The sequence below is a fragment of the Capsicum annuum genome, chromosome 9 (assembly GCF_002878395.1).
Source record: "Capsicum annuum cultivar UCD-10X-F1 chromosome 9, UCD10Xv1.1, whole genome shotgun sequence".
Lineage (NCBI taxonomy): Eukaryota > Viridiplantae > Streptophyta > Magnoliopsida > Solanales > Solanaceae > Capsicum > Capsicum annuum.
Genome location: NC_061119.1, coordinates 5,480,300 through 5,624,478, shown reverse-complemented (window position 1 = coordinate 5,624,478; position 144,179 = coordinate 5,480,300). Strand labels below are relative to the sequence as shown.

Sequence of the window (144,179 nt, the reverse complement as noted above, 5' to 3'; positions counted from 1 at the left end):
TTGTTGAGTTTAGACAATAAAGTTCACCTTTCTGAAATCTCTGTTATTGAAATATACATTCAATAGATGCATAGGTCTTCTATATATACTACAAGGAATTAAACTATGACCAATTAAAAAACATCCTATACGAGGACATGTCCTGATGTTGAGCATTGCAAGTCATCGGAAGGTGTCTCCTTTTGTTGATCGTCTATAAGAAAAGAAGGAATTCAAAAAATGTACAACCTCAAAGGTTCAAACTAAAGAATTCATGGTATTGAAAGCAAATTCTGTGAAGGTCACAAACAAGCAAAAGGTGAAGGCAGATGAAACCCTGAGGCAATATCAAAGGGAGGAAAACATCATCCAACCTTCAAAAAGTTAGAAGCAACGGTTTACACATTTTTAGATTCTGACATACCTATGATATTTGATGAATTTCTAGCCAAGAGAGTCGTTGATATTGATGAATCATAGAAGTTAGAGGAAATCAATAAGGTCAACAATCCCAAATATGATAATTTTTATCGAGTCATTGGCCATCCAACTGGAAAGTGCTTAATCTTAAAGTAGAGAATCATGATGTTAGTGAGTGAAGGAAAAATTATCATCGACATGGATGAAATAGTAGAAGCAAACTATGTCAATGTTTGTAATGCCCCGTAGCATTCTTGACTTAGTACCACCCTTATTATCATGCATAGAGGACCTATAACCTAAACTTTTTCTAAGTGTTAGAAAGGACTTAGTCATATTCTAAGCTCCTAGACTTCAACAAGTTTTAAATAAATCTTCCTGACCCCGAGATGTAGATTTTTGAGTTGATTCATACTGAGGGGTGTAAAGGGGGTGACTCGGGGAAGTTTTAAATTTTTTTTTATGACATTTGAGATATTTTTTGATGATTACAACAGTGGAACAATATTATATCGATGCGTCACACCAGGAATCACATCGGTAGGGACCAATGTAGTGCGTTGCTTAAAGCATCGGGTGCCCAGTTCATTTAATGACTTTTTTTGGGTCCAGGAGGGTATTTTAATCCTCTTTCCTCATTCTATCTAAGCCATAACATGAATTCAAGCCATGATTAGGGCATAGTATGTGAAATTTGTAACCATTTCCTTCAAAGCAAAACCCTAACTTCTCTCTGAAAGATTAAGAATCAACCTTTAAGTATAAGATTTATAAGAAACAAGTCCAGATTTCGATTCCATTCTTCGAACTAGGTAATCTAAGGTATGTGGGGTTTTACTAAACTACATGGGCATGATGAAATTGTTTTAGTAAGGTTTTGAATGTTTAGAAATCATATTTTTATGAAGTGTTTCGAATTAATCTAAGAAGTACGCATTACGACTGTTTTGGTCTTGAGGCCTTCCCTTAGGCTTTAATTTTTACTCACGTATACGTATATTTTTGTTTTCATTTTTAAAATATGAATTGAGAGCATGAATAATGTATTTCTCTCCCTCATTGTGTTATTTCTTGATTTACAAGTTATGGGTTACTCAATTGCATATCTTAAAGCATGAACCAAGGGTTTTACTATCATTTATGAACTTTATGTTGGTTGTGAATTGAAAAAAGGGATATTTCTTATTTGTAAATGTTAAAGATGATTATTGAAAGAATTGTATGTTTTGCTACGAAGTAAATGACCACCATATGTTTAAGAATTGAAAGAGTGAGTCATGGTTTCAATGAAATGTTTCAATGTATTTTAAGTATTCCCATATGTTTTCATATATCATATGTAAAATTATTTATGAATTGCTCTCACTTATCTTGTATAAAAGTACATTATTTTTTATTGCTCTGCGTACCAGTGTATTTGTATTAACCCCCTATATTTCAGGATCTGAGGCACAGTCTCGGGGTCCCACTAAGCATTAGATTGTTTGTTCAAAGTTTGGAGTTGATGAGCCTCACTCATTTTGAAAGGCCTTGGTTGTTTGACAATTTCTATTTTTTTTTCATGGTCCAACTAGGGTCCTTGTCCCAATATTTAGATAGATGCTGGTTTTCGTATTGCTAGAAATTTTATAGAGTAGTTTTCATGTGGTTTTTGAATGTTTACGAATTAAATTCCGTATTGTTCAGTTGAACTTAGAAAATGACCATGATTCCACTTGTTTATTTTTCTGCATTTATTTATAGTATATGAATGGTGTGCATGATTGCCATATAGAAAAGGGTGCTTAGGGGAGATGCTCGTCACGACCATGGCCTAAGTTCGAGTCATTATAAATTTGGTATTAGAGCACGGTTAATGGTCCTAGGGTGTTTGTCAAATTGCATCAGGTAAAGTCTTTTTTATAGGTGTGTAGTGCACTATAATTATAAAGAGAAAGATACAAGGCATTTAGGAATGTCTCTCTTTCTTTCATGATTTAGTTCATGCTATAGAGTTTGAATGTCCTCTAATCTATGATTTCCTATATTCTAGAAATTGATCATTCCTCCTCATAAAACCAACGAAAAAAACACCCAAGCTGAGGATGTCCGTCCTACTCATGGGATACAGACCCATAATAGAGATCGTACCCCCGAGTTTGTTGCTACTCTAAGAGTTCCTATAGTTCTGACTAGTCCACTTTGGGCTCCACAAACTGGTGTTAATCAACCCCAGCCATCTCAAAGAAAGTTTCTAATGTGGAGTACGGACAGTTCATCCATATAATTGCTCAGCTCGTGGTCTCTCAGACACATCGATCTGAAGATATGGGTTCTGTGTCTTCTTCATTTGAGATTACATGGGTTGGTCAATTCATGAGACTAAACTAACATCTGTTCACTGGAACAACAATTAAGGAGTAGCCCTAAGGGTTCATTGATGAACTACAGATGATTTTTAGGGTTATGCATGCGAATGAGGTTGAAGGGGTTAAGTTAGCGGCCTATCAATTGAAGGATGTAGCCAATTAGTAGTAGCTTTCCTGGATCATTTCTTTCCCCAGGAATTAAGATAGTCAAAAGCTAAAGAATTTATGAGTTTGAAACAAGGAAAAATGAGTGTTAAAGAGTGTACATTGAAATTCACCCAGCTGTCAAGGTGTGCTCCACAATTGGCGGTAATATGAGAGCTCACATGAGGAAGTTTGCATCCAGTCTCTCTAATAATCTGGTGTTGGAATGCAAGAGGCAATGATGAATAGAATTATGGTGTTCTCCAGGTTGTTTGTTCATATACAGCAGGTTGAAGAACAGAAGAAAAGGCTAGCTGAGATAATAGACAAAGAGAGGCAAACTAAGAGAGCTAGGTCCACCGATTAGAATAACAGTCTGCACCAAGGTAAAAACTGGGTAATAAGTTGTCAAAGAATAAGTTTTGGAGTAATGCTCAATCTTCATCTAGCTCCCGAGCACCTAAAACTCTAGTTTATCAGCAGTTCCAGTACTTTTTGCCCAATAACAGATCAGGAGTTAGGGTACCCAGTCCCAAGTCAGTGTGACTCAGCCACATCGCTCTTTTCCACAATGTGGGACTTGCGGTAAACATCACCCAGGAAGGTTTCAGTTGGGAAGGTTGGTGCATTATACTTGTAGTTAGCTAGGCTATTATTAGAGAAACTATCCTACTACAAGAGGGAATTTTGGTAGTGCTAAGTCTCAAATGAATTCCACAGCACCTCCACCACCCAAGGGTGTTACATCAGCTACTGGAGATGGTTACAAAAGTTTGTATGCCTTACCTAATCACCAGAATGTAGAGGTTTCACAAGATGTGGTCACGGGAACGTTGTAAATATTCTCCCGTGATGTGTACGTTATACTTAATCCTGAGTCTAATATGTATTATCATTAAGTGGCCATTCATTTTAGGTTCAAACCTAAAAATATTTTTGAATATTTCTCTGTCTCCACTCCTGTTAGTGATTCTATTATCACTAGAAGGGTGTATAGAAATTGTGTTGTGTCTATCTATAATCATGATACTATGGAAGATCTTGTCGAACTTGATATGGTGGACTTTGATGCTATCTTAGGAATGGATTAGCTATATTCGTGTTATGCCATGTTGGACTGTAGAACTCAAAAAGCTACTTTTTCCTTTCCAAATAAGCCAATTAATGAATGAGAGGGTATTCTTAGCAAATAGGGGGAAGTTCAAATCTTATCTTAGAGCCCAAAAGATTATATAAAAGGGTTGCCTGTATCATCTCATTCAGGTCAAAGATTCTAATACAGAATGTCCTTTCCTCCAATCTTTTCCCATAGTTAATGAATTCCCAAAATTCTTTCCTGATGATCTTCCAGGGATACCACTTGATAGGGAGATAGATTTTGGCATTGACCTATTATTGGATGCTAATCCTATTTCTATTCTGCCATACGGAATGGCTCCTACAAAATTAAAAGAGTTGAAAGAACAATTGGAAGACCTTCTTGATAAAGGCTTTATCTGTTTATGTGTATCTCCCTGGGGTGCTTCAGTGCTCTTTGTGCGTAAGAACGATGGTTCACTGTATATATGTATAGATTATTGTTAGGTGAATAAGGTCACTATTTAAAATAAATACCCTCTCCCTAGAATAGATGATCTTTTTAACCAACTCCAAGGTGACAAATGATTCTCAAAGATAGATCTTTGTTCAGTGTATCGTCATTTGAAGGTTAGGGAGGCTGACATTCCCAAAATAGCTTTTCGAGCTTGATTTGACCATTATGGTTTCTTAGTTATGTCCTTCGGACTGACTAATGCCCCTGCAACTTTTATGAAACTAATAAATAGGTCATTTTTTCAGTTTCTATATCTGTTTGTCATAGTCTTTATAGATAATATCCTGGTTTACTCTAAGAGTGAGGAGAAGCATGCCAATCACCTCCGAATCATCCTTTAGACCCACAAAGATCATGAATTATATGCAAAGTTTTCCAAATGTAAATTTATTCTTAGTGCTATTGCTTTCCCAGGGCAAACTATTTCTAGTGAGGGGATCAACGTTCATCCCCAAAAGGTTGAGGCAATGATTAAATGGCCCAGGCCCACGACTCCAACTAATATCTAGAGCTTCTTTGGTTTGGCAGGGTATTATTGAAGGTTTGTAGAGAATTTTTTGTAACACCCGTATTTTTGAGCTAGAAATCGAACCATCATTCCTATGTGTGTAAGCACTAATTTCATGGTTTTTATTTAAATTCATGTGTCCTATCTTTCTCCCAGTATATGAAGTGATTATTAGGTGAAAAATGTTCATATAAATGGATTAAAGCAAAGTTGAGCTAAGAACCCTTCATTCATCAAAATCTAGATATTCGATTCTACAAGGGTCATCTTTGAATGAGTATAACTTTTTCTATATATATAATTTGGCATATTAAGACCCATCAAATTTTAGATAATTGAATTGTATTCCCAGTGGTACCAATTTGCCTAAATCCGCTAACCGAATAAAAATTTATGCCACTTTTCATGTGAGGCTGTAAGAAGTCGCGATAGCCCAGTGAAGCGAGGGCTACTTGACCCAACTAGGGGTCGCGATGCAGGGGCTATTCCCGCACAATTTCATCTTCAAAAGGGTCATGGGGCACTTTGGTCCTTTCCCCTAAACCCCCAAACGTCCAAAGGACGATTTATATCACCCAAAATCCACCCATAACCCTTAAAATTCATTCCCCAAAGGCATGATATGCCTCATTACCCAATTCCTCTCTAAAATCCAACCCTAATCCTTTCCCCAAAGATAAAGAACTAATCCTTAAGATTATTAATTCCAAGAAAAAATACAGCTTCGTGTTCCATCTATCAAGATCCTGGTTCAATCTTTCAAATTTTATGGTCTAAGGTAGGTAGGGCTTTCCTTAAAACTTAATGGGCATAAATTATGGTTTTGTCAATCTTTGAAAGCATGTTATGATGTTTGGAACAAGGGTTTGAACAATTGTTTTGAATAGCCCAATAATGGAAATCTTTTTATTGATATATACATGTTGTTCTGGCCTTTAGGCCTCCGCTTGAAATTATTTTTGCGCATATATACATAAGTATTCATTCCAGTTCATAAGGATTAAATTGAGAGCATGAACAATTAAACCCCTCTTATATTGCCTTATTTCTTGACTTCTCATGTTATGGTTTGTGACATTTCACGATTGAAAGCATGAGATATGTGTTGTACATGTTGTTATGAAATTGATCTAGTCTATGATTTGAAGAGAGGGTGATTTTGTTTTTTATAAGCATGTTATGGTTTGTAAATTCTAAAGGAGATTAATGAAAGAATTTAATGGTTTATTACATGAGAAGTGACCACTACGTGTTTGTGAATTGAAATTGAGGATCTTTGCCTATATTTTCATGAATTTCACTATATGCATCCTCATATATTTTTGAATAGTTTGGTCATCTAAAAATAATGTTCTGAAAAAGAAGGCTATAATATGATATTAAATGGCCCAAACATAACTTGCAATTCTTGGTGTGACGACACCAAATTAGATAATGCAATAACAGACTCAGAATAAAATAGAAATCAGATTTCACTCAGATTTATAAATTTAAATTTAGAAAGGTGTATGTTTAGAAAAGGTTAAAAATGGGCATAAAAAAACATTAGGGGGTTACCTGAAGAAGGAACATGTTCAGAAAAGTCATTGCCCAAAATCATGTTTTGCCGATACGGGTTATTATGTCCCCTATAGGGATTATATGCTGGCCTATTGCCCTATGGCATATCAGAGATAGAGACACCAACCCTCATGACAAACTCGGTTTAGGGGCTTGGATGTTGAGTTAAGGGCAGATTTTATATAGCTCGTGGAATTTCAGACTTGTAGGGTATACCACCTAACTTAGAAGTAATACAAAGACTAGAACCACATTGATAAAAATGTTTTATGATTTTCAAAGAATTGCCCAAGTGTTTTTACCTATTTCATGCATGATGTTTCGTGACTTGCTCTCACCTATTTTATATATATATATAAATACATTATTTTCGATTGCTCTACGTACCAGTACATCTATATTGACCCCCTATATTTCTAAAATTCTAAGACACAGTCTTAGGGTCCCGTTAAGCCTTGAATTGACTTGTCAGAAGTTTGCAGCAGGTGAGCCTCCCTTACTTCGGAAGGCCTATATTAGAACTTTTTATTGTTATTTAAATTTTATTCATGGTCCGACTGGGGGCCTCATCCCAGTTTTAGACAAGTTGTTAATTTCGGATGTATTAGAGATTTTGCAGGTTGAAGTAGATATTGTCTAGATATTGATGGATTTCATTCAGTATTGTTCAATTAAATTCATACAAGACCATGATTTCATATGTTTACTTTTCATATTTCTTATTATTGTATGTGAATGGTGTTCCTGATTTCCAAATAGAAAGGGGTACCCGAGACTTCATGGTTTGAGATACTCATCATGGCCAGGGCCCCGGCTAGGGTCGTGTCAAACTTGGTATCAGAGCATGGTTAATGGTCCCAGGGTGTCTGTGATATCACGTTGAGTGGAGTCCTGTTCATAGGTATGTAGCGCGCCACACTTAAAAGTAGGAGGCTACAAGGCATTTAGGAATGTTTCTCTTTCTTTATGTTCTAGTTCATACTACTAAGTCAGAATGTTCCTTTTTCATACTCTATTTTGTGCTATGGTCTCGTCCATACGAAAGTAAAGTTATCCCAATTCTTTCCTTACTTTGATGTTCTAAGATATCTCTCATTGTTGAGGTGATTCAAGTATAGAAGATTAGAAACCAAATGATGTGGTCCTTTTTTGATTGAGTCATAAAAGATTATAAAATTATGCAAGGACTTGAGAAGAATTTGTTAGTTCTTCAAAGTTTATTGAATCTAGTGCAAACACTGATTCTAATGAAATCATGCCTTTTATCTTGAGGTATTGAGTGTATTCATTCCTTTTTAAAATTTATGTCATGCATAAGGGGATGGATATGTAGCAGAATATTGGAACTGTATTTCTACCTGAGTAGTAGTATAAGTTAAGTAGTATAAATTCAAATGTTTAAGAATTAAATTCTGTATTGTTCAGTTGAACTCAGAAAATAACCATGATTCCGCTTGTTTATTGTTTTGCATTTATTTAAAGTATATGAATGGTGTGCATGATTGCCAGGTAGCAAAAGGTGCTTGCTCCTTCACGTTTCGAGATGCTCGTTGCGATCAGGGCCTCAGTTTGTGTTGTGACAATGTTGTACCCGAGAAAAAAAAGTGTTCAATGTCGTGGACTATACCAAGCTCTATCTTCTTGAAATTTGGAAGTTTTGAGTCGGTTGAAGTGGATTTTCCAAGAAAAAATCTTGAAGTTTCACTATAGACAAATGACAACTCTAAAGATAATGATAGTTCAGCTCAACCTTTGTTTCTCAAAAGAAAAGGAGATATCAAGCGGTTTTGAGGATACAAATTCCTAAGCCAAGAGAAATGAGGAGTAACGTGGAGCATCTACGACCATTACAAAATTTTAAGTTTGGTACTAGAAAGAAGAATGATGATTCATTGCCTTAGAACGTTCTAGGCATATTACATTGCATGAGTTCTTTCGATGAAAAATTCCTTAAAAATAGTCAAATTAGTGACACGGATGTAATTTTCGTCATAGGGAAAATAACGAAAAGCAAAGTAAGTGTTGTCCAATAACAACACTAGAATATCATGCTAATAGATAAGTCCCATTACGTTTTTCTACAACTTCCCCCACAGATAATGATTGTTTTAGGGTCTAAACCTCATAAACAACCTTTTTTCGTATGAGTTATTTGATAATAACATTTCAATCTCATATTGATTGATGATGGTTCGATAGTCAATATCATGCTGAAGATGGTACTCAGAAGGCTTGGAATCTCCATTGATAAAGCATCAAAGTGCAACATAACGATCTAATTCTTCAATGAAGGAGGACAATGGGCCCTGGGGAAGATTTTTCTCAGATTGACCACTGGCAACATGAAGTCAAACATTTTGATTCATGTTATAGATGCCAAGACATCATTCAACTTACTTCTTGGACTCCCCCAAATTCATGAAAATAGGGTGATGTCATCTACTTTACATTAATGTATAAATTATATGAAGTATAGTGAAGTTGTTAAAATTAAATATAGTGAAGTTGTTAAAATTAATGTGGATATCAATCCTTTCTTTGAGACAAAGTAGTACTTTGTAGACACAAATTTCTACTTGGATTCTTGTGAATTAGATATAGAGAAACTGTAGCACCTACATATTCAGAGAAGAATTCAAAGAGTCATCCCTACGTGTATAGACCTGAACCCAATAATTCTATGTCAATATAAGTGCGACGATCAATTCACTGGTGTGAGAATATCTTTGGTGATGAATTGAGATCATAAAAATCTCCTAACTCAAACATGAGTTGAGAACTTCTCTACCGATTGAGTTTAAGTGAACTCTCCTACTTGGGGAAACTTAAAATGATTAATCCTATAATATATAGATTTAGGTGGCCTACTATATACCAAATGAATGATCTTCAAATATTCATTCCATTGCATGTTATTTTACATTAATCTGATATCATTGTAGAAAGTTATGCTCATTTTACTTGGGAGTGTATGCCTACCAGAAGGTGACGGCTAAGTTGGCAAGCTGTCAACTCAATCCGTCAACCTTAACCAATAAATAGCCAAATCCAGATGGAGATTGATGACTAGGGAGATCAGTTGTCTCTATACTGACAGGACAATAACTTAGTTGTAAACTGAGAAATTCCTGCAATCTTTTTTGAATTTTTAGGGGTATTTTCTCCTTTTCCTCACCTCAAACCCTACCATCCTGACATAAATCACTCGTTAAATTCTATTTACTCATTAGATATCAGTTTCTCATCGCTCTTTCCCCTCTCCACTCCCAAGAGAAACAAATCTAGGGTTTCTTCACAAGGTTCAATTTAAAAGGCTTCAAACTCAAGTTCTTCTCAAATTGCTTCCATAAAAAAAGGCAGGTTGTACACTTCCTATTGTATTTATTACACTGTTGTTTAAATTTCCATAATTTATTACACATTCTTGAATGTTGACTCAAACTAGGGTTGAGGATTTTTGGTTGTTGTACACTTAAATTGTTTTTCCTTATTTTTAATGAATCATTCATGGTTTAAATGTTGGATTGTGAACTGCATTTGGGTCTCATAGTAATGGGGAAATTGACAAATTATTTTTTCACAATGATTATGAAACTTGTATGAAGTTAATTACATAAACCTCAACCCATACGATTAATTTGATTATAAACAAGGATTCTAGATAACTTAACTTATCTTTGGAACATGAAAAGTTATGAATGATTGAAATCATGAATTTTAAGCCCTTTGAAAAGGCTTTTCATGAAGATGATTAACAAAGATGATACCCCATCTCTTTTGAAATATTTAAATCATTAAATTTTATGACTGCTTTGAGATTTTATGCAATCTAATGATGACGATGAGCATGATTTTGAGTGATGAAGTTAAGGAGTCCTTAATGTTTTATAATAATGTTTATCCTAATATGAATGACTTTCAAGTCTTAGTATGACGAGAGCAATGTGAATATTCCTAATGAACAACTCCATGATTAATGTTATGTGCAAACTGTTTTAATTGGGCTCTAAAGGGAATTATATAGCTCACTGTGAAGGTATAGTCATTGTGACCAATGCCCAAAACCTATATTTCTCGGCATAGGAATGTCATACCTTAATTGGATGGCCAAATTTTATCCTTACCGTGAGTATAATATGTATGATGACTTTAGTATTTTTGTGACTCTGGCCTAACCTCTGTTAAAGCAACCAACACTCACTAGGGCCCTTCCGGTAGGGGAAGTGGGACCCATATAGCCCGTGGGTGACTAGATGACTTATACTACCTATGGGTCATTCGATGATGGTGAAAGTTATATAGTTCAGGCTTAAATTTTTAAATTCTCAAATAACTTGTCCCTTACCCCTACACGACATCGTATTATATATACATATATATATATATGTATATATATATATACACATATATATATGTATATATATATATACACATATATACACCTAATATGTATGTGTTTTATCACTAGTTTTGGTGAATGCATACATGTTTAATCCTTTCTTTTGGGTTGTATGCTAGTACTCTTCATACTGACCATCCTTGGACAGTACATTATTTCACGATGTATGTCCCAAGGGATTTTCTTGTTCCTCGGTGTAACCTAAGGAAAGAATTTACCAAAATTAAGTCATAAATCATATGAGCAACAAATATAGATGTAATAGGATGCTGGGGCATGAGACATGACAATTTAAAAATTTAATCCTAAACTATTTAGCTCATAATGACCTTCAGGCACCCACAGATTTTATGGGTCCAGCACCCCCTTGCCAGAAGGGCCCCGATCCATGTTAGCCGCGTAGACCGGAGAAATGAAGCTAACATCATCCATAGTCAATAGCCATCCAAAACTATACTTCGTAAAGAAGACATAGTGGTCATAGATCCCCAACGTCGGGAAATGTGGTTTTTAGTGTTGGTTTCCCCTAGACTACACCTTCTCAGTGAAGCTACACAATTTTCTTTATGCCTAACTAAAATATTTTACGCATACCACTAACCATAGAGTTTTTTATTACGACATTTTTAAATTGGTATTGTCATACCAATGGAATTGAAAGCTATTCCCATTATGCCATACCATAACCATATAACCATTTGATTCCGAATTCCATTTTAAAATCCAACACTATATCCCCAAAGGGTGTTTTAAAACCTCTTTATATTTTTACCATTTAATACAATGCAATATTTCAAAAGACGAGTTAAACTCTGTAGGATCCTTGTTCAAAGACAAATTACGATGTGGGTTGAGGTTCATGTTATTATCATGCCAAAATCCATAAAGATTATGAAAATCACATTGCCAATTTCCACCATTACCATGGGACTAAAATTCATTTTGCAAATCACCATTCAAACCATGAATAAACCATTTAAATCAAGGAAAATACAGTGGTAGTTTTAATCAACTCAAAAATCCTCAATCCTAGATTAATCAATCATTCAAAAGCACGTAAGAAATCATGTAAATTGATGCAATATAACAAAAATTAAAATAAAGAGTGTCCAATGTGACTTTTGACGGATACAATTTGAGAAGAGCTTGAATTTGGATCCTTGGAAGCTTGAATGTTGGAGAAGAGAAATAGTGTATTTGGGTTACAGGATAAGGGAAAATGCATTAGTATTAGTTGTAGTATGATTTTGGACGTAAATAACTAGTTTGTCATCGAAAAATGAAAGAGAAACGTGAGTTTTAGAGTCTCTGGGAATATGAGTGTGCCACGCCCTTAACACGGAGCATACAGAGCGTGCCACTCTCTTATCATGGAAAACACAGGGTGTGCCACACCCTAATCATGAACACTCACGGGTTTGCTAGTGAAAATGCTCAAAACTTTTTGCTTGAGTATTGGATTAAGGCGGAATCGGTGGCATTGGAAAGATGACTCAATTATCATTCATTTAGTGGGTCATGAGCTCCGAAATTCCATATATTTTAGAAGTTACGGACTTTCAAAGTTTATCCTTGTAGGATCGAATACCAAAATTCAGTCGATAACAAAAGTTCTTAACTCAACTTTGCTCTAACTGTTTCCAATGAACATTCATCACCACGAAAGCATATTAAACACTAGGTAAATTATCATTACATTTATATTTACTTAAAAAATATGGGGATCAGGTTTACACACGAAGGAATGATGGTTAGAATTTTAGCCCGAAAATGTGGGGTGTTATAATTACTTGTAATGTTCAACAAATGTTATATATTTTCAACTAATATTATATCTTTTCATACCTTGACAAGATACCTTAAATAATTTTTACTGAACTCTAATTTAGAAAATCTTAAATAGTCCTCTCTCGTAAATGAGGTAATCAGTAGGTAGATATAAGAAAATATGGAGCAGAATCTAGGAAGCATCAGTTGGAGATACTTAAGTCAATCATGTTCATGTTTCCTAATCATCCTAAACAAATGTTCTTAAGATGGAAAAGAGCAGATAAGCTGCATCTGATGGTCTATGGAAATTCATGGTGATATATTATAGTGTATGTTATTTGTGGATGACATAGTTTTCATTGATAAGATTTGTGGATGACAGACCTTGGAGTGTTAAGGATTCAAGTTGAGCAGAATCAAGAAAAGATACTTGGAATACAAGTTAAGTAATGTGCACATGCGGCTATTGTGCAAGTAAGACTTCATACACAGAGAGTCCCAAAGAAAGTTTCATGTAACTTGGATCTTTTTACAAGGAGATGGGAGACTGCATGAGGAGTCTTGTGTGATAAGAAGGTTTCACCAAAAGTTAAAGGAATGTGCTATGGAAAACTCCTCTAGTAGAAAATGAAAAAAAATCTTCTCCTGACGGTTAGAAAATGAAAAAAAAAACTTCTCATGACACCATTTATGACACTGAGAACCAAACCTTTGAGATAGATCTCCGAATAAGATCTCTATCCATTTTTCTTCAAACCCAAACCTTCTCATAGCAGCAATTAACAGAAATTCAGAAATTCCAGTTGCATGTTGTAAGTTTTTGCCATGTCAAGTTTAATGTCCAATCGACCCTACCATAAAATAACGTTTTTGATGTTGAAGTGTGTTAGGATAGGGAATCCCGTATAGTGTAGAATTAAACAAAGTAATCAATTAAAGACAATAGCAAAGACAATAATAACTATAAGTTGAGGAAACAAAGGAGGCACAAATTTAACGTAGTTCGGTCAACTTGACCTACATCCACTACCAAAAGGAGGAGCAATTTTACTAAATATAATGGAATAAGAAAGAGTACAAGGGAATAAAAGAGAATACAAAATTAGAATAATTAAATAATCTCATATCTCAAATATCCCAATGGAATAGCATCACGAGATCACTCTTAAAAAGGGTTCACCAAAGTTTTTTCCAACACAACTTTCTCTTAAATACTCTCTAAAAAAAAGCAACAACTAAGATTCTATAAAATTGGTGTGTCTATGGTGAAAGAAACACTTCTATTTATAGCAGAAAAGTTCTTGTTGTCCAAGTATTTGATGTCATGGATGATGTCAATCAAACTTTGGCCCCAAATAAAATCTCTTGGTAAAGATTTCCAACAAAATATCATGAGATTTTTATAAAAAATATGAAGAAATTTTTCAATAATATATTGTCCAAGATATGGCAACATTACAAAGTGAAATGAAATATGATTATTGATGCAGTAGTATAACATCGTATTTTGCCTGATGTTGTGAGTAGCTGTATTCTAATTCTCTCCTTGGTCATATCAGTATCGCAAGCTTGAAGACCTGGGGTGAAGTAACATTATTTGAAGATACGGGTTCAACAAAATTCAGTAGCTTAAGCTTAAAGCTTGTTATATTAAGAAATTTTGTTAACATATATAATTAATGTATCTCAAATCCACTAAGCAAAAAAGGCTTGCCATTTAGTATTCATCATGAATCACCCAATTATTGGATAAGCATTCTCTTTGATCCTCAATCGTATCTCTTCTATCAAACCGTGAGTTTTGGGTAATACTTTACTGAAAAATGATGTGTTTGATATTTAAGCAAATAGACAGAACGATTGTTGATGCAGTAGCACAACTGCATTTGGTCTTATTTCTATAAGATTGAGAGAAGTATAAACATCTATTTGGAGAATGCAAGTGAAAACAGATGGTTTCTTCAATTTTACCGTTACATGCGAGTTGAAGAAGAAAAGTAATTTATTTGTCTTGATACTTATGTTCTTGGAAAAGAAATATTCTTCTTAAACTTACATAAGGAAAAATTATCACTTCTTTTGATACTTGACTTTTATTAAAGGGAAAATATTTACAAACAACACATGAACTATAACACATGAATAATAAACGAGAAGTTGATCAAATACTAGAACACATAAGAAAGATAACATGATAACATAAATAATGCATCAGCCACAACATATTACTCATGCACTTATCGCTCCCACAAGGAGCTATATATATGAACCTAGATCCGGAAAAAACAGGGAAACCAAGTAGTTTATGTGGCGTTTCACATGGGACTCCTCCCCACCCCCCATAACCCCCACACTCCACCCCATAGAATTTGCCTACATTATGTATAAATGTTTATGAGATAATATATTTTGCTAATTAAGAAACATTAAAAATTCAGTTGAAAAAGTAACAAACTCTTGTTCAAATTAACCATTTAAGTTTGAGTAAAGAACAAAACATATTTTCATCTGTGAAGGATGTCTTGACAACTTCACATTCCCAAGGGAATTATCTTTTGTTTACAGTCTGCCCAACTAGCCTCTGCTCGAGTAGTTAGAGAGTCAACCATGTATTAGAGATTCAGCTCCTACTTCTTCCAATGCAGCTTCCAAGGGGGATATCTCATTTTTCAAATTGATTTCTTGTTCCTCAATTGCTCTCTTATTCATCTCTTCTTTTTCGAGGTTCGCCTTCAACTTTGAAATAGAAGCATCAATTTCAGTGCGATGGTTCTTCAGATCATTGTAACGCTCCTGGCTTTTAGTAAGCTTATCGATCAGGTTTACCTTCGCAATCTTACTAAAATAGTCATCCTCCTGCCTCTTTGCATGATTAAAATTTGTGCACAGAGATGGAAGATATTTCTCTAGTTCCTCCAAAGCATGTTCTTTATCAACCGAGAGATTAGATGATCCAACATGTATAGGAAGGGAAGTCACTAAGACTGAATAGTTTTTAGGGAGAAGCACTTCGTTCAAAGGCATCATTAGTAACTTCTGAACTTTATCTTTAGTTTTGTCAAGTACATGACATCAGATGAAAAAGGTGCAACATCCTAGCAAAAGATTTTAAAGATAAGGTCATCTTACTCGAAGCAATCTACGAATAACTGAGGTTAATAATCAACTGAAATATTTATAATTGAACATAATCATAGGAGAATTACAAGTTATCCTCATTAGAAAAGATGTAAGTACAAAATAAGGGAGATACATAAGAACTAAAAATATCATGACTTCTTAACCTTCCACCTCATCAAGGTCTTGCTTAAAAAAATTGTGAGATCTAAGTAGACAACACCAAAGAAATTTATGATACAATTGTCGCAAACTGCGTCAACTATTTCTTACACTGGAAAATATAAAGGACCAAGGGTGGAAAGAAAGAAATAGAGATAATTTGCTATTGTTAATTGAACTGCTAGCATGATAACATGAAGGTTTGATCAACTTACCTTCCTCCAAAATGATGAAGTTTTGAAGTCAATCACCTACGTAAACGCAAATCAACCAGCGTTACTTGTTATATTACGAGGATTCCAAGTGTTCTTGTCAATTTCCTATTTCTCTAAGCCTTCATCAATAGTGAGGAGACCTTGGTATTTTACCTATTTCTCTAAATTTAATTTCCTAACTTATCTTGAGTACTGTACCTTAAATGCATCTTCAAGTTTTCATTTCAGGCGTTTTCAGCCACAATAGTTACTTTCCCATGGCGTATCCATGACTTTAATAGGTGAATTAAACCTGAAAGGGTTGTTAGGTTAGGAAAGAGTTATACCAGGATAATTAACCCCGGAATCAGCTATTCAGTGATTAGTTGTCCCACCATATGTATGGAATAACTTATCCCATCACTATGGTATAAATGGTGGGATAAATAATCCCAGGACTAACTAATGCCTCCAACCAAATATGGGATAAAATAATCCTTCATTTTATTCCGGGACAATTTATCCCTTATACCTCACATCAAACGACCCTAAGGTTGTTAATATAGAACACATTATAGGGAGATTGGTGCACTAAAGCTCCTACTATGCACGAGTCTAGGAAAAGGACTAACCAAAAGGGTCTATTGTAAGCAGCCTTACCTGGCATTTTTGCAAGAGGTTGTTTCCACGCTTGAACCCATGACATTTCTACAAGAGCATAATGAACACATTGTACTTCTCAATTTATATGTTAAATTCCATTTTATCAACAAGTTGAATACTAGAGGACTACTTCCAATTTTGAGATATCTCAAAATATTCTATAAACAAAAATCACTATGAAATTCACAAGTTTAAGAAATTTAATATAACAAGCAGGCAAATCATTGTGAATTCTCTTGGGTTAACTTATAGTGATCACAACATTTGACTGGCATTTTTGATACTGTATTCAAGTTAAATTCAATCATATCCTCAATAATCCTCATAATTCTATCATTCACCTTTTTTCATGGACATGAATACATATCAATACATATACAGGCATGAGGCGTTGAGATAACCAGGAGAAGGTTTGGTGCTGTTAGTAGCACATTTTGGCATGTTATTTGGAATGACATCCGTGAAGCGCTGAACAAGAAAGAGAGAAGAGATGTCAAACTACAAAAGTTGAATTAAACCAACAACATGGGTTTAAGGATTTAACTCACAGCCCTCTTTCCCTTTAATGACGGCCTATCACCATTTTCTTGCCCTTCAAGATTCAGTTGCTCTGAAATTGAGTCTTCAACAAAGAGAAAAAAATGTATAGAAAATTAAAGAAAGGTCAACAAGTTTCTAAAGTTGTCAAATTAAAGAATGTCCATGTTGAAGTATGTTGAATGATGAGTAAACATTCATGTCACGTTGGTACTTTTCTATAACAACATTCTACTTATAATAGATCTGAAATTCATTAGCAATACACTTTCTGTAAAATTACCCCTTTATCATCTTTATAGTCAAATATTGTATAAAAATAACGTATTAACCTAATTATGATAATTATCATTAATGTAATTTAATATTTCGTCCACTATAACAATTTGACTATATTATAAAGCCAAAAGTTTCATAAAATACCTTCATTCCTCCTTTTCTTTGTTGCTTCTCCATCCTCACGAAAAGGAAAATCACTATCCCACTCTGTAATGACCGTTTAAGTCATTTTTTGTATTTCCACTTATTTTCACCATTAGATCATTTTCAAAGCTGCTCCAAGTCCTTTATGACTTGCTGAAATTGATAGTTTGGTTACCGGACAATTCGTTTGATCTTTATAGCTAATTTCTCGTTTATAAGTCTTCGCCAATTCCAAATGATCGCCGAATGAAAACTTCAGTAAAACAATTTTGGATGAAAAAATTTTGACTGCGCTAGTAGATCCGTAATATTGATTTTAGGCTAGGTAGACCCTTGGTTAGGGTTTCACTGTACTTGATCTCATTTTGACCAATTGGTCAAAAAGTCGAAAATGGGAAGATATGGATGTGTGACCACAAGTGCCCTAAATGACCTCATATGGAAAATGCAACTTTACTAACATGTCTGAAACATTGAAATTAGTGGGGTTACATAGTTTGTTTGTGAAAAAATGGAGTCCGGATGAGTCAAGAAGGTCAAAAACAAGTTTTAATCTTGCGGACCACATTTAAGCTCGTATAAAAAGGCCCTTTGGTTGAAATTTGGGCATTTTCACTTCTTTTTGAACCCTAGCAGCCCTAGAAAGACGTAGTAGCTTGAAATTGATTCTTGGTATGAGTTAGAAGCTTGTTTAACGTGTATATTTTTGATTAACATCAGATTTGATGTAAGAATAATCCTTCCATTTCATACTCTAATTTCTTGAATTTTTTATCAAAACCCTAATTAACTTGAGGGCACAATTTTAGTCCAAACAAGCTTGGTTTTCATTTCATTCTTGAGGATTATGATTCCCTAGTAGTGTATAAATGATGGGTTGATCTTGGAAACATGTTTTCCATACATAGGACCTATTTGGGGATTTTGGTGTTGTTTTTTGGACCCAAAGCACAATGGTGCCATATGGGCATTAAAATTATCGTAATGATGTGTAGAATTTTTATTTGATAGCTTGGCACCTTGAATGAGTTTCTTAGAAAGAAAAACCAAAGGTTTAGCGGTTTGTAGGCTATCTTCGGGTTTGAGGTAGGTTAGCCTTACTTCTTGAGGTATGTTATAGTATAATTATGATATTTTATTAAGTGGGGAGGGGATCTAGGTGTTGGATCGATTTAATGGTAAAACTTGAGATTAGTTAAATTATTTAGATCATTTGAACTCATATTTTGGAATACTTGACTTATAGGCTCAGTTGATTTCCCCTTTTGGATTAATGTGTAATCCTGACCTCTTTTGAGAATTTGATGTGTAAATATCGACCTGTTTTCAACAACATTTAGCACTTGTATTGTATCTCTTTCACCATAGTAGTCGTTTTATTCAAAAATTTTACAGAATTTGTCTTTACTTACTTAGTAGATTAAATGACCATTAGATGGGTTAGTTAGTTACTGTATCGTATAGATATTAGTTGATATTGTTCTTTTTATAATACATGTTTACATGTTAGATTACTAATGTTTATTTTAGGTATTGAGTCATCTTGACTTCCTTTAGCACTAGAGTTTGTGATGCAGCTTATCCTTGGACAAATTGGTATTGTCCCTTGTTGTTTGGTGTGAACCTTTATGGATTTTCTTGAGCAATAATTACAAATTACTTAGCTAATGTTCCTAAATGTTATTTCATTAGTAGGTACGTACCATGTTGAGCCACTACAACTGAATTTAACCGTGTATCTCTTTTTTATGTACTAGCTTCTAGAGTTCTTTTTCCTTTACATCGTAATGTAGCTTAAAAACATTTTTGTAACAATCATTCACTCTTGTTCGTGAAATGGAAGTTACATTAGTCAAAGTTGAAATAAGAGCTACACATTTTTGCCAATCCAACTAGGGAACACATATTACTTGTAACTATTCTATTCTTACGGCAGAGCACAACTTTACCAAAATCAAAGTTGTTTATTTGGTTCACTAATTCCAAATAGAGAACTAATGGTGTGAAGTTGAAATATTAATGTTATAACTCTATGTTATATACCTGATGCAGTGAGTATTTATGGATTTCTTGTGGTATTCTGCTAATAAGTGTTAAAGTTATAGTTCATGTCATCATTCACATATGTTTTCAGTAAAGTATGTTGTGTAACATGAAAAGTTATTAGTACTATGAAGGGACAAAATGCATTCATTTGCAGTTAAAGACGATCTCTTAAGAAATGCGTATTAGGTTGGTAAATTGACATTATATGGATAGTGAAATATGCAATAATGGGGCTTGCATGTACTTTAGCCCTTGTGGGGCTTTTTCATTATTATGGATATTTACATTGATGTAACAATGATGCACGGCAAGTTCGGAGGATATGTCGATGATATTGATAATCAGTTCGAGTCTGGAGAATATGTTTGTGATATGGATACCTGGTTCAATTTCGGAGGATATGTTAATGATATTGATACCCGGTTAAAGTTGGAAGGATATGTTGGTGATATTGCTACCCGGTTCGAGTCCGGAGGATATGCTGGTTATATTGATACTCGATTCGAGTATGAAAGATATGTTGATGATATTGATACACGATTCGAGTCTGGAGGATATTTTCATGATACTGATGGTAATATACATGTGTGTGTGTATGCTTTTTATATTTACATCCACTTGTGAAATGAGAGTAGGAGGTTGCCCCATCAGTTATAGATTTCTAGTGCTAATCACTTATAAAGAAAAGTAATTCATGTTTATTGAAAATTAGACCATGGAAATAGGTATTGCCTAATAATGAATCGAGACTCGTTGGCTAGTGAGATTTATTATAAGCTAAGGATTCTCCTAGTGAATAATGTTAGTACTAAACAAGGGATTAATTAAGAAAGTTTGGCTAATGGAATAAGCTATGAGGTGACTAGTTTTCTATTAAATGACTATATTACTTGATGGTTAGAAATCTAGTGTACTAGTTACTGAACCTTGTTTAGTTAAAATATGGTAGATAGAGAATATAGTTGATGCATGGCTATTAATGATCATAATATGGAATAGGGGCATTTTTATCGATGTTTGTTTCTAATGAGAATTTTGAAAAAAGATTCGATTTATGATAAATGTGGGATACAGTTGAATAATGTTGAGATTTGGATAAGTTGATGGTTATACATTGTTATTATTTCCTTGGGTTTACTCTCTGGTGGTATAGGACGTCGTACGAGTTCCTTTACTTTATGCACTAGTTGATGTATCGGCGTCAACTTTGTACTTAAGTGGTTCGTGACTGTACTAGTATTGTTTTAGTACTCCAAATTATTTATTTTTTAAGCACGATGGCATTGGCAAGTGTTGATGCATTATGGTATATTATTGTTCCGGTTTTCCTACTTATTATATTTTGTGATGATGGATACGATTCAAGTTTTTTTCTGTACTTTGACTTAGATATGTTGATATTGCATTATATCATCTCTATACCATTACTTAGCTTAGTAGACTGATGATGCCTACTGAGTACCCATTATTTTGGTACTCATGCTACACTTTTGTTTCTTTTGGTGCTAAATCGAGTACTAGCTGCTGCTGTTGAGTTGAGTTTGTGCAATGTTGACATTCTGGAGATAGGATGAGCTCTTGGAGTTTTAAGTCATCAGTTTTCTATCACTGATTCGGTCTCTTATATTCAAGGCAGATGTACTAACTATTTAAGATTCTTGGGTTGTACTTGTTTTACTATTGTATTTAGGTGCTCTTTTACAAATGTTACCAGGTCGTCGGATTGGTATCCATAGTTGATTTTCTTTTTTATAATAGAACACTATTTATGTATATCTTGTATTCTTTGCTTGTTGCCTAGTTGGGAAATTCTTACCTAATTAACTTAGTATGTTAGCTCCAGGTTATGGTATTGGCTTACCTACTAGCGAGAATTTGTAGGTACCATGATGACCTATAAATTAGGTCATGAAAAATTGGTATCAGAGCCTAGGTTTCACCAGTATTGTTTGTACAAGAGCAAGTGTCTAATAGTGTCCTGCGGATCAAAATATTACCGTTCGTTTCCTATCTTTGGGAGGCTATGTGACATTCTTAGGAGTTCTTCACTTTTTTTCATTCATATCACGATAATAGTCTGAGTTTGTTTGTAGAATATTTTCTTCACTGTACTCTTTCGTAGATTCTGAGTAGACGTGCTACCTCTATGCTAGATGAGGGTGCCAAGATTGGGCCCAGGGATCCTGCTCCTATTTGTAGATAATCTAGAGGTTGAGGAAAACCTGGTGATATGTACCCAGATAGGTGCCAGTATAGGCCACCTTTCCCAGACCCTATCCCTACACCAAAGCTAGAGTTTTCTTTGCCACAGCCAGCAGTGGGCTAGGGACTTGCCCAGACTTGACTATGTTTTATTCCTTCTTCATTAGTCATAGATTCCTTGATTCAGATGCTGAGTATGGTTGGTGGTGTATAGTTGATGGTGCATAAAATACTGGGTCAAGGGCGTAACCTGTAGCTGCAGCTCCTAAAGTTGAGATTCCTCCTGTGCCAGTAGTTGTTTAGCCGGTAGTCATGCCACTAATTATGACCCAGGTTGCTATGTCTGCTGAAGAGCAGAAGATGTTGGGTAGATTTTAGAGATTGGCTCCATCTAGGATTTTTGGTAATCCTAAAGAGGATGTATTTGAGTTTCTTACTGCTTGTGAGGATAGACTTCATGGCTTAGGAATTGTTGAGACTCGTGGAGTGTATTATACCACATTTCAATTGGATTTGTCTGCTTATCACTAGTGGAGAGGTTTCACGAATTCTAGACTAGTTGCATCTTCTCACTTGTCAGTCGCCAAGTATGAGGACCATTTTCATGAGTTGTCTAGGAACGTGACTTCTATTTTAGACACTAAGTATGAGAGAGGTCGCTATTTTGTTAGAGGGTTGAGACTCACTATTCCTATGGCTACTCAGAGTTTAGTCATTATGGATAAGTCTTTTATTGAGGTTGCAAATCATGCTAGGGAGATGGAGAAGATGCATAGGGAGAGCTGTGAGGGACATGATAAAAGTCCTACGATCCAGGTCAGATTTGATTGGAGCCATGGTGGTTCCCCATTCACAGGTGGTAGTTCTCATGCTGGATATCCTCCTCATCCATCTTATCAGCCTCAGAGTAAGGCTAGCTGGACAGTTCAAGAAACTCTTCAGACTACTAGCGAAGGTCACTTTGGCGCTAGTGGTTGTCCTAGTAAGGGTGATGATCAGTCCTAAAGGGGTTTATTTTTTAGTCTTACTAGACGTGGTGGTTATTCTAGATCAGCCGGATCTGTTCGTTCTGATTTTTCTTATGATTCCTATTATACTTATGGACTTCTTGGTCACTATTTGAAAAAAGTTCACTAGTCATGGGGTGATGGTTACTTCATCCCAGCGTGGTTCCCCTATTAGAGCAAGTCATCCCTCAGGTAGAAGTAGTTCTTATGGTCACAGGGGTGGTTATCATGGTGCTCGAGGTTGTAGTCAGAAATTTAAGACAAAAGGTTAGTCAGGTGCCAAGCCAGGTGGTGGGCGTGGTAATTTATATGTGGTACCTTCTAGGACCGAGGATAAGAATTTGAAAGTTGTGGTTACAGGTATAATTTTTATGTGCTACTAGTTGGCTCTTTTTTTATTTGATCCCAGATCACTTATTCTTATATATCGTCCTATTATGTACCACAGTTGGAGTTAACTAGTGATTTATTTTATGCGATTGCATGTATCAACTCTCATAGCTGATTTCTTTGTAGTGGATCTAGTATTCAGATCATGTGTCATGATAGTTAGTGATGCATATACTTATGCTGGCCTTATTATCTTGGATATGCTGGATTTTGCTGTTATTCTAGGCATGAACTGGCTATCCCACTATGATGTGGTCATGGATTATTTTTCCAAGACCGTTACCTTAGCCATGCCCGATGTACCCTTCGTAGTTTGGCAGAGAGCAATTAGCTGCGAATCGACGGGAATTATTTTTTATGTCTATGATAGGATACTTATCTCCTGGGGCTATAAGTCTTATCTAGCTTATATTTGTGATCCTTGTGTGGAAAGTCTGCCGCTTTACTCTAACCTTGTCATTTGTGAGTTTCCTTATGTGTTCCCTACCAACCTACTTGGTATTCCCCCTGTCTGTGAGATTGAGTTTTCTATTGGGCTCGAGCCTAGAACCTAATCTATTTCTTTGGAACCTTATTATATGGATCCTGCCGAGCTTAAGGAGTTGAACTCTCAGCTTCAGGATCATCTTGGCAAGGGCTTCATTAGACCAAGTGTGTCCCTGTAGAGAACTCTTGTATTGTTTCTGAAGAAGAAAGATGGCTCAATTTGTATGTGTATCGCTTATAGGCAGCTGATTAAGGTGATGGTGAAGAACCATTATCCGATGCCTCACATTGATAATTTGCTTGACAACTTTAGGGTGCGATAGTTTTTTATAAGATTGACTTGAGATCTGGTTATATTCCATTGAGGTTTCGAGTTGAAGATATCCCAAAAACAGCTTTTACGACCCTTTATGGTCATTATGAGTTCTTAGTTATGTCTTTTGGGTTGACCAATGCCCTTGCCGCGTTCATGGATTTGATGAACTATGTGTTCAGGCCATATCTATACTATTTTGTTATTGTGTTCATTGATGACATTTTTGTTTATTCGAGGAGTAGTGTGGAGCATGCACAACATTTGAGAGTTGTGCTCCAGACTTTGAGAGATCATATGCTTTTTTCAAAGTTCTCTAAGTGTGAGTTTTGTCTTGAATTAGTGACATTACTTAGGCATGTGGTGTCTAAGGTTGGTATTATGGTAGACTCATCTATGATTAAGGTGATTCCTGATTCGGCTAAACCAACGTCTCTAATAGAGGTCCTCAATATGTATGTATGTGTGTGTATATATATATTTGTTTGGTCGGTTATTACAGATGCTTTGTTGGGCGCTTTGCGACTATTTCACCCCTATGTCGAGATTGACTCAGAAGGAAGTTCTTTTCCAATGGTTAGAGGAGTGTGAGTCGAGCTTTGGGAAGCTTAGGATTTCCCCACTTCAGCTCCGTTGTTAGCTCTTTATATTGAGGGTGAGGGATTCACCATGTTTTACGACACTTCTAGTATTTGTCTTGGTTGTATTTTGATGCAACGGAGTCATGTCATTGCCTATACTTCTAGATATCTTAAGGTATAGGAGCATAAATATCCCACTCCTCATTTGGAGTTGGTGGCAGTAGTTTTCGTGCTTAAGATTTGGAGGCACAACTTGTATAGTGTGCATTGTGAGATTTTTACTGATCATTGCAGCCTTTAGCATCTTATGACCCAGCATGAGCTTAATGTTAGACACCGCAAATGGATGGAGTTGTGCAAGGACTATGATATTTCCATCTTGTATCATCCGGCTAAGCCAAATATGGTAGCTGATGCCTTAATTCGTAAGGCAGTGAGTATGGTAAGCTTGGCTTGCATATCAGTTTGTCAGAGGCCTACGACATGGGACATTCCTTCCTTTGTCAATTTGATGCTTCATGTTTTTCTTTCAGATCCTACAAAGATTTTAGCTTGTGTGGAAGTGAGGTCCTCCATATTTGAGTAGGTTCATGATCGTTAGTATGAGGACAGAAAGCTTTGCCTACTTCATGATCAGGTGATGAGTGGTGCGTCCAAGAGGCATAACATTAAGTCTGATGGTATTTTACAATTTTAGGGCCATATTTGTGTTCTTTAGGTTGGCAATGTGATTAAGTGGATTTTACATGAGGTTCATATCTCTAGATATTCCATTTATCCTGGCATAACAAAGATGTATAGAGATTTGAGATAACATTATTAGTGGGAAGGTATGAAAGGAGATATGGCAGACTTTGTAGCTTATCTCCTATGTTGTCAGCAGGTTAAGGGCAAGCATCAGCATCCTAGTAGAGTGATTCAGAGGTTTCCCATTACCAAGTGGCAATGGGAACGAATTACTATGGACTTCATTAGTGGTTTGCCTCATACTTCCTGTAGTTTTGATGCTATTTGGGTTATTGTGGATCATTTGACCAAGTCATCACATTTCATTCCTATTCAGATAGCCTTCGGTCTGAGAGATTAGCCCATTTCTCTATTTGGGAGATAGTTTGTATGCATAGGGTGCCTATTTCTATCATTTCAGACCGTGGTTTTGTGTTTACTTCATGGTTTTTGAAAGCATTCCAGTAGGAGTTGGGTACTCAAGTGGATTTAATAGTTAGTCCGAAAGGATTATTTAGGTGCTCGAGGATATGCTCCAAGCTTGTGTCATGAAATTTGAAGGACACTGGGATCAACATTAGCATTGGCAGAGTTTGCATATACCAACAACTATCATTCAAGTATTGAGATGGCGCCTTATGAGAGTTTGTATGGTAGGAAATGTCGCTCTCCGGTCAGTTGTTTTGAGAGTTCTAAGGTTAGGCCTAGTGGTAAGGATTTGGTTCACGACTTTTTGGATAGAGTCAGGGTGATTAAGGAGAGGTTGAGAGTATCTTTGATTAGGCAGAAGGCCTATGCAGATCGTCGGCTTAGTTCCTTAAGATTTGGAGTTGGTAATAGTGTATTCCTCCGTGTTTTGCTCATAAAGGGTATAATGACGTTCGGAAGGAAGGGTAAGCTGAGTCCTTAATATGTTGTTCCCTTTGAGATTCCCGCACAATTGGTGAGATGGAGTATGATTTAGCTTTAGCACCGCCCAAGACTTGCAAGTCATTCATTTCATGCCAAGAAAGAGTTGCAAGTCATTCATTTCATGCCAAAAAAACATTATCATAAAACATTATCGACTCTTTAACCCAATAATTCAAAAAGATAAACATATTCATCATTAGGTTTGCATAAATATATCAAAATAAGCAAAGTACAACACTTTCGATGATTCAAACAGATAGGGTGTCATCTGTATTCATCATTTTAACTCAAAGCCTCTTCAAAGCACTTGAAAGTAGTAGTTACAAACATCATAATATTCAACATTTCAAAATTTATATAATGAAACGCATCCTTCCAATCATTTTTTTAAAATCACAATGCCCTTTACGAGTGGTTAGAAATAATTTCTAAGGAGGAGGTAAAATAAATGTTTAATGTTTGTAATGAAAATTCTGAATGTCAACTTTAAAACATCAATAAAATATGCATAACCACAGTAAAATTCACACTTTAGGATAGTAGTTAATGTAGAGAATGTTCAACATGCCTTTTGATGGGAATCTTTAAAGAAGATAAGAAGATTTGAACCCTAAGCTTTGAAACCCTTGCCTTTTCCTTCTAGTTTCTTTTTAGAGGAGAAGAGAAGAACCAACTCTCTTGAATGATTTTCTCTTGATGGCTTATCAACGTATTAACTGAAATTAGGATGGTTTATTAGGTGTGAAAGGACCCAAATAACCCCGAATAGCCTTTAAAATAATGACCGACGGGGGATGGGGTCGCGGCACGGGGCCCATCTCGGGGCAGCCCCCTGGTGGCAAGAGCGCACCGTGCGGGCCAGACAGTAGCCCCTTGCGGTATCCCTTGCAGCGTGGGGCCATCGCGCGATGGTCCCCTCGAGATGCTCGACCACTTTTCATTGCCTAAAATTTCCTCAATGGATTCGGAAGCATTCTAAGGCATTCTACGTTCAATCTAGGGGTCATGTGGGTTTGTTTTTAACCTCATTTAGCCAACTAAATACCTAGGGGCGTTACGTGACTAAACGTTTGTTAATTGCCTATATGGACAGATTTTTAAGATTAACTAGTTTGAAAGTGTGTTTTTGTAAAAAAAAAAAATAATAATTTAACTCTTTATTAAGACTTCTAGGATTACCTTAATAGTAAGATGAGGTGACGTTTTCTTTGTTTTTTTTTTTTATATTTGTTGTATGTTTATGAATTAAGTATACTTTAATTTTTTTATTTTCATTTTTCAATCCATTTTTTTTAGAAAACGCGAGTTTAGCTTGGCAAACATATATTGAACTACTTTTCTAACTGTCTAACAGTAACTTGTAGCTAACTAAGTACCGTGCTTCACTAAATTTTGGACATCTGTATTTTCTGCATAATTGGTGTCACATCCAGAGCGGACGCCCTAGCCGTAATAGGTATCCCGAACCATGAAGACCGAGAGACCCCTTAGTACTTAATCATAAGAATAATTCATAAATAAATCAAAGTGCAGAAGATATAACAATATTAAATGGAGATTCATCATAATCCAAGTTGTGTCAAGAAAATTATGACAATACAAACAATACTCAACTCTCGTCTATTAAACCTCTAATGAAAACTAACTATCTATACCTGGACAAAGCCCCCGATTGGACCATATATTGAAAGACTCAACATATAAGTAAACGCCTCTTGAAAGGTGGATAGGTCACCCATTTCTTACATATCCCAAGTATAATACTGATGTGATGGACCATTGGACTATATCGCATAACCTAAAATATAGGGGGTCAATAACCAGAGGTAGGATAACATATCATAATTCCCGCATCGGTAAAACACGGTTTTTGGCAATAACCCCTTTCACTCAAATACCTTCTTCGGGTAATCATCTAACTCTCTTTAAGCCCAATTTTAGTCTTTTAAAAATCAAGCTTGATGCTCGAAAACATTTAGTCCTTATATTGTTAAGAGAATCTCATCACAGGGCATCATCATACCCATACTTGTAAGTCATTCATATCATACCCATCATACCCATACTTGTAAGTCATTCATATCATACCATATCTTATCTGCCATTCTTATTAGAAAACAAGCATATGACCACCCAAAAGATTTTATCAAATCACACAAGAGTTTTTATTTTCTAAGGCATATGTTAACTCATGCAACATACTCTCTTTGCAAATCTTTAATACATGGTGGCCAATTCATTTATTCGACGCATGCATTTCTTTTAATTAAGACAAAAAAGTCTTTAGCATAAGACATACCCCTTTTAAAAGCGTACAAACAACAATGCATAGTGGTTAAAGAGACATTTAAACTCGAGTTGTCATCATTCATAAAACAGCCACAACATTGGTTATACATAAATGTCATGATCAAAAAGGGGATTTTAATTCATGCTCTCAAAACAATTCAAAATTTATGACAAGCAAGGACCATAAATTTCATCATGCAGAAAGGAATTTCGTAAGTCAAATTCACAAATCATTTTTCAAACTCAAATCACATATGCACGATGTTATAATCAAGATTATGGCAAACCCCCATGTCAAATACATATTTTCATCGAATTGGTTCCATTATGCATGCTCTTAAAACAATTTCCCAAAACTCATTACACGTACATACATATGTCAATATAACACTTGTAAAAATCGTAAAACCTATGCCCATGAGATTTAGGATGGCCCCATGTACCTTAAGCTTCTTGATTTGTGAAGAAAACTTGAATCTTTGTATCCTTGGGAAAAAGTATTTAGGATTTTATTTCTTGGGAAGGGTTTGCTTGGGAGCAATTTGAGTAAAAGAGGAAAATAATACCCCTTGGGAAGCCTCAATTTGTGTTATGGATGAAATAGGATGAGCTGAAATGACCCAAAATCCCATTGGGCATTTCAAATCAAAAATGTCAAAAGAAGGCACCAGGGGATGCGGGCTCTAGACCAACAAAGTAAGACTTGATCAACGAGCTCCTGTCTGATGGACCAGTTGGGTCATCGTGGGCTCTATCCCAGTGGACTAAACCGGGCACCGTGGGCCTATCCCAGTGGTGCTATTATTTTTGTCTTCCAAACTTGCCCCTATGTTTGTTCGAAAGTTCAAAAACTCACCCGACATGTAATTTTGACCTCCCTAATCATGAATTGGCACAGAGATGATGGATTTTGACATCATTTGGATCCATTGATACTATGCTTCAGTTAATTGTAGAAACAAAGTTGTCCATTTCCAGTTCTCAAATAAACCAGTCTACGAGTGGAGGGGTAGTATTAAGTGCTTAAGGGTCAGGTTGTTTCATAGCTTACAGTGAGAAAAATGATATCCAAAGCTGTGCCTATCATCTGATGTGAGTCAAATACTCTAGTTCTGAGATTGCTAACCTTGAGTTAGTTCTAGTTGCAAATGAATTTCAAGATGTGTTTCCCGAAGATCTTCTTGGAGTTCCTCCTGAAAGGGAAATTGACTTTGAAATAGACCTCCAGACACTCAACCCATTTCAAGTCCGCCATACAGAATTACTCCAACTAAACTAAAAGAGTTGAAGGAAAAATTGAAGGATCTCCTAGATAAGGGATTCATTAGGCCCAGCATCACCCCATAGGGCACACCAGTTCTATTCATGCGTAATAAAGATGGTTCTCTTAGAATGTGTATTGACTACCATTAGTTGAACAAAGTCACTGTAAAGAACAAGTATCCACATCCTAGAATCGATGAATTTTTTGACCAACTTTAGGGTGCCACTTACTTTGCTAAGATAGACCTCAAATCAGTCTATCATCAGCTCAGAGTCAGAGAATGTGACATTCTGAAAACAACTTTCAGAACTTGGTATGGTCACTTCGAATTCCTAGTCATGTCATTTTGTCTTACCAATGCCCTAGTATCTTTCATAGACTTTATGAACCATATGTTCAAGAAGTACTTGGACATGTTCATCATAGTCTTTATAGATGACATCCTTTTCTACTCCTGCAGTAAACATGATCACATAGACCATCTTCGAATTGTATTATAGACTCTCCGAGCCTATCGGTTATTTGCCAAATTCAATAAATGCAAATTTTGTATAAGGTTAGTAGCTTTCCGTGGTCATATAGTTTCTGGTGATGGAATTAAAGTTGATCCTCAAAAGATTGAAGCTGTGAGAAATTGGCTTATACTCATCTCTCAATTAGATATCAGAAGTTTCTTGGGTTTGGCTAGCTATCAACGATGGTTTGTTAACAGATTTTCGTCTATTTCATCCCTCATGTCTTAATTGACTTAGAAGAAAGTGAAATTCTAGTGGTCAGATTCTTGTGAGAAAATTTTTCAGAAGTTGAAGACAACTCACTACAACCCCAGTTTTAGCTTTAATCGATGTTTCAAATAGGTTTGTTCTGTATTGTGATGCTTCCATAGTTGGTTTGGGGTGTGTTTCGATGTAGAAGGGTAAGGTTTTGGCCTATGCCTCTAGATAGATTAAGACCCATGAAAAAAATTATCCCACCCATGATCCAGAGTTAGCAGCTGTTGTGTTTCCCTTAACGATTTGGAGGCACTATTTTTATATAGTGCATGTGGATGTGTTCATAGACCACAAAAGCTTGCAGTATATACTTTCCCAGAAAGACTTGAACTTGCATCGGAGAAGGTAGTTAGAGTTGTTGAAACATTATGACATGAGTGTTCTGTATCACCCATGCAAGGCAAATGTAGTGGATAACGCTCTCAGTATATTGTGTATGGGTAGTGTTGCTCACATTGAGTATGGTAATAAGAAGTTAGTGCAGGAAGTTCATCAGCTTGCCTGACTAGGTGTCCGTTTGGTTGACTCGGCTGAGGTTAGTGTTTGGGTGCAGAATAGTTCGAAATCATCTTTGTTTTCTGAAGCAAAATAAAAGAAGGGCAGGGACCCCAATTTAATTAAGCTGAAAGAGTCAATCAGAGAACAGAAGGTATAGGTTTTCTCCCAAGGGGGAGATGGTGTGTTGCGTTGTCATGGTAGATTATGTGTTCTATATGTTGATGGCGTGGGACAGAAGATTCCTCCAAAAGCGCATGGTGTGCACTACTCTATTCATCTAGGGGCCACTAAGATGTACCATGACTTGCAGGAAGTCTATTAGTGGAGTGGGATGAAGAAAGATATTACAGAGTTTGTAGCTAAGTGCTCCATGTGTCAACAAGTTAATATTGAACATCAGAAGCCTAGTAGGTCTATACAGGAGTTCAGTATTCCCACTTAGAAGTGGGAGGAAATGAACATTGATTTCATGACGGGTTTACCTAGTAATCATCAGTAGCACGATTTGATTTGGGTCATTGTAGATAGGATGACCAAATTAACCCATTTCTTGATAGTTCGTACCTTTTATCCTTCGTACCTCTTATCCAATCAACGACTATGTTAGACTCTATATTAAAGAGGTGGTTAGGTTGTATGGTGTCCCATTGTCCATCATTTTAGATAGAGATACGTATTTCACATATTATTTTTGTAAAGATTTTCAGAAGGGTCTTGGTACCCGAGTTCTTCTCAGTACAACCTTTCATCCTCAAACAGTTGGTATAGCAGAAATGACCGTTCGAACACTTGAGGATCTATTAAGAGCATATGTAGTCAACTATAAGGAGGAGATATAGATCTACTATGGTTGGCTTAGAATAACAACTATCATTCCAATATTCAGATGGCTCCATTTGAGGATCTTTATAGGAGGAGATATAGATCTCCCATGGTTGGTTTACAGTAGGTAAGGCCACGGTAGTGGGGCCTAACTTGGTGTTTTATGATTTAGAGAAAGTATAGTTGATCAGAGAGCAGCTTAAGATAGCCTAGAGCCAACATAAATCTTATGCATATGTGAGAAGGAAAGATTTTGAATTTGGGATTAGTGATTATGTGCATTTATAAATCTCTCCCATGATGGGGTGAAGAGGTTTTGTAAGAAGGGGAAGCTTAGTCCCCGATATGTTGGTTCTTATAGGATTCTCAGTCATTTTGGTTAGGTGACTTATGAGCTTGAGTTACCTGTAGGCTTAGCATCAGTGCACCCAGTGTTTCACGTCTCCTTGCTAAAGAAGTGCATTAGTGACCCAGCAGTTGTAGTACCTGTAGACAGTGTAGATATTAAGAATAGTCTTTCTTATGAGAATGGCACAGTCAAAATCCTTGATCGTAAGATTCACACACTAAGGAAAAAAGAAGTTTCTTTGGTCAAAGTTCTTTGGCGAAATCAGTACGTTGAGATAGCTACTTAGGAAACTAAAGAAGACATCCGAAACACATATCCTCACCTCTTCTCAGCAAACACAAACTCAAACTAAGTTAATAGACTTTTTTAGATTTACTCTATTCCATGCTCTGTTACAGCTACATAACATTCATGCATTCATGAAACTGTTCAGTCATGAGTCACGTCTTCGAAATTTAGTCATGCTTCAGTTATGAATATCAGTGTAAGTATAGTTCATCAGTTCCTCTCAGTTCAGTCATTCTTATTTGAGGACGAATGTTCCAAAGGGGAGATACTATAAGTCCCCACAAAATCCTAGTCATTTAAGTCCTATATAGCATGTCAAAAGAGGCCCTGACTTAGAAAAATTCAGCTAAGTGTTGACACTTAGTCTCATTTTTTGGCCTTGATATTTCAATGGCATCATTTCCTTTCTTTCCGAACTTAGAATGTCAATTTTTTAAAAATTAATTCATGATCGGGGATATCAATAGGTCATATTGGGTGAGTTTTGGAATTTTTGGACTTTCTTTGAGTCGTGTTTGGATGGCCAAAAAAGCAACCTAATGCGATATTGACGCATCGCGTTGGCTATCTAATTGCACCCATCAACACGATGCGTCGGTGATAGATGTTTTTCCCCTCACCCAATTCAGTTTGGTCACTTAATTATTGGTTTGTGAGGGTATTTAGGTCCTTTTCCCGTCACCCAATTCAGCTAAAACACGAAATTAAGGATCCAAAGGGGCAAAATACATTTTATAATAACAAAATCCTCTCAATAACAAGCCATAGTTTCATCAAGCTCAAGATCAAGTTCAAAGAATTCACCATAATTCCCATGAAATCAATAATCGAGGTATGTTTGGTATTCATTCTTGGGTTTTCTTCCACCCTTGGAGTTCAAGAAACCTTTGAAAAAGTTGAATTATGATTTCCATGTTATGAATTTAATTATGCTTATGTTTGAGTTGTTGTATGGACTTCAAATTGAGATCTTTTATGTGTTCCATAAAATTATGTTAGCATGTGTGTTTAATTATGAATCTTTCATGTCAAAACCCTTGAATTTACAAGTTTAAGTTGTAGTCATGATGCTTATGTGTTGTTCATTATCATGTGCATTAATTATGTTCCCCAAGCGTTTGATAGAATGTCCATGTGAATAGAATAGTGAAATCATGAAATGTTACCATGTGTTCTCAATCATGTACAAGTCCATGACCTCCAAGTGTTTGACAAAATGACTCAATGAATGATTTGTGAGAAATTGACTATTGCTATGCTTTCAAGATTTGGTATGTTTTTATCCATTATGCTATCGAGTCCTGGGGGTATTTATTACCCGAAATATAGCTTTTTACTTAGTTTCACTAGTTATAGAATCGTTCTAGTAATGGTCAAGAACATTAGTACTCAGTCTGTTAGCAGAACTCAGTCCATTTTAGTCAGTCAACATGTTTAGTGTCAGTTCAGTCAAGCCTAGTACAATCTAGTGACTAGTTCAGTGTCGATTCAGTTGGGAGTAGGATTCAACACCGAGAGAACCCAGGGATGAGGGAAGTCTTTTCAGCAGAGTGTTTGACCCTTCGTAGCAGTCCCTGCATTACATAACTACCTACTCAGCGTAGGGTAATTCGTCCTCTGCCAGACTAGGGTTGACGCAATCTCATATATATTTCATGAGTGGTTAGGGTTGACCCAACATTGTTAGTATCTCATGGAAATGTGATAACAACCTTCCAAATAGGGTCACACGTTGGACCCTAAATCAGTTTATAATCGGGGTATGTCGGTTAAATGAACACTCCTACAGTTATAGTTTCATTATTAGTATTTTGTAAAGAACTTAAACAATTCTACAAAACCATAACTATCAGCTATCATTTACACAACCATCAGAATTCAGCACTTCAGTATCAGTCTAAACTTTAAGTTACTAGTATTCAGTTACCAGAACTCAGTACTTTAGTTTAAGTCTAATTCAGACAGATGTTATATGCGCAGTATTGCATATTCAACATGTTTAGCAGTTACAGTTTTGCATATACTGTCATCCAGTTACTTCATGATATTCATTTAGTCGGTTATCATCTCATGCATCTGAACCCATGTATATCATCCTACCTCACTTAGCATACCAGTACATTCAAAGTACTGATGTATACTGTTTCTCTTTCTCGACGATGTCTCATATCATAGGTTCGGATTGTTAGGGTCTTGACCATACTTAGCAACTCAGGATATCAGCAACAGATTAAGTAGCGAGTCCTCATATTTCAGGGACAAAGTTTATCTATTTCAGCATTTCAGTTAGCTTAGAAATTTATTTCAGTTGGAGTTAGTTGGGGGTTTATCCCATCAACTCCATATTCAGACAGTTATAGGCTTTTAGACTAGCACAGTCACATATTCAATTTTTCAGATGTTATTATCAGTTACACTCAGTTATTATTTTTGTTTTTTGAGAACCTTATGGCATTTTCAGTTATACTTCTACATATATTTTTAGTATTATTATTCAGTGCTCACAACACGTACCAGTCATGGGTTAGCTTGTGATTCTCTGGGGTCTTAAGCACCGTGTGATGTCTAGGGTGTAGACTCGGGGCGTTACAATTAAACCCCAGAACCTAAAATATATGGGGTCAATACACAATTTACTGGTACATAGAACAATCCAAAAACAAAATGTATTCTTATACAACATAGGTGAGAGCATTTCATAAAACATATCAGCATAAAATAGTAGAAAATACATGGGCACAATCAGTAGGCTTCAAAAGATATCTGTAAATCTCTACTCAACTCTTTGTCTTACTTTTGAGCTAGGTGGTACAACCTATAATTCTACAATCCCTTGGGCTATATGGACTCCACCTTTGACTCGGCGGCCAAGCCTCCAACCCAAGCTTTCCACAAGGGTTGGAGTTTCTGATTCTGATACGACAAAGGGTACAAGCCAATGTATAATCCCTATCATGGAATATAATAAACCCATATCTGCAACTCTTGCCTTTTCGGGTAACCACCTAACTCTCTTTGATCCCGGTTTTAACCTTTTCTAACATGCATCTTTTTGTACTCAAAATCTTAAAATCTAAATAAAATTTATACTCTGATCTCTTTTGAATCTGTCATGGCATTAGTCTATTTTATGTCATCAAACCAAAACTCGCAAGTCATATATATATATATATATAAGCTATATCATGTTATGCTTTAGTTCTTTAAATCCCATCAAATCATTTGACCACCATAACATTTAAACATCATAGGAGGGAGTCCTTGATTTGAAATAATTTGGCAAAGTGTGGTTATCTTCTTTCATCGAAGACATCCAAGTTCTTTAACAGGGAGTAAGTGTATTTATAAAAAAATGAAAAAACCTCTATCAATTGTTAAAATGAAAAAACCTCTATCAATTGTTTCATAAGACAATATCAATCCTTCAACGTTGAAGAAAACACTTCATTCAACTTTCAATCATACAAGTAAACAATCATAACATTCATAAGAAATAGGTTTCACAACAAGAGAGGTAATTTACATAAATCTTGCTCACATGTAGCTTTCAAGTCAATAACACGTATATATACGAGAATATAATCAGATTGTTGGGGAAAACAACAGAACAGTTTATACAAGGTTCCATCATAAAATGAATTTACAATACATGTTCTTCAACCATTTCAAAATTTCAACTAATGTAGGAAACTATATACATAAAAAAATCATTTGGAAAATATATTTTTAGCCCATGAAATTTAGGATAGCCCCACGTACCTTAACTTTCTTCAATTGGGGATGAAATCCTAATGTTGATGCTTTCTTGAAGGATTTTGATCTTGCAAAGCTTGAATTCTACATTACATGGGGATAATGGAATTAAAATTGTGTTCTTGTGAAAGGGAATGGTTTTCCTGGGAGGATAATTGGAGAAGAAGGGCAAATAATGCTCTAATTGATGCCCCAAGTCATGTTATGAACTATTGGGTTGAAGAGAAAAAGACTGAATTGCCTTTTTGACATTTTAAAACCCTTAATTGTGTTTTGCATGCCCACCACGAAGTGGTCTTATCGCTGTGGCTTACTGGTTTAGACAAAAATGGTCATAACTTTTTTCTCGAATATTGGATTAAGGCAATATTGATATCGTAGTAACGCTGTCTCAATTATCTACAATTTTCTAGGTCTTTGGCTGAAAATTCCACATATAGATAAAGTTTTACACGTTCAAAGTTGACCCTCATAGAATCGAATACCAAACTTTTGATGAATAAAAGGCTCTTAGCTCAACTTTGCTCTAAGTGATTCTATGAACATTTTTCACCAAATAAGCACTTCACACACTAGGATAACGATCATGACACGTGCATTCGAATTATAAATCATGAACTGGATGAAAACACCTTCACCGCGATGCGATGTACGTGTCAAAGGGAACGTCACCGCAATTCGACCATATCGCGATGACTTGTTGGATTCGTGATCTAAACGTGACCCAAACCATGTCCAAAAAATTTGAAACTTCTTTGAGACATTGTTCTCACATCCCTGAACATGAATTAATCAAAAAAATGTCTTGGTGTCGGAAAGACCCAAATGAAAATCCTCAAAGTTTAGGAGTCTTGAAGATGACTAAGTTTCCAATACTTAGTGAAAATTTCAAGCCTTAAGTCCCTTAAACATGTAACTAAAAGCTGAATTATGGTAAGAATAGTATGAGGTTTTACATTCCGGGTCCACAAATATAGGAAAGTCGGTTTAACTTTAGCTAAAAGTATGGGGTGTTATATGTAACAACTTTTGTCATTTCAAAGAGATGCCTATGCTTTCTCTAAGTTACCCCATTTTGTTGAGGTGTGTAAGAGCAAGAAGTTTGATGAATTATATCAAAGTAATCTAATAGTTCAACACACATGATGTTCACAAATTAAATGTCATTATCAGTTCTTAGGATTTTAATGCATGTATTGAACAAATTTTTAACATAAGGTAAAAAATGCTTGAGAACAATAAATACATCAGACTTTATTTTAATAAGATATATCCATGCAATTCTTGTGTAACCATCAACAGTAATAAGGAACCACTTATAACCATCACAGGTGGCTAAGAACCCTAGAGATCCATATGAACCAAGTCAAAAGCATTTTTACTACATGTCATACTAACGGGAAAGGGCAACCTAGTTTTTCTAGTAAAAGACTAATATTACATGTAGACAATTTATTATCTAAAGGATCCTTTAATACAGAAAACAATCTACAAAGAACTTTGAAGGGAACGTGGCCAAAAATTTTCTGCCATAGTTCCATATTAGATTTATTTTTATGTGTCATATAGAAGCAACTTGTTCTTATATGTCCTGGTAGATTTTTGTTTGATAAGAAATATAGACCATCTCTTTCTCTACAAATCTCCTTCACCTTCCCATTTTAGAGATCCTAAAATATGCAAATGTTAGGATAAATGTAACTGAATATTGTCACTATCTAGTAGACTTGTACATGGACAAAAGATTATACTCGAATTATGGTAAATGAAATACATTTGAGAGGGTGTTGCTATTATATATGTTATAGTGTGTGTTACTTTTGACACATCACCATTTTGTAATATAACTTTCAAAGGACACACAAACTCAGATATTGATCCTTTATTCAGAAGTTCAATATCTAAAGCCATATGGTTTGTATCTCTTGTGTAAATAATCCACTCAGGTGTATTATATGTGACTGTAACATTTTTAGACTTACGTCTACTGCTAGGTGTAAACCTTGGTGGAATAGATACCAATCCTGCGCCTTGTGCATGTTGAGATAGTTGACTTAACTCTAGTCCATGTGGAGTCTTAGAATTGATAAAAGAAGCTTGAGGACCATCTTGATGTTGCACTTGTTGATGCTAAGACTACCAATCTGTAATTATAGCATTGTGTGTACTCGGACCTACTTTTCTTTGCGTGGAACTATGGTCACAATTTTGCCTATAGCCAACATTATCCCTAGTATCAGTATTTCCTTTGTGATCTCCATGATTAGGATGCCCTAATGGATAGCCAACAGTTTAAAGCAATAAACCTTGTAATGTCCTTTCAATTTTCAATGATCACAAATGGTAGTAGGATTGTAATTTGACTCATAACCCCTTTTTCCTTTCTTATAGGACCCTCCAGGGTAAGAAGACTTAGAATACATAGCTAAAGCATCAACTGCATTAAGAGCAGCGTCTAGAAGCCCTATGACATTGATAATTGAGCCATAGATTTTTGACTTTCATCACTCATTATCATAGAGTAGGCAATACTAATAGTTGGTAATGGTGACACTAACAAAATATCTTTCTTCTTACTTGAGAATGGGTGTCATTCAAACAAAACAAAAATTCGGTATATCTTTTGTCTTTACATGTAGATCACAAACTATCTTGATCTTTCACAGTTACAAAAAAGGGATGGAACCATAGATACAAATTCATCCCACAAACCTTTCAGTTTAGTAAAATAGATAGAAATAGACTAAACTCCTTGTGATATCATAGTAATTTCCTGATGTAGATTATAAGTTCTAGACCCATCAACCTAATCAAGCCTCTCTTTCTAATCTTGCCAGACAGCCTGGGCACTAAATGCATGTACTACCCCGCTAAGAAGATCAGTAGAAACTAAGTTCATCAGCCATGGCAAAACCATAGGTTTGACCCTTTCCCATCGATTTAGTAGAAAACCTAGTTTGACCCTTTCCCATCGATTTAGTAGAAAACCTATCTTTTGAATGTGAACTGTAACGCCCCAAAATCTGATTTCGGGATGCCACACAATGCTTCAAACTACAAGTACTCTAGAGATAACCATGGCTAGTATCTACTAAATATGAATCTTAAAATTAGGGAAAATGGACATGAAAATGAGGAAATCTTATCTAAAGCATACTAATCTCATGAATCTTCATAAAACAATACTGAAAAATCTGGATATAGAATCAAAAGTCTAAAATTGTATCTAATAGTTTGACAAGCCTCTACTGACTAAATCTAGAGAGTCACTGGGACAGGCCCCAGCTAACTCAAACTGTCTGAAATGAATAATGGAACATTTATTAAGAAACTAGAATTCAAAATAAATAAGTCCCAAAACTATGAGGACTCACCAACTACAGCGATGTAGATGAGATGCTCGAAAGTGATTCACGCTACTGATACTGAGCACCTGAACCCACATTATAAGACAATATAGTACATAGATGTATATGCAGATCAGTACTTTGATAATGTACTGCATTTATGGGAGTGAAAGCAATAAGTAAACAATATCATCACAATTTATAAAATCATGCATGCTAAATGTAAATGACTCACATAGGCTTGAGTAATCTGAAATTTGAAGATCATAAATCATGAACAAAAAAGCATATAATATGAATCTTGTGAGCTATTACATTCAGTTCTAAAATCTGTTCTTTTCTGAAAACTACAACATTATCTTGTCAACTGTAAGGGAAATACTTTATCTCAAGACTTTAAGAGATGTTAAAATCCATAGCTTTCAAAACATATACTTTTATCTCAAGGCTTTTAACCAATTGACTATTTTAAGAGTAGGGGACTTCTTTTGGGAGGTTCTTCAAACAGACATATACCATATAATCATTCTTCATGGAGTCCAATGTCTTACCCACATCGAGGAGAACTGTTCTACCCTTGCCATCGAAATAAAACTTATTATCTTAAGTGATCACAATCTTAGTCATCCACGTAGAAGTGGGAATAATCTTAATCCTACGATGGCACGTAGTTCTGGGGCATGAAACCTTGGTAGCATATCCATCTCAGTTCTAAATACTACTCCCGTTCTTATGCTCAGGATCTTAAGAAATTCACCTAAAAAATATAGCACAAGGGTTTACAAGAAAATCAATTATTCTTTTCTTTTCTTTAAATTTAAAGTCATACAAACAAAGTGGATTCTTTATCTTAGCTTAGGACCAAAAGGACAAATATTTATCAAAAATCTGAGAATAATCTTATCATAGGGTGCCCATGGTAAAAATAATCTTGAAATATCAATCTCTAATTAGAGATTAATGACCCATGCATCAAATTAATGTAGAATCACAGCAAAATATCATGCTCAATATGCTTCTTGAAAATAATTCAACAATATCAAAATAATACAATCAAGAATCTCAATATCATACTTAAACTCAATTGGGGAAAAATCTGGAAAATTGTGTTACACACATAATTATATGAAAATAGTCATCCAATTGAACATTCAATCACTAGAAATATCATTAGCTTGTAAATATCAATAATATGTATAAACCCTAACTTGAATTTCATAGAACATCAAATAAAAATTCTGTAAAATTGGAAATAAAATAAGTTTTTGCCACTAGGATGAAAGGATTATCCTTCTTTAAAACCCCCACATACCTTGGATAAAGAATTAAATGAAGAAGCTTGGTTTTGAAGTTCCTGTTCGCGTTCTTGAAGGAGGATTCTTGAGTATCTTTACTTGGGAGTGCTTAATCTAAATCTTTCTTGAAGTAATAATGGAAGATCTAGACTTCTTGGAGGAGGAGATTAGGCTTAAATCTTGTGTTTGGACGGATTAGGGTGGGGAAAATGACTCATTTACCCTTAAAAATGCGGAATTAAACTACAGAAATTACCTGGACTGAACTACCTAGGGCGCCATGGGCTCTGGAGCACCGCTCTGGTCGAGCCACCGCGGTCTCCATCGCGGGATCCACCCAAAACCAAACTAGGAAGGGCGCCGCGGGCTAATAGCATGGAGCTGCTATTTTGGAGTTCCAAACACACCCTTACGCTTGTTCGAAAATACCAAAACTTACCTAAGATGTACTATTGACTTCCCCAATCATGAATAAACCAAAAAATTAACTTTTGGAGGTTGGGAAGGTCATAAATAAATTCCTCGAAGTTGAGGGCTTTGGAAAAGACTAAGTCCTAACACTTAGCAGAAAATTTTCTAAGTCTAAGAACTCTTTTGGCATGCTTTAAAGGACTTAGATGACGAGGATTTTTGCGGGGTCTTATAATATCTCCCCCTTGGGAATATTCATCCTCGAATGAGTTTGGTGGAATTGAGATACTGACAACTAAAACTATAACTGGCATGCATAACTGAAAGCATGACTAAACATATTACAAATGCAAGTATTATCAAATGAATGGCTATGCAAAGCTGAAACTTTGAATGAAAAGAGATGATCTAAGAAAAATTGTTACCTTTAACTGAATCTGAATCTGCACCAAAAAGATGAGGGTACTTGCTTTGCATATCCGCTTCTACTTCGGAATTGGCTCCCTCAATTGATTGATTTTGTCAAAGGACTTTGACCAAGGCAACTTCTTTGTTCCTTAGTCTACGAATGTGATGGTCAAGGATCTCAACTAGAATATCTTCATAAGAGAGGCTATCATGAATCTCTGAGCTTTCAAAGGGTACCATAACCGATGAATCACTAATAAACTTCTTTAATAAAGACACATGGAATACAAGATGTATGAACGATAAATCTGTAGGCAACTCAAGCTCATATTCCACTTTCCCAATACGGCTTAAAATTTGGAAGGGACCTACATAACGGGGACTAAGTTTCCCTTTCTTTCCAAATCTCTTTACCCCCTTCATGGGTGAAACTTTCAGATAGACTAAATTACCAACTTCAAACTCAAGATCTCTTCTCCTTACATCTGCATATGATTTCTGATGACTCTGAGCTATTTCAATCTTTCTTGAATCAACTATACTTTCTTCATAGATTCTAACACCATATCTGGCTTAATCAAAACGGCTTCACCCACTGCAAACCAATGAGCTAGCGATCTATATCTTCCCCCATACAGAGCCTTAAATAGAGCCATCTTAATACTAGTATAGTAACTATTGTTGTAGGAAAACTCAATCAATGGTATATGCTCATCCCAACTACCTTTTAAATCGACCACACAATCCCTTAACATATCCTCCAATGGCAGACCATATTTCTATGGATGAAAAGCGGAACTAAGATGGGCTTGGGTACCAAGACCCTTCTGAAAAGCTCTCTAAAATCGTGCGGTAAACTGAGTACCTCTCTCCAACATGATGGACAAAAGAACTCCATGAAATCTGACTAACTCGCAAATATACATCTTAGCATAGTTTTCAGTTGAATAGGATGTATGAATTGGTAGAAAATGGGCTTAGTCAATTTGTTTACTATGACCTAAATCGAATCATGTTGACATCATGAACGAGGTAACCCTATTATAAAATCCATGTTCACCTCTTCCCATTTTAATGTAGGAATACTGAACTCTTACAAAAATCCAATAGGCCTTTGGTGCTCTACTTTAACCTATTTACAAGTTGCAAATTTAGCTACGAACTCTGCTACATATCTTTTCATACCACTCCACCAATAGATTTCTCGCAAGTCGTGGTACATCTTAGTAGCACCAGGGTGAATGGAGTAACGCACACCATGCTCTTCAGCCATAATCCTCTGCCTCAAATCATCTACATATGGTACACATAGTCTACTTTGGTATCTCAGCACACCATCTCCCCCTTAGGAGAAAACCTTCACTTTCTGATCTTCCTTTAACTTAACTAAGATGGGATCCTGATCTTGTTTCTCTTTCACCTCAGAAACTAAGGAAGATTCTGCACTACTCTACCCCCAAATATTCCCCTCAGCTGAATCAACCAATCTAATGCCTAATCTAGCCAAGCGATGCACTTCCCGAACTAGCTCTTTCTTATTATTCTCCATATGGGCAACAATGCCCATAGACAATCTATTAAGGGTGTCTACCACTATATTGGCCTTGCCTGGATGATACAACACACTCATATCATTATCTACAATTCTAACCACCTTCTCTGACGGAGATTCAACCCTCTCTAGGTAAACACATACTGCAAACTTTTGTAGTCCGAGAACATATAAACATGCACACCATACAAATAATGTCTCCAAATTTTAAAAGAAAACACTACGACAGCTAATTAAAGATCATGGGTTGGATATTTCTTCTTATGAGGCTTAATTTTTCTAGAGGAATAGGCTATGACCTTATCTCTCTGCATCAACACAGAACCTAATCCAACTCTAGAGGCATCACAATAAATAATGAAACCATCCATACCATCTGGTAATGCTAACATTTGGCTGAAGTGAGTCAAGTCTTCAACTTGTAAAAACTCTTCTCATAGGAATCTGACCTTGGATTAACTTTATTTTGGGTCAATCAATACATAGGAGACTCTATGGACATAAAACCCTTAGTAAAACATCTGTAATAACCAGCTAGACCCAATAAACTCCTAATGTCTAATGGTGAGATAGGTCTAGGCCAATTTTTTATGGCTTCTATCTTTTGGGGATCACCTCTGATGCCATCAGCGAAAATAACATGACCGAGAAAGGCTACTGATCTTAGCCAAAATTCACACTTGCTGAATTTAGCGAATAATTTATGATCTCTAAGAGTTTGCAAGACAATTCTACGATGATATACATGGTTATCCTCACTATAGGAGTACACAAAGATATCATCCATGAATACTATAACAAATATGTCCAGCTACTATTTGAATATACGATTCATGAGGTCCATGAAAGCTACTAGAGCATTTGTTAGCCCGAAGGACATGACTAGGAACTCAAAATGACTATAACGGGTTCTAAAAGTTGTCTTTGGAATATCACATTCCCTTACTTTAAGCTAGTGATAGCCGGATCTAAGGTCTATCTTTGAGAACTAACTTGCACCTTGGAGTTGATCAAATAAGCCATCAATTTTAGGAAGAGTATATTTGTTCTTGATTATGACCTTATTTAGCTGACGGTAGTCAATACACATATGCAAGGAACCATCTTTATTTCGTATGAATAGGATGGGAGTGCCCCATGGAGAAATACTAGGTCTTATGAATCCTTTATCTAAAAGATCTTTAAGTTTCTCTTTCAACTTCTTAAGCTCTGCGAGAGACATATGATATGAAGGGATAGAAATAGGCTGAGTATCGGAAAAAAGGTCAATCTCAAATTCTATCTCTCTATTAGGAAGTACCCTTGGGAGATCTTCTAGAAAAATTCTCTATCAGGAGGTACCCTTGGGAGATCTTCTACAAAAACTTCAGGAAACTTATTGACCACTCGGACGGACTGAATTGTTAGAGTCACAGACTTAGTGTCCTCGACTCAAACTAGATGATAAATGCAATCTTTGGAAATCAACTTTCTAGCTTTAAGATAAGATATAAAATGAATCTTGGGAGACATTGAATTTCCTGACCACTCAAAGACTAGCTCATCTGTGAACTGAAACTTCATCACTTGGGTACCATAATCTATGGATGTATAATAGGAATGGAACCAATCCATACCAAGAATAAGAACAAAATCAACTATATCTAACTCAATCAAGTCTGTCAACATGATTTTATGAAGGACGATGATCGGACACCTTTTATAAATCTTTTTAGCAATATCTGACTCACCTACTAGAGAACAAACTAAGAAAGGCTTAGGGATCTTTCCAAAATTTATCTCAAAATTTACTGCAACTAATGTGGTCACATAAGAGAAATTCGACCCAAGGTCTAACAATACATAAACATCAAGATGAAAGACAAAAAGCATACCAGTAACAATGTCTAGTGAATTTTCCTGCTCCTGCAGGGATGGTAAAGCATAAATCTAATTCTAGCGATGATCACCACCAGTTTTCGATAATATGCCCTGAGAAGGGGCTGGGTAACCTAGAGGACCTGGTGAACTATTAGCCTGAGTCTAGGGTCAAACATCCCTATTTCCCTGTCTAGCATGCGGGCATGCTTTGATCCCGTGACCCGACTGCCCACCACCATAACAACCTTTTTGACCCCATAAATATTCAACCAGATGGGCCTTACTACACTTAGCATATGGTGGATAACTAGGCTTACCACTCACATTATTCTAAGATATAGACATAGAAGACTTACACCACAATTCCTGCCTATTTCTAGGTGCAGGAGAACTAGCTGAAGAAGGTGCAGGCATATATAAATGATTCTGAAACAACGAACAATTTTTTCCTCTAGACCTATTCTGACACTAGTCAAACTGCTTTGTTCTATCCTTCTTATTTACTCTCTCTATTTTCTTTAATTTCACTACCTCTATCAATTGAGCATGCATCATTAATCTATCAAGATCCATATGTCCAATAAGCATGGCATTTTTACATTCCTTAATTACTAGCCCAGACACACCGATCACAAAATTACTTAGGATTGACCTAGGACCAACTATCTGATTAGGGGCATACATAGAAAACTGGTGAAACTTGAGGTAATACTTCTTCACTATCATAGAGACCAACCTCATGTTTATGAACTCTTCTACCGTAGCTTCCCTCATCTCACGTGGGAAGAACTTGTCTAAAAATGTATCCTGAAATATCTGCCAAGTCACAAGAGCTCCATTCTTCCTCTTCTTTTCTTCCATATCACCTCCCAATCATATGCAACATCCTTCAGCCTATAGGATGCCAATTCTACACTCTCCGCTTCAGAAACATGTATAATTCAGGTGATCTTCTTCACCTTATCAAGCTAAAATGGTGGGTCCTCACCTACCTTCGACCCAAATAATTTTGATGGGTTTATTCTCATAAAATCTCGAATTATGGCTATAGTTAAGTCCCTATCTTGCTGAGGTGGGACTGCAGCCTGGCGGTTACCCTGAACATTAGCTGTCACATCTTGGGCTAGCGCCTAAAAGGCAGCTCGAAACTCTGCATGGAGATATTCTAATTCAAGGGTCTACGGGTTGAGGTGGCTGGTTATCGTTTCTACGTGCTTGATGAGGAGGAATTTTCTATAACGTGATAGCATGAGTTAGAAGAAGATAGGTACACTAAATGTACGATAGATATAATACCTTGAGAATACACCCGGGATGCTACATGGTGCTTATTACCCCAAAGGAACACAAGCTAATCCATGACCGGTATCTGTTGTGAGCACTGAATAAAAATATTTTAATAATGCATAAAATGGACTAAAATTCCGTAAGGTTCAAAATACAATAATCAAAATTGAATAAAATACTGAAATACTGATCAACTGTCTGAAATACTCTAGTCTGAAAAGCCCTAACTATTTGAATATGGAGTTGATGGGATAAGTCCTCAACTAACTTCAACTACTGAAATAATGAACTACTTGATGTACTAAAGTAATCTAACATTCTTAAAGTATGAGGACTCACTTCTATAACTGCTGCTGATAACTGGAACTGGCTATGTGTAGTCAGGAACCTGAGCATTAGAACCTATGATATGAGACATTATACCATAACAAACAAGTATATGATCAGTATATGGGAATGTACTGGTATGCTACATGAGGTAAGGATGAATGCAAGGGTTTATATGCATGAACAATAACTAACTGAGTGATATTCACTATATGGATTAGCATACATGGAGGATCTATTGCTACTGACCATACTGTGCATACTATAACTAAGTATATAAAAACTGAATATGATAACTAATAACTGAATATACTGATGATCTAAGATTTCTGATAATCTGAATTACTGATGACCAAGTGACTGCATTTGACAGTCTTAATTCTATAGAACTAAAGTGAGTTCTATTCTGAAGTTTGAGATTGAAATTAAAACTGTAGGATTTCTCACTTAATCGACATGCCCCTGTATAAACTGAGTGGGGTCCAACCTGTAACCCCAGTTAGAAGGGTGTCAGTACCGTGCCATGGGTAAAGACACTGTTGTGGTCAAGCCTATAGATGGGTGACCCTGAACAGAAAGTCAAGCCTAATCTGACGGGTGACCGCTGGGAGGTAGCCAAGCCTTAATCACGTCAGGTGGCTGACGACATTCCTGATAAGTCGCCAGCCCTGTGACAAGTTATCAGAAATCACATCAGGTATTGCAGTGTTGAAGGATTAAAGTGAAACTCTGATGAAATTTCTAACATGTCATCACAACTGTGATAAGGTGTCAGAGTTGTCGTCAAGTGTAGGCAGAGAATTAAATTTTGAATGAAGAAGTCACTACATTTCTGATATGTTGTCACGTATCTGATAAGTCATCCAGATTTCTCGTTAGTTAAAGCAGAAGATGCCAAGAATACTGGAGGGCCTGACGACATTCTTGATAATTCGTCAGGACCCTAACACGCCATCATAAATGGCGTCACCTATTTCAATGGATTTTCTGTACAATGCGATTTTATTTTCTTTTTGTCTCTCGAGTTTCATGGCTTGAAAAAGTAAATATTTTGAAGAGATTATTATTATTATTATTTTTGGATTTCCATTGTGATTTAATCTGAGAATCTCTAGCTTCTATTCATCTTGTGGTAAGTTTATCTTTTAAATCTTGAATTCAACTAGTTGCTTCGATTATTACATCATGAGCGGCTAAATTCCTTTAACCTGAATTATGGGATCTACGGTTAGGTCTTGATGAGGTGCTAAGTATTCAAGATTCAATAGGTGGTAGGATTTCTAGATAATTCTAAAGTTGTAATTAACGTCTGTTGGTTGCAAATTGTAGACACACCTGCTTTGATTTGCGTGAGAAAGAAATCCAATATAGTATGAAGTGAATTATCAATAGGGACTCGAAAATACTTCATTTAATAATCAGCACTGTAACAAGGTTGGTTAACCTGAGGTAAAATCTGGGTAGTAAATAGAAATTTCCTAAGTCCGAGAGGATTAGGGAATTAAACGCTTAAGTAAGTCGAGAGACATTTAAGCATAAAATTGATAAAGATAGCTTGTTATCCTACCAACCTGAGAATCTTGAACCACTTTTAGCATCTATCATATACCGGAATACCTAGTGAACATAATTCTAGTTAATTCATAAATTCTTGATTTACAAACACTGAAACTGGAGTGACCAAGAATTATTTGCTAAACCTTAAAAAAACCCCACTTTATCTTTTCGCATCATTCGTTCGAATTCAACTTGTAGCTACAGTTTCAAATTGATTTAATCGCCACTCATATTGTTCCCTATGGATTCGACCTCGACTCTAAAGTTGGGTAAATATATTGACGACGACTGCCTTGCACTACATTGAGGTGTAAGTTGAGCGTTATCACTATCATGGTATAACGACACTATTTTATTCACTTAGGCATTTAGAAAAACTGTTGGGGAGCATTCTTAGTTCACATTATAGTAAACGCACATGGTGATCATGGCTACATCAATCAACTTGTACATCGTAGGGTTTTATCTGGAAGATCATGAAATTCAACACATATAACGATTAATTACATGAAAACTTGTAATTAAATCACAGACAAAAACCCAACAATAACATGAAACATGAATTCAATTCAATTCAAACATAGAAAGCATGAAATCCAAAGTCTTATATTTTAAAAAAGGGATTCTTGGGCTCTATGGAAGCTAAGGATCCATGAATGAATATCTAACATACCTGAAAATCTTAATTCTTGAAGTTCTTGAAAACTTTCGGAGGGATTTTTGAGATTTCTCTTGAAACTTGGACGCTAGGGTATTCTATATTTGAGAGGGAATGTCGTAAATTGGGGAAAAGTTATTTAATAATGACCAAAATATGTTTTTAGAGATTAAATCCCACATCTGGGTGGATTAAATACATAGAAAAAGACTAATTTAACCTTGGACAAATCTTTATTTTTTTGTCAAAATTTTTTATTTAGGGCCTGGCGCGACGCGGCACTATCGTGGTATGTCACTGGAAATTGACAGGTGGAAACAAGGCTGATGGCGTGATACGGCATAAATGCAAACCCTTAGTGGATTTGGACAACTGGGAATTGGAGGCTCACCGCGATGCGTTGAGATCACAGAGTTATACTGGAAGTTAGAAATTATCATTTGGACCTATGGCGCGACGTGCTACTGACTGAAATGATGGTGTTTAATGACTAAAACTTCAAATAGCCATAACTTCTTTTCATCTATCGAATTTAGGAAAATTTTATATCATTGGAAAGCTAACTGAATTTCCTACAAGATGGTGTGTCTAAATTTTGGAAATTCCGCCAAGAACAAAAATTCTACTTAGGGATTCTTGTTTACTGAAGACTACACTGAGCTAGAAAATTGTAGTGTATTACAATAGATTGTAAAGAAGAGATGATTTCCTAAAATGCTCCATTGCCTCCTGCTCATAGATGTGGCGCGCTTTACACTGATGATCAAGACTCTACGTAATGCGACTTGTCTGACTCCCTAAGACTCTATATACATTAGGCTCTGACACCAAGTTTGAAACTCCCTCTACTGACTTAATCTAGAGAGTCACTGGGACATGCCCTAGCTAACTCAAACTGTCTAAAATAAATTCTGGAACATTTCTTAAGAAACTAGAAATCTAAATAACTAAGTCCCCAAACTATGAGGACTCACCAACTGTAGGGATGTAGATGAGATGCCCGAAAGTCACTCACACTGCTAAGACTGAGCACCTGAACCTACATTATGAGACATTGTAGCACATAGACATATATGTGGATTAGTACTTTGATGATGTACAAAGTATAATGGGTGAATGTAATAAGTACACAATATCATCATAATTTATAAAATCATGCATATTAAATGTAAATGACTCACATAGGATTGATTAATCTAAAATCTAAAGATCATAAATCATGAACAATAAAGCATATGATATAAATTTTATGATCCATTAAATTCAATTCTAAATCCTGTTCTTTTCTAAAAACTACCACATTATCTTGTCAACTGTAAGGGAAATACTCTATCTCAAGACTTTAAGAGATCTTAAAATCCATAACTTTCAAAATATATACTTTTATCTTAAGACTTTATACCAATAGACTATTGTAAGATTAAGGGACTTCTTTTGGGAGGTTCGTCTAACCAACATAAAGCACGTGGGCATTCTTAATGGAGTCCAACGTCTTACTTCTTATCTTAAGTGATCACAATCTTAGTCATCCACGTAGAAGTGGGAATAATATTAATCCTATGGTGGTAATATACCCATCTCGATGCTAAATACTACTCCCATTCTTATGCTCAAGATCTTAAGAAATACACTTCAAAAATATAGCACAAGGATTTACAAGAAAACCAATTATGCTTTTGTAACACCCCAATTTTCTGAACCATAATGCTACACGGTACTCATGAATCCAAAGGACCACAAGTTAACCCATGACTGATATTTGTACCTGTATACTACATAATATATCATAAACTGCAGAAACATAAACATGAAAGACCATAAGGTTCAAACTGAATAAACGTCTGATAACAAAATTTTTGAAAAAAAAGTATAATAGTACCAAAAAAGTCATAAATATTGAAAATAATGAGATCTGAATATCTAATCTGACATATAGTCTGAAAACCTCTAACTAAAATAAATAAGGAGTTGAAGGAACTTGTCTCCATTAAACTCCATCTACCAACTGAATAGTAAATGTAGCAATAATCATATCGTCCTCGAAAGAGAAGAACTCACTACAAACTCTGAATACTTGAATGCTACTGCTGATCTGGAGCTCGTGCCTCTGAACCTATGGTGTAACATAAGGGAAAGCACCATAGCGCAAATGTGTCAGTACGTCTTAATGTACTGAGTATACAAGTGAGATAGGCTAAATGCAAAGGGTTATATGCATGAACAATGCTAACTAATATGAATGCGGGAATACATACATGCATAACAACTATAATTGAACTCGTAAAGATGCCGACTACTGAGTCTGAATACTAACGACATGAATTTACTGTTACTGAGGTACTGAATAGATTATTGACTATTTTTGATAGTTTAAATTATGAAGAACTAGTTCGAATAACTATGTCTAATAGTCCTGAAACTGAAAACTGGTATTATTAGCTATGACAACTGACATAGTTGATATAAATGTAATGATCGGACAAATCGATATAACCAATACTGAGCGACTGTACCTGGCAGTCTAAGTTCTGATGGAAATATCTGAGTTCCGTTCTACTTAGAGTAACTAAATCCGAGATCAGTCCTATCTAGCGGGTGGTCATGAGTATGCTGATAATAAGGATGTATTGACTCAGTATGAGATCAGTCCTATCTAACTGGTGATCTTTAAATCTAATGATTTTAATACTAATTAGTCTTAGTTGATATCAATCCTACCTAATGGGTGATCTTGAAGTCTATTTACAATGATAAGCATTGACTGTATTTAACAGTACTAAATCTGTTTACTAAGCTGAGTTGACTGTGTCTGAAAGCCCTGATTCTATAACTAAAACTGTAGGATATGTTCATCTAACCGACATGCCCCAAGCAAAGTTGACAGGGGTCCAATCTTTACTCTGATTGGAATGGTATCAGTACCACACCACCAGTAAAGACATCTACTGTGGAGTCAGTCCTAATCTAGCGGATGATTCCTGGGATCAGTTCTATACATATAAATGTGCTAACGGGTGACCCATAAGTATGTCAGTCCTATCTAACGGGTTACATCTCGTACCTATGATTGAAACGTACTTCTGGAACTTAGGGATTGCTTCCATGGATCTCAGTCCTATTCTAGTAGGTGATTCCCCATCCCTAGGCTCACTTGATGCTGAATCCAACTCCCATTTGAAATACACTAAACTGAATAAAAGAGATGAACTGAATAACTGGACTGAACTGATTAGCTGAACAGATACTAGTGGTATTATTTAGCAGAGCTAAACTGAGTTTACTGAATTCCAATGACTAACAAAATGTACTGAGTTCTTAGGACTGATTGAGAGTACTGAAGTTACTGAGATTGACTATGAATGCTAAAGTTACAAACTGAGTACTGAGACCACTGAGATTACTGAACTACTAAGACTATAGAGATTTCTGAGTTTTCCTGAGTCACATGACTGACTGAATTCTATAGACCATGTTTTAACTAAGAGAATCATGATAACATAACATGGCTCTAGGCACACAGCTATATTTTTCGGGTATGAATACCCCCAGGACTCGATGGACGAAAACTGACACATATAACTGACTTGATCATAAGAGTAGAGTCGATAATCCACAATATCATAAATAAGGGATTTCATAGTAAGCATGGTTCTCAACAGTCTATTTCATGGAAGGGAATTTCATACAACATGTATATACTTTCATAGCTTTTAATATCATGCTCATTACATAGTACAACCACAATCCATCACATCATAACTTGGGGAATTTCATGTAGTACATGGGTATTCTACATCTTATACATGAGTGGGTTTTGCAAGTAAGCATAGAATAATTACATAAGACTAGTTCATGAGTAATCCAACAGTCTTCACAAGACACATTATCAACATGGATGACATTGAATCGCAGAGGCCTATCATGAATCCTCCCCTTAGTCACAATTTAGCTATAATGCATGATTTCTAGTCTCTTAGGTATTTTATCAGACACCTTACATGCAAAACTTAGGCATAGGTGTAAATCATAAAATTACTCATCATAAATTATCAAACTTACATGTTTTTAACTTATATGATGTCATAGATTTATAATAACACATAAAGATTTTATCTAGGGATCATTCAACACATAAACATGATCAAAAATCCATTCATAACACGGAAACCATAATATATAGTTTTAGAAAAGGGTTCTTGAATTTCATGGATGAAAGGAGTCCATGAATGAACACACGCATACCTTAGAAAGGAAACCTTGATGATTTGCTGGAGAGTTCTTGGATGGGAAACTTAATTCTTCATTATCTTGAAAAAAGGCTTGAATCTTGCTTTTGAGTGATGAGTTTGATGGAAACCCTAATCTTGTGGTTGAGAGTGTAAGAAAGGGTTTTTAAAATAATTTCCCAGTTGCTAAAAAATCATAGCTGACGACCTTCATGATAGGGCATCAAAAATGTGATAAGATATCATGAATGTCATCACTTAGGGGATGGTTTCTACCTAAGGCTGATGGCCTTCATGATAGGGCATCACAAATGTGATAAGCTATCACGAATGTCATCATATAAGGGCTGGTTTCTGCCCAAGGCTGACGACCTTCATGATAGGGCATCAGAAATATGATAATCTATCTTGAATGTCATCACTTAGGGTTTGGTTTCTGTCTAAGGCTAATGAACTTTGTGATTGGGCATCACAAATGTGATAAGCTATCACGAATGTTGTCACACTATTTCCAGCCAGACATGCTGGAGTAAAATAGGCATAACTCTTTGCTCTGATATAGGATTTAGGCAAAATTGGTATCATTTGAAAGATAATTCAATTATCTATCTGTTGATATGTCATGACATCAAAAATTCCATGTATAATGAGAGATATGCTTGTTTGCAGTTAACTATACCAATATCCTTCCCAAGAATTCAATCGGTAAGGAATGTTTTGATTTTTCTGATAGCTAGGAGTTATTTGAAGCCTTAATATACATCTAAATTACTCATAAAAATATAAAATAACCATTATGTACTATGCATGATCTTGGTACATGTCTCTAATATTGGTTAGGATTTTTTTAGGTATTACAATATCTCCCCTCTGGAAACATTCGTCCTCGAATGATAACTGCTTGAGAAGGGAGAAAAGATAAAATGATCCATACATAGCATGAATGAATGATCATGATTTCATGGCTTACATGACTGAAAACTGAGCATACAATACTGTACATGCATATCTGATGCATGGGTAGCTGATTTATCAATGTAGGACTGAGTGTTCCGATAAATTGAGTTTCTCAAACTAAGAATACCTATATGATGCTTAACTGATAAGTCGAATCCATTCATATCTGATGCATGATTATATGATTGACATGATACGTGAATGCATGACTGAAAGTACTGATAAGCTGACCACGCATATCTAATGCGTGAATACATGACTGAACTAACTCACGAACATGCGACTGAACATGCAATGGTAAAGGCACTAAGATTGAACTGAAACATGAGAACATGACTAATTCTGCTACGTGAAATGTGGACTGAGCATCATGAACTGAACTGAACCTCTGAATACTTGACTTACAGCTGAGGTCTAATTTGAAGGTCAACTTATGAGTACCCCCTATTCTATACTGAATTATTTTTGCAAGGAGAAATTGAAGGATCTAAGACATGAGAGCATTAAGAGAAGGTGGGGTATCTCCCCCTTGGGAAGCTATGTCCTTCTAAGAACGCTTACCTTATGGAGATACTAGGTGATACACAAGGCATCTATGAGCTAGATTATAACCAAACTTCGAGGGTCTAAAACTAATGCATGCGATGGACTAAACTTGCAACTACTAGGAGGTTCTGCCTTGAAATAGTTACATTATCTGAGATTTTGGATAGCATGAATAGATCCAAGGATGAGAAGACAAGATATACAGGTCATAAATATTGAAAATAATGAGATCTAAATATCTAATATAACATCTAGTCTGAAAGCCTCTACTTGAACTGAATAAGGAGTTTAAGGAACATGTCTCCAACTAAATCCATCTAACAACTAAATAGTAAATGTAGCAATAATCATATTGTCCTCAAATGAAAAGGACTCACTGTAAAATTTGAACACTGGAATGCTACTGCTAATCTAGAGCTCGTGCCTCTGAACCTATGGTGTAATATAAGAGAAAGCACCATAATGGAAATGTGTCAGTACATCTGAATATACTTAGTATAAGAGTGAGGTAGGTGAAAATCAATGGGTTATATGCATGAACAAAGCTAACTAATATGAACGTGACAATGCATACAAGAATAACAACTATTACTGAACTCATGATGATGCTGACTACTAAGTCTGAATAATGACGACATGACTTTACTATTACTGAGGTACTGAATAGATTATTGACTATTTTTGATAGTTCAAATTATGAAGAACTGGTTTGAATGATTGTGTCTAACATTTCTAAAACTGAATACTGGTAATGTTATCTATGACAACTGATATAGCTAATATAAATGTAATGATCGTACTAATCGATATAACCGATACTAAGCGACTGTATCTGACAGTCTAAGTTCTGATGGGACTATCTGAGTTTCATTCTGCTTGGAGTAATTAAATCTGATATCAGTCCTATCTAGAGGATGATCATAAGTATACTGATATTAAGGATTATTTGACTTAGTCTGAGATCAGTCCTATCTAGCGGGGGATCTTTAAATATAATGATTATGATACTGATTAATCATAGTTGAGATCAATCCTAGCTAATCGGTGATCTTGAAGTCTATTTACAATGATAAGAGTTGACTGTATCTAACTATACTGAATCTGTCTACTAAGCTGAGTTAACTGTATCTGAAAGCCCTGATTCTATAACTGAAACTGTGGGATGTGTTCATCTAACCGACATGACCCATGCTAAGCTAACTGGTGTCCAATCTCTGCCCTGACTTGAAAGGTGTCAGTACCGTACCACCAGTAAAGACATCTACTGTGGAGTCAGTACTAATCTAGCGAGTGACTCTTGGGATCAGTCCTATATATGTAAATGTGCTAATGGGTGATCCCTGTGTATGTCAGTCCTATCTAATTGGTGACATCTTGTACCTATGCTGGCAATGTTATTCTAGAACTTAGGAGTTACTTTTAGGGATCTCAGTCCTATTCTATTGGGTGAGTCCCCTTCCCTAGGATCACTCGATGCAGAATACTACTCCCATCTGAAATACGCTAAACTAAATATTAGAGATGAACTGAATAACTGAACTGAACTGATTAGCTGAATTGATACTAGTGGTATTTTTTAGTGGAGCTAAATTGAGTTTACTGAATTCCGATGACTAATTGAGAGTACTGAAGTTACTGAGATTGACTGTGAATACTGAAGTTACAGACTGAGTACTGAGATTATCAAGAATACTGAAGTACTAAGACTACTGAGATTTCTGAGTTTTCCTAAGTCACATGACTAACCGAATTCTATAGATCATGGCCTAATTGAGAGTATCGTGATAACATGACATGGCTCTAGACATACAACTATATTTTTCGGGTACGAATACCCCCAGGACTCGATTGAAGGATACTAACACACATGACTGACTAAATCATAAGAGTAGAGTCCATAATCCGCAGTATCATAAATAAAGAATTTCATACTATGAATGCTTCTCAACAATCTATTTCATGGAAAGGAATTTCATACAACATGTATATACTTGCATAGCTTTTAATATCATGCTCATTACATATTACAACCACAATCCATAATATCATAACTTGAGGAATTTCATGAAGTACATGGACATTCTACATCTTGTTCATGAGTGGGTTTTGCAAGTAAGCATAGCATACTTCCATAAGACTAGTTCATGAGTAATCCAACAGTGTTCACAAGACACATTATCAACATGGATGACACTGAATCATAGAGGCCTATCATGAATCCTTCCCTTAGTCACAATTTAGCTATAATTTATGATTTCTAGTCTCATAGGTATTTTATCAAACACCTTACATGGACAACTTAGGCATAGGTTTAAATCATACAATTACTCATCATAAAGAATCAAACTTACATGTTTTCAACTCATACGATGTCATAGATTCATAATAACACATAAAGATTCTATCTTGGCATTATTCAACACATAAACATGATCAACAATCCATTTATAACATGAAAACCATAATATATAGTTTTAGAAAATTTTTCTTGAACATCATGGCCGAAATGAGTCCATGAATGAACACACGCTTACCTTAGAACGGAAAGCTTAATGATTTGCTGGAGAGTTTTTGTATGGGAAACTTAATTCTTGATTATCTTGGAAAAATTCTTACTCCTAACGTATCTACTATTTTTGCTTCTTCCCAACTTTTTATTATTTTTGAACTAAATGGCTCGGGTAATTTATTAAAATATAATTTTCTTATTTCTTTACTTTCTTCTATACTATATGCTCCTTTGTAATAATATTCTTTAAATGCACAAGTATATTCATCTATATAACACATATTACATATTGCTAATTTTAACATTAAATTTCTATTTGTATCTTTTTCTTCATTTTGTTCTTCTTCGATTGTTGTCGTACTACCAAATTCATCTTTTATAGCTGTTTCATATTTTTTTAATAATTCTATAGTTGTTAGTTTAGTTGTTGTCGATGATGTTCCTTCTATAGGTTTATTAGTTCTTAATACCTTTTTATTATTTTCGGTTAGATTTGCAAACCATAGTTTTACTGATCCTATTAGTGTTTTTTCTATATATTTCGGTGCATCTGTTATATTTATATTATTATCTAATAATTGTTTTGTCATATATCCTATCCATAATTGTATTATTTTTTCTGTATCTATTACACAGTCTAGATCTAAAAAGTTATAATTTTTATTCACTATTTGTTTTGGTATCCATTTATCATATTCATTATATTTTTTAAACTTATTCTTATAATATATAGGTTTTCTTATTTCTATTGTTTTAGGGATTATATTTTCATTTTCTTTTTTATCAAGAGTATTTATTTCTGTTTGGGTATTTTCTAAGTTTTCCTCATTAATTTTTTGTTCTTCATTGATTTCTAAATTTTTTGTATTTGTTAATATTTCTGTGTATGTTTCACTATCTTCGGACTCATAATTATCTGTCTCTTCAATATCTCACAATGGATAATGACGCTACTTAACCCAGAAAAACAATCTACCGCAAGAGCGATAAAAAAAGGATTTATTTCAGACGGACTGTTAACAAGATACTGTAAAATAATTGGACATAAATATCTAGACCACCAATGTTCGAGGTGCAATGGAGAAGATAATATTATTTCAGAGGTACATCTAGAATAAAGAAGACAAAATGCCAGCTGGAAAGATAAGATAAAGAGCAATAATGGAGCAGATAAAGAGCAATAATGGAGCAGATACGACAACGGAAGATATTTTGACTTATTTTCTTACGATGCAATAATGTAAATCAATAATTGCTTACTTTTCTTACTTTTCATTTATAACTTTAGAATAGGGTAGGCCACCATTTTTGACTTTTTTGGTTTTAGTTTCAGAAAGTAAGAAACATGTGTAAATTAAACTTTTTTCGTTCTATATAACAAAGGCAGAAGGCATTGCAAAAGGCAAGCCTTCATGCGTTGAAGCACCTTTGCTCTCTCCAATCCACAAAAAATATTTTACTCAGCTAATTAGATAAACATATTTCAATGGAAAAAGCTATGGAACAACAAAACTCAGAAATAACAAAGCTACCCGAACAGGTATATCTATTTATGATTATGAATAACTAATTTCATAATTCCCAACAATCATGATATGATAAAATAAATTCATATTAGTTACTTTATAGTAGAATTATTCGAAGAATAATATGTTATGAAGTTTATTAACAAAGAGGAAACGGAGAAATATCCCTAAGGACTATGCCATCCTAAAGGTGAAACCTATGAGGCAAGAAGCCGTGGCGGGGAGTAACCAGAGTAGAGGCGCTGTTTAAGGGAAAAAGTATCCGGATTACCATGTTAATAGTGACGGAAGAACATATTATTTAAGAATAATCTAGTATATAGTAAGCTAAGATGACTATATTTTATGTACATGGTTGAAGGGAATATTTTGAAAAAAGCAATTTTATGAAAATGAATGATAATATATCTGATGTGATGGTAGATAAATTCAAAATACTTATTTTGTATGCACTTAGAAATATAAAAGTAGCAGATATAAGAAAAATCATATTAGAAAAAGCTTTTGGTAAATATTACATGACTAGAATAAATTATATACCACAACTACCTAACTACTCTTATAAATACTTACGATGATAAGTTACATAAAATTTTTAGAAAAAGATATAAAAAAATGCAGTTACTAGAAAAACAGATAAAAATAAATATAGATAAATACATGGAAAATAAAGATATAAAATTTCTTAATAAAAATATGCAAAAACTACTAAGGCTAAAACAAACAACTACAAAACACTATAATAAAACCAATTTTAAAAATAGATCATTTAGATTATCTTAAAGTTTTAATATTATATATACTTAAAAACATAGAAATTATAGATATTAAGAAAATAATATTAGAAAAAGTAATAGACTACGAAATTGAAACTATAAATTGTCTGGAACAGTTATACGAAGAAATCTACCCAGAAGGATATTATTCAGATTAAAAAATGTTAGAGTATATTAGACAAACTAGAGAAAATCAAGAAAATCTAAATAATGAAATTAATTACAGAAACCGAATTAGGAAAATAATGGAAGACCTAAAAGAAAAATTAATATGGATAGAAAAAACTTTAGAAAATTTAGATAAAAGTACATGTGATAGTTTACATAATTTAAAAAATTCACTACGAGAAGAACAACACAAGATAATAAATGACATTGAAAATCTAGAATTAGATATACATTATAGTATAGATAGGATAAATTATTATACAAGAATTTGTAACTCTGCAATTACTACAGGATAAAATAATTAATGAATATATCTTACAAAAAAAGTAACACTACAATTGAAAAAGAATGGACCTTAATTATTGTAAGATTTTGACAACTTCATACTTAAAACTCGTGAATTATCTAAATGGATCGCATGACTCATGAAAACAGTTTAAGGTAAACAACTAATCACAATATTATAGCTCCCGTTTGATCATAGATTTTGACGTTGAAACTTATAACTCGAAAATTTGAATTTTTCAAGTAGTTATTTTTGAAAGGCATAATACATAAATATGACCCTAAATATGACACCAAATACTAACATTGACCTTAAACTTTGAAAATGCACAAGTAGGCTTTTAACTATACAAAACCAGAAAAAATAAACACTCTAATCCTAGGTGGCAAAATGTGTGTATACACTCAAAACCACGCACGTTGGAGTTAGAATTGAAGGATTTTTTTTGTTCAGCTTCTGTATAGTTAAAAGGCTTACTTGTCCACTGGAAAACTTAAAGGTAATAGTTGTAATGTATCTTTTTTATTGGGTGACAACATCTGAGTGGATGACTAATCCACGTAAGCGCATGTGAGGTACACGCGTGTAAGTTGCAAAATCGGAGTGCTTATTTATTCAGGTTTTATATAGTTAAAGGGCTTACATGTGCACTATCAAAGTTTAAGATCAATGTTATAATTTAGTGTCAAATTTAGGGTCATATTTATGCATTATGCCTTTTTAAAATTTTGAAATTGTACTTGATAATGCATTTCACTTGAAATAGAATTGAACTTTTGTGCTTCCTTCATTTCAAAATATTTGTCGCAATTCCATTTTGAGAGTCAAATAATAAGAACTTTGACCAATATTTTAAGATGTATTTTTTTATATAATTTTTGAATATCAAAATTTAAATTTTTAAATATTGAATCAATCTAATCAATATATCTTTAAAAATTATTTAAATCGACTCTCAAGAAGTGAATCATGATAACTATTTTAAAACGAATGGAGGGAATAAGTAGATGTCTCAAAAACTCAAAAATTGATCCGGGCCATTTTTTGAAATTTGAAAATATTTTAAAATAAGATTTTTAAAATCTAATCAAATTTCATGGTCAAACAAATATTCAAAAATAAATCTTCAAAATCTATGTTCAAACACCAACTAAAGAGCATGGCCAAAAAAAAAAAACAAAAGATTCTTAAAAACAATTGTTGCATGAAACAAAAAAACAGCCAAAGTGTAGTTTTTTAGAAAATCTGTAAATTGTAATTCCTCTTTCTTCAATTTTTCGTTGATGAATGAGTTCATTTTATGTGGAAAATCTTGAAATAAACAAAGATGAAATCTGGAAAGAGTCATCATGAGGAAGAAGAAGTCATCATGTTCTAATAGAGATGCACGATGATACACCTTCTAGTAACAGTACCAAAAGTTTGTTGAATATTTTTGATGTTACTGTTTGTGTTTTTTTTTTTTAGTTTTAGATAATCTCGGTGTCCGGGCTAACTTTCATGCACCTCAACTAATCTCATGGGATATCTGCTACGGCCACCAAGTAAGAATCACCGAGTGTTTATTAGAGCCCATTTGGATAGGATTAAAATCAGGTCAAACTAACTTTTAATATCTTTTTAGCCTTTGAAAGAGTTTGCTAAAATTAAAAAATGCTTAAAAAAAGCTAAAAGCTAATTAAAATAATAAAAAAGTGAGAAGTTGGTTATCCCTAGATTTTTATTTTTTAGATTAAAATTCTTTTAGGTTTGATCAAAACATTTACTTTTTTATCCCTTATATTTTCCTCCAATTCCAACAATATCCTAAACTTGAAGCCTTAAATATATAGTTTTTTTTCTTTTTCTCTTTGTTGCTTCACTTTATCTCTTCCCTCCAATTTCCTCTTCATCTTTCTTCTTTGTTTTCATCGAATTCATCATTACATCGGAGGATTGTTCAAAAAATTTATTTTGGAAATAAAGTTTTTAAATAATTCACCTTATTTGTAGTGTTAATAACTTTATGGACATTTAAGTCAATTTAATAGCAAAAAATTGATTAACATCACTTGTTTACCAAACACATCAACAACTATTTTTCAGTTTTAGGACTTCTATCCAAACTCTTATCTGCTTAATTTATAAGCACATATTTTAAGCTTTTAATCACTTAAGCTAAAAAACTATTTTTTTAATCTTATCCTAACGGGCTCTTAGTTGTGTAGCGTATTTTTTTTGAATAATCGTGGTATCCGAACCAGCTTTCATGCACATCGATCAATTTCACGCATACCTGCCATAGCAACCGGGAAAGAATCACCTAATGATTATTAGTTGTGTAGTGTTTTTTTTTGTTTTTGATAATCTTGGTGTCTGAGCCAGTTTTCATGCACCTCGATTTAGTTCATGGGATATCTGTCATTGCCATCAGGGAAGAATCACCTAGTATTTATTAGTTGTGTAGTTTTCTTTTCTTTTTATAATCATGATATTCGGACTAGGTTTCATGTACTTCGACTAATTTCCCTGGATATCAACCACGGCCACTAGGGAAGAATCACCTATAGTTTTTATTTGTTGTTTAGATTTTTTTTTTGTTTGTTTTTGATATAATCCTCGTGCCCAGCCAGCTTTGAAGCACCTCATCTAATTTCACTGGATACTTGCCACGGCCGATAGGGAAGAATCACCTAGTGTTTATAGTTTTATAGTTTTATTGTAGAATTCTACAGCAAGAAAGCACTTTCTTTAAGGATGATTTTGAAGTGTGAATAGAAATGATGAAAATTTTGATGTTAGTGTTAGTGTAGTTCTATGGTTTAATTTTGTGCTAGAAAGTATTTTTTTAAGTTGATTTTGTAGTGTGAACTGAAATTTTTAATATTTTGATGGTAGTGTTTGTGTAGTTTTATGATAGAATTTCTTGCAATAAAGCCTTTTTAGGAGGATTTTGAACTGTGAATAGAAATTCTGAGAGTTTTGATGTTGAATGTTAGTAGGTTGTTGAGTGAATTCCTTTTCCAGTCTCGGAGTATTAGTATGTCATAACTCAAGCCAAGGTCCTGGCTATGATGGGCATTCAGAACCACGAAGGCTCGAGAGACCCCTTAGCATACTATCATAGGCAGAATTCATTCATAAATCAAACTGCGAAAGATATAATGAAACTAAGAAAAAATCTTATATTCAAATTATGCCGATAATGTTATGAAAATACAATAATCAAATTCCGTCAACGGAGCCTCTACTAAATATAATTGTCTAGGCCGAAACAAGGCCCCCAACTAGACCATAAACTTTGTAGACAACTAATGAATAAATGTCTTCCGAAAGATGGATGGCTCACTAACTTTATCATATCCAAATGTTGTACTAATGTGATGGACCATGGGACAGTGCCTCAGAACCTACATTATGTGACAGTGCAGCCGTCATGAAGACTGTCAATACTTGAAATACATTTCTCACGACCCAAATATTCATGAGTGGCACCCACACTAAACTTCATGTGGGAGAACCATCTAACCGTAACCATTACCCAATCACTTAGTAAATATTAAGTTGAATTATTATAAAATCAACATAATAACAAATTCAGGACTAATCATTATTAATGCGGAAGTCAAACAAACCACTTACTAAAATTCCCAATATCAGAAAGTCATCGTACAAGAACTACTAACAATGATCATGTATAAAGAGATATCCTAAAAATAAAGTAAATAAAGAATGTTTCAGTTCCCGAAAGATAGACAAAAACAGCTAAGATGGCCCGTGGCATCCTGGAGATGGGATCAACTTCTGCAATCAAACTCTAGAGGTGAGGTCATGTCTAAGCCTCTAGAACACCTTCTGCACTCAACAAAAGAAAAGTACAAGGTAGTATTAGTACAAACAACTATGTAATAGTACGTATAATGGGCAAACTCAATTTAATAGCACGTCTAAAACATAAATCAAATAACAAGTAGACAGGCTTGGAGGGCATAACATAAACGCTTTTACTAAATATTCATTCTTGTAAGCATTTTATCAGACACTTGATATGCATGGTGTATCTAGATCATGGGAATTAGTTAAAAGCTTGTAGTAAAGCGCAACTTCAACACCATTATCCCAAATCATTAATTAAATCAATGGACAACAATATTCAAATGTATGAAGTGTAGTAATAGACATCAATTTCGCTAAAATATGGTATAGAACAATATTCATAAAAATTCATGGTTTAATCATAATTTAAAATCAAGATAACCTGAAAATATCATAATTTTGCAATTTAAACTAGATATTTGGACTCCATGGATAAAAGGAACCTATGGATGAACATCTAACATACATGGGTTAATGAATTTTAGAGGATTATGGTGGGTTCTTGAGATTTTGTCTTGAATTTGAAAGCTAGGGTTTTTATTCTTGAGAAGGGGATCTTTAGTTTTGAGAGAAATTGAATAAATGATGATTATTTAGGTCACTTAGGGGTTAAATCTCGTGTTTTAGGTTGATTAGGATTGTGATAAAACCTAAATACCCCCAAATAAATTTTAAAACTCGGGCTTGAAACTAAAGATCCCGATTTGTGACTCCAGCGCGACGCGGTGCAATCGCATTGGGCCATTATAAATTGACAACTGGGACCTAGAAGTTTAGCACGACATGGTGAAATCACTTTAAGCCTTTGTAATGCCATTTTGGCCACCTCCGTGATGCGCCATTATCGTGGAGGCTCACTAGAAATTACCAAATGTGAACTAGATCCTTTGTGCGACATGCCAATATTGCGGCCCCTTACTGGAAATTGATAATTGTCATTTAGACTAGCTCTGTGATGCGCTAGTGAACAAAATAATGGTGTATAATGACTAAAACTTAAAATTGCCTTAACTTTTTACCCGATTATAGAATTTGGGCGAATTTTATATCGTTGGAAAGCTAATTGAATTTCCTACGAAATGGAAGGCTATAAATTAAAAATTAATGGGTATTTCAAAAATTTTATATATGAATACTCATGTATTGGGACTTAAATTATTATAGGGAAATACAGGGTATTACACTAGGCTATTGCACATATCAAATCGAGACTACTAACTTACTCCGACAATTCTCGTATCACTATCCTCGAGTTAACATTCTTATCACTAAAATCAACATCTAAAGTTCAAACCTATTGTCTAGCACCAATCATGTACAAGTGATGAAACATCCCCCATAATATACTAGTCCACCGAATAGTGAAATCAACCTAAATCCCTTATTTCTTTTAACTACGATATACATGCACATTTTTAGTACGTCATACAAGAACATTCTCCTTCCTTGCAACAATTTCTACTTACCCATACCTATCTTTTGGTAGATTTAAAATTCTTTAAATATCACTGAGTCCCCTTTCTAAGATTTCCCCATTTCAAATTAATTCTAAATCATCATCACTAATCACTTTCTCTACTAACTACCATACAATTTGCAAATGTTTCTACAACCTTAGTCAATCAGTGTAAGATCATACAACTACCAATATTACTTAATGGTTAGATGAACACAACTACCTTTTTCACTCAAGAGTTACCCTCACTCTGACTTCAAAACTTATGACTTCATATCACAAACATTGGGGCCATATACCTAATAGGTTATAACTCCTTAACATATACTACCACTAGGGTGAAAATATCGTTCCAACATCTTGCTACATATCATTACCCTTAATTGAGACATCTGCAATAAAGCTTTAATAAAGGACTGAATGCATTTATCACCATAGCTTAAAATGCATGATTGATATAGATAGGGGTATACACTTGAATCAACATACTTTGAATCCCTAACAGACTCTTCTCAAGTCTTTATGCTATTTCATAGCCTTTTTGATGACTCATTCGGAAAGAACTACATCATCTAGACTTTAAGCTTTTGCAATTGTATCGTCTCAGTAATGAGACATAACTAATAAAATTAGACCAAGGAATGAATTTTGATAACCTTCATATGTAAACCATTGTTGCACGATCTAGAGTATGAAAGAATGAGAAACATTTCCTAAATGTTTGATAGCCTCTTGATTATAAGTGTGGTGCACGAATCACCCATAAGAAATACTCTACTATACACGGCTTCATAGACATCTTGGGATCCTGAATCATTCTCTAATACCAAACTAGTTATGACTCGATCCAAGACCCTTGCCACAACGGGTATCCCAAACACGAAGGACCAAAATACCCATTAGCGTATTGGGGTGTTCATGGCTCGGTTTGGGTCGGTTATTGATCAAGCCATAACAAAAGCAATTTAGTCATTTTTTATATTTCTAAAACTAAACCAGACCAAACAAAAAATTAACCGTCTGTTTGGTTCTTGTTGGTTTAGTTTGGTTTGGTTTATTTTTTCGATTTATAACTTAAACTAATGATACAAGTTGAAAATTAAAAAAAATCCAATTTAACATATGAGATGTTAACCGAGTGTTGTATCTCAACCGTGAAACTAAGATGTCAACTGAGTGTTATACTTCGACAAAGCTATGAACAACACCATATGAACACTTCTAAAAATATATTTTAAAACTACATTTAACAAAATGATATGATAAATCCCCCAAAAGGTGAACAAATGAACTTCTTACTCAACAAGGTTAAAAAAAAGTAAAAATTAATGATTGTCTTTTGTCAAATGAATCTCAGCTATAAATTTCAATATACAAAAAGATATTATTTTCACAATTAGTATCATTTGTCATTCAAAGTGCGAAATTTACTTAGAATCTTATAACGTACTATAAACTAGATGAATAAATGACTTAATGTGTTATGACCAAAGTTAAATCATGATTAAAATATAAAGTGTAACAAATATTTTGTATTGTATTTATGAATAATACCTAAATAATTATAATATATATATACATATCGGTTTGATTTGGTTATTTTGTCGGTTATTTTAGGATAAAACCAAACCAAACCAAATTAGTATTGGTTTTTTAAAATTCAAAACCAAAACAAACCAAATCTAACCAAATATCGGTTTTTTTAATCGGTTTGGTTTGGTTCGCAGTTCAGTTTTATTAAAAAGCAAACCATGAAGACCTCTAATCATAAGCATAATTCATACATAAATCAAAGTGCAGAAGATATAATGAAATTAAAAAAATATGATAAACAAATTATGTCAATATTCTTATCACAGTACAATAATAAAATACTGTCTACAAAACCTCTACTGAATACTAACTGTCAAGATCGAGACAAGGCCCCTGGCTGGATCATAAACTGATAGATGGCTCACCAAATCTATCATATCCAAATGTTCTACTGATGTGATGGACCATGGGATTGTTCCTCAAAACCTACATTATGAGAAAATGCAGCCCCCATGAGGACAGTCAATACTTGGAATATGTTGGTATGTAGAACAATTTAAAAATAACATAGATACCATATAAAATAATCGAGAGCATTGTGAAAAAAATTCAACATTATAGAGATCAAAGTACATGGGCATACTTACAAATTTCAATCAACTTTGACAAACATAGACTCAACTCTTTGTTTTAGTTCTGAGCTAGATGGTACACCCTGCACCTCTACAATCCCACGGGCTATATGGAATCTGCCTTAACTCGCCGACCAAGCTCTCAATCCATGTTTTCCTCAAGAATTGAGGTACATAATCTCTAGTATGCCAAAAGCACATAGAAAGCATGCAATCTATATTTCAGAATATAATAAACCCGCATGGCAAAACACGATTTTTGGAAGGAGTTATCTGAACTCGTGCCTTCTTCGAGACCATCTAACACTTTTAAGCCCATTTTAACCTTGTAAAATCATTGTTCATGCTCATTAAAGTTCATCTTTTATTCTGTTAAGGGCATTTCATAACAAGGTATCGTCGTACCTAGACTTGCAAGTGATATCATATCATATAATATTATATCATATAATATCCATAGCACTTCCTATTCAAAAAATTATTATTAACCTTGAAGGTGATTCAATTATCATAAAAGAGTTCTCTTTTAGAAAGGACGTACAAGTTTAGGCAAAATAATTCACTTTCAGGTCATAACTCTTAGGTGGTTGTCTCTTCATAATTCATACAAATATCATGAGAAACAAAAGTCTTTTGATGTGAATAAGATGCTCTCTTAAAAATGATTTGAGTAATGAGTCCATAATTTGATAAAAGAGCATTAGAAACATAAGTCTTTCAATATTCATTTAAGAACCCACAACAACTGCAAAACACCTTATTCTTGACTTAAAATTCGGCTTCACAGTTCAGACACTTCAAAATCCCTAACATAAACATAGAATCCAAAATCCCAACCTTGTGAGAACCCCATAGTAAATTTATAGTTTCATCATAAAAATGGGGGTTTCATAATTCATGTTTTTCAATCAATTTCAAAGTCCATAATCATAAAAGAGGATTTTTTTTCATAAACCATGCTCTTAAATTGGTTCTCAAGTTTCATAACATACATATATACATAAGTACACTTTGAAATTGATATAGAAATCATATGTATCCCCATGAGTGTTAGGATAGTTCTACAAACCTTTTTGATGTACAAAATTCGAGATATCTTGAATCTAAGCTTTGGAAGTATGAGTTTTGAAAGAAACCCTAACTTCTCTCTCTCTTGAGAGTGGAGAGGAGATGATAAACTGATATCTCATGAGAAAATAGCATTTAAAGTTTGATTTAAGTCATGGGGGTGGGGTTTGAGGTGAGAAAAATACCAAAATACCCCTAAAGAAACCAAATAAAATTACAGAAATTCTTTAGTTGACGGCTTGTGCTGATGGCTCGTCACCCTAGTCCTCAATATCTAGCTAGTTTTTGCTATTTACTGTATAGAGTTGTGGAATGGGTTTACGGCCTGTCACCTAGATGACGGCTCGTCACCTTAGTCGCACTTTCCAGCAGACAAATACTCTCAATTGAAATGAGCATAACTTTCTACCGGAATATCGGATTAAGTTGAAATCAGATGTTTTAGAAAGAAGACTCGAAGATCTTCCATTTAATATAATGTAGGCCACCTAACTCATTACATTCTATGAATAATGATATAATGAAAATGACCCAAGTTGGAACATCCACTAAAACTCAATCGGTAGAAAAGTTCTCAACTCCACTTTGAATTAGGAGATTTTTATTTTCTCCATTCATCTCCAAAGATGTTCCTACACTGTAGAAGTGATCATCACACTTATATTGAGGACGAATCATTTGGTTTGGGTCTATATGCGTAGGAATGATGGTTCAAATTCTAACTTAAAAATGTAGGGTGTTAGATTGTATTTGTATTAGTATTTTATTTTCATTTCCCCAGCAATTTCAGATATCTTTCAACATCAGTTTCACACATTATTTCATCATCCAACAATCCCAAGTTCTCCTCTCAAACTCAAGATTAAAAATAAATCCACTAGAATAGGATCAAGAATCAACCTTAATTTCCTCGATTCTGGTCACTAGTTTCTCAACATTTGGAGGTATGTAAGGTTGCCTTGATTCATAAATTTATTCACTTGTAATTCTCTCTTCTATCTCTATTCAGTTATTACCTTACCAGTTATCCTTGTGACATCCTTGTGATTAAACTAGAAACTGGTGCAATGAAATTCAATTATCCTTCTTATTTGGTCATTTTTTGAATACACTGTGGATTGGTGGCGAATTATAAGTCTAGTACTACCTGGGCTAATATGTAAAATGAGTGTGAAGTGGAATTCAATTCTCTCATGAAAATTCAAGGTTTGTTTATAGTGTCAATAGATGGAGTATAATAGTGAAGTGAGGTTCGAATGAATTGGGTCTTCATTAATGGTGTTGAGAAATGGTTATGGTATGGTAAAAAAGAACATGGTTGTGTGAGAGAGATAACCAAAATTTCGTTGAAGGAGATTTTGAAAAATGAATTCTCGTGATTCTGGGCTACAATAGTGGAATTGCCTATATTAGATATGTATCAAGAGCAATTTTTAATTTGTGTGATTTTACGTAATTATTTAAATAATGATATAGAATTTATGTATTAATGACCCTAATATTTTGATATTTGTCTAATTTATCTATTTTTTAAAGGGTAAAAAAGTTGTTCAATAAATTTAAGGACATTTTGATAGTTCAACTTTTATTTTAGGGTCTTCCCACTTAAAATAAGTATAGCATGTGTGTGCGAGTGTGTGTGTGTCATTTTTCAAAAAAACTTTTTTGAAGAACTACTTCCACCATATTAAACACAGTAGCTAGCCTTGCGACATTGCAAAGTTAGATGAAAACATTAACTAGATCTCAAAATATACTTCACCAATGCACTATTATTTTTAAGAAAATTTGAACGAGAAAAATATGAAGAAAACCTACACGGATATAAGAATTTTATCCCACACAAATATTATGCTAAAATTGAGATGTAATATAATTAGTTCCATAAATGATTAGTCCCATATAAATACTATATAATGGGTGATACTAAGCCAAACAACAATTCTAAGTCAAGAAATGCTATTTAAATAGTGAGTGTTTTGATAAGACTTTTGAGTACTAAAAAATGATCATAATATCTAACTATTTACTAGAAAAAGTGAAAAATGATGAGTAGTTCTTTTGTTCTGCTTTTGATAAAAAAGCGGGAATAGCCCAGTTGGGAGAGCATCAAAGATCATAAGGTCATGTATTTGATTCGCATTCATTGCAAATTCTTTTCCCACTTGTGAAATTTCATTAAATATGTTATTATTATTATTCTGCTTTTCATATAAAATTAATATTCAGATAGTTCTAGAAATAATAACTTCTCATAGAAGTATTTAATGAAAAAAATCTTTTCAACACATATTTTCTTGTAACCAAGTACAAGAAAAAAAAATCTTCATAGAAAATGTTTTTCTGCCAATAACTTCTCCTGAGCCAAATACACAAATGATATATAATTTGACACTTAAGTTATTTAAAGATATACTTGAAGATGACTCGCTACTTGCATCCCGGTAAGATTAGGCACATTTATCAGCTTAAAAATGTTTTTGGGATAACAATCCACATATTCCTTAAGAATGTAACTTTAATTTAGTAACTATAATATTGTTAAATCAATTCCATTACACGTAAATACTACAACCAGTATGCCTTAATGAATTCACACAATTCGTATCGGTCCATATAATGGAATTACCAATAAATGAAATTAATAGTGAAATAAACTTACTTCCTTCATCAAGTTATAAACTTTATTGTAATTTCACCAATAATTTTAAGGAGATTCAATGACAGCAATTGAAAAATCCGTGGATGTCAAGATGGGAGATCTGAACAAGCCATTTTGGTTCAACGGTACTCATTTCAAAAGGTGGAAGGGTAAAGTTTTTTTCTACTTAAGTCTTCTCAATTTTTCTTATGTGTTGACTTAGAAGAATCCAAACAAAGTAGATAACTCTTCCATGACCGATGAAGAACTCATTTCTCTTCAAGAGAAAGTGAAAAAATATGATGGTGACTCCTACAAGTGTCGGTATTTCTTTCTTAATTGTCTATCCGATAATTTTATTATTATTATGATAGAAATTAATATAGTGCAAATAAAATTTGGAAAGCCTTGCAGAGTAAATATGACACTAAGGAGGCGGGAGTGAAAAAATATGTGGCCACCAAATTTTTCCATTTCCAAATGGTAGACAACAAATCAGTGGTAGACTAAGCTCAGAATTTCAGAATGATCGTTGACGAGCTCAGGTCTGAGAAAGTCAAAATTGGAGATAACCTTATTGGTTTGTTACATAATTGATAAACATCCACCTTCGTGCAAGGAATTTCAAAAAACTATGCGCCACAAGCAAAAGGAAACTTCTCTTGAAACTTTGATAATGAGAATCCGCATGGAAGAAGTAGCAAGGGGGAAAGATGCACTTTTAAAAATAGAAGAGAACAACATCACGCCAAAGTTAAATTTAACTTCTTCAAATAACACTACCCTTGAAACTAACAAAAATACTACTTTGAAGCCTAAGAAGAAAAAAATCAAGAAAAATGATGGTAGACATCCCAAGGACAATAATGGCGGAAACAACCAAGAAAAAAATCAATATATACACAACAAGGACTATGGTTTATCTGTGACAAGAGTGGGTATATTGCTCGATTTTGCAAATTTCAGAAACTTGAGTCTAAACCTCAGGCAAACATTACCGAAGAACATTTGTGGCGGTGATAACAGAAATAAATATGATGGAGAATGTTGATGGATGTTGGAATGACTCTAGCGTAAACCATCATGTCTGTTATAACAAAGACTGGTTTAAAAAATATATAAATTTTAATGATCCCAAAACGATCATGTTTGGAGATTCACATACCACTCAAGTACTTGGAAGGGGAGATGTTGTATTGAAGTTTACTTCTAGAAGGGCATTAATCCTAAAAGACATACTTTATACTTCTTCTATGAGAAAAAATTTGATGTCTAGTTTTTTTCTTAATGAAGTAGGCTTCAAACAGATTATTGAATCTGATCAGTATGTAATTATTAAGAATAATGTTTTTGTGGGAAAGGGGTATGCATTTGATGGTATGTTCAAGTTGAATGTTGAAATAAATAAAACATCTACTTATTTTTTTTTGCTTTCTTCAACTAATTTTTGGCATGATAGTTTGTGTCATACAAAACATCGTTATGTGGGAATCATGAGTAGTTTAGGGTTAATTCAGTGATCAACAAGAACTTTGAAAAATGTGAAACTTGTAGTAAAGCGAAAACCACAAAAAGGCCTCATTTTCAAGTTGAAAGAAAAACAAAATTGTTAGAATCAGATAATAGTGATATTTGTGAACTTGGTCAAATTTTAACTCGTGGAGGAACTAAATATTTTATCACTTTCATTAATAAATTTTTCTAGGTTTACATATGTTTACTTAATGAAAAATAAAAGTGATGCATTTGGGAATTTCAAAACTTTTCTCCATGAAGTTGAAAATCTGTTTAATAGAAAAATAAAAAGAATAAGAAGTGATAGAAGCCATGAATATGAGTCGTACGAATTCAATTAGTTTGTTAGATCATTGGGTATAATTCATGAAACTATACCTCCTTATTCTCCCACATCTAACGGTGTAGTGAAAAGGAAGAATAAAACTTTTACTATGTTGACAAATGTCATGTTAATTGTGTCTTGTGCACCATTAAGTTTTTGTGGTGAAGCTCTTTTGACTGCTTGTTATATGTTGAATCGTGTGCTTCATAAAAACATAAAATTAACTCCTTTTGAGTTGTGGAAAGTTCATAAGACAAATTTGCGATATCTAAGAGTTTGGGGTTGCTTAGCCTATGTAAGGTTAATGGATCCTAAAATCTCTAAGTTGGGTAAAAAAGTTACTACTTGTGCTTTTCTTGGTTATGCTTCAAAATAGTACGGCCTATAAATTTTTTAATCTTGAAGATAGTGTGATAATAGAATCAGGTGATGCCATTTTTCATTAAGATAAATTCTCTTTTGATTCTAAAAATAGTGGGGGTATAAGAACTAAAGAAAATATTTTTCACTGCCTAGTTCTTCTACTTCTACATTAAAAAATAAAGAATATGATGATTTTGAGTTAAGAAGAAGTAATCGAGCTAGAGTAGAAAAAGATTTTGGTCCTGATTATGATGTTTTTAACGTTGGAGATGACCCCATCACTTTAAAAGATTTATCTTTTCATGATGCTATTTTCTGGAAAGAGGCTGTAAATGATGAAATGGAATCGCTAATTTCCAGCAAAACATGGAATCTAGTTGATTGACCACCGGGTTGTAAAACAACTGGAAGTAAATGGTCTTACATAAAAATTTAAAAATGGATGGATCTGTTAATAAATATAAAGCTAGGCTAGTGGCTAAAGGTTTTAAACAACTAGAAGGCTAGAATTTTTTGATATCTTTTCTCTGGTAACTAGAATTACATCTGTTAGATTTTTAGTTGCTATTGCAGCAATTTTTAACCAACAAATTCATCAAATAAATTAAAATCTGCTTTTTTAATGAAGACCTAAATGAGGAGATTTACATTTAACAACCCGAGTGTTTGTTGAATTTGGCCAATAAAGCAAAGCATGTAAACTTAATAAATACCTATATGGCTTAAAACAGGCATCAAAGCAATGGCATGAAAAGTTTGATTCCTGTATGATTGATAATGGGTTTAAAATAAATGAGTGTGATAGGTGCATATATAATAAGTCTTGGTATAATTCGCATGTTATTATTTGCCTATATGTTGATGATTTATTGATCTTTGGCTCAAACATGAATATTATTAATGAAACTAAAAATATTCTTAGAAGCCATTTTGATATGAAAGATCTTGGTGAGGTAAATTTTATTTTAGGTATAAAAATTACAAGAACATATGATAGAATTTTCCTTGACCAGTCACATTATGTCGAGAAAATGGTAAAAAAATATAATTTCCTTGAATGCAAGAATGTTGTAACTCCATTTGATTCTAGTGTTCACTTTTTTCCCGTTGAAAGTGAAAATGATGTAATAAATCAAAAGGAATATGTAAGCATAGTTGGAAATTTGAGATATGTGACTGATTGTACTCGACTTGATATTGCATATGCAGTAGGAGTACTTAGCAAGTTTACTAGCAAGCCAGATAATGAACATTGTCATGCTATAACTAGATTAATGAGATATTTAATTGGAACGAAAAATTGTCGTTTGTTCTATAAAAAATATCCTATTGTACTTGAAGGCTTTTGTGATGCAGATTGGAACACTTTATTAGGTGATTCCTTATTCACTACTGGCTATATTTTTACTTTGGGTAGTGGTCCTATTTGTTGGAATTCTAAAAATCAAACAATTATTGCTAACTCTACCATGGAGGCTGAACTAATTTCATTAGCTTAAGCTAGTAAGGAAGCAAATTGGTTGAGAGATTTGTTATTTCAAATACCTTATGTTGAAAAACCAATTTTTCCTATATTAATTCATTGTTATAGTACCACTGCAATTGGTAGAATTTAAAACTATTATTACAACGGTAAATCCAGACCTATACGGAGTAAACAAAATAATGTGAGATCATATTTGACAAATGGTACTATTAATATTGATTATGTCCAATCTTGTGATAATCTTGCAAATCCGTTGACTAAGGTCTTAGCAAGAGAAAAGGTCTGGAGCACATAGAACAGGATGTGATTGAAGCCTATTGATTCTTGAGTCATATGTGAGGAAACCCAACTTGGGGACTAGAGATCCTATAACCAGGTTCAATGGAAAAAACGAATCACATGATGACTTCTTGTTAAAAATGCACTACTTTTTTATCCCTCCCTATAGCTTGAGTGCATTTACTTGTAATGATTGTGAGGTTGAGTTTAAAATAAACTCTTAATAAAAATCTGTAGCTCATATGAGTGGGGTGGTAAATTACAGGAGCACTTTAGACAGATTTCACCTATGTGAGTGTGGAGGTAGGCCGCTTCCTATGAGAATTAGGCTTGTTCTCAAAAACACTCATGAAACCGGGATAGCACAAGGTCGTAATGTGCTGGCTATAAAGCTTATGTCAACACCTTGACTATTATATGTAAGCAGTAACTTTTTTATTTCCCTTAAGCAGTTATAGTTCAAGTCTGAGACCACTATGACTCTAGAGTAAAAATTATTGTTTTATTAAGTGAAGTTTCAATGCATAACACACCTTCATTACGCATGGTAGTCTTCCTTCAACTAGTGAACTCTCATAAATATTGAAATGAGTAGGGGATTGAAGTTGCATTTTAATATTATTATTTAATATTATTATAATGCATAATTCTTGAAAGCTTTCGGCATTATTGAGCATTATGGTTGTTCTTACTTTGCATGAGAGACGCCTTTATTTTAATGCCATAATTTGGTTTAATGCACACGTTGCTGACTGTTTCTTTGAAGCTTTTAACCTCAACTTTTAACCACCATCCATTTGAGTTTATTTGTGTCTTTAATCACAACATTTAGTGGGTAGAAAGTGGATATAAGTTTCATGTAACTTCCACCTTAATTCCTCCATTATTCTATTCTTTATGTGGTGTAACCCTTGTAACTCATGAAACCTCTAAGCCATTGATCTTCCCTCTTTACTACCTTATTCATTCTTCCTATTCATTGACCGAAAGACTTCCTTTCCTGTAAATACAGGTGGTTTTGGATGGTTTTGTATTACACATATAAGATAATAGAAAGTTCACAAAGAAGTTAGTTAAAAAGAGAGTTTGCTAGTACTTGAAGGGAGGTGTTCTTTTTGTGGAGCTTTGAACTCAACTCTTGTCCAGAGTTGTTGAGTTATTGTGAGAAAGCTGTTGTATCATGAGGGGGACAAGTCAAGAAGGTTACTGCCGGACAGGTGAAACATTTGCTGCAGTGGGCTTGAATCTCCTTAAAGATAGTGAGATATCCGCACCTCAGCCGAAGAAGAAAACATTATTTTTCTACACTTGTAATTTTCAGTTGTAAACTTTATTGTAATTTCACCAACAAAAAATTTATCTAGCTATAAGTTATTTAACGAAAGATTGATGGTGAATTTTATAACTAACTTTTATTGTAGTTTTTAAATTAAAATAACTAACTATACCCATAGTAGACACATAAGTGGAAGAGTGGCACAAATACTTACAGAGTGAAATTATATCCAAGTTCACAACTTGAGCTAAGAGTTGAAAAGGAAACAGGTTCAATGAATGGACATTGATTATCATCACGTTAATTTTTTTCTTTCCTTTGGAAAGCATTGTCATTGCTGTTAAAGTCGTGCCAATCATAATCACTATATAGTTCTCTTTAAAAGTAAGCGAAGAAAATCATTCACAAAATTATCATTAGGGTTTGTTTAACATATACAAATTCAATGATAAATTATCAGATTATATTGTAACAATTTTGTTTATGCAATTGCACATATACATCAACTTATAGTACAACCACATGCGAAATCTTAGATATATTCACATAATTTACCTATATGCAGCATTATTTAGGATAAATTATTGGATTATATAGAATATGAAAGATCAACTAGAAAAACATTATTAAATAATCTAGAAAAAAAATCAAATGTGCCATCAATTTTCAGAGATGGCTCAGATATGTTATCTGTTTATAGTTGGGCTTATTACATTTCGTTCATTTGTGGCACTAACAACTAATGTAGTTCTAGTACAACGAAATTTTTCCATGTGGCTTCATCTAAACACTTCATTTCTTACTAGACCCCAACACTTTAATGAGTGGCATATTTGATTCTTCATTTCATTAAGTCAATTGTATACTTGAGTGTTCTCTTTTATGACTTATAATACATGACTCTTTTGGATAACAAAACTAATGTAATGACCTTTCAAGTCATTTTCTGTATCCCCTCATATTTTAATCATTAGAGATTTTTCATAGTTGCCCCAAGTCATTTATGACTTGATGAAACTAATAGTTCGGTTATCGGGTAGTTCAATTGGTTTTGAGAGCAAATTTCCTATTTAGAACTCTTCGCCGATCCTAAATGGCCATCGAACAAAAATTTTTGTAAAATAATTTTGGATGCATATTCCAACTGCACTAAACTTTTTAAAATATCTATTTTAGGCTAGGTAGACACTTGTCTTGGATCCCACAACACCCAAACTCATTTTGACCCATTAGTCGAAAAGTCAAAAATCAAAAGATATGCATATGGGACCCACAAGTGACCTAAATGACCTGGAATGAAAAATCCAACTTCACTAATGCATCCAAAACATTAAAATAAGTAGGGTTAAATAAATTGTTTTCGACAAACGGGAATCTGAATGAGTCTGGGAGGTCAAAAATAAGTTTTTACCTTGTGGGCCCATTTTAACCGTGTATATAAAGGCCCCTTGTATAAATTTTAGTCATTTTCACCTCTCTTTAAATCCTAGTAGTCAAATAATGATACGTTTACTTCAAATTGAGTCTTGGTGGTGAATTAGAAGCTCGATTAACAGGTATATTTGCGATTAACAACAGATTTGATGTAAGAATCCTTCCATTTCTTACATTAATATCTTGAATTTTTGACGAAAATTCCAAATGGCTCAAGGCTTGATTTTAGCTCCAAATGTGGTTTTTTTGCATAAATTTCTTGAGGGATTCAACTTTGTAATGGTATTTGAACGTTGAGTTGGTCTCTGAAACTCAATTTTCATATGTGGGATCCACTTGAGGGCTTTTGGTGTCATTTTTGATTCGAAGCACAATGATGCAATATGGGTGTTGTTATTATTACAATAATGCATAAATTATGTTTTTGATAGAGTTGAACCTCGGAGAAGCTTCGAGGAATGAGAAAGCAATGATTCTTTGTTCGTAAGCTATATTTTGATTCAAGGTAGGTTAGGCTTACGTTTGTTAGATTAAGCTTTATTATAGTATGATTTTGATATCTTTTTCAGATTGGAATGGGTTTTAGGCATTGGTATGATAAATGGTATATTTTAGATGAGTTGAACTACTTAGTTCATTGAACTTGTATAGTGTGGTGATTGATGTATAACTTAGAACCATGGCTAGTTTGACTTGTTATCTCATGAATAGTATGAGAATGTTCAAGTTGTTGTAATTAGATGGAAGTGACCTTGTTCACTCACCCTAAGATTAATTTGACCTTAGATAGGTTTAGTTGTTAAATTTGCCTTAGATGCCTTGAATAAACTAAGAGTAATACTTAAGGAAGAATGAGAGAACTAGTATGGATTGTTAAACCTCTAAGACATGATGTAGATGAACTAGTCTAGTCCCGAGTACAAGTTCAATTTGAATGACTATTTGGGGTATTAGAAGTAGAATGTGACTACATTAAGCTTGGATTATGTAAATTGTTAGTGACCTAGATATTTGTTAAACTACTAGAATATACTTTTGGGATTGCGATGGTTAGACCCGGGGGGTTGGTTATTCACGATTTCGGCATTGAAAATAATGTGTATGTTGATTGTCATCTTCTTGAAATTGTTGATTAGTAATTGAAAGTCTTGTAAATTGAGCCTATGACTATGCTATCACTTGAATTATTGGCTTGTTGTTATGTGGACCTTGTATTATGCTATTACACATATTATGTTCAATCCTAATGAATAACCTAATGTTTGTGCAAAGGAATCCCTTAATCATTGTATTATGAATCATGCATATAAAGGGAGATTAGAGAAAGTTTAATCATAGCTAGTTATTGACCATACTAATAATCATGTTAAGACTGGTAATACACGAAGTGTTCTTGTCATATGTATATATATGCTCATGCAGCTCCAAACATATTGCATTGATAACAAATGGCAAGGTGTGATGACATGTCCTTCTTACTTCTTTTCGAATCTATTTATTGTGGGCTTATAGTTGTAATTAATTTTACTAAGTGTGTGTATTAATTTCATGGTGAATATATAGAAGTTATGACGATGCCCGGTGAATTCGGAGGATATATTGATGTTATGATGAAGCTTGATGAATCCGGAGGATATGTTGTGGTATGATGATGCCTGGTAAATCAGAAAGTAGTATTTGTGTTATGATGATTCCCGGTGAATCTGTAGAATAAATTTATGTTATGATTGCGCCCGGCGAATCTGGAGGATAAGTTGATAATGTGATGATGCTCGGTAATTTGAAAAAGGTATTGATATTATGATGATTCCCGATAATTTTTGACAATATGATGATGATATGATGATGCTCAGTAAATTCGGAAGAGGTATTAATGTTATGGTGATGCTCGATAAACCCGGAGGATATATTGATGTTATGGTGATGTTATGTATGGCAAGCATGTGAAAAAATATAGGTATATGTGTGGTTGTGCCATTGTATGATTAAGTCCTTATGTGCATGTAGAATATGATATTTTCCTTGGAAAGTGTCTATATTCTCTATCATTAATCACTAGTTAAGTGGCGTGGCTCTTGTTAATACTAAATAGTGGATAGAAGTAGAAATTGCCGACTAATGAGTCAAGACTAATTGGCAAGTTTAATCATGTGTAGAATTAAGGAATCGCCTAGTAAATATATTTGTGTTGAATAAATGGTTAGGTTATCCAATTTCGCCTCGTGAAATGAGTTATGTGATAATTACTTGTTTATATAAAGTGGTTATATTACTTGATGGCTAGGATGCCTAGAATACTATTTGGTGAACCTGATTTAGTTAAATTGGAAATTAGTAGCTATGTTTGTTAAATGGCTAATGATAATAGTAGACATAGCATTGCTGATGATTTGTGATATTGACGCCTAGTAGGTGATATCGTGGGTTGCTTAAGTGGTGACATAGAGATTTATGGTGTTAACAAATAAGAGGTGTTGAGTAATAGATAGATAAATGTGTTTCATAATATGTAACCTCTTTCTATATGATGGCTAGTGCACCTATGGTAACTAAGATTGAACTTCAGGTTAAATGGTGATTATGGTTTTGTTGTGCATCTTGTCTAGATGTGAAAGTTGGCTATTTAACAAATGGTAATTAGTTTGTATTTCATGAAGAAGGCCTATAAAAAATTAGTTAGACTATTGATTGGAGGATTTATTACGGCTAACATACTAGTAGCTTAATAGTAAATGATGGTTAGTTGATATAGACTACATTGAGTATGTTAAAGAGTTAAAGGTCTAAAAAAACTTGATAACTATTGTTATGATTATATTGGTTCTGTTGTGTCCAATTGCGATAATTGATGATGATTATGGGACTTGGAAAATGGCCGTTAATGAAAACATCAAAATAGTAGTAAATGTGAGTTGGTTGTGTATTTACATATTCTTGATCATTTCTGAATTGATCTATTGGTGCACTCTCCGGTGGTATGGGACGTCGTGATGAGTTCTTTACTTTAAGTTCTTTTCGGTGTACTTCCAGGTTGGATGCAATGTCTTGGTAGTTCTCTTGCTTTATGCTCTAATGATGGTATGCGTGTTAAACTTGGCATTTATGAGATTGTGATTGTTGATACATTGCTTTACGCTTTGAATCGGTTATTTATTCTGTATGACGACTATGGTATGCTGTAACACCCAAAAAATGGGCCCCAAGGTGTCACACGGTGCTTAAGGCTACAAGTAGCCCCAAGCTAACCCTTTTAGCCATTTTTCTACCATTCAACACTTATAATCAAAGTCATCATAATCAAAAAGTCTAAACATACTCCATAATATCATATTGCAGTACGAATGAAATAGGGAAAGTAAAAAAATACGACATCTCTGATAAATCTGACCAATCTATCCATCTAGTCTGACAAACCCAGGAAATAAACTGAATGACTCAAAGTAAATGAGGAAATCTGAATAACTAGTCCTCGGACCATGAGGACTCACCACTGCAGAGGATATAGGTCAACGTGCTCGGATAATCACGGTCAAACCTGGGAATGAGCACCTGAACCTACGTTATAGGGAAAATGTAGCTTACGTGCGAACATGTGGGTCAGTACTATGGAATATGTATATATATATATATTTAAGGACCATGTCATAAGTTTTCTTTTCAAATCATGCAGGACATTTGTAAATGACTCATAAAGCTTTAAAGAAATCTAAAATCTAAAATCATACACAATGAATGGTAAAACATGCCAATCTGGATATCATGAGCCATTACAATTAATCCAAATATCAAGATTCTTTTCTAATCCTCTCATCAAGAAATCTTAGTAAAATCTGGAATATTGAATACATTATAAATCTGCATTTCAAATCTCTTTTAAATCAGTAAAATCAATCTAAGAATGAGGAACGACAATTTGGGAGGTTCTTCTAACCAACATGTACACCATGTGAGCACCCATGATATCCCATGACTTGCCCCCGTAAGGTTAGGGCTGTCCTACCCTTGCCATCGGTGTAGAACAATCTCATCTCAGTGATCACTATCTAAATTTTCCACATATAATGGACGTCAATGTCTCAACCTACGGCGGCACGTAGTTTTAGGGTATGAAACCATAGTAACATACCCAACTCAGTGCTAAATACTACTCCCAATACTATGCTAAAAAATCTCAACAAAAATCCACCTTAAGGGTAATCTCATATTTCTTAAGTTAAATAATTGATAAAATCCGTAACTAGTTTCATAAAGTGGATTTTAACTCTGTTGTGACCAAAAGGTCAAATCTTTCTATACTTCATCAAAAATCGTCTAAACATGGGTGCATGTAGCACATAAATTCTCAAAACAACAATCTCAATTTGGGTTAATGACCCTTATAGCGATACTTAATCAAAACATTTCAACATTTATGCATTATATCACAGGCATGCATAATTTATATGGAAATCTGAAAAATTTCAGCCTTTAATCATAACAATAATCTCAAACTCATGGAGTTTATTTTCTAAATATTCAAAATAATCATAGTATCTTGAACAACAACATAGAATAAGATTTATCACTTCAGACTCATGATAAAACATGTAAAAATCATGTATCTTTGTAAAATAATGCAAACTTTGGGCACAAGAACGAAAGGGTGTTCTTCTTCATAACCCTCACACCTTTATGGTAACGAATTCATTGAAAGATTGGATCCTCAATGTTGATTGTGTAACCCTAGTTGTTTTTCTCCTTTAGTGCTCTTGGATGAAGAACTTAGACTGATAATAGGGTTATGATGTGTTTAGAATCTATTAAATTCGTAAGGTTAAGTTTAGGGTTGTGTAAAGAGTGCCAAAAGACTTAATTGCCCTCAAAATAACCCAAAAACGGAGTGTTTAAGTCACCTGAAACCATAAAATATGCGCCGTATATGATATCGCCTATATTTACATAGGCGCCGCATATCATATCGCCTATATTTACATAGACGCCGCATATGATATCGCCTATATTTACATAGGCGCCACATATGATATCGCCTATATTTACATAGGCACCGCATTTGCTATTGCATATGCTTTCCAGTGGCCATGTGTGATTGGTTAGGTTACGCACTCTATTTCGCAAAGTCATAACTCCTAGCTCGGGTGTCAGATTTTGGTGAAATTGATATGGTTAGAAAGCAAATTCGATTAGCTATAATTTTGTGGGTAGAAATATGTAGAAATACCACATATTTATCAATTTATGCTCATTCAAAGATGACCCTTGTGAATTCAAACACTAAAACTTGATAGATTTCGAAACTCTTAGCTTGTACTACCTTAAGTGACTCATATAACCACACTTAACACATCATATTCTCTCTTATAACTAGGGTACTCTTGGTAATTTAGGTTCCCAAATATGACTTACAAAATTTGCATTTTCACATATATGAACAACGGTTCGTTTTCTAGCTCAGGAAAGTGCGGGGCATTATAATATCTCCCTATTGGGGACATTCGTCCTCGAATGACACTGAGTATGCTAAGAGTAAAAAGAAAATGAAGGGTACGCAGCTGAAGAAACTTGCTAATCTTCCCTCTATTTCATTCTATATTTGGGACACAACAAGGGGTGCATCACTCATGAAATCACAGCTGAATAGTATAAAATAACTGCTGAACTATTGCAATTCTGCATAGAAAAGGAATGATTTAAAGTAGAATGCTACCTTCGGCTTGATCGGAGCTTATGGAAAATAGGTGCGGGTACTTGGATCGCATATCTAACTCACCTTCCCATGTTCCACCCTCAATGGATTGGTTTCGCCACAACACCTTTACCAAGGGAACTTCTTTGTTCTTTAGTCTTCGGACTTGGTGATCTAAAATCTCAACAGGAACTTCCTCAAAAGAAAGACTATCTTGCATATCAAGGTTTTCTGAAGGATCTACAATAACACAATCACCAACGTGTTTCCTAAGCATGGATACATGGAAGACAAAGTGAACTGAAGATAACTATGAAGGCAACTCAACCTCATATGCTACCTTACCAACACGGCTAAGAACTCTGTAGGGGCCAACATAACGGGGACTAAGTTTCCCATCAACATAATGAGGAATAAGTTTCCCATTCTTTCCAAATCTCTTTACTTCCTTCATGGGTGAAATCTTCAAATACACCAAGTCACCAACTTCAAATTCAAGGTCTCTTCTCCTCACATCAGCATACGACTTCTGACCACTCCGTGCGGTTTTTAATCTTTCTCTAATCACTTTGAGTTTTTCCATAGCTTCAAACACCGAATCAGGACCACTCACGGCCGCTTCACCCAATTCAAACAAACCTATGGGTGACCTACATTTCCTCCCATATAATTCCTCAAATGGAGCCATGCCAATGCTAGAGTGAAAACTGTTATTGTAAGAAAACTCTATCAACGGTAAATTCTTATCTCAACTCCCCTTAAAGTAAAGAGCACATGCTCTCAACATATCTTCTAAGGTTTGGATGGTCCTCTTAGCCTGATCATCTGTCTGCGGATGGAAAGCAGAACTCAAATGCACTTGGGAACTAAGACCTTTCTGAAAAGTACTCTAAAACTGCGAAGTGAACTGAGCACCCCTATCTGAAATGATGGACAAGGGAACTCCATGCAATCTGACTAATTTTCGGATGTACAATCTAGCGTAATCCTCAGCAGTATAAGAAGTATGCACAGGCAAGAAGTGCGTAGACTTATTCAATCTGTCCATAACAACCTAAATGGAATCATGATGGCATCGGGAAGGAGGTAAACCAGTCACAAAATCCAAGTTTATCGCTTCCCACTTCCAAGTAGGAATACTAAACTCCTGCATCATACCTCCAGGTCTTTGGTGTTCTACCTAACCTGTTGACACGTCGCACACTTAGCCACAAATGCTGCTATATCCTTCTTCATGCAACTTCACCAATAGATTTCCCGCAAGTCGTGGTACATCTTGGTGGTACTAGGATGAATAGAATATCGCTCACCATGCGCTTCAGCTATAATTCTCTGTCTCCAATCCTCGACATCTGGAACACATAATCTATCCTGCATTCTCAACACACCACCCCCCCTTGGGAGAAAACCTCCATCTTTTGGTCCTTGACTGATTCTTTCAGTCTGACCAAACTAGCATATAAGTTTTGCTTCTCCTTTACTTCTGAAACCAAGGAGGATTGGAGGTACTCTGTACTAACATACTCCCTTCAGCGGATTCATGCAACCTAACTCCCAACCTATCCAACCGATGCACATCACGAGCCAACTCCTTCTTACCCTCTCTAATATGCGAAACACTACCTATAGACATCCTGATAAGGGCATCCGCCACTATATTAGCCTTTCCCGGGTGATACAACACACTCATATCGTAGTCTTTCAATAACTCTAACCATCTTCTCTGCCTAATATTCAACTCTCTTTGAGTAAAAACATACTACAAACTTTTATGATCAGCAAAAACATCAACATGAACACCATACAAGTAGTGTCTTTAGATTTTCAGAGCAAACACAATAGCAGCTGACCAAGATTATGGGTGAGGTAATTCTTCTCATGGGGTTTCAGCTGTCTAGAGGCATAGGCTATAACCTTACATCTCTGCATCAATACACAACCCAAACCAACTCTAGAAGCCTCACAATATACCACAAAACCATCAACACCATCAGGCAGAGTCAAAACAGGGGCTGTAGTGAGTCGAGTCTTCAACTCTCGAAAACTATTCTCACAAGAATCGGACCACAAGAACTTCACTTTCTTTTGGTTCAACCGGGTTATAGGAGAAGCTATAGAGGAGAAACCTTCAAGAAAATGGCGGTAATAGCCAGCTAGACCCAAGAAACTTCTAATGTCGGACAGAGAGATAGGTCTAGGTCAGTTTTTAACAACTTCTATTTTCTGGGGATCAACTCTAACACCTTCAAAAGATATAATATGACCCAGAAAAGCAACTGACCTTACCCAAATTCATACTTTCCAAATTTGGCAAACAAATGATGATCTCTAAGGGTTCGCAAGACGATACAGAGATGATCAACATGTTCATTCTCACTACGGAAGTATACTAGAATGTCGTCTATAAAAGCTATGACAAACATATAAAGATATGGCCTGAACACTCGATTCATAAGGTCCATGAAAGCTATTGGGGCATTAGTTAGCCCGAAGGACATAACAAAAAACTTAAAATGACCATAACGTGTTTGGAAAGCTGTCTTCGGGATATCAAATTCCCTAACTCTGAGTTGATAATAGACAGAGCGAAGGTCTATCTTTGAGAAGTAACTTGCACCTTGCAGTTGATCAAAAAAATCATCTATTCTTGGAAGGGGATACTTGTTTGTGATAGTGACTTTGGTAAGCTGGCGATAGTCAATGCACATGCGCAAAGAGCCATCTTTCTTTCCCACGAATAGGACAGGTGCACCCCAAGGAGACGCACTTGGTCTTATAAAACTTTTATCTAAGAGATCTTTGAGTTGCCCTTTCAACTCCTTAAGTTTTGCGGGTGCCATACGAGATGGAGGAATGTAAATGGGCTGAGTATCGAGAAGAACATCAATCCTGAATTTTATCTATCTATTGGGAGGTACGCCTAGAAGATCTTCTGGAAAGACAACGGGAAACTCATTAACAAGGTCAACTGACTGGAGAGTTGGAGTCTCAGACTTAGTGTCTTTAACTCTAACTAGGTGATAAATGCACCCTTTGGAAATAAGCTTTCTATCCTTGAGATATGAGATAAAATGACTCTCGGGAGATGCAAAGTTACCAGACCATTCGATAACAGACTCACCAGGGAACTGAAACTTGACAACACGGGTACAATAATATATGGATGCATAATAAGAGTGAAGCCAGTCCATACCCAGAATAACATCAAAATCTAACATGTCTAACTCTATCAAATCAGCAAACATAACTCTATGAAGACTAGAAACAGGACACTTTTTTGTACACTTTTCAAGCAACAATGGACTCACCCACAGGGGTAGAAACTAGGATGGGATCAAGGATATTCTCGGCACTCACTTCAAAATTTACAGCAACTAGAGGTGTCACATTTGAAAAAATGGATCCAGGGTCCAACAACGCATAAACATCAAACTGAAACAAAAAAATTATACCAGTAACAACATCGGGGGAGTCATCCTACTCCTGACGGAAAGGAAAAGCATAAAATCTATTCTGGTGCTGACCGCCAGTAGTGCTGGAAGAAGCACCATGAGTAGGAGCTGGATGAGCTACAGGAGCTGGAGCACTAGCAGTCTAAGCCTGGGGGCGAACATCATGGTTCCCCTGTCTGGTATGAGGACAATCTCTAAAACTATGGCCCTCCTGGCCATATCCATTGTAGCCCTTCTGGCCCCACAAACACTTACCCATGTGATCCCTACCATACCTAGTGCATGGTGGACTGTTAAGCTGGTTGCTCACAGTATTCTGAGATCCAAACATAGAAGACCTATTTCCCTGTTCTTTCCTACCTCTAAGTGTTGGAGCACTAGCTGACGATGGTGCTGGCATAGATAAGTGGCTTTGAAACTGAGGGAGATTCCCTCCTTGCGATCTGTTTTGACCATAAGTAGGTTGCTCAGATCTGGCTCTCTTATTCCCCCTTACTCTATCCTACTCTTTTATCTTATATGATTTGATCTGTTGGGCATGGGTCATCATTCTAGAAAGATTCATCTCACTATTAAGTATAGCTGATCTACACTTCTTAACTACATAGCTTGACACCCCAGTCAAGAACTTACCCATACTGGCTCGATTGTCAGCTATCAGATTTAGGGCATATTTTTCTAAGTGATTGAACTTCAAGCAATACTCCTTACTAGTCATGGAGCTTTACGGTAAATTCATGAACTCCTCTACTTTTGCCTCTCTTAAATCTAATGAAAATAATTTATCCAGGAATGCATCTTGGAACACCTGCCAAGTCATAGAAGCAGCACTTTCTACTCTACCCTTTCGCTATGCAACCACCCAGTCATACGCAAGGTCTTTTAATCTGTAGGATGCTAACTTAACATTCTCCTCCTTAGACATGTACATTACCTGTGTGATATTTACTATCTCCTCCAAATACAATTGCGTATCCTCACCTATCTTGGACCCATAAAACTCTGGCAAATTCATCCTCACAAAGACACGGATTCTTGTGAAAGCTAAGTTACCTCCCTGTTGTTGTGGAGCCAGGGCCTGGTTGGCCTGAATGTTGGTGGTAATAGCATGGGCAAGCACCTGAAAGGCTGCCCTGAACTCAGCATGGGATACATTCTCATTCAGGGGATCAGCAGGCTGAGGTTGCTGACCTGCATTATTTCTTCTATCTTGGCGAGGAGGCATATTCTAAAAGAAGAGGGTACAAATTAATAGCTGAAAGGGAACAACTGTAAGCACGATAAACTTTCGAAAGAATGAAATCACCCTTTTTTTTTCTAAAATGTTTTGTAGCCTCTTGCTCATAGATATGGCGCGCTACACACCGATGATCAAGACACTACTTAACATGGCTCGTCAGACTCCCTAGGACTCCAATAACCTTAGGCACTGATACCAAGTTTGTAACGCCCTGAAAACGGCCCCTGGGGTGTCATACGGAGCTTAAGGCTACAAGTAGCCCCAAGCTAACCCGTTTTGCCATTTTTCTACCATTCAACACATATAATCAAAGTCATCATAATAAAAATATCTAAACATCCTCCATAATATCATACTGTATTACGAATAAAATACGAAAAGTAACAAAATACGACATCTCTGTCAAATTTGATCAATCTATCCATCTAGTCTAACAAGGCTCTACTAAACTGTATATCCATGAGCCATTGGGACAAACCCCAACTGACCCAAACTCAGGAAATAAGTTGAACGACTCAAAGTACATGAGGAATTCTGAATAACTAGTCCTCAGACCATGAGGACTCACTACTGTAGAGGAGGTAGGTCAACGCTCTTGGATAATCATGGTAAAACCTGAGAATGAGCACCTGAACCTACATTATTGGGAAAATGTAGCGCACATGCGAACATGCGGGTCAGTACCATGGAATATGTACCGAGTACATTGGGGTGTATGAAATATACATATTTATATGCATATATATATATATATATATATATATATATATATATATTTAACGATTATGTCATAAGTTTTCTTTCCAAATTATGCAGGACATTTGTAAATGACTCATAAAGCTTGAAAGAAATATAAAATTTGAAATCATACACAATGAATAGTAAAACATGCCAATCTGGATATCATGAGCCATTACACTTAATCCAAATATCAAGATTCTTTTCTTATTCTCTCATCAAGAAATCTTAGTGAAATCTGGAATATTGAATACATCATAAATCTGCATTTCAAATCTCTTTTAAAATTGTAAAATCAATCTAAGAATGAGGGATGACTCTTTGGGAGGTTCTTCTAACCGTCATGCACACCATGTGAGCACCCATGATGTCCCAAGACTTGCCCCCGTAAGGTTAGGGTTGTCCTACCCTTTCCATCGGTGTAGAACAATCTCATCTCAGTGATCACTATCTCAATTTTTCATATATAGTGGAAGTCAATGTCTTAACCTACGGTGGCACGTAGTTCTGGGGTATAAAACCTTAGTAACATACCCAACTCGGTGCTAAATGCTACTCCCAATACTATGCTCAAAAATCTTAAGAAAAATCCACTTTAAGGATAATCTCATATTTCTTAAGTAAAATAAATGATAAAATCCGTAACTCCTTTCAAAAAGTGGATTTTAACTCTGTTGTGACCAAAAGGTCAAATCTTTCTATACTTCATCAAAAATAGTCTTAACATGGGTGCATGTAGCACATAAATTCTCAAAACATCAATCTCAATGTGGGTTAATGACCCTTATAGTGATACTTAATCAAAACATTTCAACATTTATGCTTTATATCACAAGCATGCATAATTTATACGGAAATCTGAAAAATTTCAGCCTTTAATCATAACAATAATCTCAAACTCAGGGAGATTATTTCCTAAATATTCAAAACAATAATAGTATCTTGAACAACAACATAGGATAAGATTTATCACTTCAAATTCATCATAAAAGATGTACAAATCATGTATCTTTGTAAAATAATGCAAACTTTGGGCGCAAGAATGAAAGGGTATTCTTGTTCATAACCCCACATACCTTTATGATAACGGATTTGTTGAAAGATTGAACCCTCAATGTTGGTTGTGTAACCCTAGTTGTTTTTCTCCTTTAGTGCTCTTGGATGATGAACTTAGACTGATAATAAGGTTATGATGAGTTTAGAATCTATTAAGTTCGTAAGGTTAAGTTTAGGGGTGTGTAAGGAGTGCCAAAAGACTTAATTTCCCTCAAAATAACCCAAAAATGAAGTGTTTAAGTCACTTGAAACCATAAGATATGCGCCGCATATGATATCACATATATTTACATAGGCGTCGCATATGATATTGGCTATATTTACATAGGCGCCGCATATGATATCGTCTATATTTACATAGGTGTCGCATATTCTATCGCATATGCTTTCCAGTGTCCATGTGTGATTGGTTAGGCGACGCACTCTACTTCGCAAATCCATAACTCCTAGCTTGAGTATCAGATTTTGGTGAAATTGGTATCATTTGAAAACTGATTCGATTCTATATAATTTTGTGGTAGAAAAATGTAGAAATACCACATATTTATTAAGCTATGCTCATTCAAAGGTGACCCTTGCGAATTCAAAAACTAAAACTTGATGGATTTCGAAACTCTTAGCTTGTACTACTTAAAGTGACTCATATAACCATACTTAATACATCATAAGCTCTCTTATAACTAGGGAACTCTTGGTAATTTAGGTGCCCAAATATGGCTTACAAAATTGGGGTTTTCACATATACGAACAATGGTTCGTTTTCTAGCTCAGGAAAGTGCGGGGTATTACACATGCTTTGATATAAGATGTCATATTATTGATCTAGTTGATTAGTTATTTTGAACAACGATGATGGAGATGATTCAGGTATGAATTAATACCTTGACTTATAGTTATTGTCTTACTTTATTTGATAATTTAGATTAGTTGTTCGATGATTCCTACTGAGTAACCATTATTTTAGTACTCATACTATAGTTCTGTACCTTTTTGGTGCATACCCGAGTACTAGTTGTCGCCACTAAGTTGAGATAGTGTTGTGTTGATCTTCTGGAGACTAGGTGAGCTCTTGGAGTTTGAGTCGCCCGTTTCCCTCCTATCTTTATTCAGTCTTTTGTATTTGTGACGAATGTATAAGACTATTTAGAATTTTAAATGTATTTACTATTGTCAAATGTAGATGCTCTTTTACTAATATTTCAAGGTCGTGGGAATTCATATCCGTAGTTGGTTGTGTGTTGTGAAACATCATTGTTTGTTGTGGTATTCATCTATTGTGGTCCTTGCCAGGTGTTTCTAATAAAGTAACCCACTGCCTTAGCTCCGGGTTAGGGTCTTGGCTTACCTACTGGTGGATTTAGTAGGCCCCATCTCGACTCGTGAATCGGGTCGTGACAACTAAATTATATTATTTTTAAATTTTATCATTAATTCAGCACCATTCATAATTTTGTATAAAAATCTTAAAATTTTATTATACAAATTTATAAGTATAAGTTTGTCCCTTATACTAATAACACTATTATTTTATGTGGAAAAATTCTATGCTCTCATTTAATTGAATATTGAATCCAGTCTAATCTCATTGTATTAGTGCAAGGTGGATGAAATATAGACTCATATCTAGATTCTTGTCTGATAAGAATGTTTCACCTAAATTAAAAGGCAAGTCCTACAAGTGGTAGTTTGTTGGTTGTTTTTTTACCAACAAAAGGATGGGGCAACAAAAAGAGATTAAAATGGTTCTCAGTCGATTGAAATATTTCAAAAGCTTCAATGATTTCAATGAGAATTGATGATCTTTAAATAGCCAACATACAAATAAAATCAACATAAATTTAAAATTAAAAAACCTATGATATCTCAACTACTCAAACAACCTAGTTAAAATTCAAAATATAAATACATCCAAAATTTAATAACTTAGTTTGCTAAAAACTAGTGAAGTAACTAAAAGCAATTTTCAACACTCCTCATTTGCTTTAGTTACTGCAATTTAAAAAATGCTCCTCCTCAATTTTTTCTTGACAGTGAATGCTGAATTTTTCAATTTTTTTGAACTTGCACATCTTTTTGATGTTCATCTTTCTCTTCTTTCCTTTTCTTATTTTGATTTTTGCTAAAAACCCATCAACAATCTTGTCTTGTTGGAAATTACTTACATAAGCTTTGCAAAAATGTTGTAAGAATTTTTCACCCGTTAAAACATCACATGAAGGACGGATTTTAACACATAATTTCTTCATAGACCAAATTTGATTTGTTTTTATCTGTGAAAATTTTTGGGTCATTCAAAGAGAGAGATTGTTGCTTGACATCTTTTTGGTTTAAAATAATTCTATACTTTGAAATGAAGCATGGGTTGAAAATGGTAGCCCTGGAGGGTTAAAATAGTTAAGCCTGACGGGTTATAAAGGTAGCCATTATGGGCTAAAAATGATATAATAGTGCTTTGAAAGAAATTACATATCTTGTAAGATCAATGAAACTCTTAATACAACTATTGGTTCTTTTGAAGAAGAGTAAACGCTTTGTTTTCACCCTGAACTATACACGAAATTGCTGAGACACACTCGAACATTACGACAGTCCTATTAACCCCCTGAACTAATTAAAATCGTATGTTTGTCAACCTTAGAGCCTATGTAGCACATACGTGAATCAACACTGAAGGTCCACGTAGGCACACGTATGTGCCATGTAGGCACAAAGGTTGCCAAAATTTAATTTCAATTAGTCTGGGGGTAATAGGACCCTTCTAATGTACGGGTGTATTTCAGTAATTTCGTGTATAGTTTAGGGTGGAAACAAAGCATTTTCTCTTTAAAAAAAATGGCCAGCAAAAAGGAGTTAAAATGGCTCTCAATGGATGGAAATACTTTAAATAACTTTCAATAATTTTAATGAGAATTGAGGAGCTTTAAATAGCCAAATTACAATAAAAATCGGCATAAATTCAAAATTCAAAAACTTACAATATCTCAATTACTCAAACAACCTAGTTAAAATTTGAAATTGAAATTCATCCTAAATTCTAACTTTTTTTGCTAAAAACTAATGCAGTAGCTAAAAACAATTTTCAACATAGTTAGACTGGCTATGTTGTATGGGTTGAAGTGTTGGCAAGTTAAGAACTATCACATTCAGAAGATGAAAGTGGTAGAGATTAGGATTCTATGATAGATATGTGGATATACTATAAGAAATAGAATTAAAAATGTGGATATTCAAGATAAGTGGGAATGACTTCAGTGAAAAACATGATGCAGGAAGCAAAGTTAAGTTGCTTCGGACATATGATGAGGAGATGCATAGATACCCTAGTGCAGAGGTGTGAGAAGTTCGTTATGGATGGATGTGGGTGAAGTAAACATAGGCAAAAGAAGTATTAGGAGAGGTGATTAGAAGGGACATGACACAATTACAACTTACCGAAGATATGACTGTTAATAGTAAGGTGTGGATAAATTAGGATAGAAGCTTAGTAGGTACGGGTGCCCCCAATCTAGCAGATATGAGTGTGTTGTGTTTTTTCCTTTTCTAGTAGTTGTAGGACTACTTTTTTAGTTTTGTGCTCTTCAAATTCTGTTACTACTGATTATGTTCGTGCAGATCGAGTGGAGTATTATTTTGTTGTAGTATTGTTCTTTTGCCATTTGTCATTTTTCATACCACCTACGATCTTTTGTACTCCCATGACATTTTTTATACTTTTTTTATCTTGAGTTGGGGTCTATCGGATCAAACCTCTCTATCTTATCTTTAAGGTAGAGGTACGATTTCTGTACATTCTGCCCTTTCCAACCCCACTTTATGAGAGTACAGTGGATATGTTGTTGAGTCTATACGATATCATTCACAATTTCCACATATTTTATGGATCTTTGAATAGATTTAAGAAACATATAAAAAAAACGATGAAAAAAAAGATTTTTTTAAAAGAAAGTACACTACTGAGAATGTGTTGGATGTGAAAAGTACATTTGAGGGTATCTAAATTAAGAGTATTTATTTGATTTGAGTATTTATGTGTTTGCAAGTTCAAGGTGAAATTTTGAGTATTACAACGGCTGGAATGTGGTAATTTCTTAGGAAAATGACATAAAATATTGTTCAAGAAATGATAAGACAAGATTAAAAGAAAAAATGAGGTATAGATGGACAAGTAAAGAATATATGAAGTGTGTGAATTAAGAATATATATGTTTTTTCGTAGTGGAATTTGGGGTTGGGACGTGATAATGTCTGGGGAAAAAGACTAAATTTGCTTGAGAAAAAAAATGGGTTTAAATGAGAGTACACTAATGAGGTGTAGTAAAGTGCATATGAGTATGCAAATTATGAGTATGTATGCCTTTCTATAGTGAAATTTCGGGTGTTAATAGTGGTTAGAACAAGATAAGGGATTGAGAAAAGGCTCAAGTATGCTACTAAATGAAATAGATAACATATGCCACTCGTAAAATGAGGTAGAGACTGATAAATAATGAAGGGTTGGATGATGTTAGGCCAAAAAATTTAATAGTAGTAGGACTTTATTAGTGATTAGTGGAACGAATGAACTAAATATGTCATGGAAATAACATAATAAGATCAGCTATTAAGGGATGACAAGGTTGAGCAATTAATGAAAGTTCAATACTGTATTTTAGTTTTTCCCAAGAACTTTCAATTATCTAGCAACAACATTCAAGTCGAAAGGATTAACACACCTTGGACAGAGAAAAATCAATGAATATTGCTAAAATGATTGAAAGTAGATTGGGGTAAGATAATTGTGCCATTTATTTCAATACTAGGAAGAAGAATAGTAATGTAAAGAACAAAACAAGAGGAACAATAGAGAAAAAAATAACAAAAGAGAAATATAAGATCAGTATCTTCTTTCTTTTATGTGTATCAAACATCTTCCTCAAAACCTCTATTTATAGTATTACATAGGAAGATTCAAGAGGTGTCATAAACATGATGATCAATGAGGAGGTAGTGAAGGTGTGGGATTTACTTCATTTAAAGGAGGAATTACACCAAGAAGTAATGGAGGAATTACACCGAAGTGTTATGGAGGAATTACACAAAAAAGTCATGGAGGAATTAGACCAAGAAGTTTGGACATCCACATCGTTACAATCATTTTCAATACACCCCTTTGGATGTCCAGTGATACACTATGTCTCGTTAAAATTTTACTAAAAAAAATCCTGTGGAAAGAAAAATCCTAGTGAAGGAAAAAGAGTACATATATATGCTTATACGCATTGTTTGCTGCCTCGTTAAAAACCTTGCCAGGAAAACCCATTTGGGACAAAACCTAGGCCAAGGAATAAAAGTTTGTAGCGCGTACTTTACTCCCCCATATGCAAATATTATTTCATTTCTTTGAGATGGTGCATCCCAATCTTGAATATCATCTTCTCAAATGTTGAGGTTTTTAATGCTTTAGTGAAAAAGTCTGCCAAATTATTTGCCGAATAAATTTGTTGAACATTTATTTCACCTTTTTCTCAACATCATGAGTGAAAAAGAATTTTAGTGTAATGTGTTTTGGTTTGTCTCCTTTAATGTAACCTCCCTTCAACTGAGCTGTACAAAAAAAATTATCTTCATAAAATGTAGTTGGAATATCTTTATTCAAAGGAAATCCACACATTTCCTGAATATGGTGTGTCATTGATCTCAACCAAATACACTCCCGGCTGGCTTCATGAATTGCAATGATTTCTAGATGATTTGAAGAAGTTGCAGCTAATGTTTTCTTTATTGAACGCCATGAAATAGCTATGCTACCTATGTAAATAAATAACCCATCTGAGACGCAGCATTATGTGGATCAGACAAGTATCCTACATCTGTATAAACAATTATTTTTTACTTGAATTCATTAGAATAAAATAATCCCAAGTCAATGGTTCCCTGAAGATATCGGAATATATGCTTGACACCATTAATGTCTTTTAGTTGGGGAAGAGCTGAATCTTGGCAATAAACTTACTGTCAAAAAAATATCTAGTTAAGTATTATTGGTAAGATACATTAGTGACCGGATTGCACTATGACATGGAGTTTCATCACCAAAAAGCTTTTCATCATTTACTTGAGGTCAAAATGGATCTTTGTTTACCTCAAGCAACCTCACAACCATTGGGGCACTCCATCGATGTAATATATATATGTAAAATTTCTTTAAAATCTTTTCAGTGTATCTTGATTGATGAACAAAAATTCCATTTGTCAAATGGTCAATCTGTAGGCCAAGACAAAATTTAGTCTTTCCCAGATCTTTCATTTCAAATTTTTTCTTCAAACACTCAATAGTTTTAGCTCCTTAGGAGTGCCAATGATATTTAAGTCATAAACATAAACAACTATTTTAGGAAATTTAGATCCAGAACTTCTTATAAAAATGCAACGGCAAATAGGATCATTTTTGTACCCTTCTTTTAGCAAATATTTGCTAAGACTATTGTACCACATCCTCCGTGATTGTTTCAATCCATATAAGGATTTCTAAAGCTTTATGGAGAAAGTTTCTTGTGAATTTTTATATGCTTCTGGTCCTTATAAGTCTTCTGAAATTTTGATAAAAATATTATTGTCCAATGAGCCATACAAATAGGCCGTGACAACATCCATTGGGCGTATATCAAGCTTTTCATGATCTTTCAGATTGTTAAATATCTGAATGTAATTCCATCAACCAAATGAGAATATGTTTCTGCATAGTCAATGCCAGGCCTTTTCCAAAAACCTTGTGCCACAAGTCATACTTTATATCTTACAAGTTCACCCTTTTCAATTTTTTTTCATACAAAAACCCAGTTTTACCCCACTAGCATGATACCTTCAGTTGTTCGTACTATTGGTCGGAAAACTTCACGTTTTTCAAGTGAATTCAATTTGGCTTGAATTGTATCCTTCTATTTTGGACAATTTTTTCTCTTTCTACATTCATTGACGGATTTTGTATGACACCCCTGCCTTAACGCTAAAAAAACACTCTCTAAAATGACCGTTAGGACCCTCATATGGATGGTAGACTAATTTAGGATGTTGTGGGTTGCATTGGGAGAGTTTCAAGACCTTAAAACAAGTAGGCGATGCACAATGGACCCTTTTTCAAAATCCATGTGTCACATGACAAATGCATAAAGCCATTGGAAATGGTGTGCAACTGACATGCATCGCCCACTTGGGGTTGTTCAATAAGCATGCATCGCCTACCTTGGCCTGTCCAATTGCTATACGCGATATGGTAATAGCATTGCAGCGTAAGTGCTCCATTTTGTATTATTATATAGGCGTTACGGTCTTTTCACACCCCCTTAACCATCCCTAATCACTTATAGACAAAATTAATATCCTTAAATGCATATTAACACTCTCAAAATCCCTAATTTATCTTCCTTAAGCTAAAAAGGAAAAAACTAACTAGGGTTTGAGAGATTAAGGCTCAAGGGTCAATGTTTCTCGATGTTTCATCAATTCATGGTACGTGGGGCTATCCTAAATCCCATCGACAGATGTTTTATGATTTTAACAAGCTTTAAAGTTATGTATGTATGTATTTTTAATAAGTTTTGGGAAATTGTTTTAAGAACATGCATCGTGAACCCAATTCGATGAAAGTACATATGTCTTGGGGGTTATCCATAAGCTTGATTTAGAATCTTGGGCATATGTGATTCTAGTTCAAAAAGTCATTTATTAATGAGACTTGTGATATCCCCTTACCCATGTTGAAATTTATGGTCTTTGCATGGCATGGATTGTAATTATTTTCTGAGCTTTAATTAAAAGCCTTTTTAGGATCATGAGATTTATTTACAACCAATGTTGGTGTTGGTTTAAGAATGGTGACAATTCTTGAGTTTTAAATGGCTCTTTAACTACTATGCATTGTTGTTTTCATGCTTTCAAAAGGGGTATTTCTTATGCTAAAGGCTGTTGTGTCGAAACTAAAAGAAATGTTTGCGTTGAATAAATGAATTAGCCACCATCTGTTAAAGATTTGTAAAGACAGTATGTGCATGAGTTTACATATGCTTTTGAAAATAAGAACTCTTGTGTGATTTGATAAAATCTTTTGTTGGTCATATGTATGTTTCTGAATGCGAAGGGCAGATACGATGTGGTATGATATGAATGACTTGTATTTTTAGGTATGACGATACTCGGTGATTTTATTCCCTTAACAGAATAAGCATTGAATGGTTTATAACCATGAAGCATGGTTTTAAATAACTAAAAATTTGATTAAAGATAGTTAGATGGTTATCCAAAGAAAGCACGAGTTGAAAAACTCATCAGTGAAACCATGATTTGCCGACCAGGGATATTGTGCCCAGTTTTGTGATCTTGTGTACCTTGATTCATGTCGTCCTAATTTGGGGACTATGGTTAGGAGCCCTGCTCTGTAATCTTGTGAACTACCATGACATGTTAATTTTATTGGGGATTATGATACTCTGCTTTGTGATCTTATGTGTCCCCCTTACTTACTCTTCAATCCTTGCAACAAACTTGGATTGGGGGCTTGGCCACTATGTTAAGGGCGAATTCCATATAGCTCGTGGGATCATAGAAATATAGGGTCTACTATCTAGATAAAAAGTAAAATAAAGAATTGAGTCATGATTACAAGGAAATGTTTTAAAGCTCATAAAATTATGCCTATGTGTTTTCAATTACCTTAGGCTAAATTGATTTATGAAACTCTCTCACTTATGTTGTATAAAATATATGTTATTTTTTGATTGATCTACGTACCAGAATTTTCGGGTATTGACACATTATATTTCAGGTGCTGAGGCCCAGTCCCATGGTCCTGTAAACCACTATATTTTTCCAATAGTTCAGAGTTGGTGATCCTCCCTCATTTCAGCAGGAATCTGACGCACGTTTTAGTTTTAAGTTATTTTATGGTCCGGATGGGGCCTTGTCCTAATTTTTAAACAAACTAGTATATTATGATCAGTAGAGACAACATATATGATTTTGGATTCGATTTGGCTTTTCCCTTTTAATACGATGTTATGAAGCTTTCAGTTTTATTTTGGGACTACCATTTTTCAGTTTATCTTCCACACATTTATATCATATGAGTTATGCTTATGATTACATGCTAAAGGATCTCTCGGTCCTTCATGGTTCGGGATGCCTTTCACGGCCAGGGCCTCGGCTCGGGTAATGACATTATTTGGATTCAACATTGTAAGAAAAAATAACGTTAACCACAATATTATTTATATTCAACCTATTTCTCATAGAGACATAACTTATTGATATTTATTTATTCTCATTAGTTTCATATATTTTAACCTCATCAATGGTCGTATCATTTGTTAGATCACTAGGCTCTTTTTGAGCAATTGTTATCATATCATGATCAATTTGATCTTTTATTTTTTTCTCTTTTGAGTATTTTTATCCTTGGAATCAATTGGTCTACCACGTTTCAAATATGGCTTAGACTCATTTGCATTTACCACTTGTCCTATCGAGACATCAACCCGAACTGGAGGATTAGCTTTCGAAATATAAGATTTAGTAACCCTTGGAAGGTTAGCAAATGCATCCGGCTACTGATTAGAAATATTTTGCAAGTAAATCATCTTTTGAACCACTTGCTAACATTGATTTGTTTGAGGATCTAAATGAGATAGTGATAATGCATTCCAATCTATCTCATGTTTTAGCTGCTAATGTTCTTCCCTTAATGGTGGGTATACTGATTCATGAAAACGACAATCAACAAATCTTTACAGTAAACAAATCTCTTATCATAGGTTCGAAGTATTTTATAATGGAAGAAAATTCATACCCAACATATATTTCCAACCTTCTTTGGGGTCACATCTTTGTGTGTTGTGGTGGAGCAATTGGAACATATACCGCACATCCAAAAATTGTAAGATGGGAAATATTTTTTTCTTGACCAAAAACATACTATAATGGGGAAAATTATGATAACTTGTTGTCCTTATGCGGAAAAGTGTTGTTGCATGATAAATAGCATGTCGCATGTTGAAACAAGAAGTTTTTTCTGCATTAACATAGGTCTAGCTATCAACTGAAGACTTTGATCAATGATTCTTCTAGACCATTTTGAGTGTGAACATGAGCAACTGAATGTTCAACTTTTATTTTAGTGGACATATAATAATCATTAAAGGATTGTGATGTAAACTTACCAGCGTTATCAAGATGAATAATCTTTATTGGTAAATCTAAAAATTATGCTCTTAACCTTATTATTTGAGCCAACTATCTCGCAACGAGTTGATAATAAGCACCTATGTGACCATCTTGTAGATGCATCTACCAAGACCATATAATATTTGAAAGGTCCACATGAAAGGTGAATTGGTCAATATAATCACCCTGTATACGTTCCAAAAATGCAGGGGATTCAATCCCAATCTTATCTACTGATAGTTTAATATTCAACTTTCCTTGAGAATAAGTAACAGAAGAAAATTTCTTTAAATAAAGAATATTCCATCATATTAAAATCAGGATGGCCTAATTGGTCTTGCAAAACGATAAAATCATTAGAACCTGTAAACCTTTTGTTTATTAAGGCATGTGATTCAACCATATAAATGCTTTTATGGTACAATTCTGAAGAAAGTGTAGGTAGTTTTTAATTCACAAACTTTTTTCCTTCCTTTATTGTAGAATTTAAAGGTATTCAACCTTTCCTTCATTTGGCGTCTATATATGCTAGCCATTTTGGCGAATAACCTTGAAACTTAGCAAGTTTTTTTGAGACTTACTACAATATAATGCACTATCAATGGCTAATATTGTTCCCCCAGGTATTAAAAAGGTATCTCTTTTAGAGCCCTTAATTAACTTTGTACTACCGGATATTGTATTAACAGAAGTCATTTTCATAATTAATTAGAGAAATATTTATTTTCTCTTAATATAGTGTGAGTTGTAGCACTATCAAGCACATATCTCCCTTACTCATATTGGATTTAATTGTAGATTGGAAAAAAATTATTAAATTCAACATAAATAATATATGATAAGAAATATAAAATTTCACAATCTTACAATGAAACTTAGATACTTTTTTTCATGAAAATTAAAACGAGATAATGAACAAAAAACATAATAACTAAAGAAACAACATAACAAAAAAACATTATTTATTTCCACAATTAATTGATCAAGATTTAGTTTTTATCTCCAAAGAAGTCTTCAACTTCCAAATGAGTGATATCATCAAGACCATCAAAATCTTCATCTTTCTGAACCAAACTTGCCTCAACATTATCATCATACTTTTGTAAATGTCCTGCCTAATCATCATTTTTGAAAGCCAAGTGTGACTTCATTCAGGAATTTGAAAAGGTCCCACCTTTATTTCTCTATCTTTTGAAAGATTCTTGATAAAGCCTAGGAAAATGCTTAGACGCCCGACATTCATTCTTCCAATGTCTTTTCATAACACAACGCTAAAAATTTCCTCTTGAAGAATTATTATGAGGACCCATTTGGTTCTTACTTTTTTGGTTACCACCACCATGGTGATTATTATATCGTGCTTTGTCATTTTCACGTCCACACTAATTATTATGACCTTGATCTTGCCGTCTTTCAGGCTGGCCATGTGCTTGAACCCCATTTTCTTTCGATAATGGAGTAGATCCAGTGGTATAAGCTTCATGATTTTTCATCAAAGGAGCATTATGTTGCTCAGCCACCGGAAGGCATGATACCAATTCAGAATATATCTGAAAGCCCTTTTCTCGGTATTGCTGCTGCAAATCACATTTGAGGTATGAAAATTAGTAAGTGTTTTTTCCATCATGCCCTCTTCATTTATATTTTCCCCACATAATTTGAATTGGGAAACAATCCTAAATACAACAAAATTATATTCAACAATGGTATTAAAATTTTTAAACCATAAGTCCATCTACTCATAACCAGCTTTGGGTTGTACCGTGGCCTTTATGTGGTCAAACATTTCCTTCAAATAAGTACACAATTCAAGTGCATCTTTCACTTTCATTTACTCAACCTTCACATTTTTATCCAGATGATAACTGTAATACCCTCTACTTTTTCCTACCATGAAATTATTCCAAAAAGGTTAGAAGTTTTATTTGAAAGATGAATCCACTTTTGTACATGTGAAATTTCTAAGATTTTCACTTTTTTCATGTGGAAAATTCAATAAGCTTTCCATTGATATAAGATTCATTTAAATCCTATAACCGGGTAAGAAGTTATGACTATTTCAAGTTTCCATCTGAAAACAGCGCCATATTGATCGGTGACTCTCCGCGCCACAAGCTAAAATGACAATTGTCCTTTTCAAGTGTCTCAGCGTGATTTCCCTCTCTTCGCGCCAAACATCCAGTTCAGAAAGGAAGTGGCAACGCGATGGCTCCGCATTGTGCCATCCCTCAGTTTCTCAATTGTCAAATTCCAATGATACAGCGCGATAACACCGCGTCGCACCAGGGGTCCAATTCAGCAAAATTTTACTGAAATTACAAGATGTGTCCAAGATTAAAAGGGTAAATTTCCCACCACTATTTAAGTCATTTAACACGAGATTCAGTTATTGGTAACCCAAAATATACTCTTTTCTCTCAAAAGAACACTCAAGAAATAACCTAGGGCTTTTCATTTAAGATTTAAAATCAACAATTTCCTCCGTGAATCTTCGTGTATATAAGAATAAAGGTATGCACAGTGTTCATTCATGGATTCCTTCCATCCATGAAGCTCAAGAACCTTCTTTTATCTATAAATAATAGTATTTATGTTGTGGGTTATTTGTAATCATGTTGTTGACGTTGATTGATTTCAAAGTTGAAATCTTTGTGTGTTTTTCATTATGTTATGTTAACATGGAAGATAGAATCCATGAATTTAGTTTCTTATGATGTGTAATTTGATGATTTCACCTATGCCCTAAATTGTGCATGCAAGGTGTTTCATAAAATGCATGGAAGAGTAGAAATCATGCCTTATAGCCCAAAACATAAACTAAATGTGACATACTTGTCATCCTCCTATGTTAATATTGTTTCCATGCTATCATTGTGAAATGTGTATGTTTTTGGAATGCCCATGATATTAGAACATGAGATTATGATATGATTATCAGGATTCCCGTCCATGTTAGATAGTATGATAACCATGTACAACTTATTATATTATTGATTGTTGATGTTGGTCATGCATTCAAGAAAGTCAAGCTTTGTCAATTTTTTCCATCGAGTACTGGGGGTACTTGTACCCGACCATTTAGCTATAGCCTAGAGCCAATGTCATGTTTTCAAGATACTCTCAGTCAAGCCATGTTCAGTAGAATTCAGTCAGTCTCATGACTCAAGAAAACTTAGTAATCTCATTAATATTCTGTTAGTCAACGGAACTCAGTTAACTCACTCCAGTTCAGTTCAGTAACCTATGTTCAGTGTCTATTCAGATGGGAGTAAAAATTAGCACCGAGTTAACCCAAGGATGGGAACTCACCTGCCAGTAGAGGGTGTGATTATTAGGAGCAATCCTTGCATTCGAGAACTATGTAGCCAGCGTAGGTTAAGATATCATACATGCTAGTTGAGTGTAGATGAGGTGGCTTAACCTGCTAGTTGAGAGTCACTGGCATGTTGTCCTTACCTGTGGTGCGTTGTTGACACCTTTCTAATCAGGGCATAGATTAGACCCCAATTCAGCTATAATACGTCATTTGGGGCATGTCGATTAGATAACTACTTCCCACAGTTTTATGTTACTGAACCAGGACTGTCGGATACAACCAATTAGTCTTAATAATAGAACTCAGATAGTTTTACAGAATTTAGGACTAGCAGACACAGTCAACTCAGCTACAGTATGAAACTCAGCTAGTTCCATCAGATTCAAGACTGTTATATAAAGTCACTCAAGTTATCAGTTATCAGAACTCATTCATTAGTCATGTTAGTTATTCGTAATATTACGTTATCACGATTTTAGTTTTAGTTACTATGTATTGTGCATGTTTTGTCATGCTCATATTAGTTAGTTAATCAATATTGGTCATGCATATAATCACCATGCATTTAGTCTACCTCACATGCATACCATTACATTCAAAGTACTAAGTATTCACGCTATGGTGTTTTATACCATAGGTTAAGAGACACGAGCTTTTAAGCACCAGTAGCATTCCAGTCTTAGCAGTCAGAGTTAGAAGTGAGTCCTTATCTTTCAAGAAAATGATCATTACTTATTTATGTCATTAATTAATTTATTAGTTGAAGTTAGTTGGGGACATGTCCCATCAACTCCTTATAAAGACAGTTATGTCCTAGAGGCTTTTAAAACTACAATATGTTCATATAATCTATTTCAGTTTTGTTTTGGGAATTTCATATCCCACCCAGATGTTCTATTTTATTAGATACTATGTCATGGGTTATCTTGTGGTACTCCGGGGTCATGAGCACCGTGTAGTATTTTGGGTACCAGATTTGGAGCATTACAATCTGGGTATCATAACCTAAGGTTCAATAGAGTCCTAGGAAATCTAAAAGCCGCATCTAGTAGAGTATTGTACATGGGTGTATTGCGTGCCCCATTAATTTATTGGAGGCTATAAGATTTTTATGAATAGTTTACCTTCTTTCAGTATTCATGTAGTGCCATTGAGTATAATCTCAAGTCAACTTCTCTGTGTTATATGTTTCTCCCTTTCTTCTACAGAACATGCCTCTTAAAAGAAAAAATGGGAATCAATCAGCCCCTCATCCCGAAGAACCTTTAGGCGAACATATTTTTTATGCAAAGTTAAGAGCTGCATTCACTACTGTTACGTCATTAGTTTCTGCTCAAAATGAACGACTAATGGTTTCCCAGGCCAACCCAGTGGCCAATTTACCTTCAGCCAAAATTTGGGCCTTCACTCGAATGAATCCTCCATCTTTTCTTGGGTCTAAGTCAGATGAGGACCCTCAGGAATTCCTAGATCAAGTTCAGAAAGTTACAGACATCATGGGGGTTACTTCTATTGAGAGTGATAAGCTAGCTGCATATCAGTTGCAGGATATTGCTCACACTTGGTTTAAATAGTGAAAGTCAGAAAGGCCATATGGTGCAGGGTCGGTTGAGTGGGAGGAGTTTGCTTCTACTTTCCTTGATAGATTCTTTCCCCTAGAGCTTAGAGAAACTTAGGGGTTTGAATTCATCAACCTCAGGTAGGGCAACATAACGGTGAAAGAGTATTCTCTTAAGTTTACTCAATTAGCAAGATTTTCCCCAAATATTATTGTAGATAGATAGGCCAAGATGAGTAAGTTCCTTTCAGGGGTGAATGATAGCATGGTTAATGAGTGCAGAGCTGCCATGATAAATAGTGACATGACTTTATCCAGGCTCATGACTCATGCTCAGCAGATAGAGGAGCAACAGATTAAGATGAGGGAGAGGTCGAATAAGAGAGCAAGGACAGGTAATTTTAACTTTCCTTATCAATAATCACAAGGAGGAAACTGTTCTCAGTTTTTTCCTAAGTCATCAGTTCAAGCAACTTCTTCAGCCAGTGCTGCAGTTCCTAAGTTTAGAGAGGGTAACAAAGATAGAGCACCCGGCTCTATACCAGGTTCATGTTAGCAGTGCACGCACCTATCCTTTTTGTTAGACTTGTGGCAAGAGCCACCAGGATACTTGTAAGGATTGCAGTAATACTTTTTTTAAGTGTGGAAAGCTAGGCCATAGAGTTAGAGATTGTCCATATTCAGGTCTGCAGGGTCAGCAGAACTGTTTATCAGCTCAGTCCAATGCTACTAGTTGGAAATGCCAAAACATACTGTACGTTCTCCAATCTTGGCATGATCAGGAAAATTCTCCTGATATGGTTACTGGTAGGCTATAGTTCTTTCATATGCATATTTACTCTTTGCAAAACCCAGGATCTTCTTTGTCTTTTGTTACTCCCTATATAGCAGGCAATTTCAAAAGTAGTCCCAAAATTATAGCATAGCCCTTTTCAGTCTCTATCCAAGTGGGTAAAACCAACATAGCCCGTTGGGTATACAAGAACTGCCCGGTTATGATATTTCAGAAAGTCACTTCAGTAGAATTAGTCGAATTAGAGATGACTGATTTTGATATCATTCTTGACATGGATTGGCTTCACTCCTACTATGCCACGGTCGACTGAATATATAGAATAGTCTTCTTTCAATTCCCAAACGAACCCGTATTTGAGTGGAAGGGTAGTACTTCAATATTTAGAGGTTAGCTTGTTTTCCACCTTCGGGCAAGGAAAATAATATCAAAGGGATGTGTCTATCATCTTGTTTGAGTTAGGGACACTAGTTTCAAAACTCCCAATCTTGAATCAGTCCTAGTAGTGAATGAGTATTCAGATGTCTTTCCCAAAGATCTTCCAGGAAATCGTCCCAAAAGTGAAATACACTTTGGCATTGATCTTCTTCTAGACAATCATCTTATATTTATTCTGCCATATAGAATGGAAACAGTAGAACTCAAAGAATTGAAAGAATAGTTAAAAGATATCTTAGATAAGGGATTCATCAAACCCAATGTGTCCCCGTAGGGCGCACCAGTCATATTTGTGTGTAAGAAAGATAGATCTCTCAGGATATGTATTAATTTCCATCAACTCAATAAAGTCACGATCAAGAAAAAGTATCCTCTTCCCAGAATTGATGACTTGTTTGACCAACTTCAGGGTGATAGCTATTTCTCCGAGATAGACCTCAGATCCAGCCATCATCATTTTAAAGTCAAAGAATATGACATTCCGAAAGTAGCCTTTCATACCCTTTATGGTTACTTCGAATTCCTAGTCTTGTCCTTTGGTCTCACCAATCCCCCAACAACTTTCATGGACTTGATGAACCGTGTATTCAAGAAAATCTTAGACATGTTTGTCATAGTCTTCATAGATGATATTCTGGTCTATTCCCACAGTGAGCATGATCATGCAGACCATCTCAGAATTGTACTTCAGACTATCAGAAATCATCAGTTGTTCGCCAAATTCAGTAAGTGCGAATTTTGGCTAAGGTCAATAGCATTCCTTAGAGTAGATCGTCAAAAAACTGAAGCGGTAAGAAACTGGACCTGACCTGTCTCTCCATCAAACATCAGGAGTTTCTTCAGTTTGGCTGGCTATTACAGATGGTTTGTTGAAGGATTTTATTTTATTGCATCACTTATGTCCAGATTGACTCAGAAAAAAGTCAAGTTTCAATAATTAGATACTTGCAAGAAGAGTTTTTAGGAGTTGAATACTCGACTCACCTCAGCTCTAGTCCTAGCTCTTACAGATAGTTCAGATGGTTTCATAGTGTATTGTGATGGATCTAGAGTAGGTTTGGGTTGTGTCTCATGCCGCATGGTAAGGTCATAGCTTACTCCTCCAGAAAACTTAGTCTACATGAGAAGAATTATCTGAGTCATGATCTTGAGTTAGCAACTATACTATTTGCCTTGAATATTTGGAGGTATTATCTATACGGTGTTCATATTTATGTGTTCACAGATCATAAGAGTCTTCAGTATGTATTTTCTTAGAAAGATCTATATCTTCATCAGAGAATGTGGTTCATACTCTTGAAAGATTTTGACATGAGTGTCCTTTATCATCCGGGCAAGGCCAATGTAGTGGCCGATACTCTTAGTAGATTGCATATGAGAAGTATTGCTCATGTTGAGGACAGTAAGTAAAAGCTTATCCAGAAAGTCTATCAGCTCTCTAAACTAAGTGTTCCTTTGGTCGATACATAAGAAGGTCATATATGGGTTCAGGGTAGTTCAAAATTATCTCTTGTTTCCAAGGTAAAAGAAAAGCACGATGGAGATCCTAGCATTGTTTAGTTGAAAGAGTCAGTCAAAGATCAGAAAGTAGAGGTTTTCTCCCAAGGGAGAGATGGTATCCTTCATTGTCAGGGTCATCTGTGTGTTCCAACTATAGATGAGTTGAGGATGCGAGTTCTTGCAGAAGCGCATGATGAGCGCTACTCTATTCATACAAGGGACACAAAGATGTACTACAACTTACAGGAGATCTATTGGTGGAGAGGGATGTAGAGAGATACTGCAGAGTTTGTGGCTAAATATCCTACATATCAACAGGTTAAGATAGAGCATTAGAAGCCTAGTGGTCTTATGCAGGAGTTTAGTATTCCTACTTTGAAGTGGGAAGAAGTGAACATGGATATTGTGATAGGTTTGCCTCTAACTCGTCATCAGCATGATTCAGTTTGGGTCATTGTATATAGGATGACCAAATTAGCTTATTACCTTCCAGTCCATACCTCTTATTCAGCCAAGGAATATGCCAAACTCTACATCAGGGAGTAGGTCATATTGCATAGTGTTCCATTATCCATTATCTCAGATAGAGGTGCCTAGTTCACCTCTCACTTCTGGAAAGTATTCCATAAGGGTCTTGGTACCCAAGTTCATATCAGTACAGCCTTTCATCCTTAAATAGATATTTAAGAAGAAAGGACCATTCAGACCCTAGACGATATGCTAAGGACGTGTGCAATTGTTTTCAAGGGTAGCTGGGATGACCACTTTCCTTTGATTGAGTTTGCATATATCAATAACTATCATTCCAGTATTTGGATGGCTCCACTCAAAGCTCTCTATGGTAGGAGGTGCAGATCTCTAGTCGGTTGATTTGAAGTTAGTGAATACTCAGTTATAGGGCCTGACTTAGTATTCGATGCCTTAGAAAAAGTCTAGTAAATTATATAAAGACTCTGGGCTGCTCTGAGCCGATAGAATTTTTATGCTAACGTGTGTAGAAAGGATCTAGAGTTTGAGATTGGTGACTATGTCTACCTCAGGATCTATTCCATGAAGGGAGTGAAGAGGTTTGGCAAGAACGGAAATCTTAGTCCGCAATATATCGGTCCCTTCAAAATTCTCAGTTCATCCATTCTTCCATGTCTCTTTGCTAAAGAAATTCATAGGTGACCCAGCAGCTATAGTCCCTACTCAGAGTATTGATGTTCATAACATACTCTCTTATGAGGAAATTTCAGTCAAAATCCTAGACTATTAGACTAGCAAACTAAGGAATAAAGAAGTCCCTCTAGTTAAGGTTCTTTTGCGATATTAGTCCGTTGATGGAGCAACTTGGGAAGCAAAAGAAGACATGTGTACCAAGTATCCTAACCTCGTCCATCAACTCAGATCAAGCTCAAGGTAACAGTTCTCCTTAAGCTTATTACGTTTCACGTTCAGTGTTTATCAAAAACATGGTATCAACTACCATTTCATATTCAGTGATGCATTCGTGTATCGGTTCAGTTATGTAATTATGCATTAGACATGCATTCTCATTTTGAGAAACTTAGTTCCTCAGAACACTCAGTCATGCATTCATGAATCAGTTACACATGCATCAGATATGCATGTTTAGTATGATATATTCAGTTATAAGTCATGTCAGTCATGTCAGTCATGAGATCATGTTTCAATATTAATGTTCAGTATGTACGTTGGTTATCTTCTCCCCCCACTCTCAGTCTTATTCAAGGATGAATGTTTTCAAGGGGGAGATATTATAATACCCCATACTTTTTCCTAGAAGTTAAGATTTTTGCTTTTTGTAACGTGGAAAATTTAATAAGATTTCCATCGATACAAGATTCATATAAATCCGATAATCGGGTAACAAGTTATGACATTTTCAAGTTCACATCGTGAAATAGTGCCATATTGGTCAGTGACGTACCGTACCACAAGTAAAAATGGAAATTGTCCTTATCTAGTGTCTTAGCATGATTTCTCCTATATCACGCCAAACTTCCAAGATACAAAGGAAGTGGCAACGGGATGGCTCCCCATTGCGCCAACCCTCATTATCCCAATTTTCAAATTCCAATGACATGGCGTGATTGTGCCGCATCACGCCAGGGGTCCAGTTCAGGAAAATTTTTCTAAAATTACAAGACGCATCCAGGGTTAAAAGGGTGAATTTCCCACCCCTATTTAAGCCCTTTAACATGAGATTCAGCTATTGTGAACCCAAAATATATTCTCTTCTCTCAAAAAACCTCTAAAGAAACAACCTAGGGCTTTTCATAGAAGATTCAAAATCAAGAATTTCCTCCTTCAATCTTTATGTATTTACGAACTAACGTATACAAAGTTTTCATTCATGAATTCCTTCCATCCATGAATCTCAAGAACCTTGTTTTATCTATAAATTAGTGTATTTATGTTGTGGGTTATTTGTAATATGTTGTTGACGTTGATTGATTTCAAAGTTGGAATCTTTGTGTGTGTTTTCATGATATTATGTTAACATGTAAGATTGAATCCATGAATTTAGTTGCTGATGATGTGTAATTTGATGATTTCACCAATGCCCTTAATTGTGCATGCAAGGAGTTTGATAAAATGCTTGGAAGAGAAGAAATCATGCCTTATAGACCAAAATATAAACTAAATGTGACATCTTTGTCATCCTCTTATTTTTATGTGATTTTCATGCTATCATTGTGAAATGTGTATGTTGTTGGAATGCCCATCATTTTAGAACATGAGATTATGATATGATTATAAGCATTCCCTTCCATGTTAGATAGTATGATAATCATGTACTTTGTGAAATCCCTAAATTATTATATTATAGATTCTTGATGTTGGTCATGTATTTAAGAGAGTTAGGCTTTGTCAGTTTCCTTCAGTCGAGTCCTGTGGGTACTTGTACCTAACAATTTAGTTGTATGCCTAGAGCAAATTTCATGTTTTCAAGATACTCACAGTCAAGCCATATTCAATAGAATTCAGTAAGTCTCATGACTCACGAAAACTCAGTAATCGCAGTAATATTCGGTTAGTCAGCGAAACTTAGTTAAATCATTCCTGTTAAGTTTAGTAACCCATGTTTAGTGTCTATTTAGATGGGAGTAGAAATTAGCACTGAGTGAACCCAAGGATGGGAACTCACCTTCTAGTAGACGTTGTGATTCTTAGGAGCAATCTTTCCATTCCAAAACTGCGTAGCCCGCGTAGGTTGAGACATCATACCTGCTAATTAAGGGTAGATGTGGTGGCTTAAACTGCTAGTTAAGTGTTCCTACCATTCTTATTAGAGTAACCTGCTAGTTGAGGGTCACTCATATGTTATCCTTACTAGTGGCGCAGTATTGACACCCTTCCAATCAGGACATAGATTAGAACCCAATTCAGCTATAATGGGTCATTTGGGAAATGTCGGTTAGATAATTACTTCCTATAGTTTAATATTATAGAACCAGGACTGTCCGATAGAGCCAATCAATCTCAGTAACAGAAATTAGATAGTTCTACAGAATTTAAGATTATCAGATATAGTCAACTCAGATACAGTATAGAACTCAGCTTGTTCCATTAAATTCAGGACTGTCAGATACAGTCACTCATTTTATTAATATATCAGCTATCATAACTCGTTCATTAGTCATGTTAGTTATCAGTAAACTCATGTTATCACGATTTTAATTTTAGTTACTATATATGTATGCGTGTATTCTCACACTCATATTAGTCAATTAGTAAGTATTGTTCATGCATATGAACCCCACGCAATTATCCTACCTCACATGCATACCAGTATATTCAAAGTACTGACACATTCATGCTATGGTGTTTTATACCATAGGTTCAGAGACACGAGATCCAGAGCACCAATAGCATTCCACTCTCAAAAGTCAGAGTTAGAAGTGAGTGCTCATCTTTCGAGGATGTGATCAATACTTATTTATGTCATTAATTAATTTATTAGTTGGAATTATTTGGGGATATGTCCCATCAATTCCTTATGCAGACAGTCATGTTTTAGAGGCTTTTCAGACTACAATATGTTCAAATAATCTGTTTTTGTTTTCTTTTGGGTATTTCATACCCCAAACAAATGTTTTGTTTTATCTGATACTTTGTCTAGGTTTTGAACCTTATGGCCTTTTAGTTCATATTTTCACATTTTGCAGTATACAGGTACATCTATCAGTCATGGGTTAGCTTGTGGTCATTTGGGGTCATGAGCATTGTGTATCATTTCGGGTACTAGATTCGAAGCATTACAAACTTGGTATCAGAGCCTAAGGTTCAGTAGAGTCCTAGGAGGTCTTAAAGCCGCATGTAGTAGATTCTGTACATGAGTGTGTTTCTTACCACATTTATTTGCAGGAGGCTATAAGATGTTTAGAAATAGTTTCCCTTCTTTCAATATTCATGTCATGCCAATGAGCATAATCTCAAGTCAATTTCATAGCCTAATCTATTTCTCCCTTTGTTCTACAGAACATGCCTCCCAAAAGAAAAAATGAGAATCAGTTAGGCCCTCATCCCAAAGAACCTTTGGGAAAACATGTTTCTCATGCAGAGTTTAAAGCTACATTCCCTAATCATGCCAAGTCAGTTGTTTCTCAGAATGAAAGGCCAGTTGTCTCATAGGCCAACCTAGTGTCTAATTCAGCTGTATCCAGAATTTGGGACTTCAGCCGAATGAATACTCTACCCTTTCTCAGGTCTAAGTCAGTTGAGGACACTCAGGAATTTCTAGATCAAGTTCAAAAGGTTACAGACATCATGGGGGTTACTCATATTGAGAGTGCTGAGCTAGCTGCATATCATTTGTAGGATGTTTCTCACACTTGGTTTAAACAGTGGAAGTCAGAAAGGCCAGATTATGCAAGGTTTGTTGAGTGGGAGGAGTTTCCTTTTTCTTTCCTTGATAGATTCTTTCCCCTGGAGCTTAGAGAAACTAAGGTGTTAGAATTCATCAACCTCAGGCAGTGTAACATGATGGTGAAAGAGTATTATAATAAGTTAACTCAATTATCATGATAAGCCCCTTATGTGGTTGCATATAGTAGGGCCAAGATGAGTAAGTTTGTTACAAGTGTGAATGATAGCATGGTTAATGAGTGCAGATCCGCTATGCAAAATAGCGACATAACTTTAGCCATGCTCATGGATAATGCTCAACGAATAGAGAAGCAAAAGATTAAGATGAGGGAGAAACAGAATAAGAGAGAAAGGACAAGTAGTTTTAACTTTGGTCAGCCCAAATCAGAATAAGGAAACCATTCTCAGTTTCATCCTAAGTCATCAGTTCTAGCTCTTTCTTTAGCCAGTGCTCCAATTCCTATGTTTAGAGAGGGTAAAAAAGATAGAGTGCTAGGCTCTAAGTCTTAGGGCCTTGTTAGTAATGCCTGCACCTACTTCTTTGTCAGAATTGTGGCAAGAACCACCAGGGTACTTGTAGGGATGGCAGTGATACTTTCTTCGAGTGTGGCAAGCCAGGCCACAGAGTCAGGTCTGTAGGGTCAATAGAACCGTTCCTCAGTTAAGTCTGCTTGCTCGAATCAGTAGGGTGCAACCTCCAATGCTACTAGTAGGCAACGCCTAAACAGTATCTACGCATTCCAATCTTGGCCAAATCAGGAAAATTCTCCTAATGTTGTTACTGGTATATTACAGATCTTTCATGTGCATGTTTACGCTTTGATAGACCTACGAGCTTCTTTGTCTTTTGTTAATCCCTATATAGTAGGCAATTTCAGAGACAGTCCCCAAATTGTAGCAGAGCCCTTTTCTGTCTCTACCCCAGTAGGTAAAACCATCATAGCCTAGTGGGTATACAGAAACTACCTGATTATGATATTTTAGAAAGCCACTTCACCAGACTTAGTCAAATTAGATATGACTGATTTTGATTTCATTCTCGACATTGATTGGATTCATTCCTTCTATGCCACAGCCAACTATAAAAATAGAATAGTAATGTTTCAGTTCTTAAATGAACCCATTCTTTAGTGGAAAGGTAGTACTTTAGAGTTTAGAGGTCAGCTTGTTTCCTACCTTCCGACAAGAAAAATGATATCAAAGATATGTGCCTATCATATTGTTTGAGTTAAGGACATAAGTTTCGAAACTACCAATCTTGAATGAGTCCTAGTAGTGAATGAGTATTCAAATATCTTTCCCAAAGATCTTCCAGGAATTCAGACTTCAACATTGATCTTCTTCTAGACACTAAGCCTATATTTATTCTACCATACATAATGGCACCAGTAGAACTTAAACAATTGAAAGAACAGTTGAAGGATCTATTAGAAAAGGGATTCATTAGACCCAGTGTGTCTGCACGGAGCACACTAGTCTTATTCGTGTGCAAGAAAGATCGATCTCTTAGGATGTGTATTGAGTACCATCAACTCAATAAAGTCATGGTCAAGAATAAGTATCCTCTTCTAAGAATTGATGATTTGTTTGACCAACTTTAGGGCGCTACCTATTTCTCCAAGGTAGAATTCAGATCCGGCTATCATCAGCTCAGAGTAAGAGAATGTGACATTCCAAAAATAGCCTTTCATACCCGGTATGGTCACTTTAAATTCCTAGTCATATCATTTGGTTTCACTAATGCCCCAACAGTTTTCATGGACTTGATGAACCATGTGTTCAAGAAAAAATTGGACATGTTATTCATAGTCTTCATAGATAATATTCTGGTCTATTCCTACAGTGAGTGTGGTCATGCAAACCATCTCAGAATTGTAATTTAGACACATAGAAATCATCAGTTGTTCGCCAAATTCAGTAAGTATGAATTTTGACTAAGGTCAGTATCATTCCTTAGTCATATCATTTTTGGTGATGGCATTAGAGTAGATCCTCAAAAGACCAAAACAGTAAGAAACTGGCCGAGACCTGTCTCTCCATTAGATATTAGGAGTTTCTTAGGTTTGGCTGTCTATTACAGATGGTTCATTGAAGGAATTTCTTCTATTGCATCACCTATGTCCAGATTGACTCAGAAGAAAGTCAAGTTTCGGTGGTCAGATCCTTGCGAGAAGAGTTTTCAGGAGTTTAAGACTTGACTTACCTCATCTCCACTCCTATCTCTTCCACATGGTTTAGATGGTTTCATAGTGTATTGTGATACATCAAGAGTAGGTTTGGGTTGTGTCCTCATGTTGTATGATAAGGTCATATCCTATGCCTCCAGATGACTTAAACCTCATTAGAAGAATTATCCTACTCATGATGTTAAGTTAGCAGCCATAGTATTTTCCTTGAAGATTTTAAGGCATTATCTATACGGTGTTCAGGTAGATGGGTTCACAGATCATAAGAGCCATCAGTATGTCTTTTCTCAGAAAAATCTAAATCTTCGTCAGATAAAATGGTTAGAACTTTTGAAAGATTATGACATGAGTGTCCTTTATCATCTGGCCTAGGACATTATAATGGCTGACACTCTTGGTAGAATGTCTATGGGAATTCTTTGTCATGTTGAGGATTGTAAGAAAAAGCTAGCCCAGGAATTCCATCAGCTTTCATGACTAGTTGTTCGCTTGGTTGATACAAAAAAAGATTATATATGGGTTCAGGGTAGTTCAGAATCATCTCAGGTTTTTGAGGTGAAAGAAAAGCAGGGTTGAGATCCCAACTTTGTTAAGTTTAAAGAGTTATTCAAGGTGTAGGAAGTAGAGGTTGCCTTTAAAGGGGGAGATGGTGTCCTTCATTATTTGGGTCGTGTCTGTGTGTTCCATTTGTAGATGACTTGAGGCAGCTAATTCTCGCAGAAGCATATGGTGTGTGCTACTCTATTCATACAGGGGCCACAAAAATGTACCGCAACTTGTACCGCAACTTGCAGGAGATCAATCGATGAAGTGGGATAAAGAGAGATATTGCAGAGTTTGTGGCTAAGTGTTTTACATATTAGCAGGTTAAGATAGAGCATCTGAAGCCTAGTGGTCCTAAGCAGGAGTTTAGTATTCCTACTTGGAAGTGGAAAGATGTGAACAGGGACTTTGTGATGGGTTTTCCTTGAACTCGGCATCAGCATGATTAATTTTTGGTCATTGTAGATAGGATGACCTAATCAACTCATTTCCTTCCTACCTATACCATCAGTTGTTCGCCAAATTTAGTAAGTGCAAATTTTGTCTAAGGTCAGCAGCATTCCTTAGTCATATCATTTTCGGTGATGGCATTAGAATGAATCCTCAAAAGACCGAAGTGGTAAAAAACTGGCCAAGACCTGTCTCTCCATCAAACATCTGGAGTTTCTTGGGTTTACCTTACTGTTGCAGATAGTTTGTTGAAAGATTTTATTCTATTTCATCACCTCTGTCCAGGTTGACTTAGAAGAAAGTCAAGTTTTGGTGGTCAAATCCTTGCTAGAAGAGTTTTCAAGAGATGAAGATTCGACTCACCTCATCTCCAATCCTAGCTGTTTAAGGTAGTTTAGATGGTTTTGTAGTGTACTGTGATGTATCCAAAGTAGGTTTGGGTTGTTTCCTCATGCAACATGGTAAGGTCATAGGCTACACCTCCAGACAACTTAAACCTCATGGGAGGAATTATCCTACTCATGATCTTGAGTTAGCAGCCATAGTATTTTCCTTGAAGATTTGGAGGCATTATCTATATTAGGTGTTCATGTAGATATGTTCACAGATCATAAGAGCCTTCAGTATGTCTTTTCTTAAAAAGATCTAAATCTTCGTCAGAGAAGATGGTTAGAACTCTTGAAATATTATGACATGAGTGTCCTTTATCATATGGGCAAGACCAATGTAGTGACCGATGCTCTTAGTAGACTGTCAATGGAAAGTATTGCTCATGTTGAGGTTAGTAAGAAAAAGCTAGCCTAGGAAGTCCATCAGCTTACCAAACTAGGAGTTCGCTTTGTTGATACAGAAGAAGGTGATAAATTGGTTCAGGGTAGTTCAGAGTCATCTCTAAATTATATGGTGAAGCAAAATAGAGATCCCAGCTTTATTAAATTGAAAGAGTTATTCAAGGATCAAAAAGTAGAGGTTTTCTCCCAAGGGGAAAATGGTGTCCTTCATTGTCAGGATGATCAAATCAGCTCATTTCCTTTCTATCCATACCTCTTATTCAACTGAGGATTACGCCAAAATCTATATATTAGAGACTTGGTTAGATTACACGATGTTTCGTTATCCATTATCTCATATAGAGGTACCCAGTTCATCTCTCCCTTATAGAAAGCATTCCAAAAGTGTCTTGGTACCCAAGTTCATCTCAGTACAACCTTCCATCCTCAGACAGATGGTCAAGAAAAAAGAACCATTCAAACCCTAGAAGATATGCTAAGGGCATGTGTAATTGATTTCAAGGGAAGTTGGGATGACCACTTGCCTTTGATTGACTTTGAATACAACAATAACTATTATTCCATTATTCAGATGGCTCCATTCAAAGCTTTCAATGGTAGAAGGTGTAGATATCCAATCGGTTGGTTCAAAGTTATTGAGGCCTCAGTTATAGGGCCTGACTTAGTACTCGATGCCTTAGAAAAAGTCCAGTTGATTAGAGAAAGACTCTGGTTTGTTCATATCCGGTAGAAGACATATGAAGACATGCATAGAAAAGATCTTAAGTTTGAGATTGGTGACTATGTATACCGCAAGATCTCTCCCATGAAGGGAGTTAAGAGGTTGGGCAAGAAGGGAAAGCTTAGTCCTCGATATGTCGATCCCTTCAAAATTCTTAGTCGGTTTGGCAAAGTAGCTTATGATCTCAAGTTGCCCTCATCTTTATCTTCATTTCATCCAGTCTTCCATGTATCTTTTCTCAAGAACTGCATAGGTGGCCCAGTAGTTGTAGTCCCTATTTAGAGAATTGATGTTCAGAATAGTGTCTCTTATGAGGAGATTCCAGTCGAAATCCTAGACTATCAGACTCGTAGACCAAGGAACAAAAAAGTCCCTCTAGTTAAAGTTCTTTGGTGAAATCAGTCAATCGAGGGAGCTACTTTGGAAAAAGAAGTAGACATGCGTACCAAAAATCCTCACCTCTTCTCCGCCAACTCAGATCATGATTAAGGTAACAGTTCTCCTTAAGCTTACTCTATTTCATGTTCAGTGTTTATCACAAACTTGGCATCAACTACCATTGCATATTCAGTTATGCATTCATGTATTAGTTTAGTTATATAATTATGCATTAGAAATGCATTCTCATTGCGAGAAACTTAGTTCCTCAGAACACTCAGTCATGCATTCATGAATCAGTTACACATGCATTAGAGATGCATGTTCAGTTTGATATATTCAGTTATCAGTCATGTCAGTCATGAGATCATGTTTCAGTACTCATGTTCAGTATGTATGTCAGTTATCATCTCCCCTCACTCTCAGTCTCATTCGAGGATGAATTTTCTCAAGGGGGAGATATTGTAATACCCTGTACTTCTTCCTAGTTTGACATTATCCCAAAAAGGTTAGAATCTTTATTTTAAAGACGAATAAACTTTTGTACAAGTGGTATTTTTAAGCTATTCACTATTTGTCATGTCGGAAATTCGATAAGATTTCAATCAATATAAGATTCATTTAAATTCGATAACTGAGTAAGAAGTTATGACTATTTCAAGTTCCCATCATAAAACAGTGCCATATTGTTCAGTGACGTACCGCGCCACAAGCTAAAATGGAAATTGTCCTTTTCCAGTGTCTCAACGAGATTTCCCCTGCGTCGCAACAAAATTTTTGGTCGCATAGGAAGTGGCAACACAATGGCTTTGCATTGCGCCAACCCTTAGTTTCCCGGTCATCAAATTCCAGTGACCAGGCGCGATAGCGCCGCATCGTGCCAGGGGTTCAGTTTGAGAAAATTTTACTGAAATTACAAGACGCATCCAGCGTTAAAAGGGTCAATTTCCCACCCCTATTTAAGCCTTTTAACACAAGATTAAGCTATTGGGGCCTAAAATATACTCTCTTCTCTCAAAAAACCTCTTAAGAAACAACCTAGGGCTTTTTATTGAAGATTCAAAGTCAATAATGTCCTCCGTCAATCTTCGTGTATTTATGAACCAAGGTATGCACAGTTTTCATTCATGCATTCCTTCCATCCATGAAGCTCAAAAACCTTGTTTTATCGGTAAATCATGGTATTTATGTTGTGGGTTATTTGTAATCTTGTTGTTGATGTTGATTGATTTTAAAGTTGGAATCTTCATGTGTTTTTCATTATATTATGTTAACATGCAAGATATAATCCATGAATTTAGTTGCTTATGATGTGTAATTTGATAATTTCACCTATGCCCTAAATTGTGCATGCAAGGTGTTTGAAAAAATGTTTGGAAGAATAAAAATCTTGCCTTGTAGCCCAAAACATAAACTAAATGTGATATGTTTTTCATCCTCTTATGTTTATATTGTTTCCATGCTATAATTGTGGAATTTGTATGTGGTTGGAATGTCCATAATATAAGAACATGAGATGATGATATGATTATAAGCATTCACGTCCATGTTAGATAGTATGACAACCATGTACTTCGTGAAATCCCCAATTTATTATATTGTGGATTGTTGATGTTGGTCATGTATTCAAGAAAGTCAGGCTTTGTCATTTTGCTTTCGTGGAGTCCTAGGGGTACTTATACCCAACAATTTGGTTGTATGCCTAGAGCCAATCTCATGTGTTCAAGATACTCTCAGTCAAGCCATGTTCAGTAGAATTCAGTCAGTCTCATAACTCAGGAAAACTCAGTAATCTCAGTAATATTCTATCAGTCAACAAACTCAGTTAACTCAGTCTAGTTCAACTCAGTAACCCATGTTCTGTGTCTATTCAGATGGGAGATGAAATTAGCACCGAGTGAACACAAGGATGGGAAGTCACCTGCCAATACAGGGTGTGATTTGTAGGAGCAATCCTTGTATTCGAAAACAACATAGCCAACATAGGTTGAAACATCATACCTGCTAGTTGAGGGTAGATGAGGTGGTTTAACGTGATAGTTGAGGGTTCCCACCATTCTCATTGGAGTAACTTGCTAGGTGTGGGTCACTCACATATTGTCCTTACCAGTGGCGCGGTATTGACAACCTTCTAATCAGGGAATAGATTGGACTCCAATTTAGCTATAATGCGTTATTTGGAGAATGTCGGTTAGATAACTACTTCTAACAGTTTCATGTTAAAGAACTAGGGCTGTCAAATACAGTCAATCAGTCTCAGTAATGAAACTCAGATAGTTTTGCAGAATTTAGGACTATCAGATATAGTCAACTCAGATGCAGTATGGAACTGAGCTTGTTCCATTAGATTAAGGATTTTTAGATACAGTCACACATGTTATCAATTATATTAGTTATCAGAACTCATTCATTAGTCATGTTAGTTATCAGTAAACTAACGTTATCATGATTTTTGTTTTAGTTACTATATATGTATGCATGTATTCTGACGCTCATATTAGCTAGTTAGTCAGTATTGTTCATGCATATGAACCCCATGCATTTAGCCTACCTCACATGCACACCAGTACATTCAAAGTACTGACGCATTCGCGCTATGGTGTCTTATACCATATGTTTAGAGACATAAGCTGCAGAGCACCGGTAGTATTCCAGTCTCAATAGTCAGAGTTAGAAGTGAGTCCTCATCTTTCGAGGACATGATCATTATTTATTTATGTCATTAATTAATTTAATAGTTAGAGTTAGCTGGGGACATGTCCTATCAACTCCTTATGCAGACAGTCATGTTTTAGAGGCTTTTCAGATTACAGTATATTGAGATAATCTATTTTAGTTTTGTTTTGGGTATTCCATACCCCACCTAGATATTTTATTTTATCAGATACTATGTCATAGTTTTGAACCTTTTGGCCTTTCAATTCATATTCCCGTATTATGTAGATATCAGTAATGGGTAAGATTGTGGTCCTTCGGGGTCATGAGAACCGTATAGCATTCCGAGTACCAGATTCGGAGCATTACAAACGTGGTATCAGAGCCTAATGTTCAATAGAGTCCAAGGAATTCTTAAAGCCGCATCAAGAGGAGTTTTGTACATAGTGTGTGATGTGTGAGAAAAAGCTAACACATTTAATGCTTTTTAGCTCCAAATAATTGTGAAGTCTTAGGTAACTTTTGTTGTTTTTTTTATTTTTTTGTTTTTTTAATGTAGACACAAGTGATCGGGGAGGAAACTAAAGAAAATAAGAACAAATCAGCTGAAATCTGTCGTAAATGAGCTATACTGAAGTTGATGCCATTTCTGAAGCACCGTCAGACATATGACATGCTATCAAAGTTGCAGTCAAAATTAAAAAGAACCCAAGGAATTGAGATGAAATGTGATGACGTTTTGGAAGCACCGTCAAACATGGGACAGGCTATCAAAGTGGTTGTCAACCTGAGGTAGATTATGCTGATTAACAGTGAAAAATCTGACGACATTATTCACGGGCCATCACATATTTGACACATCATCAGATTTTCCATCAGAAAAATCAGAAGATAGTAATTCACTGAAGACTTTGACGGCATCCTGAACACGCCATTATACTTAAGACGCGCCGTCAAGAATGCCGTCACCCATCCCGAAGAAAATCTTAAATTTTAATTTTATTTCCTTATTTAGGATTGAATATTTAAAGACCTGTAGGAGAGTTTTCTAATATTATTATTCCATAGAAGGGGAGAGAGCCGCACTTGAGTTTTTTATTAGACAATACATTGATATTTTCTCTCTCTAATTTTCTTGGCTTGAAGAAGAAAATCCTTTGAAGAGATTAATATCAGTACTTTGGAATTACCTTTATGATCTAATCTGCGATTCACTAGTTATTATTCAACTCTGTAAGTTTATCTTTTAAATCATGAATTCAATTATGTGCTTCATTCGTTACATCATGAGTGGCTAAATTCCATTAACCTGGATTATGGGATGTAGGTTTAGGTCATGATAAGGTGTTAAATACTCAAGGTTTAATCGGTGTTAGGATTTCTTGATAATTCTGAGACTATAATTTATGTCTGTTAGTTGCAAACAATAGGTGTGCCTACTTTGTTTTGCTTGAGAAAGAAATCATATATAGTAGGAAGTGAGTTATCAACAGGGACTCGAAAAGGCTTTGTTTAATAATCAGCGTTGTACCAAGGTTGAATAACCTAAGGTAAAATCTATGTAGCGATAAGCAATTCCCTAAGTTCGAGAGGATTAGGGAATTAGGCTCTTGAATAGGTCGAGAGACATTTGAGCATACCATCGATAATGATAGCTTGTTATCCTAACTACCGTGAGAACCTTGAGTTAATTTTAGTATCTCTCATGTATAGTATGCCCTAGTGAACATAATCCTAGTTATTTCATAAACTCTTGATTACAAACCGAAACCAAGGTGACCAACAATTACTTGTTAAACTCAAAACCCCCATTTATCTTTTCGTGCCGGTTGTTTGAATTTGACTTGTAGCTTTAGGTTTAAACTAGTTTAACTGTCAGTCACATTGTTCCCTGTGGATTCAGCCCTGACTCCAAAGTTGGGTAAATATATTGATTATGATCACCTTGCACTAAAGTGAGGTGTAAGTTGAGCGTTATCAAAAAATGGCGTCGTTTTCGGGGAACAATTTGGCATATTGAGTTGGTTTGGAATTTTAGCTTACTTGCTTGAATTCAAACTTGTAAATATTTTTTTGTGATTTCCTCAGTTTTTTGTGTTAGGTAGATTTTATTTATTTTTGTTTATTTCTTACTATGGCATCATGGAATGAATATGAGTTTGATGGTTGGAAATCTTATCTGGATGATCCATGTCCATATTATGATGGACCGCACTTTTGGCAAGATTGTAGCTATGCTCCCTGGAGAGAGATGTGTGCACCATCTCCATCCTATCAAGAGTATAATTGTTCTTTATATGGTGGTAAAGATGGACATTGGAGTGATTTCCCAAATGCCCCCTCCCCCTATTGTGCTAACCTAAGTTTTAGTTCTTCTTATGAGTATGACAGGTCTTAGGTCAAAAAAAAGAAGAACGAAGCACTGGAAAGAGTGACATTGAAACTATGCTTCAACTAATGTTGGATCGTATAGACACAAAGAATGATACGATATGTGACATACATCAAGACATTAGGGCATTTAACAAGGGAAGAGAAAGGATAGAAGTGATGGATATCGAGGTCAATCATCCAAAATACTTTTCTACATTATGTTTAGATGATATCTTGTCTGTGGAATTATTTAAAATAATGGAAGAGTGTGAGGATGAAGAGAAAAAATCTGATGTTGATGATGAGCTTGATGTTGAGCAACCTTGGGTGATTTCCAAACCACCCAAACCATTCTTGAATAAAGATGCCAAGGATGAGGAAATGGCATTAAAGTCAAAAGAAGAAATCAAGCACAATCCTCGTGAAGACTCTAGTCCATTTTGGTGTAAGAATACTAATAGGGAAGTTATTCCAAAATTGAGGGTTAGTCCTCATTCGAATCACTTTTCAACATTATTCTTAGTGTATGTGATGAAAGCCAAATCACCTAAGAAAATGATGCATTTTGAAAATGAGGAGGAAGATTATTACATTTTGGAGTTTATCTTTCCAAAAAGGCATAATTCAACCCCAATATAGAAGGCCAAGAAGCTTAATGTTCAATGCCCATTTAGTGGCTATTTAAGATTCTCAATGAGCCCACATGAAACTTTGATACAAAATTGGGCAAGCAGTTCAAGTCTTCGAAGTTACGTGAGAACATTCCTCCAAGTGGAGACATAAATAATTATCAACAAGGTATCTTGACAAAGGCTGAGTGGTCAAGATATGTCAGTCATCCCACGACGTTAAACCCGACACTTCTTGGGAGTCAACCTATGGTATTTTGTTGATAGTATTTGTATTATGTGATTAACATCAGATCTTTCCACCCATGGTGCCACACGTATATTTCTGACTCTCTTGTTTTGGTTTGACGCATTGGCGACTTTTCATGATTTTAATTTGAGGGTGGGGCTACTTGTGGGTGTTGATGTCCTCCTGGGTTTTTTGTTGTCGTGCCTCTTTTCTCTAGAGTCACGTTCCTAGTAGAGCCGGAATGTTTAGGCATATCGTATTTTGTTTTGTGATGTGTTTTGTTTAACTAGGAGAAAATAAGTATCTGGGCTAGTTTACATAATTTTGTTGATCTTATAAACACCTCTCGTATGATCTATATTATAACTGTGTGACATGCATTCATGTGTGACCACTGTGCATCTTGTTGTGGCATTTGTACTAGTGACATGATAATCACTACTAACAATTGCATGAAGTGAATAGGAAATGGCTTGTGATGTACCTGTGCGCCATGTGTGTGTGAGATTTTACTGAGTTCCCTTTGTACTACCGAATCTAGAACTTGCCCGGTTCATCTTACCTTAGTTAAAAGGCAGGGTTTAGGAAATGATCATAGGCCATTTTTGAATTTAAGTCACTTTTAGCCTAAAATACATTCACGTAATGCATGATATCCCTTGATCCCTGTTTGAGCTTGAATTGACCAATTTCTTTCTATGACACCTATGACCTTCATATTTTTTATGATAATGAACCTTTTTTGGCCCTAGTCCTCCTTGGACACTGTGCACCTTTACTTAGACAAATAGCCTAATTTGAGTGTGGTTATTATAGGGGAGTGTGATGTAAATTGGGTATGAATATGGGTAGAGTAGAAGAAAAAGAATAAGTGAAAAAGAAATAGAAAATTAGGTGTTGGTCAAAAAGAGCAAGAAATCAAGTTTGTTTGAATAAAAAGAAAAACTACACCCATTCTGAATGTGTGGTAAACATAAAAAGAAAATAAAAGAAAAGGAGGTTAATAAGTGGACCGCACAAGTTAAGGTAGTGCCAAGGAGGTTAGTCACTCTAAATGCTATCAAATATCATACCAGCCCTTAGCCTACGTTACAGGCCTAAGAAAGCACTATAGTGATCTTAGCTTACCCGTCTAGACACTTTGGTAATGAAGATAAGGGCAAGCGTATGGCATTTGGCATACATTAGTTTGAACTTCATTCTGAGAGTGAGTGTTTTCGTGATGATCCCCATGTTTATACTTTGATTTCTATTGTGAGAGGAAAAGGGGAAATTCTTTGTTGTAAGGGCTTACTAATATGTTGCTAGGTGACTTACTTGTTTGGGTAGTGTCATATTGATATAAGCATCATTGTTGGTATTTAGTTGATTCCATGGCTAGAATACTTTGTGTTACATTGCTGCTTTTCAATAAGATACACAATAGTTTAAATTGGTTGACCTTGGAGGTGGTAACTGAGTTCTGAGCTGAAATGGTTGTTGACTACTGACTGTTCTTTGTATTCTCTTAGTTAGTTTGTTGCTTGAGGACAAGCAGTTGTTTTAAGTTGAGGGTGTTCATGTGTGAGCAAATGCTAACACATTCAATGCTTTTTAGCTCAAAATAATTCCGAAGTCTTAGGTAACTTTTGTTGTTTTTTTGATTGTTTTGTTTTTTTTATGTAGACACAAGTTATTGGGGAGGAAACTAAAGAAAATAAAAACAAATCATCTGAAATCTGGTGCAAATGAGCTATACTAAAGTTGACGCCTTTTCGGAAGCGCCGTCAGACATATGATAGGTTGTCAAAGTTGCAGTTAAAATTGGACAGAACCTGAGGAATTGAGATGAAATGTGATGACATTTATGAAGTGCCATCAAGCATGGGACAGGCTGTCAAAGTGGCTATCAACCTGAGGCAGATTATGCTGATTAACAGTGAAGAATTTGACGACATTATTCACTGACCGTCACATCTTTAACATATCATCAGATTTTTCATCACGAAAATCAAAAGATAGTAATTCACTGAAGACTTTGACGGCATCCTGCACACGCCGTCATACTTCTGATGCGACGTCAAGAATACCGTCACCCATCCCGAAGAAAACCTTAAATTTTAATTTTATTTCCTTATTTAGGGTTGAATATTTAAAGACCTATAGGAGGGTTTTCTAATATTATTCTTACATAGAAGGGGAGAGAGCCGCACTTGAGTTTTTTGTGAGACAATACATTGATATTTTCTCTCTCTAATTTTCTTGGCATAAAGAAGAAAATCCTTTGAAGAGATTAATATTAGTACTTTGGAATTTCCTTTGTGATCTAATTGCGATTCACTAGTTATTATTCAACTCTATAAGTTTCTCTTTTAAATCATGAATTCAATTATGTGTTTCGTTCGTTACATCATGAGTGGCTAAATTTCATTAACCTGGATGATAGGATGTACGTTTAGGCCATGATAAGGTGTTAAATACTCAAGGTTTAATAGGTGTTAGGATTTCTTGATAATTCTGAGACTATAATTTATGTCTGTTGGTTGCAAACAATAGGCGTACCTACTATGTTTTGCTTGAGAAAGAAATCATAAATAGTAGGAAGTGAGTTATCAACAGGGACTCGAAAAGGCTTCATTTAATAATCAACATTGTACCAAGGTTGATTAACCTGAGGTAAAATTTGTGTAGTGATAAGCGATTCCCTAAGTTCAAGAGGATTAGGGAATTAGGTGCTTGAATAGGTTGAGACACATTTGAGCATACCATCGATAAAGATAGCTTGCTATCCTAACTACCGTGAGAACCTTGACTAAATTTTAGTATCTGTCATGTATCCTATGCCCTAGTGAACATAATCCTGGTTATTTCATAAACTCTTGATTACAAACTGAAACCAAGGTGACCAATAATTACTTGTTAAACTCAAAACCCCCATTTATCTTTTCGTGCCAGTTGTTTGAATTTGACTTATGGCATTAGGTTCAAACTAGTTTAATTGGCACTCACATTGTTCCCTGTGGATTTAGCCCCAAATCCAAAGCTGGGAAAATATATTGATGATGATTTCTTTGCACTAAATTGAGGTGTAAGTTGAGCGTTATCAACAAAAATGGCACTGTTTTCGGGGAACAATTTGGCGTATTGAGTTGTTTTTAGATTTTAGCTTACTTGCTTGAATTCAAACTTGTAAATATTTGTTTGTGATTTCCTCTGTTTTTTCTATTAGGTAGATTTTCTTAATTTTTTTTTATTTCTTACTATGGCATCATGGAATGAATGTGAGTTTGATGGTTAGAAATCTGATCTGGATGATCCATGTCCATATTGTGATGGACTCCTCTTTTGGCAAGATTGTAGATATTCTCCCCGGAGAGAGATGTGTGCACCATCTCCATCCTACCAGGAGTATTATTGTTCTTTATATGGTGGTAAAGATGGACATTGGAATGATTTCCCAAATGCCCCCTCCCCCTATTGCGCTAACCTAAGTTTTTGTTCTTTTTATGAGTATGACAGGTCTTATGGTCAAAAAAAAGAAGAACGAAGCACTAGAAAGAGTGACATTGAAGCTATGCTTCAACTAATGTTGGATCTTATTGAAACAAAGAATGATACGATATGTGACATACGTCAAGACATTAGGGCATTTAACAAGGGAAGAGAAAGGATAGAAGAGATGGATATCGAGGTCAATCATCCAAAAAACTTTTCTACATTATGTTTAGATGATATCTTGTCTGTGGAATTATTTAAAATAATAGAAGAGTATGAGGATGAAGAGCAAAAATCTAATGTAGATGATGAGCTTGATGTTGAGCAACCCTTGGTGATATCCCAACCAACCAAACCATTCTTGAATTAAGATGCCAAGGATAAGGAAATGGCATTAAAGTCAAAAGAAGAAATCAAGTATAGTCCTCGTGAAGACTCTAGTCCATTTTGGTGTAAATACTAATAGGGAAGTTATTTCGAAATTGAGGGTTAGTCCTCATTCGAATCACTTTTCAACATTATTCATAGTGGATGTGATGAAAGTCAAATCACCCAAGCAAATGATGAATTTTGAAAATGAGGAGGAAGATTATTTCATTTTCGAGTTTATCCTTCCAAAAGTGCATAATACAACCCCAATATAGAATGCCCAGGAGATTAAAGATCGATGCCCATTTAGTGGCTATTTTAGATTCTCACCATTGCCAAATGAGACCACACGAAAGTTTGATGCAAAATTCGGCAAGCAGTTCAAGTCTTCGAAGTGGCGTGATTGAATATTCCTCCAAGTGGTGACATAAATAATTATCAACAAGGTATCTTGACAAAGTTTGAGAAGTCACGATATTTAAGTCGCGCCGCGATGTTAAACCAGGCACTTCTTGGGAGGCAACCCAAGGTATTTTACTGATTGTATTCGTATTATGTGATTGACATCAGATCTTTGCACCCATGGTGCCACAGGTATATTTCTAACACTCTTGTTTTGGTTTGACGCATTGGAGACATTTCATGATTTTAAGCTGAGGGTGGGGTTACTTGTGGGTGTTGATGTCCTCCTGGGGTTTTTGTTGTCGTGCCTCTTTTCTCCAGAGTCGTGTTCCTAGTAGAACCGGCATATTTAGGCATATCGTATTTTTTTTTGATGTGTTTTGTTTAACTAGGAGAAAATAAGTATCTGGTGCAGTTTACATATTTTTGTTGATTTTTTGAACACCTCTCCTATGATCTATTTTATAACTGGGTGACATGCATTCATGTGTGACCACTGTGCATCTTGTTGTGGTATTTGTACTAGTGACATGATAATCACTGCTAACAATTGTATGAAGTAAATAGGTAATGGCTTGTGATGTACCGGTGTGCCATATGTGTGTGAGATTTTACTGAGTTCCCTCTATACTGCCGAATCCAGAACTTGCCCGGTTCGTCTTACCTTAGTTGAAAGGTAGGGGTTAGGAAAGAATCATAGGCCGTTTTTGAAATTAAGTCACTATTATCCTAAAAGACATTCACGTAATGCATGATATCCCTTGATCCCTGTTTGAGCTTGAATTGACCAGTTTCTTTCTATGATACCTATGCCCTTCCCTTTTTTTTATCATAATGAACCTGTTTTGGCCCTGGTCCTCCTTGGACACTATGCACCTTGACTTAGACAAATAGCCTAAGTTGAGAGTGGCTATTATAGGGGAGCGTGATGTAAATTGGGTATGAAGATGGGTAGAGTAGAAGAAAAAAGAATAAGTGAAAAAAAATAGAAAATTAGGTGTTGGTGAAAAAGAGCAAGAGAAGAAGTTTTTTTGAATATAAAGAAAAACTACACTCATTCTGAATGTGTGGTAAAGAGAAAAAGAAAACAAAAGAAAAGGAGGTTAATAAGTGGACCCCACAAGTTAAGGTAGTGCCAAGGAGGTTAGTCACTCTAGATGCTATCAAATATCATACCATCCCTTAGCCTACGTTACAGGCCTAAGAAAGCCCTATAGTGATCTTAGCTTACTTGTCTAGACACCTTGGTAATGAAGATAAGGGCAAGAATATGGTATTTGGCATACATTAGTTTGAACTTTATTCAGAGAGTGAGTTTTTTTGTGATGATCCCCATGTTTATACTTTGATTTCTATTGTGAGAGAAAAAAGGGAAATTATTTGTTGTGAGGGCACACTAGTATGTTGATAGGTAACTTACTTGTTTGGGTAGAGTTATATTGATATAAGCATGATTGTTAGTACTTAGTTGATGCCATGGCTGGAATCCTTCGTGTTACATTGCTGCTTTTCAATAAGATACACAGTAGTTTAAATTGGTGGACCTTGGAGGTGGTAACTGAGTTTTGAGCTAAAATGGTTGTTGACTACTAAATGTTCTTTCTATTCTCTTAGTTAGTTTGTTGCTTGAGGACAAGCAAATGTTTTAAGTTGAGGGTGTTGATGTGTGAGCAAAAGCTAACACATTTAATGTTTTTTAGCTCAAAATAATTGCGAAGTATTAAGCAACTTTTGTTTTTTTTTTTTTGATTGTTTTATTTTTTTAATGTAGATACAAGTGATAAGGGAGGAAACCAAAGAAAATAAGAATAAATCAGCTTAAATCTGGTGCTAATGAGCTATACTGAAGTTGACACCATTTCCAAACCGTCGTTAGACATATGATAGGCTGTCAAAGTTGCCGTCAAACTTAGATAGAACCTAAGGAATTGAGATGAAATGTGATGATGTTTTGGAAGCGCCGTCAAATATGGGATGGTCTATCAAAGTGGCCATCAACTTGAGGTAGATTATGCTGATTAATAGTGAAGAATGTCACGACATTATTCACGGGCCATCACATATTTGACACGTCATTAGATTTTTCTAAAGATAGTAATTCACTGGAGACTTTGACGGCATCCTGCACACGCCGTCACACTTATGATGCACCGTCAAGAATGTCATTACCCATCCCGAAGAAAATCTTAAATTTTAATTTTATTTCCCTATTTAGGGTTGAATATTTATAGACCTGTAGGAGGGTTATCTAATAGTATTATTCAATAGAAGGGGAGAGAGCCCCACTTAAGTTTTTTGTGAGACAACACATTGATATTTTCTCTCTCTAATTTTCTTGGCTTCAAGAAGAAAATCCTTCGAAGAGATTAATATCAGTACTTTGGAATTTCCTTTGTAATCTAATATGTGATTCACTAGTTATTATTCAACTCTGTGAGTTTATCTTTTAAATCATGAATTCAATTATGTGTTTTGTTTGTTACATCATGAGTAGCCAAATTCCATTAAACTGGATTATGGGATGTAGGTTTATGTCATGATAAGGTGTTAAATACTAATGGTTTAATAGGTGTTAGGATTTCTTGATAATTCTGAGACTATAATTTATGTCTATTGGCTGTAAACAATAGGCGTGCCTTCTTTGGTTTGCTAGAGAAAGAAATCATAAATAGTAGGAAGTGAGTTATCAACAGGGACTTGGAAAGGCTTCGTTTAATAATCAGCACTGTAACAAGATTGATTAAGCTGACATAAAATCTGTGTAGCAATAAGCAATTCCTTAAGTACGAGAGAATTAGGGAGTTAGACGCTTGAATAGGTCGAGAGACATTTGAGCATACCATCGATACAGATAGCTGGTCATCCTAACTATCGTGAGAATCTTGAGGAAATTTTAGTGTTTTTCATGTACCGTAAGCCCTAGTGAACATAATCCTGGTTATTTCATAAACTATTGATTATAAACAGAAACCAAGGTGACCAATAATTACTTGTTAAACTCAAAATCCCCATTTATCTTTTCGTGCCAGTTGTTTGAATTTGACTTGTAGCTTTAGGTTCAAACTCGTTTAATCACCAATCACATTGTTCCTTGTGGATTCGACCCCAACTCCAAAGTTGGGTAAATATATTGATGAAGACCGCCTTGCATTAAATTGAGGTGTAAGTTAAATGTTATCAGTGTGTTACGCGTCACATTTATGTGCAGGAGGCTATAAGATGTTTAGGAACAATTTCCCTTCTTTCATGTTTAATGTAATGCCAGTGAGCATAATTTCAAGTTAATTTCTCAGTGTAATCCATTTCTCTCTTTTTTTCTACAGAACATGCCTCCCAAAAGAAGAAATGGGAATCAGTCAGCCCCTTAGCCCAAAAAATCTTTGGGCGAACATGTTTCTCATGCAGAGTTCAGATTTGCATTCACTAAAATTGCTAGGTCAGTTGCTACTCAGAATGAATGACCAGTTGTTGTTCAGGCCAACTAATGTCCAATTCAGCTGCAGCCAGAATTTTGGACTTCACTCGAATGAATCCTTCATCTTTTCTCAGGTCTAAGTAAGATAAGGACCCTTAAGAATTCCTACTTCTAGTTTAGAAGGTTACAAATATTATGGGGGTTACTTCTGTTTAAAATGTAGAGCTAGCAGCATGTCAGATGCAGGATATTGCTCACACTTTATATAAACATTGGAAGTCAAAAAGGCTAGATGATGCAGGGTCTGTTGAGTGGGAGGAATTTTCTTCTACTTTCCTTCATAGATTCTTTCACCTAGAGCTTAGAGAACCTAATGTATTAGAATTCATCAACCTCAGGTATGGCAAAAAGATGGTGAAAGAGTATTCTCTTCAGTTTACTCAATTAGCAAGATATGCCTCCCATGTTGTTGTAGATAGCAGGGCCAAGATGAGTAAGTTTGTTTTAGGGGAGAATGATAGCGTTGTTAATGAGTCTAGATCTTACATGCTAAATAGTGACATGAATTTAGCAAGCCTCATGACTCATGCTCAGTAGATAGAGAAGAAAAATATTAAGATGAGGGAGAGGCAGAATAAGAAAGCAAGGACAGGTAGTTTTAGCTTTGCTCAGCCCAAATCAGAAAGAGGAAACCGCTCTCAGTTTCATCCTAAGTAATCAGTTCTAGCTCCTTCTTCATCCAGTTCTCTAGTTGTTAAGTTTAGAGAGGGTAACAAAGATAGAGCGCCAGGCTCTAAGTCTCTGGGCCGTGTTATCAGTACCCGCACCTATCCGCTTTGTCAAAATTGCTATAAAAACTACTAAGGCACTTTTAGGGATGATAGTGATACTTGTTTTGGGTGTATCAAGCCAGGACACAAAGTTAGAGATTGTCCGCAGTCAGGTCTGCAGGGTTAACAAAACTATTCCTCAGCTTAATTTGGTTGCCCGAATCAGTAGGGTGCCATCTCTAGTGCTACTAGTGGGCAATGCCCAAATAGACTCTACTCTCTCTGATCCTGGTAAGATTAGTAAAATTCTCCTAATGTGGTTACTGGTATGTTACATATCTTTCATGTGCATGTTTACAATTTGCTAGACATAGGAGCTTCTTTGTATTTTGTTACTCCCTATATAGCAGGTGATTTTTGAACTAGTCCCTGAAATCTAACAGAGCCTTTTTTAGTCTCTACCCCAGTCGGTAAAACCATAATAGCCCTGCGAGTATACAGGGATTGCTCAGTTTTGATATTTCAGAAAGTCACTTTGACCGACTTAGTCAAATTAGAGATGATTAATTTTGATGTCATTCTCAACATGGATTGGCTTCACTCATGCTATGCCACCATCGACTGTAACAATTGAATAGTCCATTTTTAATTCTCAAATGAACCTGTCCTTGAGTGGAAGGGTAGTACTTCAGCGTTTAGTGGTAAACATTTTTCCTACCTTCGGGAAGGAAAATGATATCAAAGGGATGCGTCTATAATCTTGATCGAGTTAAGGACACAAGTTCTGAAAATCCCAGTATTGAACAGTCCCAATAGTGAATGTGTATTCAGCTGTCTTTCCTAAAGATATTCCAGGAATTCCTCCCGAAAGAGAAATATACTTCGGCATTGATCTTCTTCTAGACACTCAGCCTATATCTATTCCACCATAAAGAATGGTACCATAAAAACTAAAAGAATTGAAAGAAAATTTGATGGATCTCCTAGATAAGGGATTCATCAAACCCAGTGTGTCCCCATGGGGCGCACCGGTCTTATTTGTGCCCAAGAAAGACAAATCTCTCAGGATGTGATTGATTATCGTCAACTCAATAAAGTCACGGTCAAGAACAAGTATTCTCTTCCCAAAATTGATGACTTTTTTGACCAATTTTAGGGTGCTAGATATTTCTTCAAGATAGACCTCAAATTCGGCTATCATCAGCTTAGAGTCGGAGAATGTGACATTTCAAAAATACCCTTTCATTCCCGTTATGGTCACTTCAAATTCCTAGTCATGTCCTTTAGTCTCACCAATGACCTAGCATCTTTCACAGACTTGATAAATCATATGTTCAAGCAGTACTTAGACATGTTCATCATAGTTTTCATAGATGAGCATGATCATGCAGACCATCTCAGAATTGTATTTCAGACTCTCAGAAATCATTAGTTGTTTACCAAATTTAGTAATTTTGAATTTTGGCAGAGGTCAGTAGCATTCCTTGGTCATATTGTTTCTGGTGATTGCATTAGAGTAGATCCTCAAAAGACTGAAGCGGTAAGAAATTAGCCCAGACCTGTTTCTCGATTAGATATCAGGAGTTTCTTGGGTTTAGATAGCTAATATAGATAGTTTTTTAAAGGATTTTCATTTATTGCATCAGCTATGTCCAGATTGATTTGGAAGAAAGTCAAGTTTTGGTGGTCAGACTCTTCAGGAGTTGAAGACTTAACTCACCTCAGCTCTAGTCCTAGCTCTTCCAGATGGTTCAGATGGTTGCATAGAATATTGTGATACATCCAGAGTCGGTTTGGGTTTTGTCCTCATGTTGCATGGTAAGGTCATAGCCTACTCCTCTAGAAAACTTAAATATAACGAGAAGAATTATCCTACTCATGATGTTGAGTTAGCAGCTATAGTATTTGCCTTGAACATTTGGAGACATTATCTATACGATTTTCATGTAGATATATTCACATATCATAAGATCCTTCAGTATGTCTTTTCTCAGAAAGCTATAAATCATCATCAGAGAAGGTGATTAGAACTCTTCAAAGATTACGACATAAGTGTCCTTTATTATCTCGGAAAGGCCAATGTAGTGGTTGATCTTCTTAGTAGACTATCTTTGGAAATTGTTGCTCTTGTTGATGATAGTAAGAAAAAGCTAGCTCAGGAAGTCCATCAGCTTGCCATATTAGGTGTTCTCTTGGTTGATACAAAAGAAGATGATATATGGGTTTAGGGTAGTTCAGAATTATCTCTAGTTTCCGAGGTGAAAAAAAAAAGCAAGATAGAGATCCCCGCTTTGTTAAGTTGAAAGAGTGAGTCAAAGATTAAAAAGTAAAGGTTTTCCCCAAGGGGCAGATGGTAACCTTCGTTGTCAGGTTCTTCTATTTGTTCCAGCTGTAGATGACTTGAGGTAGTGAGTTCTTGAAGAAGCACATAGTGCGCACTACTCTATTTATCCAGGGGCCATAAAGATGTACCACAACTTGTGGGAGATATATTGATGGAGGGGGATGAAAAGAGATACTGCAGAGTTTGTGGATAAGTGCTCTACATGTCAACAGGTTAAGATAGTGCATCAAAAGCCTAGTGGTCCTATGAAGGAGATCAGAATTCCTACTTGGAAGTGGGAAGAAGTGAACATTGACTTTGTGATAGGTTTTCCTAGAACTCGTCATCAGCATGGTTTAGTTTGGATCATTGTAGATAGGATGACCAAATAAGCTTATTTCCTTCCAGTTTATACCTTTTATTCAGCCGAGGATTATGCCAAACTCTACATTAGAGAGTTGTTTGTAATGAATCATTGATGTCTTACGAGATTAGGCGGGGAATTTAGACGATAGATGATTAAATGGTGAACTTGGGATTCATTAATTGCTATAGGCCATGGATTTGTAAGGTATGATATTTAACCCTTAGTCTAGGACTTTGGTTAGCTTAGTTATGGTCTCATGACTAGTGTCGGAACAGTATAGTTGTTCTATGTAGACATGAATGGTATACTAATTTATCCTTAAGATTGAATTGACCTATATAATTCCTAGATAGGAGATGACCTTTGGGTTGGGCTGACTTAGGAAGGATTCTTGAAGACACTTTCCCTATAGACCTAGAAAGTATTGGTAAGCCCTTATGGTTAGGTATGGATGACTTAGCCAAATTCTGGGTAGAAGCTATATATATGTTAGTATGCTTGGCATTCTCGAGATTAGAAGTTGGACTTGACCCACCTTAAGCTTGAACTAAGTAAATGCTTAGTGACCTAGATACGTGGTGATACTCCAAGCTATATATATATTTGTTGGAGTGGTAATGGTTTCCCTTGATTATCAAATTATCTTGTGATCTTTACTTGAATGCCTTTGTTAAGTGATTCCTGGACATGTTTGGTCAATACTCATGCTCTTGTTGATGATCATATTACGTGTGAAGCTTATTAGTAAGGTAAACTAAAAAGTATTATCCCACATCCCTACATCTTTATATATTGTGATCTTTTATGTATACTTATTGGTTTGGCTATGCATGTGGATGTATGTTGTTGTATCTGGAGAAATATTGTTATTTGTTTCTTGTTCCAAATCACTATATAAGAGGTGTGACTCTTGTTGATGCTAAACTAGCTACTAGAGGAAATTTATGCCTAATATTAAGTTAAGGCTTAGCATTATGTGCAAACTTACACAAAAATTCAAGGGTTAACCTAATACATATACTTGAATTGAATTTAGAGGTTATATTATGTAATCTTGCCTAGTAAGTTGGCTTATGTGATAACTGGCTACTTCTAAAATATATGAATATTATTTGGAACCTAGAAACCTAGTAAACTAGTAGGTGGACTTTACTTGATTAAAATATGGAAAATAGTCCTTAAGGTTTTGATATGCTTAGTGATGATGGATCTGGTATTACGTGATGTTTAGTTAAATATCTCCTAACATGTGAAGTTGAGATGTCACAGCTGATAACACATATCATTATGATGCTAGTTAAAGAATGGCTTTATGATAGTTGAATAACCTATATTATGGGTGGCTTGTAGTTTTTCCCTAATTTGATGACTAGTTATTTCAAGACTTGTAATCTTTTGACTTTGGAAAAATAAGGTTAATTAGTAGGGACTTTGCAGTATTTATCAATGAATTATTGAATTAATGGTTACATGCCTATGTTATGATAATCTTGCTTTCTATATGTTGAATTATGGTATGGGCATTTGGAAGTGGATTTTGGTAATAAGTCATAGCGGGTTATGCTTGATGTGTGAGAAGATGCTAACACATTTAAGGCTTTTAACTAAGAATAATTGCAAAATCCTAAGCAACTTTTGTCGTTTTTGATTGTTTTCTATTCTATATTGCTGTAAAACTCAAGATTCAAGAGAACAAGCTATAATGGAAGTAAAACAGTTGATGGGGCGATGGTTACTTCAACCTAAGGAGCTACTCCTATATGGGTAGTTCCTCATTTATGTAGAGGTGTTTTGCAAGGTCTGAGAGATGGTTACCAGGGTGCTCGAGGTGGTACTTCACGAGGAAGGACAGGAGGTCGGTCAAAATTCTAGTCAGGTGGTGAGCATTGTCAGTTATATATAGTACCTGCTAGAACCGAGGGTAAGACTTTGGATATTGTAGTGCCAGGTACGATTTTGGTGTGCCGCTTGTCGACTTTTACTTTATTTGATCTCGGATCCACTTATTCTTAAATATCTTGTTATTATGCAACATAGTTGGATTTGACTTGTGATTTATTATTTGTGCCATTGCGCGTATCTATTCCCGTAGGTTATTCTTTAGTAGTGGATCGAGTGTTCAGATCATATGTTGTGACAGTCAGTGATGTTGATACTTGTGCTGATCTTATTATTCTGGATATGATGGATTTGGATGAGGTAATGGGCATGGACTGGTTAGCTCACTATCATGCAGTCGTAGATTATTTTTCCAAGACCATTCCCTTACCCATGCCCGACATACCCCTAGTCATATTGTAGGGAGCGGTTAGCTGTGAGCCGATGGGGATTATTTCTTATATTTTTACTAGGAGACTTATATCGAGAGGCTTCGAGTGTTGTCTCACTTATATATGTGATACCTATGTAGAGAGTCTGACACTGGATTCTGTTCCTATTGTGTATAAGTTTGCTGATGTATTTCCTGACGATCTGCCTAGTATCATGATGAACTTCCTAGTATTCTCCCTGACCATGAGATTGAGTTTGCTATTGACCTTGAGCCTAGCACCTTACCTATTTCTATGGCACCCTACCCAATGGCTCCTGTCGAGCTTAAGGGGATGAATTCTCAGCTTCATGATCTTTGTGTCATGGGTTTTATTAGACTGAGTATATCCCCATGGGGAGATCCTACTTTGTTTGTAATGAAGAAAGATGCTTTGATGCATATGTGTATTTATTACAAGCAACTTAATAAACTGATGGTGAAGAACCGTTATCCTATGCCTCACATTAATGATTTATTTCACCAGCTTCAGGGTGTAGTAGTGTTTTCTAAGATTGAATTGAGATCTGGTTATCATTAGTTGAGGATTCGAGCTGAGGATATCCTGAAAATGGCCTGTAGGACCCGTTGTGGTCACTATGAGTCCTTGGTGATGTCTTTGGGGCTGACTAATGCCCCCTCTGCATTTATGGACTTGATGAACCGTGTGTTCATACACTATATAGACGCATTTGTCATTGTTTTCATTGATGATATTCTTGAGTACACGAGAAGTAGTGAGGAGAATGTGCAACACTTGATGATTGTGCTCAGGTTTTGCGAGAGCATGTTCTTTGTGCCAAGTTCTCCAAGTGTGAGTTTTTTCTTGAGTCATTATCTTTTATCGAATACATACTATCCATGGAGGGTATTGTTGAAGACCAAGATAAGATTTCAGAGCTTCATGAATAGGCTAGGCCTACAACTCTGACTGAGGTTTGCAATTTTATTAGTTTGTAGGTTACTATAGGCACTTTTTTGAGAGCTTTGCTACCATATTAGCCCCTATGACTATATTGACTCAAAAGGAAGTTCCTTTCTGATGGTCCGAGGTGTGTGATTTGAGCTTTAGGAAGCTCAAGAATTGTCTCACTTACGCCCCTATGTTATCTCTTCCACTTGAGTATGGTGATTCACAATGTTTTATGATGCTTTTGGTGTTGATCTTGGATCTAGTTTAATTCAGCAGGGTAGTTTCATTGCCTATGCTTCTACACAGCTTAAGGTGCATGCGCGTAACTACCTACTGATGATTTAGAGTTGGAGGTGGTAGTTTTCGCACTCAGGATTTAGAGGCATCACTTGTATGGTGTGCGTTGTGATATTTTTACCTATCATCATAGTTTTCTGCATCATATGACCTAGCGAGATCTTGATGGTCTCCAACGTAGATGGATGGAGTTACTAAAGGATTATGATATATCTAGTTTGTATCATCTGGGTAAGGCCAATATAGTGGCAGATGCATTGTGTCACAAGGGGGTGTGTATAGGTAGTTTGGCATGTATTTCAATTATTATTGGCCATTGGCATGGTATATTCAGTCCATAGCATATTTGAAGGTTCACATCGACATCTCAGATCCAGTGAGAGTTTTTTCTTATTTAGAGCGAGGTCTTCCCTGTTTGAGCAGAATCGTGATTACCAGATTGAGGATGATAAGTTGTACCTTCTCCATTATTGGGTAGTGACCAGTGTGTCTGGGAGTCAAACCGTAGATCTCGAGGGTATCATGATATTTTAGAGTCATATTTGTGTTCCCCAACTTGATGATCTAATCTAGTTTATTCTACATGAGGCTCACAGTTCTAGATAATCTATTCATCTCGGTACGTTAAGATATATAAGGATTTGAGGTAGTTGTATTAGTGGGATGCTATGAAGAGAGATATGGCAAACTTTGTAGCCCATTGCTTGTGTAGGCCGAGCATCAGCATCTCGGTGGATTAACTTAGAGATTGTCCATTCCCAAGTGGAAATGGGAAAGGTTCACCATGGACTTCATTAGTGGTGGTCATGATGGCATCTGGGTTGTTGTGGATCATTTGACCAAGTCCGCATATTTCATTCCTATTCAGATGACTTTCAGTGTCGAGAGATTAGCCCAAATTTGTGTTTGGGAGATAGTTCGTTTGCATGGGTTCCTTTGTCTATAAAATCAAATTGTGGTTCTATTTTTCATGTGATGTTTTGAAGACGATTCTGGGAGGATTGGGGTACTGGAGTGAAAATGAGTACAACCTTTTATCCGCATATGGACGGTTAGTTCGAGCAGACTATTTAGGTGCTTGAGGATATGTTTTGAGCTTGTGTTAGGGACTTTGGAGATCAGTGGGATCAACACTTATCTTTGACAGAGTTTGCCTACAACAACTCTAATGCCCTAAGTCTGCACCCCCGAAGTCACACGGTGCTCATAATCCCAAAGGACCACAAGCTAACCCATGACTGGTACCTGTTGCAATAACTGAATAATAACATTGTACCAATGTGGAAATTAGTTTGATCTTCCGAAATGTTCATAACTAGAATCAAATACTGAAAAGTAAATACTGAAAACTGAATATCTATCTGAAATAGTCTAGTCCAAAAGCCTCTAACTGTCTGAATGTGGAGTTGATGGGATAAGTCCCCAACTAACTCCAACTACTAAAAATATATGAAATACTGAAATATAACTCTGTCATCGAACTATAAGGACTCACCACTATCTGTTGCTGATAAGCTTGGCTGCTAAGTACGATCAGGAGCCCGTGCATCTGAACCAATGATATAAGACAACATAGCGCAAAAGAAAGGTATGCATCAATACTTTAAATTTACTAGTATGCTAAGTGAGGCAAGGCTGAATGCATAGGCTCATATGAATGAACATAACTGGCTGAGTAACATGAATATAACTAAATGGGAGTGCATGTATAAATAAAACTACTGTAAATACTGATTTTGCAATACTATTCTTATAACTATGCGTACTATAACTGAGATCATATTAACACGGGGTATTGAGTTCTGATAACTAAATGACTCATAGATGAGTTCACTGATAATTGTATTACAGTTAGCTGGATGACTATTTCTGATAGTATTGATTCTATAGAACTGAGCAGAGTTCTATACTGAGGTGGGTGACTGTGTCTGACAGTCCTGGTTCTATAGAAATAAACTAAGTTCTATACTAAGACTGAAACTGAAAATGTAGGAGGTAATCATATAACTGACATGCCACTCTCTTAACTGATTGGAGTCCAACATGTAACCCCAGTTGAAATGGTGTCAGTACCATGCCACGAATAAAGACAAGTTGTTGAGTTACCCTCATCTGGCAGGTGCTCTGAATGAGAATAGTGGTACCCTCATTTGGATGGTAAAACCCCTCATCAACCCTCAACTGGCAGGTTGATGTCTCACTCTATGCTAGCTACATAGTTCTAGAATGCAAGTACTAATTCTAAGGATCACACCCTCTACCGGCAGGTGAGCCCCCATCCTTGGGTTCACTTGGTACTGAATCCTAATATCAACTAAATTTACACTTAACTTATATCTAAACTATAGTAGGCTGGACTGAACTATTACTAATCATGTTAACTAACTGAATTGAACTAAGTTCACCGAGTTCTATTATCTGATGGAATACACTAAGTTATGTATTGACTGAATACTACTGATCATGATATTTTTGAGACAATTCTGTAACTACTATAGCTATAGGTCGACAACTGGATTTGCAGGTATTGAATTACCCTAGACTCGATAGCATGGAAAGTAAAGCATAGCATAACCTTAAAAGCATAATAATACTTGGTTACTAACAATGCATTTATTTAGTCATTTTGTCAAACACTTGATATACTTGTGCATGAATGGAATCACATAATAACATGTACTGCTATCACTAGACAATTCAAATAAGAATTTTAACAAACAATTGGGGAGCATGGTTATTTCATATAGCAATAAACATTTAATAATATCAGGGTTACTATATTCAACTTGTAGTTCAAGAGTTCAACATGAAGATCACATAAACGATACGCCCAAATTACACCTTTCCTACGAGAGAGTAAGTGGTCGTTGTTATTATATAACCCAACTAAGTTGGGGTCGAATCCCACGGGGAATATGGTGCAAATTAAGTTGTGTGCAGATTAGTTGACTTTTAATCGTTCGTTTCCGTAAAATAAATAGGGGGTATTTGATTCAGTTCACCAATTAATGGCTTCAGTTTAACAAGATGAAATACGTGTAGTAGTATTCAAATTCAGAGAAATGGCAAGCTAGGGTTATGTCCACCTTGTAGTTTTCAATACTTTCTAACTATGGGCTTTATGAATTCATACATGCATCATGCTTACAGATAAATGTATTGTATTTAATAACATAATCCTAGTGTTTCTCAACCATCAAGGACTAATTCACTTTAGTTCTCTCGAATCAAAAGTGTTCACCAAAAAAACAATACGAAATCTCCAAGTACTTAATCCTGATAAGGCATTAACTTATGAAATAGGGGTTGGTAATCCTATTTTCTTGTCACTACTCTCATTTTCGAACGTCAACCTTTCTTTCGAACAATTTGCGTTTTAAGGCATATCCTCTATGTTTGCAACCTTGAGAATTCAAGATAAACGAAGAGAGTATGATGTAAACAAATCAATGCATAATGAATTCAAAACCCAAAGTAATAGATTGTATGCTACAAGGCTTTCATAACCCTAACTAATAAACTTAGCTACTCATGAATAAAACTAAAATCATCATAAATATATTCATCGAACCAAAAACTAGAAGATGATCTTGGTGTATAAATAGTGAAAACACGAGAAAAAACTTTTTTCTCTCACTCCCAGGCTAAGTCGCCCTTCTTTGCTCTCTCCAAAAAATACTGAATAATGAATAATTGAATAAAAATTCAGCTTTAAGCCTTTTAATAATCTTTTCTCTCTTAATTTCCTTCTATGTCCCTAAACTAATTATAAATGACAAACTAGTCTTGGACATAGTTTCTAGGCGCCATATTTTGTCCAGATTGCTACTCTCTCTTGTGTCATATTCCATCCGCATTCCATAGTCTCATAATGTCTTCATCTACCTCATTGAAAGTTATAAAATAAAGTCGTACCACGAAATTATTTGGGTCAGCGCCAAAATTTGATACACCCAAATTACAACTCTCGTTAGAAAGTGCAAGCGGTCACTGTCAAATGTAGAACCCAACTGGGTTGGGTGTCGAATCCTACAGGGAATATTATGATCACTAACTATTCCGATTATTATTAGACTTTTGATCGAAGGTTCCAAAGTAAAGGGAGGGTTTTGGTTTAAGTGCACAGTAATACTATCAGTGTAACAGTAAGATAATATGTGTAATAGTATTTGATTATAGAGAAAGACAAGTTAGGGTCAGATTAACATAATTCGAGGCACAACTCTAATGCAAATCATACTTGAACCTTACACATTTGACCACTCCAACTTACCTGTAATACTCTCATCATTCCTGAACTTACCACCATTGACATAGCTCAATTCCAAATCAAATTTGGTACTAATCTTCTCCTTAGTACTTCATGCACCTACACTTACTCAAAAACAACAAAAATGATTAGAAGAATGGGTTGCCTCCCACCAAGCTCCGTAGTGTCCATCATGGCTCGACTCTTCTTTTTGCACTTTTGTTTAACATGATAAAGTGAAAATAAAATCATGGGTTTCCTCCATGTAGCGCCTGATTTAACATTGCGGCACGACTCAATTATCTTGGCTACTCAGACTTCATCAAGATACATCGATGACACCATTTGTACCTTATTTGTTAGATCAAGACAATGCTTTGTTCCTAGTCTAACCATTTTGAAGTCACTCTCATCCTTGCTTGCAAGTTTAACCAAACCAGCAATGGTCTCCACAAAATACATATCCTTATCTGGTACATCTCGCTCATATTCATAGAATACATTAACAATAGAGAAGACACTCATCTCTTTTTGTTGTTTCATAGACCGACATACTTTAAAACTAAATTCTTTCTCATTGAGCCTAAATTTTAGCCCATTCAGCTCCATGTCAACTAATACTCTCCCAGTCGCTAAGAACGGCCTACCTAAAATTATGGGTACTTCAAAGTCCACTTCACAATCAAGAATTACAAAGTCGGCAGGAAATATAAAATTAGTAACTTTTACAAGTACATCATGTAGAATCCCAATCGGCCTTTTTACCGATCTATCCGCCATTAGAAGCCACATATTGGTGGGCATAGGATCTCCAAAATATAGTTTCTTGAAAACCATTAATGGCATAAGATTTATACTTTCCCCAAGATCACAAAGGGCCTTTTCAAATTTTAGCAATCCAATCATACATAGAACAGTAAATGCTCCCGGATTAGCTTTCTTCTGGACAATAGATCTTGTAGCAATAGCACTACAATGATGATGATTATCCACCATTTCATATCTTACAATCATTTTCTTTATGAACAAGTTTTTCATAACTTAGCATATTCGGGCATCTGTTCCAGTGCTTCAACTAAGGACATATTCACTGTCGACTGCTTTAACATAGCCATGAATTTACTAAACTTTCCATCATCTTATTTTTTCTTTAATCATTTTGGAAATGGGGGTGGTGGCCTTGGAATTTCAGTTGGAGCAACTTTTACCTCCTTCCTTATACCTTGCTCCACATCACTAACATGCTTTGGCTTAGGTGGTTGTTCCACTTCCGCACTCTCTTTTTTGGAACTTTCTAACTCCACAGGAACCACTGAAGATTCATCAACTATATCCTAATCCATTTCGACCTTATCAGTATGAGAGGATGCTCCCAATCCTGGACTAGATAACATCTTATCGCTCCTAATGGTAATGGC

At 35.4% G+C, this 144,179-nt stretch overlaps 1 protein-coding gene across 1 annotated transcript; it reads left to right on the top strand.

Annotated features, from left to right (window-relative positions):
* Nucleotides 1-26,197: 26,197 nt before the first annotated feature.
* Nucleotides 26,198-81,258, top strand: LOC107853752. Its single transcript, XM_016698739.1, has 2 exons — nucleotides 26,198-26,462; nucleotides 81,107-81,258. The coding sequence occupies exons 1-2, from the start codon at nucleotides 26,198-26,200 to the stop codon at nucleotides 81,256-81,258; spliced, it is 417 nt and encodes a 138-aa protein (XP_016554225.1).
* The last annotated feature ends 62,921 nt before the right edge of the window (nucleotides 81,259-144,179 follow it).

What these genes read in the sequence shown, in the direction of transcription:
- LOC107853752 (XM_016698739.1), top strand. Translation starts at nt 26,198, where the DNA reads ATGGCGCCTTATGAGAGTTTGTATGGTAGGAAATGTCGCTCTCCGGTC. An exon ending in AATGACGTTCGGAAGGAAGG is followed by an intron (nt 26,463 to 81,106) that starts GTAAGCTGAGTC and finishes GTGTACTTCCAG; the next exon opens with GTTGGATGCAATGTCTTGGT.